Source organism: Mustela nivalis, assembly GCF_964662115.1.
Source record: "Mustela nivalis genome assembly, chromosome: 16".
Lineage (NCBI taxonomy): Eukaryota > Metazoa > Chordata > Mammalia > Carnivora > Mustelidae > Mustela > Mustela nivalis.
The window spans coordinates 31,612,420-31,755,853 of NC_139035.1; the positions used below are offsets into that span (position 1 = coordinate 31,612,420).

Below are 143,434 nucleotides of genomic sequence, written 5' to 3' on the forward strand. Positions count from 1 at the left end.
TTGGGGGTTCTGGAATCTGAGTTGGGCACCATTCCACCTTTCGGAGGTCCTATAACTGACCTCTGCCGTTTGAATATTTACTCCCATTGTTTTCCCCCTCAGTAAGCCATCAAATCAGCAAAGCTGAGAAATAGTTGACCATGCACGTTTTTACCGTAGTAAGAGGTCTACATGTATGTATATTCTACTGAACTCTGTTCTTCAACCAATGCGCAACCTATTTGTACAGACACCATCAGGATCAAAAGGAACACACACGTTTTTCTGTCCAAACACGGGATCTAGGCTGGAGTCCCCTGACATTTCTAATAAGCGGTCATTCCGCCTCATGGAATACTTCCTGAGGGAGCCTGGTACATTCGCCAACACCTCTCTTAGAAAAGCCTCTCCATCAAATATAGTTTCTGACCCACACATGATGCAACAGGGAAGTTATTCTGAATAATTTGCTTCCGTTCATGCAACATAAGAAAAACAAACATTAGGGTGGCCACCGCAACTCCCCAGCTGTGAGTTTTCTATAGGACCTTTTGTGTTGGTCTGCTAAAACTGCCCTAACCACGTAGCCCTTGCGGGGTCATGACCAAGACAGGTCTATCTTCTCAGTTTTGGAGGCCAGCCACTCAAGATCAAGGTGTCAGCACGTTTGGTTTCTCCTGAGGCCTGTCTCCCCAGCATGAGGGGAGTGGCTTTGTGCCCATGTCACTGACTGACCACAGTGCAGTGGCCCGACTTCAACTCTGCGGTCCCTGTGCTATTTTCCCTCACTTTTCCCTTCCATCCCCCAGCCTCTCCCTGCCCACTATGAGACATTTTTCAAAACGTAGTGAATCTCTTTTGGGGGGAAAAATTATGATTTCACTTTCAGTGGCCAGCAGTATTTCCCTCAGGATGTGTTAGTTGAGCACCAGCTGTGAACAGGATGAGAAAGTGATCACAGAACACAAAACTTCTGTGCCCTTTGAGAACTTACGTTCCGGTGAAGGAAGACACAAGAAGCCAACAAAGGAAAGCACTGGGTCTGTCTGGAGCTGTTAAGTGCTGGACAGAATAATAAATATGTAATATGATAGATATATAATAAATATAAATCATAAATTGGGGAATGGGTGGAGGATGGATGGAGGTGAAGTCCAGGCTAAGTCAGTGTAATGAAGCGATCCAGTACACAGTCACTTGGACTGGTTACTCTTCTCTCTCAGCATCTCTGCTCCACAGTCACTCAGGTGCCCGGATACCTTTTGCATCGTTGCTCTGCCCTCCCCCTAAGATAACGTCTTCGTGCATATAGCTGTAGCCGGATCTCTGGCATGTTCAGGTTTCAGCCTGAGGAAAGTGGTCAAGAAGGGAAGCCTAAGGCCAACATTTCCTTCCAGGGGAGTGAGTTACACCAGTCACTCACGGGAACCTGCTCACGAGGCTGTACCTGCTTGCAAGGGAAGTGGAGAAGGTCGTCTTCATCAGGCAACCAGGTGACCAGAAAGAAGAGAGGGGCCTGGTGTGGTCAGGGGGAGCTTCCAGTCCAGCCCATGTTCTTTGTGAGTAAAGATTTGGGATTTTTTTTTAAATAAACAGGGGAGTTGGGGGTACTTTCAAGGGAAGACCTGGAAGAAGTAAAGGAGGGAGCCATACAGTTTTCTGACAGGAAAGAGACACATGAAGGAAACAGGAGGGACATGGGGGGCGGTGGCAGGGAGACCAGAGACGAAGGTCAGAGAAGTCACCTGACCAAGGAGGCCTCTAAGGCCTTGGCCGTGGTCCATCTTTCAATCAGAGTGGCAAGAGAAGCCACGGGAGATCTGCGAGCAGGAGTCTTGAACAAGAAGGGGCCATAAGACCTAATGTCCAGCATCAGGCTGACCGACGCTCCCCACCACTCCACGCCCTGTGGTCCCTTCTGCCTCCCTCCTGCATCATCTCAGAGCCCCAAGGCTCAACCCTCACCACAAGACACCACCTCCAAGAGATAGAACACCGGTTTTCCAACACCCACCTTCCAACCCTTCATGACTGCACGTGGCACAGACTGTGACAGGGGCTTGCCTGCCCATGCCTCTGACTAGATCATGAGTTCTCAGTGCAAGAACTTTGCTCACCTTGTCACAAAACAAACTGAGGGTTGCTGGGGGGAGAGGGTTTGGGAGAAGGGGGTTGGGATTATGGACATTGGGGAGGGTATGTGCTTCGGTGAGTGCTGTAAAGTGTGTAAACCTGGCGATTCACAGACCTGTACCCCTGTGGATAAAAATATATGTTTATAAAAATTATAAAAAATTAAAAATTAAAAAAAGTAAATAAAGAGACTGTCTTTTTCCATTGGAAAAAAAAAAAAAAGAACTGTGCTCACCTGTTTGGTCCACCTGTGGCTGAGTACACAGCTGTGAACCCAGTAGAGAAATCAGAACTTGTCTTCCCGAATTATTTAATTACTATTAGAAGGAAAAAGGACTATGCCCACCAAGCTCTCCCTGACATTGAAAACCAGAGCCTGGAGCCCATTGACCTGCCTTCTCTCTGAGTTTCCTGAATCCTGCACCTCCAGGGAAACGTACATCCAACCACAACCCATGAAAAAGCTCAGAACATGCCAGAACATTAACCTAGCTCTGCATGGAAGCCATGCTTGAATGGAGATCTAGAATTTTCAAAGAACCTGATGCGCCCTCTGAGAGGAGCTACAGCCTGGGGTGGGGAACAGGAGGAGTGCACTCACTTGGCTGCCATGCCAAGTGTCCTATTGGGTACTGATGCATTCCACCAGTGCACTAGGAATGGAGGCTACAGGTGGGGAGAAGATACAGTCTTTGTCTTCAAAAGTCTATAGTCCATGGAGATGCTGACAAATAAATATGCAGTTAGTGTCATGGGACAGATGTAAGACTGGAGGGCACATAGGACCTGTGTGAATAACTTGGAGGGGAGTCAGGAAGGGACTGTTCCCCACTGGCCCGCAGGTACATGGAAAGCACCCAGCATCATGAATCTATCACAGTACGCCAACGATGACAACAGAGATGGCTTCACCCATATCATCACACAGGTTTCAAATATAAGTGTGACCACACTGGGTGTTTGGGGACAACACAGCAAAAAGGGAATTCCCATGTTGCTGCTGTAGCAGCGTACGTTGCTGTGTATTAACCACGTCTTTGTTTTCCGTGTTCCGGCATGTTGACACGGGGCCTTGCTGACCATGGAGAGACAGCCCCTCCCCAAGATTAGTAAACCAGAGCCCACACACCCCACCACCTCCTCTACATGCTCTCACACTCTGGCCACTCCTGGCCTCCCCGCCTCCCAGCCACCTGGGGCTGCCCTGTGTGTCTCTTGAGACTTCCATGACTCCTGTTTCTAGAAAACCATGAGTGGGACAAGCTGCTTCTGCCTGATGGTCATTTCCTCCATCTGTGCATCCAACCACAGTGCACAGCCACAAAGCCTGGGCTCCCTTAAAGCATGCATGCCCCTTGGAGGGCGGCAGGCCAAGCCTCAGCTCCCAGAAGCAGCTCTGGTAGCTAAACAATGAGGCTCACACCTGGGAAGCAGCTGGGATGGGTCCCATTCTTAACTGGTCACATTCATGGCAGGTATTCTATGATGGTGGGAAATTTGGAGCAGCCTGGTGCAGGGGAAGGCACTCGGGGGAGCCCTGCAGCCCCCATCTAAGCATATCTCCCTAATGGACGAGCTGAGACACGACGGGGCCAAGGCCACAGGAGTGGTTTCCTCTCTCCCCGCCAGCCTGGGGCAGTGATGCGCAGCAAGGGAACCTCGGAGGTAAGGTCCACCTCCTCCATGGTGGTCATTCAGGGACATAGGCACAAAGCCACTTAACTGTCTGAAGTTCGTGGCTTTCAGGAGCCTCTGGTAGTGCTTTCAGAAAGACCTTCAGGGGTTAATTACATTAAAAGTGTTATCTTCCTGACCTTTTTTTCATCTCATCACCTTGCCTTTTCTCCTGTTTTAAGATTCTTCCCTTTAAAGCCACCCTCAGCGCAGCACAAACCAGTTACTCAACGTTCACCCAGCATTCATTCAGCTTCCTTACAAACCTAGCCCTGTAGCACTTACACGTGGCTTCTGCTTATTCGTTCAGCAAATATGTTTTCCGTCCCAGTGCAGAAGATGCTCTCCGGGCCATGGAGATCTAGGACGAAACAAACCAATGATGCTGGTCTTCCTGGAGCGCACATTCCACAGAGGGACACTGCCGTGACTCATCCCCACTCCCCATGCTTCCAGCCCGGAAAGGATGTCCTTCACCTGGGACGTTCCTGATGTTTCAGGACTTTTCTTCTGGAAATGGTTGCCATCTACTGGGAATCTCTAAATTGACAGAGAGCAGGAACAAGGTCTTAATCTTCACATCCATCATGACGCCAAGGGCAACGATTATCCGCTGAATGAAGGAAGGGCGTGTCTTTCCACAGAAACACAACCAGTGTGGCCAAAGCAGGCACTGGACGTGCTTCAGTGAGTGATGGGGACATTTTCTCAGGGGACTTCCTGGCAGAGAACTTTGTAAATATTCACAAAGCCCCCATGTGTAACCCTGCAGTGGACCTGGGACCACCAAGGACAGGGGTGGGTGCGGTCATGGGGCTGTACTCAGTGGGAATGAGAGTTCTCAGTGGGGATGTCCATCTGGTCAGGGAGGTAAGAGAAGACTTCAAGAAGAAGTCTTGGGACCAAGACTTCAAGAAGAAGCCCCGTTCCTTTGGGGGGGGGGAACAGTTACTGATGTTGCCCAGAACAGTGGCCATGTAGAGACCCAGATGGATAGACCAAGGTGCCTCTAGCCACCTCCTACTGATAGTAGCCTGGCCGAGACCCTGCCCCAGCTCTCCATGTGGGTGCCCGGGCTGGAACTGGGGGCTAGGGGAGGGCCGAGGGTGCGCACCTACTGATAGTAGCCTGGCCGAGACCCTGCCCCAGCTCTCCATGTGGGTGCCCGGGCTGGAACTGGGGGCTAGGGGAGGGCCGAGGGTGCGCACCCAGCTGCTAACTCCAGCAAAGGGCTCACGTACACGGGCATTATGCTACACGCAGACCCAGTGGACCACCCCGGCCAGATCCCCATGGCACAGCGGTCCCCCTTGTTCAGAGCTTCCTGAAAAACACTTTTCCTTTGAAGTTAAAAACCCCAGGCTCAACTGTAACCAACCAGGGGAGGGAAAGACAGACTTTAAAAACTCCATGCTTTTTTTAAAAGTTTTAACAAACTTAAACTTCAGAAAAACTTCAACAAAATGCCTGTTCTCTTGAGGATGAAAAAGTGACCCCTTACCGGGTACATGATGACATGCAACTCTTCCCCCCACGTTTCTACCAGAAAAACCTCTCCGGATGTTTAGCATTGCAAACTCTTTCCAATAAGATTCCAAAAGTAAGTAACTGTGCCGTTTTGCGTGTCTGGGTCACCATTAGCTGGGAAAGTGCTATTTTGACTCTTTCTTTTCTTCACAAGAATTGGCTAATTACCATCTGCTTTTAATTGCACAAAGGTGACAAATGGGAAAACCATCAAAATCCTGAAGTGCCGCTCCACCGCCAATGCCTAAAATCCTCTCCTGCCCCCCTTGACCACACTGGATTCCACAGCTCTGGTTTGGGTCCTCACTCCATCACCACGGGATGCCCCATCTGTGCCCCCTGTGTAGTACATCCCGTGTGTGCCCGCCGGAGGCCAGCCCCACCTGCGCGGCAGCCGCATGGGCTTGGCAGGGACCACGCTCACAGGGATGCTTCCGCATCCACTCCACCTGCTTACGTGCGGAAGCTCCCACGTGGAAGGTTCCAACCGTGCCTAAATGCTGGTCTCCATGGAAACCCGACTTTCATGGTGCCAGGCTCCTATCCCACTATTTTCTTTTTTTAAAGAAGTTTACAGACTACAGCTTTCATTCTTCGTAGGGCATGAGCCTAAGGTTTCCGCTGACCGCCCGGGGTGCTCACATGAGATTGGTTTTCCTTCACTGTTTGGTGGCTCTTGGATTGTTAGTGCGTCCGTGTCTTGCGTGCACGCTTGGAGAGTGGCGCTGTGCCGTATTTGTAGATACTGTTACTCTGGGACATCTGTGTTCTTGGGCGAGGTGAAGAAAACATGGGGAGGGCATGAAATACTGAATTTCTGTGAAACTATTCCAAAGCTGCATTTGGAAAATTCATAATTTACCCTCATATCCAGCCAGTGAGAAAAACACCTTGGACCCAGAAATTATCTTCCTAAAAAAGGCGATCTCAAAGGAATGCAATAGAAATATACCATGATATATATTATATATGGGGCAATTTTAAATTTACTAGTAGCCACATTAAAACAAGCAATATGTGAAATTAACTTTGACAATGTATTTTCTTTAATTTAAGAGAGAGAGAAAGAGAGAACAGGCAGGGGAAGTAGCAGGCAGGGAAAGAACCAGATTCCCCACTGAGCAGGGAGACGGATCTGGGGCTCGATCCCAGGACCCTGGGATCATGACTTGAGCCGAAGGCAGAGGCTTAACCATCTGAGCCACCCAGACACCCCAATAATGTATCTTCTTTAGTTCCTTTTTGTGTTTGAAATAGCATCTCGGGGCGCTTGAGGGGCTCCATTTGTGAAGCGTCTGCCTTCAGCTCAGGTTGATCCCAGGATCCTGGGTGGGAGCCTGGCATTGGGCTCCCGGCTCAGCGGGGAGTCTGCTTCCCCCTCTCCCTCTGCCTGCTCATGCTCTCTCTCACTCTTTCTCTCAAATAAATAAATAAAATATTAAAAAAAAATAGCATCTCGGGGTGCCTGGGTGACTCAGTGGGTTAAAGCCTCTGCCTTCGGCTCAGGTCATGATCCCAGGGTCCTAGAATCGAGCCCCGAATAGGGCTCTCTGCTCAGCGGGGAGCCTGCTTTCCCTCTCTCTCTCTCTGCCTGCCTCTCTGCCTACTCATGATCTCTGTCAAATAGATAAATAAAATATTAAAAAAAAAAGCATCTCAAGTATCCAGTATACAAAAGTGTTGACATATTTGGTCTACTCTCTCACAGTCAGTTTTTGAACTCCAGCATGCATTCTAGAACACTTGACAGTTGGAACCAGCCATAAAGTAGCTCTAAGAGCCAGGAGCGGTGCTGAGAGAGAACTTGAAGTGGCCAGAGCCAGCTTCCCAGGAAGCACGTAGAGCATACTCCCATTTCTGAGAGTAATCTGAATTGTGTGGTCTGAGCACGTTTGCCATATTTTCCAAAACTCCAACAAATGAAAAACAGGGGTCCCAGATCTTTATTTGGCAGAAGGCCCAAATTCTGGGGCATCAGGGAAATGCATTAGGGATTTTCCTGCCAAATAAAAAGAAAGTTGATTGTTTGCAGTATGGAGGAATGCTTGGCAGCTTAGCATTAGGAAAATATCTCTTTCATCTTCCCTGGGGGGCGGGGTGGGCATCAACTCCCCAGGGCTCCATCCAATGCCTGCCCCCTTCTGCTATGCTCCAAGCTCTCTAGCCTCCTTGGCAGCCCTCAGAGGAAATGTGTCTCCTCCCCCACCTCAGTCCAGTCCCTTCCAGGTATTTTATCTGTTGTTCCTCATCTCCAAGACTGTTGCTCCATGGAGCTGGTCACTACCATTCACTCCTGCCCAGGCTTCTCCAGGAGGAATCCACCCTCAGGTCCTGGTCCCTCGACCTCTGACCTGACCCCTCCTGGCCCCCAGCCTCTGTCCAGGTTCACCTTCCTTTTTGCTCACCTGGATCACCGAACCGATCTCCTTGCTCGTCCCTCTCCAATCCTCACTTCTCCCCAGTTTGCCCCCCACACTGCTGCCAGGCTGAGTTGCAAAACATAGACCCACTCAGGTCACTTCTTTCAGCTTCCAGACACTTCTGGGCCCCTCCCTGTTGTCTACACAGTAGATTTTCAGCTCTCTCTATAAGTAGAACTCCAGTTCTCCTCAATGAGGTGTTACCAAGAGCCCCAGGCTGTAGAGCAGGTAAAGCGTGAGCTGCTCCGGGGGGCAGAGAGGCAGAGGAGGGGCTGGGACAGAGGCCTCTGGGCTGCAAAGCTGCCCACCGGGCCTGGGGCCCACGGTAGCTGCCGCAATCCTGGAGTGGGAAGCTCTGCTCCCAGCCAGACATGGAGGTCCTCATGGAAGCCAGGCGTGGCCACAGTCCTGATGTCTTCACGTGGTGTCCCGGCTGCCCCTAACTTTCATGCCAACAGCACCTTGCGTGGAACCCTCCTGACTGACAACCCAGATGAACTCATCTTCTGAACTGGGCCTCTCTCTTCTAGGGATTCTGTTAAAGTCACTAACCACTTGTCACGTCTGTGCCCCAGATGTGTTTCTCCTGGCAACGAGGTGGGCAAGGGCTCCAGATGACCTTCTAACCCTGTGCCACGATCAAGTTAAGACTGTGAGCACCAGGAATGCCCACTTGGACCTTCACCCTGTTGCTGGATTAATCAAAATGGGTAAAGAACCCTAAAGGTCTTCAGAGCATCTCCTAGAGGCCAGAGTCGCACCACATGTGAGCCCACCGTCCAAGATGTCACCCAGAACCAAAGGGCCTGACACCCAGAGAAGGAGGCAATGCAGGCACTTGCCCAGGGAAGAGAAAATGCATGTAGCCCTGCCATGCCCGGCTGATGGGTCTGCAGGGGCGCGGCTATGGGACCAACTCTTGTCCCTTAGTGCTTCAGGCCCAGCCAGGGGAGAATGCTGGCACCCACTGCACTCCCGTTCCCCTTCCTCAGTTCAGCCTCCAAGCCCAAGAGATCTGTGAATCCCCCAAGGGTTGGGAACGAGGGAGTTGACCCCCCCATGGCGCCTCTGCAGGCCTGATTCTTGCACTGGGCGGTGACCCAACAGAAGCTGTGCGCGTGCACAGGGGTTCCTGCACGCACGCTCACTCCTCAGGTTCCAGGTTCTAAAGCTGTGTCCTGGCAACAGGCCCCGCATTGTGCTCTAGGCCTTCAGCCGTGACTTGGCAGCTGAAGGAGAGCGCTGCGAGCCTAGTTCGCTATCCTCAGCGTCTGATCTTACCGGACTGCTCTATGGGCAACTCCTTGAGCAGGCCATGCCCCTCCCCCCATCCCCGGGCTCTGCGGGGTCCGCACCTGCCAGGAGGGCTGGTCCGCCCCCACCGGGCTCACTGTGGCCGCAGACAACTCTTGGAGGCCAGGGCTCACCCGGCGGTCCACGCCCCGGCGTCCACTCACAGGCGGTCTTCCAAGTACCCCGCAAGTTGGCATCCGCGCTCCGTCCTAGCAGCTTGGAGAAGGTACTCAGGGACCCTGGCGACCCCGCGCTTTCTTCTGGGGCTTCTTACCTCCTCCTGTAGGTGGGGCTGCCGGCTGAAATCAGTGCTGTCAGATGCCAGATCACAGATGTCCTGCCGCTGCCGCTCCGAGTCCATCGAGGACACGGTCACCCCCTGTCTGCTGCAGAAGCGGGTCATCACTGGGCTGCGGCCCTCAACACCCAGAAATGACCATGGTGACTCCACAGCGGAGCAGGTGTGCAGAAATCCCAGACAGAGCGGCAAAGGGACAGCCCAGATAGAGACTCACAGAAAGGACCCTAAAGGCACTGAGGCCCCACAGGGGGCATTTAGGCGCCTGGGGGTCCACGGAGGCCTCTCTCCCTTTGTGCCCAGGCCTGGGCCTCTGCCGAGAGCCGTCCCCCGGAAAGAGAGCTCAGAAGACCCATACAGTAAGAAGTCCCCCAGCTCCCACAGGAGCTCCTGCCCCACTCGAAATGCCATCACCAGTTCTTACAGTTCCACCAGGGGCTGCCACCCGGTCCAGAAAAAGAGGCGTCTGGCCACAAGTCAGGCCTCACAGCCCCCGAGGTCCCCCAAAATAGTCAGCCAAGAGAGCCTCTTGTGTCCAGCCAGAGTGCCTGCACTCTGCCAAAAGAACCAGCCGGAAAAGGCTGCCGATACCACCACGGGGCAGAAGGCAGCGCAGAGGAACTATTCATCCCCAGCTGACTGTTCCAGGCCCCGAAAACGCAAGTTTCCTCTGCTGCCACACAGGCGAGGGGAGCCTCTGAGGCTGCCATCACCCCCTGAGCCGGGGTTTCGAGTGACGGTTGAGGACCTGGACCGGGAAAGAAAAGCTGCTCTCCAGCGCATCCAAGATGCTCTTCGAGGGGACACAGAGGCCACCTGCAGCTGTGGCCCAGCTAGCCCATCCAGTGCCTTGGCCCTGCCTGCTGCAGTGGCTGCTCTGCTGCCAGCCTCTGACTCCCAGGTCACCTCCAGGGACTGCTCCAGTTCTTCCCAGCCTCTCCCTTTGGGGTCTCACCCTGGCTGCAGTGGGAGCAACGTTGCATCTACCCAGGCCCCCTCGATGCCGTCCGGGGACATCACAGCCTCAGTCACAGTCCCCCCAGGGCTGCCTGCACTGCCTGGAGGTAGGGGCAACCCGGGATCCACTGCCCAGGTCCCACTCGGGGCTGTTGGTGGGCAGTGGCCCGGAGCCAGCACCCTTCAAATCTCTCCCGCGCATGGACAGCCGGCAGCTCAGGCTCCAGACCCACTCCAGGCCCTGAGCACGGCAGTAGTCCAGCTGTCCTTGGGCAGTGGCACCCAGGTAGGTTATGTGGTTCCCTTACCCACATCTGCCTCCCGGGGGACCCGTGCCAGTGCCCAGCCAGGCTCGGTAACCTCCTCTGCTGTCCTCGCCCCTGGCGCAGCTGCTGCCCCTGGCTTGACAGCGGCCCCCCAGTTGCCCAGCGCTGTGCCCCATGCTGGGCCCAACAACCAGCACCCCGGCCCCCCAACTGGCACCACAATGCCGGCCCCCATCAGCATGGGGCTTTCGGCAGCACCCACAGTTTTGGGGAGAGGAGATTATGTTGCAGGCCTGTGCACCAGATTAGGGGCTCTCTGCATCACAGCAGCAACAAGCAGGGCCCCAAATGGCCCACAGGGCTCCAGGGCAAGCCTGGGCCCAAACACAGGGGGCCGCCCACGCCAGAGCACCTTGTCGGGGACCAATGGAGCCAGCACGACGAACCAGCCTGTGTCGGGAGCCCCGAGTTTCCCTCCCTTCAGTCACATCCCCAGGAACCTGAGCCGGAAGAGGTCCAGATCGGACGGCTACAGCACTTCCAGCAAGGCCGCCTGCAGGGATGGGAGCATCCTGGCCTTTCCTCCTAGTGGCTCCACGTCTCTGGTCAGCAAGGCCCAGAGCAGCCTTGCCACCAAGACCCCCTCATCCCCTGCCCTGCGACTGATTAAGTGCAAAAGAGCTGCAACATGTAATAATCCATCTTCGGCCACATCACAGTCCACTGCAGCTGCCCCTGGCTTGGCAGTTGCCGCCCAGGTACTTGGCACCGTGTCCCATGCTGGGCCCAAAAGCCAGCACCCCGGCCCCCCAATTGGGACCGCAATGCAGGCCACCATCAGCATGGGGCTTTCGGCAGCACCCCCAGTTTTGGGGAGAGGGGATGATATTGCCGATCTGTGCTCCAGATTTGGAGCACTCTGCATCTCAGCATCAACGAGCAGGGCCCCAGGTGGCCCGCAGGGCTCCAGGGCAAGCCTGGGCCCGAACACAGGGGGCCGCCCACGCCAGAGCACCCTGTCGGGGACCACGGGAGCCAGCACAATGAACCAGCCTGTGTCGGGAGCCCCGAGTGCTCCTCCTCCTAGTCACATCCCCAGGCACAAGACCAAGGGGAGGTCCAGATCGGAGGGCGGCACTTCCAGCAAGGCTGCCCACGGGGACGGGGGCGTCCTGGCCACTCCTCCTAGCACCATCGCCTTTGTGATCAGCACGGCCCACACCAGCCTTGCCACCAAGACCCCCTCATCCCCTGCCCAGAGATTGACTAGGTGCAGAAGAGCTTCAGCGGGCAACAAGATATCTTCCTGCACATCCCAGCCGACTGCCGCTGCCCCTGCCTTCACAGCGGCCCCCCAAATGCCCAGCACTGTGTCCCATGCTGGGCCCAACAGCCAGCACCCCGGCCCCCAAACTGACACCACAATGCCGGCCACCATCAGCATGAGGCTTTCGGCAGCACCCCCAGTTTTGGGGAGAGGGGATGATATTGCCGATCTGTGCTCCAGATTTGGGGCACTCTGCATCTCAGCATCAACGAGCAGGGCCCCAGGTGGCCCGCAGAGCTCCAGGGCAAGCCTGGGCCCGAACACAGGGGGCCGACCACGCCAGAGCGCCCTGTCGGGGACCACGGGAGCCAGCACAATGAACCAGCCTGTGTCGGGAGCCCCGAGTGCTCCTCCTCCTAGTCACATCCCCAGGCACAAGACCAAGGGGAGGTCCAGATCGGAGGGCGGCACTTCCAGCAAGGCTGCCCACGGGGACGGGGGCGTCCTGGCCACTCCTCCTAGCACCACCGCCTTTGTGGTCAGCACGGCCCACACCAGCCTTGCCACCAAGACCCCCTCATCCCCTGCCCAGAGATTGACTAGGTGCAGAAGAGCTTCAGCGGGCAACAAGATATCTTCCTGCACATCCCAGCCGACTGCCGCTGGCCCTGCCTTCACAGCGGCCCCCCAAATGCCCAGCACTGTGTCCCATGCTGGGCCCAACAGCCAGCACCCCGGCCTCCAAACTGACACCACAATGCCGGCCACCATCAGCATGAGGCTTTCGGCAGCACCCCCAGTTTTGGGGAGAGGGGATGATGTTGCCGATCTGTGCTCCAGATTTGGGGCACTCTGCATCTCAGCATCAACGAGCAGGGCCCCAGGTGGCCCGCAGGGCTCCAGGGCATGCCTGGGCCCGAACAGAGGGGGCCGCCCACGCCAGAGCACCCTGTCGGGGACCACGGGAGCCAGCACAATGAACCAGCCTGTGTCGGGAGCCCCGAGTGCTCCTCCTCCTAGTCATATCCCCAGGCACAAGACCAAGGGGAGGTCCAGATCGGAGGGCGGCACTTCCAGCAAGGCTGCCCACGGGGACGTGGGGGTCCTGGCCACTCCTCCTAGCACCACCGCCTTTGTGGTCAGCACGGCCCACACCAGCCTTGCCACCAAGACCCCCTCATCCCCTGCCCAGAGATTGACTAGGTGCAGAAGAGCTTCAGCGGGCAACAAGCCATCTTCCTGCACATCCCAGCCCACTGTCGCTGGCCCTGCCTTCACAGCGGCCCCCCAAATGCCCAGCACTGTGTCCCATGCTGGGCCCAACAGCCAGCACCCCGGCCCCCAAACTGAAACCTCAATGCCGGCCACCATCAGCTTGGGGCTTTCGGCAGCACCCCCAGTTTTGGGGAGAGGGGATGATGTTGCCGATCTGTGCTCCACATTTGGGGCACTCTGCATCTCAGCATCAACGAGCAGGGCCCCAGGTGGCCCGCAGAGCTCCAGGGCAAGCCTGGGCCCGAACACAGGGGGCCGACCACGCCAGAGCACCCTGTCGGGGACCACGGGAGCCAGCACAATGAACCAGCCTGTGTCGGGAGCCCCGAGTGCTCCTCCTCCTAGTCACATCCCCAGGCACAAGACCAAGGGGAGGTCCAGATCGGAGGGCGGCACTTCCAGCAAGGCTGCCCACGGGGACGGGGGCGTCCTGGCCACTCCTCCTAGCACCACCGCCTTTGTGGTCAGCACGGCCCACACCAGCCTTGCCACCAAGACCCCCTCATCCCCTGCCCAGAGATTGACTAGGTGCAGAAGAGCTTCAGCGGGCAACAAGATATCTTCCTGCACATCCCAGCCGACTGCCGCTGCCCCTGCCTTCACAGCGGCCCCCCAAATGCCCAGCACTGTGTCCCATGCTGGGCCCAACAGCCAGCACACCGGCCCCCAAACTGACACCACAATGCCGGCCACCATCAGCATGGGGCTTTCGGCAGCACCCCCAGTTTTGGGGAGAGGGGATGATGTTGCCGATCTGTGCTCCAGATTTGGGGCACTCTGCATCGCAGAAGCAACGAGCAGGGCCCCAAGTGGCCTGTAGGGCTCCAGGGCAAGCCTGGGCCCGAACACAGGGGGCCGACCACACCAGAGCACCCTGTCGGAGTCCACGGGAGCCAGCACAACGAACCAGCCTCTGTCGGGAGCCCTGAGTGCTCCTCCCTCTAGTCACATCCCCAGGCACCAGACCAAGGAGAGGTCCAGATCGGCCGGCGGCTTTTCCAGAAGGCTGCCCACGGGGACGGGGGCGTCCTGGCCTCTCCTCCTAGCACCACCATTTTTGTGGTCAGCACGGCCCACACCAGCCTTGCCACCAAGAACCCGTCATCCCGTGCCCAGCACCTAAGAGGACGTAAAAGAGCTGCACCGTGCAAGAAACCATCTTCTCCCCCATCATAGCCCACCTCTTAAGGGCCCAAAGGGAGAGGCTTGGCTGAGCCAATAACTACCTGGAGACATATCTAGTGGTGTACTTCCACCTTCCAACATTGGGAAAACTTCCCAATCCCTGACCTACCATTTTTAAGGAAGGTGGGGGCCTGAAGCCTCGTCTGTGATCCCAGGGGCCATGGGCCTTCGGACAGTACACGGTAATCGGGTCCCTTGGGCCTCCAGTCCCACAGCTCCTGGACTCCTGCCGCTGCCCACAGATTTCCCCTCCCCTCTCCGCACGTTCCTCTCAGAACCTTTAGGTAGTGTTCATTTCATTAATAAAAGCCTGTTCTAGTTTCTCTGCATAGCTCTCTTGAGTCTCCTCTGTGGGTCATGTGGGCAAAAGTTGGGGGCCGAATGGAGGCTGGCATGGGAAGCCAGACGCCACCGTTTCCAGGTTCCCGTGGCCCAGTGGAGCGGGTAGGGCTGGAAGGACAGACCCTTGAAGAGTGAGAGTAGGTTTTCCGTTTCGGGGATGGGCCTGGGAGAACACTGGCCTGGGGAGGGCAAACTGGGGAGACTCACCCTTGCCTATTGGAAGCGCTGCTCCTCTCTCACTGGGGACCCCACGGAATCTTCTTGCTTCACAGCCCTAGGGCGATGTAAAGACACTCCTGGCCTAGAGTATGGGTCTGGCATCCACGACTGTGGCTCAGGGCAAAGGAGGACAGCTTTGCCTTGAGGGTCTGACAGCTCCCTGAGCGGTGAGTGACATCCCACTTCATACAAGCACCAGGCCTCCCTCCGTGCATCTCTTCCCTCTGCCAGGCATTTGGGGGCCCCTTCCGGATTGCACTCAGGAGAAGAATGAGGAAGAAACAAGTCACCTGGGAGAGGGAGGGAGCAAGGACGACGCTGAAAGGACTGTCACCCCCAAAACTCCTCAGTCCCATATTGATTAGATACAAGATCACAGCCAACGAACGAGGAGGTTATACATTAGTCTTGGGTCTTGTAGGTCAACCAGAAGGAATGGGAGTCCTACATCGACCATAGTCTTGCCGGTAAACAGAGTAGGCTGTGCCTGGCCCAGCAGCATGGAATTTTTGGCGGAGAAAAACTCACTCATATGTTTTTAGCTAAGTTTTATCAAGGCCTGAGACAAAATTAAGGAGAAATTATGCCATAAACTAGAAATTCCCAATCTATCAGGGTAGCACACCCATCAAGGACAACACAATTATTAGTAGATCAGAACATTCTGCGGGTACCGCCCATTATCTGTGTTAAATAAATGGAAGATAACAAGAGTCAGGTGGAGCTCTCTACTACTTTGTTGAATCCTTAAAAGGGACACTTGAAAACAGGTGCCAGAAGCAGTAGGAAGCCTGATACCTTCGAAATTCACCAGCGGATAAGAAAGGCAAGCATCCTAACTGCACCCCTCCTCTGTTTCAGTGCATTGCTGCAAGAAAAACTTTAGAAATTTCCTTTGCTTTTTTTGGATAGCCCAGATATCCATTACACACTCCTTGTAAAACCCCTCATCCAAGATCCACTCCACTAAGGAGCACACTCCCAAAGCAAGAGTTAGCTACACTCCCAGTCTAAAATTATTTACTCCCCTAATTGAAATATTTACTGAATCTGAACAACAGTGTAACCACTTTATAGTTGTCATATCCTTTTATGAGGTCAAGAAGAACACAGAATTGCCTAACTAGACGAGAGCCTAGAACAGTATCATCAAAACCAAGTATTCAAGGAAAACACCCACCAACTGTTCAAAAGTACAAGGTCACGAGTATAAAATAAAGGGCAGCTGTCCTAAGACCATATGCTAATGAAGCCATGTCCTGTATTTATTGTACATGGAGTTTGGGGCTTGTCAAAACAAAGCCCTCCTGCCCACCAACCCAGGTTCTTCCTTGTGGCTGATGGCATCTTGTTAGAAACATCTTAAATTTTTAAAATGCCCATCACCTGCTGCCAAACAAGCCTGATAGTTTCAAGTGAACTGAGCTACACCACATAGTTCTGAGCATGGACGGTTTTAAGAAATAAAGTGGAATCCTCAAAAAATTCCACAGGGAGTGAGCAGTCAATCTAGATAACTTTCCATCTGCCCAAGCTCAGACATAATCTTTAAAAAAAATTAGTTTTACATGGCTTTCTGGTTTGTTGACACAAGTAACTTAATAAAATTGTTTTGCTAAAACCCTGATTTTTTTCCCCTTTGAACTCACACAGTATCTACATATTCCATTAGTTGCTTTTAATACTTCACTTGTCCTTTAAAAAAATCTTTTAAAAGGAAGAGAGGGGTGTAAAGATATGCAGGTAAATACAATAAGTGCTTTTCTCTAAATAAGCTGCCAGCATGTTCATTGCTGTATTGCTTTTATTAGTAAAATATTGGAAGCACCTTAAAGAGTTTTCATGAGGGAACTAGCTAAATAGTTATTGATATATAAAGGACTGCAATACAACTATTTTTTTAAGTAGCTCTATCTGTACTATCATGAAAGGTTTCCATTACAGTATTCAGTGAAAAAATTAAGTGACAGAACAACATGTATAAATGTGAAACCATGAATGTAAAAAACAAAAATATATTTGTGTGCTTGAAAGTTTGAAAGGATTTTACCAATATCTGAGAAAGAGATGGATAGAAGGGAATTACTTTTTGCTGTATACCTGTCTATGATATTTGTTTTTACTACAAGTAAGAATCAGATTGTAAAATAAAGAAAAATGTAAACCTAGAAAAAATCTCTAAGTGCACAAAAGATATACATAGGAAAATGGATATTTATATTTTCCAGTATGCTTTTTAAAATCTACTATCTAGAATTTTATATCATGGGACATATTATATATATGTAATTTCAATAAAGTAAATTTTCTAAAAAAAAAAAAAAAAAAAGAGTGCATGCAGAGGGGGCAGAGGGAGAGAAGGAATCTCAAGCAGACTCCATTGAGCGTGGAGCCCAATGCAGAGCTCAATCCAACGACCCCGAGATCATGACCTGAGCCAAAATCAAGAGCTGGACACTGAACAGACTGAGACACCCAGGCACCCCCCAGAGGCAACTTTAGATCCTTATCAGTGACCCTGAGCCAGCATGTCTCACCCTCAAAGTCACCCCACCCTGGACTCTGCAAACTGCTTCTCTGTTCACTAGGTGGCTGGGAGCTGAACTCTGTTGCATGAGCTATGGACCCGTATACACTCATTCACATGCAGAGACGATCACACTCACAGGCAGACACACATGATCACATACGTACACACACGACCCACATGCTCACTTGGAGATACACGTGTACATGTACACACATGTCCCCATGCACTAACACACAGACACAAACACACGGGTATGTGCATGTTCACGCTCACACACACATGATCAAAGTCACACACACCGGCACCTACTCAGAGTTCTGTCCAGCTCCACAATAGACAGGAGGGTGGGTCTTGTGGGCATCCTGAAGGCTGCGGAGGCCCCTCCCTCCAGAGCCCAGGCTTTGTTCCCCCATCTGTGCTGCCTTTAATGCTCTCAGGTTTAAACCCCCTTGGCTGGAGGACAGCTGGACAGTCAGTGCTCACTCTCAGGTGAGTCCTTCTGTCCCGGGTGACCCGTTTGGCCGGGTCAATGCCCTCCAGGAGACCCACGCCTGCTGCCTTGGGAAGTTGTTCATTTGGGCTTCACGATGGGAGGAAGCTGAACAATCATAAGAATGCGTTTCTGCAAATTTTGGATTTACCTAAAGACACAAGCATGTGCCTATTAGGCATGGGGGAAATTATCAGCGAATGTTTTAAAAGAACCAATAAAAAGGAAAATATCATTGCTCGTTGTTTTTTATGGATCCTAATGTTTCTTTCTTTTTTGTTTTCTAATGGAAACATCAACAAACTCCCCTCCTAGATGCCGGCCACTAACTGACACAGTCAGCACACGGTAATGCAGGCACGCGGGTACCCGCCTGTCATAATTCATCTTCAAAACTGTAATTGGCCCAACAAAGAGCACAAAATCACTGCAAAGAGCAGATTCAATAAAAAACCGATTTCACTCTCTTTTCCAAAGCAACAAGCCGGGGACGGGAGCTCTTAAGTACATATCAGGTCGCTTCTCCGATTGCCACTCCCACCCCAATTTGATGAATTCTCAGCTATTTACTGAGGACCTACTCCACTGGAATCATTAGTTAGGTACTGGAGGAAAGCAAAGTTTGAGGCAAATTCCCCATGGCCAGGAAGCACAGTCAGGTGGGGAAGGAGATAAGTTACACTGTTATGAAAGCCCCAGAAGAGAGGCAGTGTGGGTGACTCCTGCCAGGGAATCAGGGAGGGCTTTATGGAGGAGGTGGCATTTACACGTGATGGAGAGGCAGGAAGAGGGTGGGCAGGAGCTCAGACTAGCACGGGGGCAGTTTTAGCGGAGTGCAGGGGGTAGTGCGGGAGCGTGCAGAAAGGCAGGTGGAAGGTCCCTGATTGTGGAAGAAGCAGGTGTTGAAATTTGTAGGTGAAACCTGAGCCCCCTTCCCCTCCTACGGTGTGGTAGGACAGCAACCTGCCCCCTGCCAGGCCCTGGGTGGTCCAGCTCCCTTGGCTGCAGGCCTGCCCCCAGGAGCCCAGAAGGGCAATGCAAAGGACTCAGCCAATGCTGCTAATCAGAGGAGGCGGGGGCGGGGGGGGGCCTGGGGGGGCTGTCACTGGGGTCACTGCTCACATGGGGCACAGGCCCCACAGTCAACCCCACAGCAGATGGCTCCCGGTGCTTCCAAGGCAAAAGGTTTTGGAGCATTTACTGTTCATTGATTCTCTCCACCTCTGCTGCTGACATTCCCCTCCTTGAATGTTCGAATGTGCCAGGAAGAGACACTGAAGAGAAATGTTCAGGGGCACAGGAGGGAAATGCTAATGAGAGCCACAAAGCAGAATCCCAGAGAAGGGGAAGTCTCCTGAAGGAGTGGCAACCTGGTTGCTCCCTAACAGGGAAGTCAATTTGGTGACTGGGCAAGAGACTGTCAGAAAAGCGGGGCCCGGGGAACAGAGGCCGGGTGGCAGCCAAGGGTGGTGGGAAGGAGACCCACGCTGGTGCAGGTCTGCTTGCCCGCCGGCCATCCAGACCTCCAAGGGGTATTTGCTAACAGACCGACTGACTGTGGGGAAACTAGGGGTCACAGCTTCTCTGCAGGGGAAGGCAGGTGCTGCTGGGACCTTTCCGTCTCGGAGGATCTTGGCAACATGTGGAATGTGTCCCTCAGGAACGCCCCACCTACACCTGTGGCTCTCACCTTTCTGGGGCAGAAACCCGGACTTGGGGGATCTGGGAGATATTTGCCCTTTCCCTCCCCATGCACATTCCACCTGTTGCCCACTCTGTGTGTCCCCTCTGCTTCTCCTGCGTTTCTCTGCTCCCCCTACCCCACCCAACGACCCCATGGTTTCCTCTGGGACAGACTGAATCTCCAGTTTGGAGGATTCACTGCCTCATTCTAGATCTTACTTCTCAGCCTTCCCCCAGCCCCATGCCACTCCCAAGACCCCCAGCCCCATCCCCCCACCCCACAGCCCCTCCCCCCAGCCCTTGCCCAGGCACCACAGCCCCTCCCCCCCACCCCACAGCCCTTTTCCCAGGCACCACAGCCCCTCCCCCATCCCCAGAGCCCTTCCCAGGCACCAAAGCCCCACCCCTGGCCCCATGCCCTTCCCAGGCCCTCAGCCCCTCCCCCCACCCCACAGCCCTTCCCCCCAGCCCTTGCCCAGGCACCACAGCCCCTCCACCCCACCCTAAAGCCCTTTCCCAGGCACCACAGCCCCTCCCCCATCCCCAGAGCCCCAAGGCCAGGCCCTGCTCCCTCCCTGCCCTTGGGAGGGAGGTGCACCATGGTGGTCCACATGGGTGGACCATGTGACCTGTCTGGGCTAATGAGCTATTCTTGATGCAATGCCTCCAGAGGCTTGCCACGTCCTTGTGCCCTGGAGTTGGGCAAGCTTTCATTCCTGGGATCCCCCAAGAAGGTTATGCACCAGGCAGAGGCGTCACTTCAGATATGGCCTCTGCAGAAAGCTGAGGAAAAGACCCAAGTCTATTCAGGAGCCTAAAGAATGCCCCGCTCGCCCGCCCCAGAATGAGGGTAGCCCAGATCAGCTGTAGCGAGGTGAACCCGCAGAGCCCTGGTCATGAGAAGAAATAGCCTTTGTCTCAAGTCACAGAGGGTCGGATGCTTTGTTCCATGGCGTGGCTGCTCTGTTTGCGGGCTGGTGCAACCCTGGTCATCCAAGCTCCCCCCCTTCCTCCTTAAGCCCAACTGTCATAGGGATGCTCGCTGTAGCAGGAAAGACTTCCCCATGAGAGAGATTCTGACTTTCTTCCAGAGGCTTATTCCTTAGTTCACGTGCCAACATACGGAGATCCATGCTCAGCCTTAGCAGGGGCGACAAGAGGCAAGAGCGGGGTGGTTCTGCAGGAGGCTGAGACATACGCCCTTTCTTCGAGAGTGAGAGAGCAGGGCCAGAAGCCAGCAATCACATGGCAGGGTACCGGCCAAGTTTCTGACCCAAGAGCAGACCACGGGGAGACAAAGTCATCATTCTGCAGATGCCCGTGTTTCTTCTTAAAGACAAATTATCTCTACTTTTTAAAAAATCCCCAGTAATTACGAGTATCCCTTCTTCTGCACACACCGCATGAGCCAGTGAGGAACTGGAATGCAACACAGCCTTCCCATATGTCAGTACCAGTTACGCCTTCTTTTAAAGCGTGTTCTGTGCATCCTTCTGGAAGGAGGTGAATGAAATGTTCTTGTAAATGGACAAACGATTCACGGGATCATGACTACTTCTCACCAGCTGCATCAATTCTAGGCAGCGATGGGACTTGGTGAGATATTATTTACAACTTGTTAAAAACACTCCTTGAGACACTTCGGGCCTTGTTTGGTCCTGGTGAGCTCAGCTGCACGTGGCTGGGATGGCAGTCGGCCGAAACTGGTCCTCCCGGCACACCCACGCTGCCTGGGCCCAGAGGAACTGCATGCCGGCGTGGGGAGGCTTCTGGAACTCTTTCCTCTGAGAGGGAGGACGGGGAAGCCTGAGACATGCACGGGACTTTACTGGGCCATCAACGAGGCATTCGATCAGGCATCGATCCAAGTGACATTCTGTCTGGTGATGGGGTCACAGCTACACAGGGCAAAGGACAAACACACAGTCCTGCTCTCAGGTTGCCTATGGTCTCACAGAGATACGGTTCCCCGTCTATTAGGTAGTCTTCAGGAAAGAAATGACCTGGCTTGCCTGTCCCTTAATCTCCATCTCCGTCAAATTATGAAAATGAAAATGGTCATCACATCCCAGGACGGTGGGGACAGCCATGTCAGCCAACACATGTCCACCATACCCCCTTGTTCCCTGAGAGGACCCTGAGCTTGTTGGGGCGGCCATGCTTCCTGATGATGGCTCACCTTCTCAGGCTCCCTGCGGCCACGTGGGCCACGCGCCCCGGTTCCTGTCCGTGAGCACAGATAGAAATTTTGGTGAGCGCATTCCTTTCTGAGTAAAAGGACAAAGTTTCGCGAGAGACGCTGCTCATTTGCCTTCTCTCCAGAAACACCTGAATGGAACCTCTGACCACGTGGGACCAAGGGGACAGTGACGGGCTGGAGGGGCCTTGGGCTCCGGACGTGCTCCTGGGCACCTGTCAGCCGTGTTCTACTTAGTTCCAGACAGCTCTTGCTTCAGCAGCTGTCTCACGGGTGAACGTGCTCTGGACAGTGTGAGCCCACAGACTGCAAGGTGTGCAGAAAGTACTCCTTGGGGCCGCACTGTGTGGTTACTGATGCCGTGAGCACCCAGGACGGTGGCGTGGTGAGCGGGTGCGGACGCCAGATGCTTCACGGGGTCTGCAGTCCCAGCCAGTGCCACGGGCTCTGAGCCTCAGAGGTCTTTCCAGGCGGACCCCTCTGCTCCTCCCAGCTGTCCTGCCCTCCACGGGGCTTCTACATTGGCCGTTCCAGGAGGATCCAAGCCGGAGCCCTGGCTTCCGTCCTGCACGAATCGTCCGCCTCGCTTATTTCCAATGGGGGTCTGCTCCCAGCTCACTCCCAGATGAGAACCTCCCGGAGGGACCCCTCACCATCAGTAGCCCCTTGACGTTCCCGTCCTTCGGGCCCGAGTGCCGACACTGCCACGGACATTTCAGCAAGGCCTGGGGAGACACAAAACAGACCTCACTTTCAAAAATTCAATCCTAAGAAAAAAAAAAAGAACCATGCAATGTTTGCTTTTTTACTGTGATATATTCTTGTTAACTTCAATATAAAAATGTTTTAACTTCCCTGCTGATGGAAAGAATTAATTGTATTCGAGGAAGATGCTGGGTGTTCAGCCGCAGTTTTGTGCGCCCCCTCAGAGGGCGTTCGGGAGCTCCCTGTCCTGTCGTCCATGGGACGTGGGTGCCCTCCTGTGACCCCTTGTTCCACACACCGTCCCGTCCTCATGGAGCGTCGTACCTCCCTGGCCACTGGCAAACTCCCGGGTGTGCTCCCGTCTGAGAGAGCCCAGCAGGCCGGCTGTGCTAACCGCTTCGGCCTCTGGTCCCACCACACACCTGTCAAGCACAGGGAACATTCTGTTCATCGTGGAAGGCTTCCAGTTACTCGTGTGTGACCAACGATCCCCACACCTAGAGACCCCTCCTCCCGAGGGGGACAGGTGCCCCAGGAGCAAGCGGGCACCAGCTGCCTGGACGCGCCTCGGTACCACAAGCGGGAAGGCGTGAGGACAAAGAGAGCGTCTGAGAACGGATGTGCCGGCCGGTGACGTCCCCACACACCCTCGCAAGCCGTCTCTGCCCCGCACCCGAGAGTGGAGGTTGAGGCTGGGGCAGGAGGGCAGGGAGGGACCTGCTTGCTGCTGGGAGGGACCCGGCACGGAGGGACCCGTCTCCCGCTCCCCGTCCCTGGTATTTCTTATCCCCAACCCCACACGGGAAACAGAGTGCTTGGTGTTCATTCTGAGCGCAGGTCAGTGGTCTGTACAGGAAACCGGGATGGGCTCTGGTGTTGGCCACATCCCCCCAGAGCCACTTCTGTGTCTCCCACTCTCAGGGGCCCAGCAGAACAAGGGGGGCTCTAGGTGTCTCCCCCAAGCCCCTCCCCTCGGCCCTCTGGAGGGGCAGGCTGCCCTCCGGGATCTGTCCATGGCTGTGGGCTAAGTGTCTGAGGTCTAACAGCCCCTCGTCTGCCATTAAGAGCTCCGTTATGGGAGCCTTCATAGCAGGTGTCATTGAACAGACATTAAGACCCAACTGGCCATGGTTAAGGGGACCATTAGCACATGCCTGATGTTTGCCCTGACAAAGGGTGACCCAGCCAAGCACTCATGTGATAATGGGCTGGGAAACACTCCCTGGGGCGAAGAAACAGGATGGGGGGGGCGGGAAGGGCACGCCCTGCCTGGGGCCCTCAGAACATCTGAGGACTCTAAGTCAGCCTCGCCCTGGCCTCCCTGGGTCTCTGGCGCTCGACCAAGGAGGTGGGGACCGCTGCCTGCCCCACCAGCCAGAGCATGCTCCGGGGAAGCCTGCCTTGTGACGGCAGGACAAAGGGTCACGCTGCCTCAGTTTCCCCTGAGCTGACGGGTCTTTGGGAGCCAAGACCAGCGTCAAAGCGAGCTGAGCTCATTTATGCTTCTGTGGGTCTGAAGGGGGCAGGCCCGTCAGGGCACCGACACCCCACCTCCAGCAGAACTGTGCATCCGCATAGGTGGCCGGCCCCACCAACCCACTCTCCCACCTGCAGCCTTCCATGACCAGGAGGCGGCGCAGTGTGGGGTGCAGATGGGCGCTTTGGGTTCAGGTCTCCCTGGGTTCGACGCCCAGCTCTGCCCCCTGCGAGTCAGGCTCCTCTTTTCTGTTCCCTTGGGGCGCTGCGCATACCATCCCTCTGGCCGCCCAGTTCCCTCTGCTCTGTGTTCATGCCTGCACCTGCTGGAGAGTGGAGAGCCCAGGGTCTCCTGGACCCTGCCACTCCCCAAGGGAGCAGACACCCCCTAAATCACGTTCCATCCATGAAGGTCCTTCCCCTGGGCCACGCCCGATGGCGAGCACAGCCGGAGACTATCCGCAAAGCCACCAACCTGCCCGCTGACCAGACCTTGCGCCCCCACCTGCGTACCCAGCCCCAGCCATGCGCTCCGCTCACTCCTGCCATGCTTTCTGCTCCCAGCGCCCCAGGTACCACTTCCTCCTACCTGCTCCTCCTCCTCCCCTTTCTGAGCCCTTCCCTGCCCCCACCCTGCCTCCTCCCAGGCGGTCCCTCCCCCTGAACCTATGGCTCCCCATAGCCTCTATGTCCCTCAGCCTGTAGGCCCCTTCTGCGGGGCATGTGCCTTCAGGAACCTGCCTCGGGCAGCCGGGTCCTCCTCCTCCTCTCTCTCTGCCATGTGCTGTGGTGACCAGCAGTGTATGTGAACGTGCTCTTGCCAGACTCATCCCAGCCCTAACTGAACGTCAGGTGCACTCTACCCGCCCGCTGAGCCAGTCCCAGGGCTGCGCCCTGCCGAAGGGGTGGGAAGGTCAGCACACCTCGTGCCGGGCCTGTAACCTTGCACACTTAGCCCCCAGCCACGGACAGCCTATACTCCCCCGTGCCTGGAGTGCAGGGTACTCCCACGGGCCGCGGCCAGCCAAGCCCGCAGTGTTTCCCGTGGGTCATCCAGCCCCGTTCACGTGCACAAGTGCCTCCTCTAAGATTTCTCGTTCCCCGTGAGTGGTGGCGCTTTTACTCTTAGGACCGCGCTCACTGCGTCAGACATCGCGGTCCGGAAGGGGCTGAACAGTGGCTGCTAGAGAGGCACGTCTGCGTTCGCGACTCTGAAACCTGTGGCGGATACCTTTAACGGGTCTTGCCTAATGTAAATAAACGAAGGATCTCAACATGAGACGGTCCTGGATCATCCCCCAACCCAGACACAAGCGTCCTTTCCAGATACACACACACAGGACAGGACACACGGACACAGAGACAGATGGAGGGACGCAGCCATAACCATGGACACTGGGGCCACAGCGGCTGTGCAGGGCCAGACAGACCCTGCCTCAGAGCCTGGCCTGAGTGGCTGCTGTGGCCTCGCCTCGCGCATGGACATACGGCCCCCCCGGACACTGATTCCGGATGCCCCACGGACACTTAAGGGGCAGCGGGCAGCTTGTTAGAGTCTCGTGGGTACTGAGGGGCTGAGTCCCAGCCTCCCCGTGAAATGGGGGGGGGGGTAGTTGGTAAAAACAACCGTTTGCCCCTTGGGTTGCTGTGGACTTAAGGGTGTAGAATGGACCCATGGACAGCAGGGAGGGCCCACGTGGGACACAGCATGTGCGTGGAAGGCACCTGCTTTAACAGTCCGTCTGCGGGGTCCCCAGCTCAAGCGCTCTGGTCTCCGGGGTCTCCGGGCTCACACGCTCTGGTCTGAGGGATTCCCCTTCTCATGCACTGTGGTCTGCAGGTTCACCCAGTCTCGTGCTCTTGTCTGTGAGGTCTCCCGCTCATGCACTCTGGTGTGCGGGGTATCCTGGGCTCCCGGTCTCTGGTCTGTAGGGACCCTGGCTCACCCGTACTGATCTGCAGAGTCCTCTGCTCATGAGCCCTGGTCTAGTGGGTCCACTGCTCACATGATCGAGTCTGTAAGGTCTCCGGCTCGTAAGCTCTGGTCCGCGAGGTCTCCCCGACTCTGCACTCTGGTCTGCGGAATTTCCGTGGCTCATGCGCTCTGGTCTGTGGGGTCTCCCCCTCACGCACCCTGGTCTGCAGCACCTCCCTGCCTTGGGCGCTCTGGACTGTGGGGTCCCCTGCTCACGAACCCTGGTCTGTGGGGGTCTCCTGCTAACGCACTCTCATCTGTGGGGTCTCCCCAGCTCTCGTGCTCTAGTCTGGGGGGTCTCCCCAGCTCTACACTCTGGTCTATGGGGTCTCCCCAGCTCATAAGCTCTAGTCGGCAGGGTCTCCCCAGCTCACTCACTCTGGTCTGCGGGGTCTGCCCCTCATGCACTCTGTGTCCACCCCGCCACACAGCATGTGTTTCCCAGCCACCACACTGCTGACACTCCCTGCTGAGAGGCTGTCCTGGGCTCTGTAAGATTTGAGTGGTGTCCTTCCACTGCATTCGCCCCGGCTTGGCTCCCTGTCATGCGGAACGACCCTGGCTCACTCTGGCCCAGGTTGGGAGACACCGCTGCCCTGGTGGAGAATAGCCTACTAGGTGGAGGGGCCAGGACTTCAGAACCTGGTGCTCCTGAGTGCAGTGGGCTTGAGATGCAGGCAGGGGTGCCGGGTGGAGCACTGGAGCCGGCAGATGGTTAGCAAAGGCCCTGGGGTGGGCAGGCCATGCAGGCGGTACACAGACAGGGACCCGGATCGCCCTGGACAGTGGCACCAGCTGCACGGTGACTGCAGGTGCTTCGTGAAGCTGCGATGTGACGGGAGCCATCTGCCCGTCACGGGGTTGGCTGCCCCGTGGCTGTTCCTGCTGTTCCAGCCAGCTGAGTAAACCCTTAATGGGATGCGGGACAAAACATCTCTTCACGGGGCTGCAAAGCCTCCCAATCAACTCTTCAAATAAGAGTCACACGCCCAGGATGGGGGTGGGAGTGTGCAGTGTGATTTGGAGCAGTGTCTCTGCCAGGGCTGAGATTTCTGTCGTGGTGATAGAGGTTCCTAAAGACCCGGGTCCCCCCGGCCTGGGATGACGATACTGGCTGTTTACAGACAAAGCTGAATTGGAAAAAGAGAGACCACGCTTGGGGAATGTCACTTCATTTTCCTTTCCTGTGACTGCGGTCCAATCCACGGCGGTGCCAGCCCCTCCCCGCGGAGCTCCAGGGTGGCCCTTTCCCCCTCACCTGTCCTCTGCCTAGAAACTGAGGGGAAGAAGCACGAAGTCCCTCAGACTCTGGAGGTCTGAGCCCATGCGACTCTGCCCTTTGCTGCTGTGTGACTTCAGGCCAGGCGAGCCTGCACCACCTTTCTGAACAGGACAAGGGTGGCCACGATGATACCACGCCTGCTTACTAGTGGCTTATTCCAGAGCCCACAGGAGTCACGATAGCACTCTGAGGGCGTGTTCTTACTACTCCCATCTTACAAAAGAGAGAGAGGCTTCGAGAGGTCAGACAGTTTGCCAAGGCCAAGCACCTCATCAGGGCCACCCTGTGTGGTTGTTCCGGTTGTGTACTGCAAAAAGGAGCTCCACCTAGGGCGACAGTTACACTGCCGATGAATGCTGACGTCCAAGACAGCATGAAGAGGGCACAGGGCTCCCAGCGTGGCACTGGGCATGTCCGAGAACGATTTCCTTCATGACCCACCCACACGCCCATGCCCGGATCCCCATGCAGGAGCACAGGAGCTCACGCTCCCTCTTGGCCTGACACCTGCTGTGGAGCAGACCCTGAGTCGGCTCTGGCTGCCTGGCTGGAGGATGGAGCAGGTGCATGCTGGTGTCCATGAGACTGGGAGCCCAAGGGAACAGCAGGTGGACGTGGGGCACCAAGCAGGACCCTGCCCAAGGACCAGGACCACAAACACTGCTCTCTAGCAGTCGGGAGGGTAGACATCCCAAGGCAACCTTGCTGGCTGGACCCAGGAATCACAGGGATAGCCTCCCTGGCCTGACCTGTTTCATGCCTTTTCCAACCTGCCCTTCTGCGCCCCAGGATCTCAGGATGGCCCAAAGACAGAAGGGAGCCTCACATGAGGCCTGTCCTCCAGGGCCCGGGTGGGTCCCACCTGCTTGCTCAGTGAGGAGCATGGGAGGGGCGTCAGCTCTCACCAGGCCTCGAGATTTCTGTAGGTGGATGTGTCCCTAAATGTTCCCTGACTCCTGCCCAACATGTTCCTCTGGTGCTTCAGCAACCCCTCCGAACCGCCCTCCAGCAAGCATGTCGGGCTCCAACTGCAGCACGATGTGCGAGTTCTCCACACACCATGCTGCACCACACGGGACGGGGACTTCATGCCAGCGGCCTCTGTCAGTACTGTGCACGACACACTCTTCCCTTTGTACGACTGCCACTGATGATGAAGTCCTTGAGACTGTGCTAGGGTCACCTCCACCAGGAAGCCCTCTCTGATTACTCAGGAGTCGCCCGGAAGATTCTCACCCTCTCTATGTCACATGGCAGTCCTCAGCTCCGTGGCCTGTGCCCAGGGGCCTGCACTCCCCTCTGTCATGACGTGTACCACTCTTGGTGCTCACCTTCTCCACCAGAATTTGATCTTTTCCACGCTGTGGACTCTATCAGCAGGGACTTGACCAACTGAGAAAAGCTTTCTCAAGGTCTGGTGTGGACCAGAGCCAGGGACTCACAAGTCCTTGTGACTCTGCTAAGTCGGGAGCTCCTCACCAGGCCACCGCCAGCAATGTCCGAGGCTCCCCATCCCCCGCACCTCTGGCCCCCCTTCTGGTCCTGAGCTTATCTGGGACAGGGCAGCTCCTCACAGACGTGCTCTCAAATCCTCCAGCAGGCGCCGAATGCTACCCATTCTTCCCAGGGATACCGTGAGCGTTCCTGTGCCAGGACGGAGCATGCGAGAATCTGATGTGACACGCTCGCCATCCTCAGAGAAGGTTCTGACCAGTGAGGAATGGGCCGCAAGGCAAACCACTGGAACAAGACGTGTTTGCATTGGGTCGAGCAAAGCGCTGTGCAACGCGGTCCTGAGACGGGCTGGCCCTACATGGAGGAGAAGGGGTTGGCTCTGGCCGAGAACAGCGCACGCAAGTTTGGTCCCAAACTGCACAGCACCAGAGCGCCTGACCAGCCCTCCATGCGTCACGCAGGACGCAGGGAAGAGGGATATCCAGAAGAGCCCAGCCCTGGAAGAAAGGCATCTTCACCGCCTGGACAAGGGACCTAGAATTTGCCCTGCATGCGACAGGTGCCAGGACAGTCCCGTACTTCATAGAGACACCACCTTCTTGGGACCTGAGCCAGCGCCCCAGCAGCTGATGCCTTGCTGGCTCTGAGCTCCTCCGGCAGCAGAAAGGACAGACAACCAGGAAGGCCCAGGAGGTGGGAGACCGGGGGCAGCTGTCCTTCTGATGGGGATGTCCTCTTCTTGGCCAGAACCTTCTGCAGCCCTCAAAGCAGGAGCTCATCAAGGAACAGACAGAGTGACCGGGCCATGGACACCTCCTGGATCCTGGGAGCATGCTCAGGTCCGGGCGAGATGGCGCAGAGGTCAGAGAGAACATGGTCTCACTGGGTCGAGGATGCGGCCCTTCCTTCCAAGGAAGCCTCGGTCTCCACATCCAAACCATCTGAACAGCTTCCCAGGCTTGTGGTCGGGATGCAGCCCTCGAGCACGGAGGGAGGGACGAAGGAATCAGATGCTGCCAGGCCTCTCCCCCAGCACCATGCACGCCATCCCCAGGACCGACCGGGGAGCCCCAGGCCAGGGCAAGATCCTGCCCTGGACATGAGGACCTGGGCCCAGCCCTGGGGAAGCAGGACGGAGAGGAAGACTACGTTCTTGGTGCTGGTCCTGCCGGCCTGCTGGTCATCCCCTCAGGACCAAGGGGCAAGAAAGAGCAAAAGACAGAGTTCTCATCCCCAGGGATTCTCAGTCCACACAGCAAGAAAGACCCAAAGGAGCACCCCAGCTCATGGCCCCAAAGCCACTGGAATGTCACAGTGTCTAGCCCCTCCTTGGTTCTCCTGCACGAGTGGGAGACACAGCTCCTCTGAGAGACCCCCCGCGTCCATGGCGATGCTCCCTTCCCGCATCCATGGCGACGCTCCCTTGCCTGTGATCCTCCACACCCGTCTGAGCTGGGCCTGCAGCCCAAACCATGCAAAGATCAGCTTTTTCTCAAAACAAGGAGTTCCCTGAGGCCGGTGGCTTTGTCAAGCCCCAGGCATGGCCTGCAGCAGGTGCACAGTCCCTAGTCCTGAACTGCAGAAACACGTGCCATTAGGCCACCGTAGAAGCTCATGCGGTGGGTGCGCCACCTGCCCTAGATCCTTCCAAGCTGCTCTCTGAGATGCAGGACCTTAGCACCTGGATGAGCAAAGATCACTGACAGTCTTTGCCCAATGGAGGACCCTCCTTTCTCAGGGAAGTAGGTCCTTGGTGGCCAGTCACATCCCCTGGTCAAACCATGGGGCAACCGCTCCCTGAGCACAGCTGATGCACCCCCACCCCCACCAGGCACCCTGGAGTGTAGGACATGTACGGGCTGGGGCGAGCCTCCAGCGCTGGAGGCCAGTGGGTGACCAGCACACAAAGGCTCTGGGGGCGTCCAGGAGTGGGCAGCCCACAAGAACCATTCCCCCGGTCTCATGGAAACTGTCCACGTGGCGGAGAACCTCGTGAGGCCAGCCCGTGATGGTCCGCCAGCGAAGGAATTAGTTTAAGTCTGATGTCTGCTCTTCATTCCAGGAGACGGAAACTGGGATCGCACGGTGGAAAGCTATTTCTGAACACTCAGAGTGGATGGTGGCTTCCAGTCCACTGCCATCCACGTCACCCTGAGGTCACGGTCAGCACCGAGACGCACTGCTCACAGCCCGTCTCCCTCTTGAACTAGAGGCAGGCTCTCATGCCTCTAACGGGTTTCCCGCGGCCACCGGGAAAAGTCACCACACGCTCTCTTGTAGCTCTGGAGTCACGAGGTCTAAATTCGGGGCCGTGCTCCCCAGACAAGTGTGTTCTCTTGTCTCCGAGGAGTCCAGACACAACTGTGCCCTTGCCCCTTGGGCCCTCCTCCACCTCCAGCAGCGCCTGCAATCCTCTACCTGCTTCCCTCGCTCCCGGTCTGTCTCTTCCACACACAAGCCCACACACAGCAACATATACACGTGTGCACACACATGCCTCTGCTTCCCTTGTCTCACCTCATCTGAGGCAGACCCACCTGCCCCCACGTAGGAAGCTCCTCACACGGAGCTGGTGTGTGGCCCAACAATCCAGGATCACCCCACCCCCAGTGAGAACCTTGAACCAGTCACATCGGCGAAGCCCCTCCTGCAAGGGGATGTCACACATTCCCAGCTTGGGGGCAGCAGGACGTGGCATCTTCTGGAGGCCGGGACCCCACCTGGCCCAAGCCCCGGCCAGCTCCTCAGGTGCAGCTTCTAAAGCCCCTCGGGCCTTGGCCTGACCACCCCCCACCCCAGACAGAAGCCTATCTGTGTGGCTCTGAGCAGTGTGCCACCCCCGCCGCCCGGCCCTCAGTTTCCCGTGTGTGCAGGGCCATGGGCTTCCAGTTCTGCCATCCAGCCGCAAGACCGCTTGGCACATAGGCTGAGCAGGGAGGGCCCGGCCGTTCGCTAGCAGCACGGCAGTGAGGACACCTGTGTCCAGAAAGAGAAGGCGCTCACCCAGGACCCAGTCATGGAACGTGAAGAAGTCCCTCAGCTTGCGTGTTCTAATTGAATCAGCACAGATTTAACTCGGGTGTGACGTTCAGAACATGACCCATAAAAACATCCACCAGTGCTGCTCTACGGGGCCTCCCGGAGGAAAGATGCCCTCGGGGGGTTCAGGAAAGGGCCACCTGGCTGGGGCTGTTAGCCGGAGGCTGGGAAGGGCTGGCGGGAAGCGTGTGAGGAAGGATCTACGACAGGCCAGAAGATGTCACCCTCCCACCTGGACGTCCCGAAGCAGAGGACGGGGTGTAGCGAGGGTGACCAAGCTGGCCACGGGTCCGAGGCTCAGTGTTCTTGGCTCCAAGATGCCTGTGCCCCTCAGCATGGCTCTGAGATGGGTTGAAGGCAAACCCCTCGTGCTGATCGGCCAGCAACAACCTCCAACGACAAGTGTCCACTAGACCTCCTGACCTCCGTCTGACCAGCCTTCGCCCAACCCCAGAAACACTCTTACTGGTTCCCACTCTGCTAGTGAGGAAAAAGCCCTCCTAATAAAAGCTCCTCACTAATAACAAGAATCCTCTCTTGTGGAAATTTGGCACACATTCTTCAACAACAAAAAGGAAAACAGGATGTATGCTTTGCAGCACTTACCAGCCCTGAGAAGGAGACGTGGTAGACTCTGACTCATTTTTCCAACCACGCTGGGGAACGGAGATGCTGTCAATGTGAGCGTGAAGGAGCTGTGGGGACAGAAGTTAGAGATGAAGTCCGTGAGAGTCTAACAGATGTTATTTTTGGAACTGGATGTGGGGCAGCAGATAGAACCGTCCCTGCTGGGGCTGTGAAGGTCACACCTGTGCTAGGACACCAGGGGCCCCAGTGTCAGAAGCAGAGCTTCCAAGGGCCAGGACCTCCCCATCCCTCACATGGAGGATTTCCTCTAAGAACACCTCCATCCTCACATGAGGGTCCATGTCCACACAGGACGGATGAGAAAGGCTGACACAGAGAGGAGCTTGTGGGAATGGGGACAGAGGTTCAAGCCACCGGCCAAATGTGGCACGTAGCCACCAGGTAAAGCGGCGTGTGGTGCCAGGAAGGTGCCATCAGACGTCCTGGCAGAGAGGATTGGAGAGACCACCTCCCCTGCGGACGCAGGGTGTGGGCAGGAGGCCAGGGTCACCTGTGTACTGGACTTCCAACTCCTGAGGGCTGGCTACAATCTGTCTTGTCCATGCCTCTGTGCCCCATGCAGAGAAACGGGCCCAGCAGAGAGCAGGTCCTCACAACATGGTAGCTGGCTGAAGGAACCATGAATGAGTGAGTTCCTAAGCACACGGCGCTGAACCAGCTCAGAGCTGGGCCCTCGGGACTCCAGCGCACTCTGCTGGGGGATCACCCAAGCCAGGCCGCCTCGAGGACCCCCCCAACCAGCTGCCCTCTACGCAGACTCCTCTGGCTTCTCTGGGACTCCTTTACTCAGCCCTCCCTGATGGCCGGCTGGCCACGAGGTGGGACACAACCCAATGCAGGGGCTCCCGGGGTTCCCCGGACGGCTCCCTCCCAGCCCCGCAGACTTTTGGCCACCAAGCCCTCCTCATTCCACCTTCCATCCTCCTTCTGCCTTACAGCTAGCTCCCTCCGTCTCGGCCGGGCCTGCATCCTGCCCTGCGTCCTGGCCCTCTGGCCAGGGGGCCCGACCCGCCTCTGCTGCACTAACAAGCAAGCCCCATTCCAGAGCCTGTGGTACCATCACTGTCACCCGAGGCAACCACAGTACGGCCACTCTCCCACCACAGGGCCCAGCATTCAGGGAGGGGAAGTCCCGTCTGAGATACTGCGTTTTCACGGTAGAAAGAGAAGCCAAGCCAGGAGTGGAAAAACTCAGTGCCTCCGGGATGGTGCCATAGCTGGTCCCCAAGTGTCTGATGCCCCTCCCTCCATAAGACGGAGTTAAGGGCCCCACTCTAGGTGAGTGGGACTGCGGGCCCGCTGCAGCCAGCAAATGTCTGCCCGGGTTTCCTGGGATCCCTAGGGTGTGGCTGCAGGGTCCCCAGGCAGCGTGCTGGCCTCCACCTGTGCCCACAGGGCTCTATCTCCACCGTCTGGGTGACCTGGACATCCACCACGGGAGGATGGGGTGCAGGGCATTGCCTGAACCCTACACCAGCAACGGGCGCAGAAATGTGTGCAGAGAGGCGGGACAGCAGGCCTGCGGCGAGGTTGGGAAATACGGCTCACCCCCCAGTAGACTGCCGCCTGGGAGTGGAAGACCGGGATCTAGGTGATGCCTGTGTCCCCAGCAGAGGGGGGCTCCCCAACGACCCCTTCAGTCTCCCCTCACAGCACCCCTTCCCCTGCCTCTCACCTCAGGACACACAGTCAACCTGCCAGATCAGGTACATAGACTTATCACAAACCCATGTCAAAGGCAGCACACCTTCCCTGTAAAACCTGCTGTGGCTCCCCGTTCCAGTCGCCCAATGCGGCTCCAGCATCTGGGGGCTAGGAACCAAAGGCTCAGGTCATCTCCCGTGAGTGTGGATTGACGGTGCAGGGACACATGCACAGCGGCCCTCTGCTGGCCGGCAGGGGTCGGGAGCTCTCCTACACGCTGGGCAGACATCCAGCAGGCAGAGCCTGCTGTCTGTCCTCCCCGAGGGCCTCTCTTTGCAGGTGGCCCCTCCCCCCAGCAGCATGGGGGCAGGATTGCAGGGAAGTGGGAGCATGGGATGGACCCTCAGGGGTCAGCCCTGAACAACACAGTGTCACTTCTGGCACATTCTTCACATCCAAAAAGACCGCAGGGCAGTCAAGTGCTACAGGAGGGGATGAGATCTGTCCTCGGTCGGGCAGGAGGAACAGCGTGTGCCTTTGTGGAGGGGGGACTCCCTGGGATCCATGCTGGGATGCTGCATCTCATCACAAGCTGAGAACAGGGTGCTCGGTATCCACACACTACAGAGATGCCTTGGGTCATCTCAGGAGGGTCTACATAGGGTTGACCCCAAAGTCACACACTCCGGAGGTCTGGCCAGGGAGACTTGGGATGGTGAGACGAGGTCCCATAGGCACAGACCATGAGCAGGTGCAGGGAGAACTCCATGGGGAAGGAGGACCCCCAGGTCTGGGTGGAAACTGACACCTGGCTGCACTGGCTGGTGCGGGCAGACAGACGGAGCAGAAGGAGGAACAACTGGTGAGTGATGCCTGGTGCCCACAGGAGGGGAGTCTCTAGAAAGAGCCATCAAGGGCCACAAAGAGCTCAAGGGCACTGAGAACAGATGACTCCACAGTGTCCGTGGGTTGGCACTCCCACATCCTCCCAGGGCAACACCTCCCAGGAGAATTTCGGAGCCATGGGGGCTGGAAGCACACTGCGGCGGGTCAAAGAGGGAGCTGGGAGTGAGGAAAGAGACTCGGTTCTGTCCCGGGCTGGCCGAGGAGGACCGCTGTGGAGGAACCTGTCCTCACACCCCGTGACTCTTGCCGTTCTGAAACGCCAGGAGCTTCATAAGCCTGAGAGCGGCACATCCATGGGCCAAGAAATGTGTGGGCCAAACCTCACAGCCCCTAAGGCCCGCCGCCATGACCCTCGCCCAGGGCACACCTGCCCCGGGCGATGGACCACAAGCCTCCTGCACTAATCATGCTCCCTAAGGAGGACTCCATGGTCTCACCCGGGGCTGTGACATGCTTGTCTGCACCACAATATCATGCATCCCACAAGGAAGAAGGTACAAGAAGCCAGGCAGCCTGTGCTGTCCATCGCTCCCCTTGCCATGACAGCCCAGTACTAGGAACTCCACCCTGCCTCTGCAATGGACAGCTCAGGCTCTAGAAACTTCTGGGAGCCTCCAAGGGGCCACTTCAGCCGACGGGGGAAAGCCACCCCTCATGGTATGGAGCCAGCCAGGGTGCTGGCTGGCTCCATGATCTGCATCACCCTTGCATTGGGGAAGAGGCAAGAAGGCACACGGGTGCAGAGAAGGCCTTCTGGAGGTGAGCACGGGACTGGGAAGCTTACTCCTTCAAACCCTCACTCACCCACAGGCCTAACGATGGCTCTGCTCTCCCAGGAGGTGAGCCCTCCAGGGGCTCTAGCAGGAAGACCTCCCCACAGGAGGTACACAAGGCCGGCTGTGACCTACAGGTGCTCGGGGAGGGAGAGCACAAGTGAGGCAGGCCTACCTTGGGAGAGACTCCCCTGCAGGAGACTTGCTTAAATTTCCTGTCTCAGAAATGCAGAAGGACCCCAGACAAAGACGCGCAACCTCCTCCATCTGACTCCCGTGCGCAAGGCAGCCTTCTGATGGCCGCGCGTCGGTGCCTTCTGCTCTAGGAGAAGGAATGAAAGCAGCACTGATGGCAAAGATACCCGGGTTTGATGCACACAGTCCTCATCTCACAGCCAGCCACAATCCGGTAACTCGCAGAGATGCTGCTGTCAGTCTATACACCCAGGGGTGCGTACAAGAACCACAGCCGCACTGGGCCTGCCTGGCCCCCGTCACAGGGTCGTGTCGCCCTCCCCAACCCCGGCTACCTCCGGAACCCGCCACGCAGAGCCAGATGCCTGTCCGGTACTTGGCAGGCCATGGGCTCCGCCGCACTTAGCAAGCTGGATCGTGATTCAGCATCAGGCGCCGGCAGCCTCCACCGGAGCAAGGCAGACGCTTAAAAATAGCAGAGCTGTGGCTGCATCCACCAGTGGGGGGCTGCTAGCCCCCAGCCAAGACCAACCTCCCCAGCCCCCCAGAGCAGTGAGCGGGGTTCCCATCAATCCCCCCAAAAATCCAGGGAACCCTGGGCAGGGAGCGGGGTTCCCGTCAAGCCCCCCAAGAATGCCAGGGTCCCCTGAGCAATGAGCTCACAGGTCATGAGCTGTGCAGCTGGGATTTGGAGATGGGCTACAGGCTCTCCCTGAGTCCCACCTCGGCCCAGGGAGCCATTGGTGAATTCCCGGTCTTTAGTCTTCTCTCTGGGCCACAAACACTGATCACAATTACTGCTTCCCAGAAGAGGACTAGAAATCTGCCTTCACAGCACCAATGTGTCTCCCCACCTGTCCCTTTGTCCTCATTCTCATACACCTGCTGGGCTGTTCTACCTGTCGAACACAGATGTCTTGGGACCAAATTCACCATCTTCCTAATAGGAACTCTTCTCCCCGACTTTCCATTCCACATACGGACGCTCGTCACGAGAACTCCGACTACCGCTCCTCCCTTGCTTCATGGCATCTTTTTGGCTTCCTGTCCCCTCCGCCCCAGCCACCGGTGTCCAACACAGCCAGACCATTTTCCAGAGCAGCTCTTCCCAGCCTCGGGCCCAGGGCTGAGCTGGGCTGTGCGCCTCCGCGTGGTTCCACCCGGTGCATGGGCCGGGGTCAGCGGCACCCCTAGTGTCTGCCCTCTGGACGCCAATCCCAGTCACGGCAACCGCTGTGTCTCAGACAGCGTCCAACACCTGAGGACAGATATGCTACAAAGCATGGCTCAAACATGCTGCTCCTTCCAGGGTCCCGCAAGGGCTCGCCGAGGGCTTCCCGAGGAGTTCTTGGGAAGGAAACGGTGTTCAGGGTATTATGCTTCTCGTTCGTCATTTCCTTCCTCTGGGGTTTTGGGCTTAACCTCCCTCAAAGGCTCTGGGGCTGAGTGCCCCAGCAGGGAGGCCGTGGGGCCACGGGCCAGGATGGGACCCCAGCCCCACCACCCTAGCCCGCCTGTATCCCAATACTGCAGTTTGAGGTCTGAAAATGGAGATGAACACAGTACCTGAGTACGAATTAATATGTGGAAAGCACGTAAACCATGCATAAAGCAGCCAACCACTACACGCTGGCCTATGGCCACCATGTCACCATCGTCATGCTCACCATCCTGGCAATGCTTCGTGTCTCTTACCTACATGTCTCCAAAACACACTCGCAGTTCAGGCCAGAGTGAGGCCCCCCCAAGCAGCACCAAGCCTCACACTTTGCCCAGGGACAGCGCTGCCTTTGTCCCCTGCCCTCCACCCGTGTTTCTACTCCTGGACCCCACGGTGCTGCCTGCACTCAACACAGAACTTCCCCATCACTGCGGCAGGAGACAGAATTACCTCCCGTCAAACTGCGTCCCAACCCCCGGGGGATGGAATCCCAGCTCGAGGTCCCAGGGAAAGCCGGTGACGGTGCCTGGTGCACAGTGAGTCCTTGGTGATTCTCATGGGAATGCTCTTCCCAATACTGTGATAACTCTTCGCAGAGGGGTATCCCAAGGCAGAGCTGGACACTTGTGCTAAGGTATTCTCCTAAAAGTACAGGGTGAGGACAGGTTTCAAACTCTCGGTTCTTATGTGCAAGGTCAGAAGCATGGCAAGACCACGGCTCTGCTGGTGTAGTGTGTGCAGAGTTCATTCATTTTCTCCCAGAAATCAGCAATTGCTTCATCACAGTTCAGCCTTGGTATTGGCTTTAATGACTTATCCATGGTCAGGAGAGTGAAACCCCATGGACTGTGCTCGGGACCATGACTTTCCCAACATGACGGGTTCCCCACGACACCTGCTCCCTGGTCTCAGCGTGAACAGGTCTGGCTCGGGAACCGTGTTCACTGGGAGCTGTCATTTCTTCACTCAGGCCTCGGGACCCATCACCCCGTGTGTTGGGAAACCCTGGTAGCGCCACCAACCACATTCCCCACACCCTCAGAAAGGGACCTGCCATGCCAGCTGTGGACAGCTGACTGCCAATGCCCCACAACCCTTCCTCCGGGGGCTGGAACCTCAGGCCCCAGGGGACAGACCTAGCACAGGGACAGATGAGGACACATGGGGCAGACAGATCCTCCACGGGGTCAAGAACAGCTGCATAGTAAAGTATGCAAGAAAGTACCAGCTTATCCGAGTACCCCCCAACCATGAATGTGTCCAAGGGAAATTTAAGAGAGGACAGAGTTGCTCGTGAATGCACAAAGTCTAAAACCCAAGATGTGAGGGAAAGCACCTGCCCAAGGCAGGCTGAAGAGGATTTGTGGAGAATGAGATGCACAGGAGGTACGGATGGCTCGCAGCCGCGGAGCTCGCATGCTGGCCCAGACACCGCTGTAAGTGCTTTTCCACATGTGACCTCGTCTAAGCCAGAGAACCCCTGGGAGGTGGCCACCGTTACAGCCCCCACCTATCTGCAGGAAGGCAAGTGACATCACAGGGAAGACCTCAGGGAGAGGAAATCAGGGTCACCATCCTGGCTCCACTGCCAGCCTGCTGGGAGACCCCCAGTCCACCTGCTGAGCGATGATTAATCCGCCCTCCGAGGTCCCTGCAGCATGGGTGCGTGTCCAGGGCCCACGCTGGGTAGGCCACGGGTTTGAACGACCAAGACATTTACTATGTTGCTAATAGCCATCATGGGAAACAAAAACAAAAACACGGTTTCTCCTATGCCACAAAGCTATCCGTTTATAACAATAGCAGATAATCACACTTAGAAAGCCCATAATACTTCAATGTGTCCTAACGACGTGCTGAATTACAGAGATAACTAAGACAGAAGCATCATTTTTGCCATTTATTGGAGTATTTCTCACTCTACGCCCATTTTCACGGGGGGAGAAATAAAGATGACTATTTCCCACATGTGACTTTCCAGACAACGCAGGCCTTGGGTCCTGCCTGTTGTTCATCTCTGACTCCCACCCTGGCTGGCCCAGAGCCTCGCACATCAGAACGACTCAGAATATTCTTGCTCAGCAAATGATCGCTGCCTCTTCGAGGCTTACTTATTGTTTTACTATTTAGAGTGAAACGGCTGGACAGCAGTCTTTCTAAATTGCGGCTTGTGCCACAGCCAGGGGAGCGAGAGGTTTAACCGCGGGGCGACTCCAAAGGCACCTGCCCATCCCGGTGAGCCCGGCCCCTCCACCCAAAGGTCCCCAGCACATTCTGGTCCCAAGCCCAGGCATTTAAGTCCAAAACTTCAAAAACAAGGAAACCCTAAGTATGAGAAACAGTTTCCCAAGCCCCTGGCCACCGTGTCCTCCCTTGCCTGAGCAAGGGCCCTGAGCAGTTGGCCCTGAGCCTGGGATGTTCTGGACTCTTTTCGGGTAACGAATGCATGTGAGGCTCCTCACACCAGTCTGCACACACCCCTGCGCCGGAGTGGGGCCACCCACATCTGGAAGCTAGAATGTGGGTGGAGACAGAGGGCTCCCAGGAGGCAGTGAGTAGACGGGTGACTGTGGGGAGCCCGACCTCAGCTGGCCTGGCCACCGCCCACCCCATCGGCCTGGAGGAGGCCCCTGAAGAGCTCAGGCCCAGCCACCACACCCGGACCCACAGGTAGGTCAGAAGCCCTGTGCGCTTCAACTGGGAATGTTGGAAGGAGGAGGGGAGGAACAAAGTAAAGGTCCGACTGGGAGAGGAGAAACCGCCCCGGGAGAGATAGATGCAAAGCGACTTAAAATGCAATCCGAGCCAACTTCATACTACTGTAGGTATTAACCCATCACTACTCCGCAGGCCCACTCCAGCAGTAATTCAATGTTTACCTGACCTAAGCCAGACGTGGCCTACTTGGTGGCCCGGGGACCCACTTGCAATTGATTGTTTTAGGGGCCAGCAGCTGTAATCAAATACTGGGAGTGTCTAGCAGTTGGCTGATGAGGTTAGAGCAAACATTACAGCCTGTAATTTGGGAAACTGCACATGTGAGCTTCCGGATCATCCCCGGGCCCCACATCAGTGTCTCCAAGTTCTGTGTAGAGCAAACCACGGGGAACGTTCAGGGAATGACTTAAGAAAACACACGAATTGGAAAACAGCAGATTGTTAACACCCCCCTTCTCTCTCACACACACACACACGCACATTTGCACACATGCCACTCTTCCTTCAGAGCTCCGCTCTGGGATCACCTCCTCCTGGAAGCCTTCTCTGCTCTCCCCTGAGCTCTGAGGCCTCACAGTACCCCTTCATCAAAATTCACACTGGTCTGTCTCAGGTACCTGCCAAGGGCTGACTTCTGTCCCCCCTTACCCCCAGACTCATATGTTGAAACCCAAATCCCCCTGAGCGACTGGAGGAGGGGACTCAGATTAACAGAGGTCATGAGGGTGGAGCCCTGAGCCACTATGGCTGGTGTCCTCGTGAGAAGGGACTCCGGGGAGCTCCCTCTCCCCACTCCCTCTACCCACCACACACGGCAGGAATGGCCACTTGGGGCCCCAGCAAGAAGGCGGCCATCTGCATGGACCTCGCTGGCCCCTGACCTCTGATGTCCAGCCTCCAGAACTGCAAGAACATGAAGTGCTGTCTTTTAAGCCACAGGTCTGTGGACTGCCCACACCTGACGCCAGGTCCTCTCCCCCATGTCTCGTCTGAGCTCCTAAAGCAGGACTTACACACAGTAAGCACTTACTAAGTTCCTTTGGTTAGGAGGAACCATGCAACGGGAGGCAGGCAGAGGCTGGCAAGACCACCTCAGTTCCTCACCCACAGCAGCTCAAAGCCCTGCTTGAATCCGGCGGGCTACAGTGAGGAAAATCTCGGGCCCTTCAGGGCTGCATTGGCCGAAGGCAGGACAGGGTTGAAGACTAAACCAGTGTCCTTCTTGCCAGTGACACAGGCATCCAAAGCCAAAGGGAAGGAAGAGTCAGAAGTAAAAATTCTCGATTCAACAGTATCTCTTAATCCCATGGTCTCAGATCTTGGCTGCCAAACCACTAAGGAGCCTATTGACCCGCCGACCAGCCACGAGGCCAGAAAAGACTCCGTCCCTCTGTGCTTCCAGAGCTCAGGAGAGCCAGCCGGCCTGGAGACCACCCTGGAAAAGGAACCTAACATTCCCTGCAGAGGCCCAATGCCAGGGCTGCCCTTGGTCCCAGTGCACAACACTGCTCAGGAGAAACCGTTACAATGTTTCTAGAACACACAGAGTGCAGTTGGGTCAAGAGTCAGTGGGATCCTGGCATGGTAAGTGAAGATGCTAGGCGCAGCAACCACAGACTGGCACTGGACACGGACAAAGCCCTTGGTGACTCCTGGATCCAAACACAACCCCCTGCCCCCCGTGTCCCACTGGCCCAGTGCCTCCAGCAGCTGAGGTGGTGCCTGGGATAAAGGGAGACAGAGGGGGCATGTGGAGGAACCCCTCCCCTGCTGCAGACTCATTGGGGCTGTCCGGAGTTCTGTGGTGCCTTCCCTCTCCTTCCCCCAGGGAAAGAGAGGAAACCTCCCTGGTCATAAGCCCAAGGCAGCCTTCCAGACTGACATGGACTGAGCGAGCCTTGACCACGTCGGCTGCAGCACGTGCACCCCACTGACAGCACACAAGCCTCCCGGGACCACCAAAGGGTAAGCAGGAACGTCTGCTGGACAGAGGCCAGCTCTGGGATGGGTGGCGGTGGATCCCATCAGAGTCTGCAGAGTACGCAGCAAGAACCCAGGGCTGAGGGGCACCTGGGAAGGAAGGACCACCCACCCATGCCAGGGTGCTGCCAGCAGAGTCCCCGAGAATCCCCGAAGCGTCCCAAAGAGAGAGGACCAGCTTGGACGCAGCCCACCCCGAGCCCCAGCCCCCGGGGGCTGCCCTCCCTCAGCTCCCCCAGTGGTGGAGAGGGGGCGTCCTTGGCCCCTGTTGCCCACGCAGCTGTCGCACCCCACGGGATACCGGGCTGAATGGGGGCTGGAGATGCAGCTGGACACCAGTGAGAGCAGTGGAAGGTCCGGCGCACACCCACCTTGGACGGCAGTTCCTCAGAATCAGGGAGCACCGCGCAGAGCCGTCAGCATACCGGGCGCACGCATTTCCCGTCTCTCGCGGCCTCGGGGGCGTGGGCTCTGCAGACTCTGGAGCAAGTCCATCCCGCAGGCCGCAGGACCTAAGCCCAGCTCTGCCGCCTCAGCCACGCCAATGGAGGCGAAGTGCGCAGCCGCCCGTGACACCCACCAACGCGGGGCTCGAAAAAGAGTCACGGGGTGATTCAACGGGCTGAGCTGGAAGGCGTGGGGTGTCCTTAGCCCAGCTCTCTCAGCGCCTTGGCAGCCGGCCTGGGGGAGCAGGCGGCTGGGCGCAGGCCGGCCGGGCGCCTCAGGGACATCCTGCTCCGCAGCTTGCCACGCTCCCTGTGAGCGCCTGCGGACGTTGCCGGCGTATTTCCGGCACTTCCGGCGTCCTGCCCGCACTTCCGGCTGCGCCCATCCCTTGCGGCCGGCTGGCCTGGATACTTAAGGCACTTCCGGGCCGGCCCTCTGATGCCCCTAGCGGGTGTGGACACCCCTGCACTTCCAGCAGCGTGGGGAGGAAGGGCTGCTGCTGTGGTCCCGCCTCTTTGTGTCCATAGAAATTTTGTGTTCCATAGAAACACAAAATGTCTGGGACGCCTGAGTGGCTCAGAGGGTTAAGCCTCTGCCTTCAGATCAGGTCATGATCTCAGGGTCCTGGGATCAAGTCCTGCATCAGGCTCTCTGCTCGGAAGCAGGGAGCCTGCTTTCCCCTCTGTCTCTCTGCCTGCCTCTCTGCCTACTTGTCATCCCTCTCTCTCTCTGTCAAATAAATAAGTTAAAAAATGTTAATAAAAAAAAAGAAAAAAAAGAAACACAAAATGTCTTTGTGTTCCATAGAAGTTTTAGGACTGTTTCGAGCAGCTCTGTGAAAACTGCTGATGGAATTCTGTTAGGGATTGCATTAAATTTTTTAAGAAGATTTTATTTATTTATTTAACAGAGAAAAATCACAAGTAGGCATAGAGACAGGCAAAGGGCGGGGGAGGGGGGAATCAGGCTCCCCACTGAGAGAGAGCCTGATGCAGGCCTCGAGAACCCTAAGATCCCGACCTGAGTTAAAGGCAGAGGCTTAACACTGAGCCACTCAGGCACCCTAGACATTCAATGGATCTAACTGACTTCCATATCGAGCAGGTGCTAGGTTCTCGCTTAGTCCAAAGTGCCTAATTTAATTAATTATATAACAAAACATCTTTTGAATCAATAAAGTAAATTCAAATGGTTTTCTGATTCTTGACATTCTGACACTTTGTGGTGTGTAAAGCAGTTAAGTTAAAGTCAGTTTTTCTATTTTTTCTGTCTAATAATGGAGTCACCTAACCTTTCATCCATAGAGTGAAAATTCAGGAAATCTGCCATGATCAGGGAAGGTCTTTGGCAGCCACAGTCTCCCACCTTTCCGTCTTTGCCTGGATGAGCAGCCAGCCAGAAGTTGTTTGGGTCTTTTTCATCTTCATAGGGATCTTGATGAGGATGCCCTTCAATTATCCCTGTGAAGGTTTCTAACCTTTGCCAAACTTCAGCACCTCCAACCACACCATGTAGTTATTTCTTATCCCTACAGCTAAATGAAGCCAACCATATCAATTTTATTCTCAGGGCATTTTTACAGCAATGCCAAGTGCTAGCAAACATAGGAGTCAGCTTTTGAGGCAAAAGAGGGGGAAAAGGTGAATGTCTTTCAGGGAAAAACATTTCCTTGTATAGCCTCATTGACACCAGAGACAAGGACAGAGAAACATGCTTCTGTCAACACGAGTTTAATTGGGTGATATTGATCCCGAGAAAAAGAATGCAAAGGACCCTGCAACAAATCACCCAAAAGGAGGCGGATGTTACTTTCCTGAGACATGTACTCTGTCCTCTTTACTTGCTCAAGCAGCTGCATAAACCAGGGAGAAGAGGTTGACACAAAAATCTTATTTGGAATTGACTGAATTTTGGCAGAAAACATGTCCCAAGATAACTATTTCATGATGGTCTTTGGTTGTCTTGGGGAAAATTTAGTTTCGCTGAGAGGGCCCAAGAATATGTTGATGGTGGAGTGCTTCTTCAGAACTTCAAATTGTGAGAAAGGTAGCTCTTCAAACTTCATTGATTTTATTCATGCTAATTTATTAATTAATGCTGATTTTAGTCAGTAACTTGAAATATCATTTTTCCTCACTGGCTATATGATGGTTAGTTTTATGTGTCAGCTTAGTTGGGGTCTAGGACCCACCTATTTATTCAGGCACAATCCAGGTGGTGCTGTGAAGTTGTTTGGTAGATGTGGTTAATAACAACAATAAGTTGACTTGAAATGAAAGAGATTGTTCTCAATAATGGAGATGGGCTTCATCCAATCAGCCAAAGGGACTTAAGAGCAAAAACTGAGGTTTCTCAAAGAGGAAAGAATTCTGTGGGTCATGACCACAGCATCAAACCCCACCTGAGTCTCCAGAATGATGGCCTATCCTATGGATTTTCATGTGCCAACCCCACATCCCATAAGCCAATCCCTTGACTCTTTTCATTTGGAGAATCCTGATACAGTTGCTATCCAGCATGTTTTTTTAAGAAGTTACCACTACTTACACATAAATGGAATGATAAACCATACTCACAGATTGGAAGAATTAATATTAAAATGTGGATACTACCCAAAGCCATCTAGAGATTCAGTGCAATCCCTATCAAAATACCAATAGTACTTTTGACAGAACTAGATTGAAGTATCCTGAACTTTGTATGGAACCACAAAATACCCCAAATAGCTAAAGCAATATTGACAAAGAAGAACAAAGCTGAAGGCATCACAGTCCCAGAGTTCAAGATAAATTGCAAAGCCATCATAATCAGGGCAGCATGACCTTGACACAGAAACACACACTCTTTTTTTTTTTAATTTAATTTAATTCTTTCAGTGTTCCAAGATTCATTGTTTATGCACCACACCCAGTGCTCCATGCAATATATGCCCTCCTTAATACCCACCACCAGGCTCACTCAACCCCCAACCTCCTCCCCTCCAAAACCTTTAGTTTGTTTCTCAGAGTCCACAGTCTCTCATGGTTTGCCTCCCTCTCCAATTTCCCCCAAATCCATTCCATTCTCCTCCCCTTCTCCCAATGTACTCTCTGTTATTCTTATGCTCCACAAGTAAGTGAAACCATGATAACTGACTCTCTCTGCTTGACTAATTTATTCAGCATAATCTCCTCCAGTCCCATCCATGTTGATAAAAAGTTGGGTATTCATTCTTTCTGATGGAGGCATAATACTCCATAGTGTGTGTGTGTGTGTGTGTGTGTGTGTGTGTGTGTGTGTGTGTGTGAAAGAGACAGAAAGGGATGAAGGCAGAATGGACGTTGCACAGGGATGACAACTCCCGAGGCCGCAGTGAGCCAGGCTGGCACACGGGGACGCGTGGGGCTCTGGCCAAGTACATTTATACGCACACATCTATTTTTGAAGGATAGACCAACAACCTGGTTCAAGACCTCATGATTTCTGTTGCTTTATCCACTGCCCCCAGCTCAGCTGCAGGGAACACAGGCTCCAGAGGCGTCTACTCTCAGTACAAGCGCACAGACATCAGAAAACACAACCCGTACCTTTGAAGAAGCCGCCAGAGCTTTTCCTTTCAAAGCATAAACTCCGTCACAAAGCGAGGCATCCGTTCTGGGCTTGCTGACATGTGTGTGGGGCTGCCTGATGCCAGTGCCAGAGAGGCCTGATCTCAGAAGATGCCCCGCGGCCCATGGAGGACAGGAGGCCCCACATGGCAGAAAGAGCCGCCATAGCCAAAGAGATGGAGCGTCCGGACACGTCATGTCACCCTTGAGGTGTCCATCCGGGCCTGTGAGAGGAGACACAAGCCTGGCCAGGCTCTGCACCATGATGGGGACATGGGGTGCCAGGGGTGCAGTGAGCGGCTCTTGTCCGCCACACATCCCCTGAGGTGGAGAGCTCCACAGGGTCAGCAGCCAGTCTAGAAAGATGAACCCCTTCCTACGTGTTAGTGCTTCCAAATTGTTTGACTCTGCAAGAAAAGGTTATAAAAACATCACACTGCTTGCCCACGAGGCTGCAAAGTGATCAGAACAAGCTAGTTAGGAGACGTACCCTGACGATAACACGCGCGAGCTCTGACAGGACAGGGACCCATGTCGAGGTCCCAGTGCACCCGTTTCCCAGCTATGTCACTTGCTGAGTTTCTGGAACTTTACAAGCCCAGGCTGGCCCATCTGTGAAGTGCGTCAAAACCAGCGCCTGCCTCACAAGGCGCTAAGTGGCTTGCCACATCAACCCTCTGGCCACATGCTAAGCTCTCAGAACCAATGGCATCACTGGTGCTGCTGAGCACCTCCTCCTGACACGTGGGATTCACCTTCCACGCGAGCACCAGAACACCCTGGACGATCCCGAGTGTGCACAGAAGTGTGGGTACTGGGCTCACATGGCCACGCCCAGGTTCTCACTTATTTACTTAATGTGCCTCTGCACAGAATTCCAAGAAGAATGATAACAGTGGCCCTGGAGGGAACACCCAGCATGTGCCACAAGCCTCCCTAAATGTGTGATGTCCATGCTGGATTCTCACGGTGTCAGGAGGAGCGATGACCATCTGCCCCATGTGACAGGTGAGGGAACAGGGCTGACAGAGCTAAGTGATGCACCCCACGGCAAAGCCATCGTGTGGGAACCTACGATGTGAGCCCAACCAGTCAGACGTCAGTCCACGCTCTTGCTCAACATTGCACGCTGCCTCCCGACCCACTTGGGGACCCCATCTCCTGGCTGTTGGTGGGTGTGGAGAAGGCTTGGGGTGGGGACCACAGCCGACGCACTGGTGGGTCCCGGGGAGCCCCAAAACGGGAGGGAACCACTTTCCTGGCACAGCCAACCAGACCCAGGCGCTCAGGGGGCAGATCACCCCTACATTTAAAAGCCCCTGAAGGCTCCATGCTTCCCAGCACCATGCAGTGGATTTCCCTGGGACATCAAGAAAAATCAGACTGTGTGCTAAGAAAGATGGGAAACTGAAGGGGGAACCAGATGACAGAGGGCAAGGGGCAGAGTCCCTGGGGATGACAACGGGTGCCCCGTGACAGCATGACTCCTCCTTTCAAAGACCGCATATGATTCCAGTAAGGCTGAGGAAACAGCAACATCTGATGCATCTGGATAATCTTCCATGAATCCTTGCCTGGTACCCCGAACCATCGTTCAACCTGGCCCCGTTTCTATCAAGTCTCGAAACACAAAAATCCTTCAGTCGGCGCTGTGCCTCTTGGTTCTGAATCACAGTTTTGGCATCTTTGCCCAGTTAGCAGTTCAAGATCCCACGAGTGCTTCCACCAGATACTTTACAGGGAGAGCAGACATGCGAGGATTATTAAACACATACACATGGTGTACATACATGTGTACATGTGCATGTGTACACACACACACATGCACGCAGCCATGCATGCGCACACTCGCACACCAAAACCTCAGAGGAAAGGCCACTGTGGCCTTTGTGGCAGCGGTCACTCTGGCCATAGCCCTTGCTGGCGGAGGACGAGGCTACACTCCAGTTCTATGTTCCAACCTTAGCTACCAGCTACTAACACTAGGGTCTGTTTCATTTGCTCCCTGCAGATCCTCCAGACTCCACAGAAACAGCTCTCAAAGCTTCAAAATGAAGCTTATCGGAAGGTAACCGATTGAAAAACATTTAAACAAAACTTGTCAAAATCTTGAAACAGGCATCTTGGACTGATAGAATCGTAATCATGACACCGTCCACCCAATCTAGTTCTGGCTTTCTGAGCAACGAGACACCCCCAGGCCCAGAGGAGCCCCTTTCCTTATGGCCCAGGCTCACCTCTACCTGCCTGCACTTCTGGACATGGGGGACACCGCATCCCTGCAGGTGAGGGTCCCCAGAGTTAACAGGTGAAAGTACTGGGTGCTCAGTTATATTTGAATTGAGAATTTAACAAATGAGTTAAGTCCCATGCAATATTGAGAGTACGCTCAAATTAAGAAATGATTTGTCATTTATCTGAAATTCAGCTTTTACCAGGCATACCGTGTCTTACCTGACACATGCACTGGAGGCCCAACCCCAGGGACCTGGGACGGGTGGGGGCCGGACTCACGAGAGCATGCCTGCTGCTGTCCCAGGGGCCCCCACTTGCCCTTCCCCCAGCACTGCTTTAGGACGCCCCCCTGGCCTCTTTTGGCTGTCAGCACTCCACACAACCCATGGTCCAGCGGCGTCTTCCCTGCTGCATGCACACCCTTGAAAGAACGTCATGTGGTCGTGTCTTGTTTCCAGGAAAAGCTCCAGGGGCCTCCTAACTGGAGCCTGCTTTTGTTTTCCTCTTCCCCCTCGTAGACCCGTCCTGCACGCTGTGCTCAGAGGCCCACATGCAAATCAGTGTGTGTGCGTCAGTCATAATTTCAAGACCCACATGAAACTGAGAGCTGAACCAGTATGCCCACCTTCGCTAGCAGGAAACCCCTCAGACCCCGACCTGCTGCTGTCCCTGGATGCCCTGTCCCCTCACTACTGCGAACCACTGCTCAGGGAAATGACACACATTCGAGGAGAACAGGAAGAAAGGAGCCCTCAGCTCCAGGCTTCCCAGCGTGTGCCAGCCACGGCTCAAGCCCAGCCATAAAATGCACAGGAACAGGGAGAAGCACGGACAACACAATAAAGCAAGGAGAAAATGAATGACGCCATAATACAGTCTGTTTTCATTTCGTGCAGAGAAAATTAATTTTTTAGGACATTTCACTTAACTTGGCAATATTTTACGGTTTAACCTCTGATGCCTGAAGCGCCTCTCTTTCATGCCCTTCAGCCTCAGACGGGGGAAGCCCGTTTTACGACTAGCTGTAGGTCCTGCCTCTTGGGGGATGACCAGCCTCATGGCCCAGCTCAGGGCCGTGTGCACTCAAAGGAAGGGGAGTTGCGCTGACCAGGATTCCCAGCTCATCACCTCCCGCAGGAGCACCCGCTGTAACTGTGAGTCACCCTCCTGAAGAGTGGACACATTACTTTCCAGAGCAAGGAACCGGCGTGGGCTGGTCGACCAGATGAGGCTGTGTAGGCACTCGAGGTGCTCGGCCCCCTCCAACTTGTACCCAGGGCAGCAGTGGTAGGAGATGACATCCCCACGGGGAAGGAGGTCTGCAACTCGGAGATGTTCGCGTAGCCATTGGAAGAGGCAAGAGGTCTCAGGCAGCCTGTGGCGAGGAAAAGAGGAGGGACGGTCGCACTTGGTCCCCTCTGCACCAACGAGACCCGCAAAACCCTGGCCCCCTGCCCGCCACCAAGGGCTCTTCAGCCAGACGCCCGTAACCACTTTCCTGTTCGATTCATGTCGCAGAATTTGGCGTCATGCTTGCAAACCACACAGAGAGGCCCAGGGGAAGAGGGAGGAAGTGAGGGGGGTACAGCTGGGATCAGGGAGCCCCAGACACACCTCAGAATCATCCGGGAACCTTTAAGCAACACAATCCTGGCTGCGAGCCCTAGGTCTATGCACAGCCAGGGCACCCCGAATTTTTTAAATCTCCCCAGGTGATGCTAACATGCTCCTGGGGGTGAGAAGCACTGAGGTGCTGTGCAGCAAACATACACCCCAACTGTTTCAACAATGGGGACACCTGGGGGGTCTAAGGAGGTGGCAGCAAAAACACCCTTCCCCTGCTTGGACTGTGAGGCAGGGGCCTGCGGACCCCGTGTGATGCTACGTGAAGATCAATTTGCATTTTAGGTGCACTTGACATGGTTCTCAGCCTTGAGAACTACCCCGAAAAAGGGTGTCTCAGAATACACCCCACTGGGCCCCCTCCCAAGGAGCTCCTGGTCAGGGTCTGCGCAGAGCCCAAGGACATGCACGGCAGGCATGGGGCTGGGTGTCGCAAGCCCCCACGCACACCCAGAATTCTCCATGCTGTCTGTGTTCCCACACTTCTGCTTCTGCCAAACGGAAGCTGCTTTTCCGTGTTGAAACCTGTGCCTGGGGAACATTCCCAGGGGCACAGAATCCCGTTCTGTGTGGCCCCCACTGCGATCCTGGCATTTCCTGTCGGGGTCAGTGGTCTCACTAGAGGAAATAATGACTCTGCAGAGCTGGGGCTCTTCCCACGGAGAACTAATTGTGTGTGAAGTAAATAATGTATAATGGAAATCCCGACTCTCCCTTCCAGTCGCCGAGCACGGATCACAGCATGCCCATGGCAGCAGGTGTCTGAGCTCTGCTCCCGAGCTGGCTTGCTTTGACATTCTGAGCCTCGAACGGCTTCATGCTCCGCCGACTGCCCTGGTCAGTGAGCTGGTACGTGGGATCGATGTTTCGGCGTGAGACCAGAGAGGCCAGGGCAGCCCTGGCATGCAGAACTTAGGGAAATGCTCCCTTTGGGGCTGACAGTGTCCCGTGCCACAGAGATCCACGGGCCTACTACCACACAGGCCACATCTGAGACACGTGGCCACATCCTTTCTCCACGGCCTGGAAGGATTTACCCGTTGAGCTGAACATGAACTGTGTTCACAGGAAAAGTGAAGTGTCGGGGAGGAGGGGGAGATTGGGACTCAGGAATAAACAGAATCCGTGACTGAGAAAAGTAAGACAAGCACGTCAACATGAACAACTGACCGTATCAGAGTCCCTAAGTGCTGTTCAAATGAGCTGGCACAAGGGACAGTGCCTGCGGCTCCTCCCAAGAAGGAGTGTCATTCCTGGCCACTCCCACAGAGAAGCTGGAGTCCCCTGAATATAAAACGGACAGACCCACAGTGAACAGCAGGTGCATCTGGACACTGCTCTCCAAAACACAAAGTTCCCAAGGAAAACATGGCCTTGGAACATGCCCGCCTGCTTGCCTGCCCCAAAAGAAGCCAGAAGGGGTTGTAACTGCAGTAGTAAACCAGGGAAAGAGAGACATGCTCCTTGGCTGGGGACAGCCCATCCCAAGCATGGCAGCAGACACCAGGCTTTGACACAATAGCTTGGTGCAACCTCTATTTACACTTCCAGGCAATGGCGAGCCGGCTTGTCAGGCTCTCTCCCTCGGATCTGGAAGTGCAAAGAAAAGCCACAGGACGAGACGTCATGCTAAGGGCCAGTCATGCTCCCCGTGGCGCTCCGAGGTGTCAGGCCATCTAATGCCGCCAGACCCCTCACGCCCATGCCATGTTGGGCAGTCACTGCTTGGGCAGCCAGGCCCCTACCTGCCTCTGCATGGAGATGAGTTCAGGGCACAGAGCAGGGGACATGCCCTGAGGGAGGGTGGTGTGGGTGACGGTGCTATCCGGGGAAGGGCACCTTCCGAGAGCAGCCAGCCGGCTCTGGGCGACGCTCTGAGATGCAAGCGCAGGGTGGTGGACAGAGCAGAGCAGGAGGCCACACCTGAGCCCCTGATGAGGATGCCACCCTCGGGCATTTCTTAAGAAATAATAGAGACCAAAAGAACTCGTAAATAGGTGCACGGAATTTGCAAGACCTAAGAGGGAGAAATCTCTAGAAAGGGCAGGAGAACAGGGGACAGTGGGGGATGCAGGATTCATGAAGGCAGAGGGGGCTGGCATCCGAGGGAGCGTTCTTGGCCCCGGGAAGGAAAGGGACCAGTCGTTGGTAATGTTCACGTGAATATTCAGCCCAACCTCAGATCACGGTGACAACTCTCCACAGCCTCCCGAGAAGTGCCCCCAGAGCACATGTATCCCTGGAAATGTCATCTGTGCAGGCTACGTGGCACAGGGAGTTTGAGCAGAGAAGCTCACAAAGGGGTGGCCTGGCCGCCCTTGGTCCTCCCGATCCAGAGCCTCTGTTTCTGCAAAGGGCCATGTAGGACTCTTAAGCCCTCACAGAAGGAAATAATTCATTTCCGACCCCGGGGCACGCAGAGTAATATCAGAGCCTGCCAGCCATGACCTAGAGCCCAGCGCTAGCATTCGTCTCAACCGGAACACGCCAAGGCTCCGGCGCAAACAAGCCTCCTCCCCGAAGAATGAATTATGCACTGGCTTTCAAGTCACATGTCAAGAAAATAAAATCAGAATTAATGTGCACGGAAGGACTTATTTTCACAAACAGGGTCCTCCGTGTTGGCCCAGGCAAATGTTAAAAAGGCAAGAGGATTCTTATTTACTGGGTAGTTTGGATAAAATCTGAATTTGATTATTTTTCTGCTCCTCATGCATTATAAAAATGGATAACGTTAAGAAAAAATAGCCTCTGTAAAGATGCGTCTTTAATCTACCCTCACCACCACTGAAATAAGTATAAACGTTCTGCTGTTTTCATTAAAAATGCCATAGTTCATCATCGTGCTCACAGCCTGGTTACAAAATGCCTATTTCTTAAAAGACTTTTGGTTCTCGGTGTGAAGGAGAAGTCAACATGCTCAAGAACAAGGGCTCTTCTGGTCTGGGCTCTCACGGTGGGCACGAGGGGCTGTTGGGGACCGCAGGGAGGGTGTGCGGATGCCAAGGCCAGAGCCGGTGGGCCCTGCTTCCCTCCACGTCCCAGTGGAGAGACACACACGTGTTCCCAGCCCGCGCCCCTACCTTGACAGAGCGGCAGGTTGTCCCACGTCCCGTCATCACGGCACAGAGAAACCATGTTGTACAGATCAGGGTAGCGGATCTTGAATCCCTCGTGACAGGTGACGATCAGCTTGTCTCCGTGTCTGTATCTCCTGTTATGAATCTCAGCATCGTCGATTTGAGGGATACGGCAATCTGCAAAGGTGTAAAATGGACACGTTATTTTTTTAAATTTCAGCCTGTTGTGCTTCCCAGCTTGGCACAAAGCTCTTCTTTTCGGACCTGGCCTCAGGCTTCCCTGTGATAAAACGCCCTCGCACACGGACTGCTAGCCCCTGGTCTGGAGGGGACTGAGGACAAGATGTCCCAATCCAGCCATGAAAGGAGCTTCACCTCCAGCCTGGAACCCTTCACACCTCACAGTGGAGCCTCAGGCGATTTTGGAACTAAGAGAGGAAGGACAGAGCTAGGGGCTCACAATGACCTGCTAAGTGGTCCCACCCAGCCTACGGCCTCTGCCTTGGGGCAGAAGAAAAAAAAAGGCCTTGCAGAACAGTGGGGACAAGCTGGGGCCACACCGGCCGGCACCTCCCTCCTACCGGATCTGCTCCACGCGGGTAATAACATGGAAGCACATGCAACCACCAACACCACACAGCCCCCCACAGGTAGGTGACCTGCTTCTTGGAAGCAGGTGGGAGCAGAATACAGACTCGGAAAGGGTCTGTAGCCCAGCATCAGGGGCGCAGGAACAGGAAGTCCACACAGAACGTGATTGAGAGATAAAATACAGTGGATAAATTATAACCCTCCACTTCGAACATGGTCTCCTCCCAATTCCGCGTGTGTCCCCACATAACCTTGTGCAGCCATCCCCGGAGGCGTACAGAGGGGTTGCGCTCCAAGCTTCGCAAGTTTTAAAAATGAAGCAAAATCCAAGCACAGCATTTCGACAATCACAGAAACTTTCTCCAAGAGTATCTCAATGCTGTAAGACTGGGTTTCTCAGCCACTCCCGAAAGCCTTCTGAATCAGCCATATGGTTGGAATGGTGGGAGACTTGACCATGAACTGCTGGCTCTGAGGCCTGAGCCCAGGAGTCCTGAGGCTGCGGAGGGAAGGGACCCAAGCAGCCCATGGCCGGGAACACAGGTGGGTTTAAAAAGCACATCCCAGGAGTTTTGATGTAGGGTTGGGGCTGGGTTTACAGGGACCAATGAAGAATCTGACAACAGACTCTAGAAAACAGGATGACCTCTTCGCGGGGTCAAAGTCAAAGCTTGGGCGTGGCATCTGCCTTCATCTCCAGATTAGCTGGAGAGCAGGGACTGCACCCCTGCATTCTCCCACATGCCCTTGGAACTCCGGGACTCCACACGTGGCTGGCAAAGAAATGTCGAGGAAGTGCGGCCATGGAGCCCCGGGACAACCCCATCAACCCTCTGTCTGCAAATTTCAGCAGGAAGCGTCCTTGATGGAAAACTGTTGTGGTTCTAGTTCGACCTCTTATTTTTGAGTTTCAAACTGTGGAAAGGGGTTTCCAACCTCTCACGTTTAACCAAAAATTTTTCTACCAGAATAGACAAATTCCCCCAAAGTCAATGCCAGAATGATCCTGACTGGAGTCACAAGGCAAGTGACAACTTGGCACCACTGCTGCCTTCTTAATGGAAACGGGAAATCACGTTTCTCAGTAGTGCTAACGCAGGCATTACTCAGAGCAAATAAAAACACCTTTATCCAGGCGCCCCTCTGTAAAACCCCAGCTGCCAACTAACCCCATGTTGCTGATTTACGCGACAAAGCCACCGTTCCCCTGACTGGCTTCCGACTTCTCCGGGAGCTGACCCAGGTCCTTAGCAGGCAGCCAGCGTCAGTGAGTAAAGCCAGTGGACAGAAGGGACACTGCGGCCCGTGAGTGTGTGGTCACTGGCTGTGCAGAAGCAGCAGTCACTCACACAGAGTGCCCTGAACTCCTGACCAGATGCCTCTGTCCACAGCCAGGAGCTGGGGGCCACCACGGGGCACATGGCCCAAGGATCCCAGGGCACTACGGCCTCCCAAGTTCTGCTCATGATGGAGTCACCATGGGGACTGGCTGCTATGGAACAGAGACTCGCACTGACCAGGGAGCTGGGAGCAGGCACCGGAGCTATGGCCAGGAGGCCAGGAGGGCTGTGGCCCAGATAAAGGACAGAACAAAACAGACCAGCAGTAGCTTCACAGAAGTCGGCCCCCCAAAGCTGAGCTATGATCCTACCCTTGGCGTCTGGCGCCTGAGCCCCCCACCAGAGGAGGGGAGATAGGAAGACGAGCCTGGCCCAGCCAGGCCATCCTTAGCCGGACGTGACTATGCACTTCATGTCTATGGAAACAGAGAAGCCAGGATCTTTAGTGCCCCAAAACAAATACATATAATCTTCATCAGTTCTGAAGTTTCAAACAGAAATAAGAGAAATTTCCTACAGTATGAGTGCATCCCGTCAGCCGGAAGAATGTTTAAAAGCCGCTCCAAAAATGCCATTACCAAGGATGACAGATAAAGCTCCATCGGTATCTGACTCTGGCAGGAGTGGGGATGTGATCAAACCCGACACAGACAGACACAAACGGGCACTTTGGGGATACAGCTGAGAGGGTGCAAAGCTTCCACTTTGAGACATCCTTTCTCCCCAGACCACTGCATCGCTGCATCTGAGTCCTGCTCGTGTAATAGGGGATTTAATAGAAACAAGTCAAAGAGGGGATATTAAGGTGATATTACACAGTTATACCTAAGAACAAATTATTCAATGACATTAGTTAGCATAGAGCAGAGTCCTAAGGAGCAGAAAAGGCAAAGTTCTAAGAATACATACCACGACCAATATTTACTGGCCTTTTTAAATGCCAGTTATATGTGAACATGAACCTGATTCCTTCAAGTGCCAACTCTGACACCCATTCTCCCTAAAAAGTGTTTCCAGGAACATAACTACGTAATCGACCCTGGAGACACAGCATTCATATCCACACAGGAAAGGTGCTGGAAGCCTCGCTGTAAAGGATGGTGTTGGGTTTTGTTTACCCCTGCATTTATAACACCCGGTATTCATCCATCCAACCATCCATCTGTCCACTGGTGACTCGCTGAGCACCCAGCTGCAAGCGCTGGGCACGGAGAGTTAGGAATCCTACCCTCGCTGCATGGAGAAGGCCGCTAACAAGTTAGTAAATCTGCGAGGTAGAGACTAACATGCAGTGATTGCTGCTCGCATGAGGAGGAACAGGTGCTGAGGTCACAGGGACCTACCAGGGGCCCCTGGAATCTGGGTGCATGGGACAGGCACCCTGAGGAGATAATGTTTATGATGCAGGGCCACATGGCAAGGTGGCCTTATCGAGCAGATCTGGGAGAAGACAGCTTTAGGCAGAGGGAGAGTAAGTGCAAAAGCCAGGAGAACACGAGTGTCCTTAAAATCACACAGGAGGAGGGGACGCCTGGGTGGCTCAGTGGGTTAAGCCGCTGCCTTCGGCTCAGGTCATGATCTCAGGGTCCTAGGATGGATTCCCGCATCGGGCTCTGCTCAGCGGGGAGCCTGCTTCCTTCTCTCTCTCTCTGCCTGCCTGCCTCTCCATCTACTTGTGATTTCTCTCTGTCAAATAAATAAATAAATAATCTTTAAAAAAAAAAAACACACACACAGGAGGGGGACACCTGGCTGGCTCAGTCCCAGGGTCCTGGGATCAAGTCCCGCATCGGGCTCCTGGCTCAGTACAGTGTCTAATTCTCCCTCTGCTCCTGCACGCTCTCTCTCTGACATATAAATAATAAATAAAATCTTTTAAACACACAGACACACACAGGAGGGTCCATGTGTCTGAGACACAGTGAGCAAGGGGAGATGAAGGCCTTCTAACTTGGGGCATACTTCATTAGGTAGTTAGGACAGGACTGGCAAGAGGTTGTCTTTTAGATAAGCTCTCTGTTTCCCAGGATGATAAAACAATAGAAGGCCTTTGTCTCCAGGCAATATTCGCGGAGCCTGCGTGTTCTACTATTGCTGATATGTTCCTGAGCCTGTCTGGGTTTTAAATGCTGAGTATCTTGGGCCAAAGGATTTATCAGGAAAGTTGATCTACAAAACCAAATAAACTTTTCATTACTGAAACCTTATGGAAACCACAGCCTGCATGGGCTGCGCATAGCAGAAAATATTCATTTATTTCTAAAATCCTTTTCAAAATTTGTTTTGATTTTTCAAGAGAAAGCTTGTGTAACCTGCAAGGCTGCAAAGTTAAAGAGGAAAAACCACATGCCTGTCTCAATAAATATAGAGAAGCATCTGTATCAAGGGACACAGACTCCTACCTGCAACACAGGGAGCCACCTTCCCTACACAGCATCCACCCGAGGCCCATAGCACCCGTTCTGAATGGTGACGCTGACCATTATTAGTTGAAGGATACTTGACCAACCATGCCCTCTTGCTATTAGGCATAACCACGGTGATTCCATATTTCAGAACTTCCGACAGTGCCGCCAGGGGTGTCCCCGTCTGTCCCCACACACCGTGGTCACAGTACCACAGACAGTACTCCCGGGCGCATGTTCCTTCCTGCGACCCACCTCACAGCTGGAGCTCTCTCAGCCCTGCTCAGCCACCACTCCCATGTTCGTTCCAACGCTTCTCTTACTTGTTCATTTGTTTTGTTGTTGAGATTCCACCTGTCACACACACACCTGTCCTTCTCTGTGTGATTTAGTTCACTTTACTTCTTTGTTTTAATTTTGACTCTTTTAGAAAAAGACCTCAAAAATAAAAGCAGAGACCATGCATGCTCTCAGCTTGGGGAAGCCTTTGCCTATGCTCAGTGACAGTCGAGTTCGGTGCTTCGAAGACTTCCATAAACACGGTCTATGCTAATTCCGAAAAACAGTGAGCTGTCAAGGTCAGGAAAGCTCCATCCACACCCACGGTCAGGGGTGGTGGGGAGAGACGGAGCCCTTGCCCGCACCGGCACTGCCTCCCTTGCGTCAGCCCAACCTGCCGCGGAGACAGTCAGCCCCCTGCCCGCCGCCAGGTAACCTCTGAGCAGTGTTCTAAACTCACACACACCCACGCAGCATGAAGCACACAGAGCAGACACCGCCACGCTTGCCAGAGGTAGGCAGATACAGCGCCATGACGAGAGACCATAGGGTAACTGCTGGAAACAAATGCCCACTGTGCCGCCCTGTCTCCCTATCAAAACCCGCCTGGAACAGACGCGACAGTGACTGAGTGGATCTCCCGAGTACCACACGTTCCTGCCTCCACGGGCAAGTCTGAGCAGCACGTACTCTGCTTTCTCAGGCGCCGGGGCTGGGAGTGCGCGGCTGGCTAGGGACGCAGCAGTGAGCACCCCTGGTGTGACCTGAGCTGCTCTCCTGCCTCGACAGAAACCAGGACCTGGGTCGTCATTGAGGTTGAGGAGGGACACGGTGACTTGTGACACCGAGCCTCCTTTGCGCCCGGCCTGGCCACAATGCTCTCCCGCCAGCATGTGGGGTGGGCCCCTGGGCTGGCGCGGCTGGTCCCCACAGCCCCACGAGCAGCCTCCACGGACGAGGGGGGCACTTTACCTTCTTGTGCACAGAAGGGCTTATCACTGGGGATCCAGCCGAGGGTTCCATTGAGATGTCTCACACACAGCCTCTTTGTAGGGCCCTGGAGCGTGAACCCGTCTTGGCAGTGAAACTGGGTGACAGACCTTTCAAGGAAAAGCCCTCCACCGGGTGTCCTGAAGCCATTCTCAGGGACACCGGAAGGTCATCGAACCCTACATTGACAGAGAGAAGAAAAGGAGCCTCTAAATATGTGCTTCCGAGGCTGGGAGCCTTCCTGCATCCGTGACGGACACTGTCACACACCGCCAACACCTAGCCACTCCAATCAGCCCAGAATGTCCGCATTCTGCCGTGTGCCACACTGGCTTCTTGCTTAGAACAGCGCCCGGAGCGTCCTCCATCCCCCGGCCGACCACAGCCCTTCATGGAGGCTCGGGGAGGAGCAGGGGAGAAGGAAGCCACACAGGGAACGACGCCGTGCAAGACGCTGCAGGGGGGTGAGGCGGGAGGGTCAGGGAGGAGGCATGGACTCTGAGCCACCCAGCAGGCCAGACGACATTTCAGGGACAGAACCAAGGATGTAGGACTGGCAGGGCTGGCATTCTCACAGGACAGGCCTGAGCCACCAACACTCGTCTCCTCCCCGGCCCTCAGCCTGGCCCCTCCCGCCAGGCCTCCTCCGGACTTCCCGAGGATCTGGGTACCTTCCAAACCTCCCAGCCACCCATTCTGTGCTCCAACTAGAGCTCAACCGCCACGGGTGCTGAGCTGGGAGCCCTCCAAGGACGAGTCACCTGTTCATCTTTGTGACCCTCAGAATCCGCCGCTGCCCCACGTCACCCCCACGCATGTCCCAGGGAGGAGCAAAGGCCCACAGACTCCCACAGACTCCACAGTCACCCCACTTGGGAAGGGGTGACCCTCGACAGCTGGGCTATGTGGAAGCAACGTGGATCCACAGAGCAGGCTGGGCGTCCTGAGGTCCACAGATGACCCAAGGAGGGGCCGGGATCAGCACTGCTGGGGGCGGAGAGCAGGGACATGGCTGGCTTCATGTCTTCAGTCTGCAGCAGAGTGGAGGTGCCCCCTCCGTGGGGGCTGGTCGACATCAGCCCCCAGAGTCTGACACCCTTAGGGTAGCCCCAGGGGGCTGGGATACATGCAGGGAGCAGGGGAGGGCTGAGGCCCCCAGGGAGCCAGCCAGAGGGAGGACGGTCCTGCGGGGACCAGTGGAGTGCGGATGGTGGAGCTCAATCCCAGGATAAGGGACGGCTCTGCCAGGCCGGGCAGAACCCTTCTAGCAGGACCCCCAGGGACAACGAAGGGGAGCTGGAGACGGACCCTGACCGCCGCACGTGGGCCCAGGGCTGGGACTTGATGCAGGCAGCAGAGATGTGAAGGAGTGGAGACTATTGTGCTGTTTTGGTTGTTTTAGGTGCAGGGGATACAAGCTGTAACGTTAGTGTCAGGGACATAACACAGTGGTGCAAGAAGTGTGCATGTTACACTGCGGTCACGTGAGCATGGCTGCCATCTTATCACCACTTCACTTCACTGTGACAACAGCACTGACTGTGTTCCCGTGCTGTGCCGTTCCCTCCTGGGACTTATTCATCCCATTCCTGGAAACCGGACTTCCCTCTCCCCATTGTCCATCCCTCTCTTCCCTCCCCTCCACAACCACCAGTCTGTTCTCTGTACTCAGGGCTCTGTTTCTCCTCTTGTTTTGCGTTTGAGATACCACAAAATCTTAAAGTATTTCTTCTCGGATTGACTATGTCACTTAACATAATACCTCCTTAGCTCCATCCATGTCCTTGCAAATGACAAGATTTCATTCCAGAATTGATGGCTGAGTAATATTCTGCTCTGTATATACCACACCTTCATTATCCATTCATCCATCAGTGGACACTTGCCTTGCTTCCCTACCCTGGCTACTGTAGATAACGCTGCCATGAACATCGGGGTGCAAGTTATCTTTTTGAATTAGTGTTGTCATTTGCTTTAGGTAAATACCTAGTAGCACAATTGCTGGATCATCAGATAGCTCTATTTTTAACACCTTAAGGAACCTCCATACTGTTTTCCAGAATGCCTACACCAGCTTGCATTCCCACCAACAATGTAGGAGGGATCCCCTTTCTCTGCATCCTTGCCAACATCTGTCGTTTCCTGACTTGTTAATTTTAGGCATTCTGTCTGGTGGGAGGTACTCTCTCTCTGTGGTATTGATTTGTACTTCCCTGATGCTGAGCGATGTTGAAAATTTTTTCATGTGTGTGTTGACCATTTGGACGTCTTCTTTGGAGAAATGTCTGTTCATGTTTTCTGCCCATATCTTGACTGTATTATTTATTCTTTGGGTGTTGTATGAGTTCTTCATATACTTTGGATATTAACCCCAGAGACTGAGACTTGAACAAAGGCATGACTGAGAGCAGATCGGTATCTCAGCCCCTTCACACCCAGGCAGTGGACGCACTTGCACTGAGCCCTCAGGAGGCAGAAAGACCATCAGAAATGCCTCCCGGACCCCAGCTGCACCAGGATCTGCAAGATGGTTTGTGAAAGGCAGACCCACAGACTAGGCACTCTCTGGGTGGGTGGGGGAAGGGCTGTCCTCCTGGAAAGCTCTCCAAACAGCTCTGAGCAGCCAGTCTGGCTCCTGAGAGGGCCAGTAGTTGAGGTATGTGGAGTCTCAAGGCTGCAGGAGAAGTTACTGCATGAATTCAGATGCATGAATTCAGATATCAAAGGGACTGCGGCTGAGGGGAGGGGAAGGGGTTAAGAGAGGCGTCGAGGACAGCTGCCAGGTTTGAGCGCTGAGCCTGCACACAGAGAGAGGGGACGTGGTGAAGACCGGCCTGGGGACCAGTCCCAGTGTAGCAGGTAGATACGATGAGTCTAAGACCTCAGGACACCGAGGCCAGGTGGGGGAGACCAGCTGGAGAGCCAAGTTGAAGCCATGATGTCCTGAGCTGCATGAATGCACAAAGGTGGCAGCTGAAGGCGCAGCTGGACAGCCTCCTGGGAACAAACACAGAGAGAGGATGACACATGCCTCAGACAGAAGCGGGCACTAGGGGCATGAGAACACAAGATGGCCTGAGCAAGGCTGCAGAGGCAAGGGGAGGCGTCTCAGCCACCAGGGCAGGCGGCTGGGCAAAGGCGCAATATGCAGCCGCTGGCTGCAGAGGAAGGATCCGGGACAGCTACAGGGCTGGACTGGCCTGGGGGAGCCTGCCTCCCCATGTGTCAGGGGGAGGCTGCAGCAAATGTGCACTGCCCATTCATAGTGCTGCATGGGGACAGAAGATCACAGGGCACAAGCCATACCTGCATTCGGGCCAAGGGAGGGACTTTCCTGTTACCATATTAAAAATTGAGAGTGAAAGAGATCTGAACCCATGTCCACACAGCAGGGAGAAAGAAAGACTGCAAATGAGTAGCAGATGGGGAAGCAGGTGTGTGGTGGAGAGAGGATCCAGCCCTACAGGAGGGCCTTGACTTCCACCAAGACAAGAAAGGGTTTTTCAGAACCCCCACTGCGGAAAGGGTGGTCCCCATGGTGTATCCACTAGCTCATGGGTACCTCCCCGGGAGCCATCCCTCCCTCTGCAAAGTATGACCAGGAGCCTCTCTTCCCATCAAGGCACCTGTGCCCAGCTCTCCTAGAGCACCCTTCACCCTGGCAGTGTTGTGCTCTGCCTCACAGCCTCTGCCACTGGGCTGTGAACTCCTGGGGTTGGAGAACCATGTCTTATCCTTCACTTCCAGCATGCCACAGGTGCTGCTAATGCAGGACAGAGAGAGGGAGGGTGAGAGGGAAGGAGGGAAGGATAGAGGGAGGGAGGGAGGATGAATGGGAGGATGGATGGTTGGAGCATGGATGGAGGATGGATGGGTGGGTGGGCGGGTGGGAGGAGGGTGGATGCATGGATAGATGGATGGGTGGATGAATGGATGGAGGATGTTGGATGAGGGGACGGTGGAGGATGGATGGACGGGTAGGTGGATGGATGGGTGGGGGGGATGAGGGGATGGATGGATGGATGGAGGATGGTAGATGGATGAGTAGGGTCGGTGAGAAGACAGATAGATGGTGGATGGGGGGATGATGGACGGGTGGGGTGGTGGGTGGGTGAATGGATGGATGGACAGATCAATGACGGATGGGTGGATGGGGGATGATGGAGGGTGAATGGATGGGTAGGTGGGTAGATGGATGGATGGGGGATAGATGGATGGTGGGAGGATGGATGGATGGATGGATGGTGGACGGATGGATTTCACAGATGAGGGAGGCACTAAGTGCTCTCCCCTAGCACAGACAGGCTTTCTCCTACACCTTCTTACCCCCTCCCTTCTTCCACCCTGAGTGGACTGAATTCCTTAATTTTTTTACAACCTTCTTCCCATCCATACCTGCACAGAACGCCCCCTCCTCCGCCCTCTGCAACATAGGGCCAGAGGTGGGTCTGGGTTGGGACTGGACTGAGTCATGTGTTTCTCTCTCAAACACACACTCTTTGGGCAGTCACACCCGCTAACAAATGAGCCACAGTGATCATCAATCACAGGCACAAACCCTCAGCTTATCACACCCCCTGCCCCAGGCAGAGAGCTATTATCCAAGAGAGGAGAGATAACCCTCTCAGGTGAGTGCTGAGCCTCTGTGGGTGCCAGCCCTGGATCCATCAGAATGACTCCTGTTCTCACAATAAATAGGACAACTATGCTGTGAGGACAGAGGAATTTCCTCAGGGACCCAGCTCTGTGCTCTCCTTACTTATTCCTTCCCTGCCCCCCTCCCCTGCCTACGAGGGACCACAGTTAGCTTGTGTATCCCTGCATCCAGACAGTCCGAGACTCAAGATGCCACTGGCCAGGCCCAAACAGACAGGAGTGAAGAGCCAGCTGTCAGAAAGTAGGGTGGTGCGGCACCTGGGTGGCTCAGTGGATTAAAGCCTCTGCCTTCAGCTCGGGTCATGATCCCAGAGTCCTGGGACTGAGCCCTGCATCGGGCTCTCTGCTCTGCAGAGAGCCTGCTTCCCCATCTCTCTCTGCCTGCCTCTCTGCCTACTTGTGATCTCTGTCTTGTCAAATAAATTTAAAAGAAAGAATGAACGAAAGAAAGAAAGAAAGAAAGGAAGGAAGAAAGAAAGAAAGGGGGATGGTGTAAGAAGAGCCCTCGGTTCACTCTGGACACCTCATCCCATCAAGCAAGGCCACCATCTTCCATGTCTTGCCAGAGCTCCATATGCCACTCTTCAAAGTACCCTGGAGGGTCAGTGACAGTCCCCAGCCTCAGCCACATCTCCACAGGCTGCTCTGGCATTTCCTGTAACATGGGGATCCATCCACCAGACGCACACCCATGCGGGGGTAGTTGGCCTGCTCAGAGGGTCTGGCTCTGGGAACCTGCCCACCTGGGCTCCAAATTCTGCTTTACAATCCAGCAGCCACATCTTAGGAAGGAAACAGAGTTCACAGGATGATTTCTAATGTTTCTTTTGGGGGACGTGGAAGGAAAAGGGAAGATCCCATTTTAGTAAGTCCCGGAGAGAGTATCCCCTAACAGTTCCTCCTAAATTCAATCCAGAACACAACACGTATGTACAAGAGACATTTCATATATGTCAACTTTACTGGGCCTGGGGTACCCAGACATTTGGTCCCACAGTATTCTCGGTGTGTCTGCGGGGTGCTTCCGGATGAGATCACCACTGGAGTCAGTAGACTGAGTAAAGCAGACTGCCCTCCCTGACACGAGTGGGCCTCATCCAATCTTGTGACCTGAATAGAAGTAAAGATTGAGTAAGAAAGACTTCTTTCTCTCTGTCTGCATACTCGGGCTGACACATCAGTCCTCCTGCCTTCAGACTCAGACACAGGCTGGAGCGCACATCAGCAGCCCTCCTGGGCCTCCGGCTCACCAAGCGGAACTTGGACTTCCCATCCTGCATCCCTGTGTCAGCCGGTCCCTGGGTGTGTGCGTGTGCGTGTGTGCATGTGTGCAAGAGAAGGAGCTAGTGCTCCTCCTTGGCCCTGTGTTCTCTGGCGAGCCCAGACACATGCAGTCTTCCTAAAGATACACAGGCAAAGATATGAATGCCAGCCGTCCCCACACCCCAGGAGACACTATTTCTCTCTGGACCCAAGTTCTGGGAAGCAGCCTGCAGGGTGGGGCAGCGCTGGGTGCCTGGGTCTGCAAGCCCATCCCAGAATCCCAGCCTGGGACACCCTCCTAGACCCTGGCATCTGTGACCGCCCGAGAGGTCAGAGCTAGGACTGTAACTTGGGTTTGGCTTCGGGCAGAAGGTGAGATCTCCTCTTTCCCTTTCCTTCCGACTAAAAGCAGGGGCAGTGACAGGAATGTGGGTTCTTCACCCCAGAGAATGGCGTCCCAACCTGAGGCTCATTAGGAGGTTTTGAGCCCTCAGGTCTGGGGACTTCGGAGTCTGTTGAAACCCACCAGACCGTTTTACTGTGAGCAACATAAGAGTCGCTGGAAAGAATCATAAAAATAAAAGCGGTGTGAAAAGCAATCTTTGGGCTTATGATAACTGAAAAGTCCTATTCGAGGAAGGAAGACTGTATCAAATGCAGCCAAATCAATATAGAAGTCGGGGTGGTTTCCATTTCTCTGTACACTGCTGGGTGAGTCTTTGGAGGAAGGAACAGAGTAGAGACAGAGAAATTGACTGTGTATGCACTGACTTGGGGAGAGGGTGTTGGGGCGGGTAAGAAAAGGGCATTCCTGCCAAGGTGAAGCTCACATGTCTGCACATCTGAGCCAGATTCCGGAGCCCCCCACACTCACAGTCTGCCCCACGGGTGGGCATGGGACCACCGACAGGCCGGGGTCTAAGCCCTGCCGCACCCTGGAGAGGACGCTGGAGGTGGGGGGTCCAGTACGGTCACTGGGGCCATCTGGCCTGGGGCTCACAGCCACCCCCACTGCTGCCCCAGCAGGCCTTTCATGCAGCGGGGTCACACATCGTCACGGCTTTGCAAGCGCTTCAAGGGAAAGGACAATTTGTCAACGCTTTGGTGTCTCCATACCTGTTCAGAAAGGACTGAGCAAACAGCTGTGGGGAAGGGTTCATCACCACACAGAAAAGTATCCTCGTGGTTCCCCCACCCTGACACCTCCTGGTGCACCGTCTCAGGGAGATGGGGCTGGGGAACCTTTTGCGTGACCTGACACATGCCAACTTGGGGAGCCGGCCATGGAGACCCCACTGACAACAGTACAGTATGGACGACCTGGGCGGTGAGAGCCTCAGGAGAGGTCGTAGCTTGGGGCCCAGGGAGAAGCTCCTGACCCAGAAGCAGCCAGGCAAGGCGCCAGACTCCCGCCCTTGGTGGCCCGGAGTAAAGGCAGGGCAGCCCAATGACCATGCGTAAACCAGACAGTCCCTTCAAGCAACACGACGGCTTCCGTCTGGCGGATCCGAACACACCTGGCGCCTCCTGCACAGTTTCTGCTTCTTCTCCTCACCAGTGAGGGGGACATAGTCTCTGAGATGCTAATGAGTGCGACGGGGCTGTGTCTCAGCCAGGGAGGAGCCCTTCCTCCTGTCATGTCAGGGGAAGACTCTCAGAATGCCTTTTCTAAGTTTAAAGACCCTGGAAACTTAGGCACCTGGCTTGTGGAGCCAACATGAAGCCACTAGGCAGGTCCTCAGGGCCTACGGGCAAGGGATGCCTCCAACCACCTCCGTACCACCACAGACGCCCACTTGGGCTTACCTCTGCCGCAGAAATCCCATCTCCATGTGGCCTTTACTGATTATTCCAATGCAGGTGGGTATGGAGAGCCTGCCTTATTCCAGAAGCCACCAGAGCAGGGGGTGTGTCTAAAACAAGGCATTACCAATGACAAGAGCCACAGAGACAATGCTGAGGCAATGACGTCAGGCAAAACCTAACCAGCAAATCCATCAACCTTCAACACCAAATTTCTCAAGCGCAATGCCCTACACAGATGGTGGTCAGGGAACCCGGAACCACGCACTTGCCAGAAGTTTCCAGTCACCTACTTGTTGTGCACACAAGCTGTACAGAGCCAACCAAACACCATCTACACATTTGGGAGGCCCATCCTCGGCAGGGTCATCCTCGGACACTTGGAGGGACCCTCCCCCGCCGCTGATGACAGACATCTTCCACGGAGTGTTGGAAGGACCGAGCAAGGTGGCCCCGGGCTACTGTGGGAGCTGAGCCCACCCTGGGCCTACCACCTTGCCAGAAGTCAGGTGGGACACAGAAGACCCTCACAGGAGTTGGAATGCAGGAAAAACAGCAAATTAAAATTTAACACTGTTAAAATTATAATTAAAATCAATGTGAAAATGGAATTTGCTTTATAAAAATTCACTTATAACCCATATTTCCGCAACAAAATTATTATTAAGTGGTTCTTGACCTTCTGTCTTCCAGTCCAGATGATACCCATGTTTGGCCGAAATTTCAGCTCTTTGTTTTTAAAAGGAAAAGGGAAGGAGGAGCGGAGGGGTTATTATAACCTATATACACACTCATTGGGTCAACATCCAGTGCCAGGCACTGGGGGAAAGCTGCCGACAGGCATTCACTCAACAAACCATGGGAGCCCGCCACCCCCCACCGACCCTGGAAAGTGAGCTTACATCGAGGACTGACTAGAGTTTCTGATTTGCAGGTCACAGACTCACAGCAAGACACAAAATCGATTTTAAGGGTCACAACAGGCACTTTTGGGAAACAAAGTAAAGAGAAAAAAATCAGAGTACATTCCACACAGTAAGGGGGAGAACTCTTTCGTTTTATTAGTTGTTAATCTGCAGTGGAAACTAGATTTGTTTCCACAGTTCACAGGCAAAAAAGGTTTGAAAGACCCTGCTTTAAACATACCCTACCCTGTCATTCTATATGCACACATAAATTTCCTTAAATAACATAGACACTCCAGGTTGTGGAGGGAGGCTGTGCGCTCTGTAGCCTGACCCAGCCATTCTTCTAGCTGTGTGCTCTCGGGTAAGTTACTTCACCTCTCTGCGTCACAGCTCTGCTTCTAGAGCTACTGACAGATAGAAGTAGCATGACAACCAGCACATGGAAAGTTCACAACAAGCATAGATAACATCACTAATATGTTAACGTCATTAATATTCAACCAGTTCCCTCAAGAACAAAAACATCTCACTTCACAAAGGGCAATCGCCAGATTTCCTAGAACCACCTTCATTTCCAAAAATATTCGGGCTCTTTTCTGAACTTGCCCTAGAGATGTCTGCCAATTTTGGCTGTCGAGCGTCAGAAGGACAACAAATACTCCCAGAATGCCGTCCTCAGGAAAGTCAAGAGAGTCACACAAAGCCCTGGAGTTGGCCTTTTGTATCTCATGAGCCAGACTTGGAGCAGAGGGCGGTGGGCAGCACGAGATGGCAGTCAGGCTCCCCGGCGTGGGCACAACGATGGGCATGCTCCTGGGGACCAGCGAGTCAGATGGAAACCAAACAGAACACATGCAGAAAGCACTTGATTCAAGAATGGGTTTGGGACAGATTTTCTGATACCAGATAAAAAATGCAACAAAGGCAATCAAAGCCGTCTAAGTTAATTTTGTCTGTGAATATGGCATATCATCGTGCCACAGTTCAACAAGGCCTCCCTTTACATATTTAACAAACATCTGGAATAAAGGAACACTGATCACTGCTACTATTTATTAAGCTAAAGAGACTTCACTGAAAAAGCAGGATCCCCTGGGGAACACAGCCACAAAGCCAAAAAGCAAGACCAGGCGCGTGACCATGGAGCTGCTTCTGTGTCCCAGCATGGTGCCCTGCTGATCACAGAAGAGTCACACCCGCCACATGGTGTGCACACCCACCGCCCAAAGCCCCTGTGGCCTGGGGACATGGCTCCTGCCAGGCCCCAGCCCACACCCGGCACTCCGCAGGGAAGCAACTCTTCCCCTGGAAACCGTGAGAATGCTTCCCCGTTTCAAGAAGTATCCAGAGATGAATACAAAGTCAGCTGTGTCACAGCATCTAAGTAAATGCAGCAAAAGTAAATCTTAATAGCATAATTTAGACTTGATTAAAATGCATAAAGACCACAGATGTGGAAGTCGACGCTCTCTCCATCTGATGCCAAAACTGATATTTTCCCCCTCTTGATTAATTCGCTTGGATTACCCAATTATTCCAAAACCCTCTCACTCGGTTTCAGCTCCTACAAAACCGATAACAGTGCTAATGCCTAACATGCTTTCCACTCCAGTTTCAATACTGCTCCATAAATGTGCGACCAACACGACAGAATTACTCCAGACTGCATCCCAACATGGAGGAAAAGAACAAGCCTTCCTATAGAAAAACCACCCATCAGAATAACCCGAGGGCCTCGTCTATCAACCAGAGATGGGACACTCACACCTCATCACTGACATAAACCTCGGGGTTATTAGCTGACGGCATCCCACAAACACGTGGATAAATTACAAAGCTGATTAGTAAGTTGAAAATGGCAGGGGGGGGGGCGCCTGGGTGGCTGTTGGTTAAATGTCTGCCTTGGGCTCAGGTCATGATCCTGGTGTCCTGGGATTGAGTCCCACGTCAGGCTCCCTGCTCCACGGGGAGCCTGGCTCTCCCTCTGCCTGCCCCTCCCTGTGCTCGTGCGTGTGCGTGCTCTCTCTCTGATAAATAAAATCTTTAAAAATATTTTGAAAACTACAAAATAATATGTATGTATGTATCAGCTGAAGCTTTTTAACTACACACAATTTACAGAATGTTCTTGCTGGAAGGAATCTTAAAATTCACCCAAAATAATTTCCCTCATTTTATAGCTGAGAAATCTGAGACCAAAAAGTTTAACAGAGTGTGCAGACTCACGCAGCTCTGAATGAGGGGGCCCAGGTCTGCATCTGATCGGGGAGGCCACGGTGCGGCACCCCCAACAATGGGCACCCTGACCAATGAATCTGTACCTCCGGCCACTGCCAAAACTGACCTCCAACACACACATAGGGGTCAAGGCGTTGAATAGAAGGCTCTCCTCTGGGTTAGGATGACAACATGAATTCGTTCCAACAAACTCGCATAGTCTGCCACTCTGTCATTCTTTTCTGACCGTAAGATGCAGGCACATGACCCTTCTGATGCTCTGTCCCTCCATCAGCCACCTCCAAGCATGAAGGGCAAGGCCGGCCTTAAACAGCTTCCTGCCACAGGTCAACAGGGCTGCAGGGTAAAACGAAAACAAGGAGGTGGCAGGGTACACACGCCCTCACTGTCCCACAGGTCCCCACACCCGCGTGTGGACCACTCCTTCCTTTTGCACCTTGCCCTATGCTGTCTACCCTTCCCCAGCTGCCTCTGTCCCAGGGACAGCCGTGGGAACAGGGGCATGTAGGGGCCAGGGAAGCAGGACTGGCATCATGATCAGCTTTGGGGGATGCAGCCTGAGCCCTCCAGGAGGAGCCAGGCCTATGACACGGGCCTGGGCAACCCCAGAAGGCAACGTGGCAGCCGCCAAGGATGGACAACCCAGGGTTCTCCCTGCCAGCACCACGGGAAGCCCAGGTGGCTGCCTGGCCCAAGGACCATGGAACGACTGTGGAAGGAGCACCCCAGCCAGGCAGTGAGTGGCTCTGAGGATGTCACATTTAATCTAGAAAAATGCAGGAATCTGCCACATCTGAGCCCTCTGTCTCCCCGCAGAGCCTCATCCCCGGTACAGACGTCTGGGGCAAGAGAGAAGGAGCCGACCCCCACGGCGGCTACTCCAAGATACACCAGACTCAGGTGAAAGGCATCCCCGAGCACAAGAGGTACCCAACCAGTAACTGGTGTTTGCGTCTGAGCCCAACAGACCTTTGACAGGCAGGCTTTTCTGATCTTATTTGTCCTTCATGAAACACAGGAAATCGGGGTTCCCCGTGTGATCTTTCTCATCACACCCCCAACGTCTGGCCGCCGAGTTCTAAACCCATCCACACAAGAGCTCCAGCACCAGGAGTGCCTGAAAGGGAGGGGAGGGCCTCCCTCGGGGCCTGGTGGTGGAGAGACGGAGGGGAACGTCCCGGGTGCATGCAGGAAAAGGCTGTGTCCCACTTCAGGGAGTCCTGGGGTCCTGCAAGGCTCCCCCATCTCTGGGGGCGGGCAGGCCCTGGGTTGGTGCCGTTCCGCAAATGGGGAGGGCAGCAATTCAGATCCGACCTCAGCGGCACCCCGCAACTGTTCCTTCAGCACGGCTGGCCAGCTGTGATGCTCCGGCCTCGCTACAGCAAGCCAGTGTGCTCCCTATCACCCTCCTCCCGGGAACCCTCACATGCCTGCCTGCCCCACAGCACTTCCCCAGGAGCCCCCACACAGCAGGCCCCCAAACCTCCAGCGTCGCTAGTGATCCGTTCACACCACGCAAGGCTCTCAAGATCTTCTGATCATTAAATGTGGGTGATTATGAGACAATTCCCTGCATAGTTAATTTAAAAAACCACAAAATAGCATACACATCATGATCCTTGTTTTTAACATACAAAAAGCACACGTGTGTGTGGAGAAAGACAGATGCCCCAATAGGACCTGTGTTATTTGGGATTCAGGACTGATGAGCAACTTTTATAGTCTTCTTTATGCATTTCTGTGTTTTCCAAATTCTCTATGATGAACGCTTATAATCAAGAAGCCCACGTTATGTTTTAATGAACCCTGGTGGGAAGGGAGTATCGGACTGGGGCGGGTAAGAGCCGGCCCAAGGGGATCTTGGCAAAGTCACTGTCTCAGAGATGGACAGAGTGAAATGGGCTCTCCCGAGGCAGCACATACGAGGACAGGCTCTGTATTGGCGGGTAGTAAATCTACCCAGGTGCCTGCAGACCACATACCTCCCTCGAGTGGTATCCCTAAATCATCTCCCCACTGGGGGAGTGGTGCTGACTCAGCTCCCCGGGCCCCCGCAGGTTTATAGGGAGCGTCCCCCGGCCACGGGCACTGAGATGCCATGGGCGTGATTGACAGGTCTCATTCCGGGATGGGGTCCTGCACGCTGAAAACCGATGGCCGCAGGCGGGGCAGGCACTGGGAGACCACGAGAGCAAAACAGATGGATGCCGGGGATAAAAGTGCTGTCTGGCCGACATCGAGAATAAACCGTTACATCCTATCCGAATTACTAAATTTCTGAAACTGTGTTATAAATATGCTGTCAGTGGGCTTAGCTGGGGAAGAAAGGAGACGGAGAAGAAACCGGGCTAATGGAACACCACCCCTTCCCAAAACAAACATCAATCTCTCTGATCTCAGCAACACACTACCTTGGAGGATGAAGGGAAATGCTACACATGATGCAGGCTGTTCTGCTCAGCCTGGGGTTGCTAATGAGCAGCTTTGCTTTCAAAAAAATCACACTCACTAAAGGGCATCGAAAGATTTCCACCCTCACCCACAGCGTGAAATGTTGCCTTACTGTATTACCGCAGGGATGGTGGGGGTTTGTGAACAGTCCGGGTGGGAACACAGTAATTTCAGATGAACGCAAAGGGGGAAAAAATGCAGCAGGTGTTTGTTGACTCAGAAAGAGCTCGGGGTTTGTTATTATTTTTCTTGCAAAATTTTATAAGCTCCCCAAACCTCTACGATACAGAAGCGAACTAGGCTTTCCTTCCTAGTGCCAAGATGCAGTCCATACTGTTGTCATAGGCCAGACCCCAGAACAAAGTGGGAGGAACTGCACTGAGGATGGGGGTGAACCTAAGGCTTGCACTGTTCCTCAGTGACCGTTGCTAAAACAGCAGCATCTGGGGTCTGGGATTCCGCATCTGGCTAATCTTCCCCCGGCTCACATCACCTGCTCCTTCCACCTCCTTGCTAGTATTCCAAAGACAAGCTGCAGGTGCTTCCCCTACCTGAACGGCATTATTAATTAGAGCTACCAGGCTGAGCAGGCATCCCGTGCTTCATGAACATGGTGACTGGTTCGGGTTGGGAATGCCAGTGCTCAGAATATTTCACTCTGGCCAACCCGAAAACACAGCAGGACTATGCTTACATTTCAGGGTTCTTGGGCGCTACAGGCCCCAAAAGCCCTAGCTGGAGCTGCCTGCAAATGAGGTCATCATGATCTCAAAGTTGGAGAGGAAGAAAATGAAGCAGCTGCTGTTTAATTTGTTTATGGAGCCTACAATTGGTCTCATTAGCTGGCAAATAGGACGGGCTGGGCAGGAAAGAAGCTCTGGCCTCAAGTCTGCATGCGGAAAACCAATCCACATGCAATCACTCATGGGGCTTAGGGTTGGTGTACCCAGTGGCAGCTACCTGTTCTAGCACCTCAGGGACACGTCTCCTTCAGCAAATTGCATCAGCTTCCAGAGCCTTGTTACTATCTGTAAAAAAGAGAGATCTGGAATTACCTTGCCTGTCTTGAACCTCTGGGGGGTGGCAAGGGGAGCAAAGACCCCTAACTTCTCTGAAAACTCTGAAAGGCTATCCGAATGTAATTTGAGAAGGACCTGGACTGGTAAACTGAGGTCCCAGAGCAGTACGGCTAGATGCCTGGGCCCCCAATCACCCTGGTCTGCTCCCCATGTCCCCGGTCCCCGTGTCCCCAGGCGGCTGGAGAGAGGCGGGATGACAGTGTTTCCAGGATCACTGCAACTCAGAAGCACGGTATGTTACCCAGAGGCAGGCGGTGGTAGCCTGCTGACGAGGTCGAGGACCGCGGGGCCGGCCGGCGGGGGACGGGAGGATCTAGCTGAGATGGGGGCAGGCTGAGGTCTGGAAGGAGAAAGCCCAGGCGACAGTGGCAGTGGGTGGGGGCAAGAAAGAATCTGCCTGTCCCGCCCCCCCACCCCACCCCCACCGCTATTCCTCCAGATCCCCTGAGTAGCACGTCTCTTTCTTACCCATGGTGGCCCTCAAACAGCGCCCACAAGCCGGATGACTCAGGTTGGAGATGGGCCACGGCAGAAACACCAGTCACGTGACCAGGGGTTGGTGCTTCAGTGAACCAAGCCGGCCCTCGGTGGAGGAGGGGGTGTTACAGCTGCAGCTCACCCATGTGGTCCGTGAAGCAATCAACCGTTCGGAGGAGAAGCTCCCTGCCACCTCAGAGGCCCATGCGCACACTCGAGGGCGCTTCCCTGCCGGGATGCACGCGGACACCCGGAAGATGAGGCTCCCGAGGACATGCGCTCCGCATTTGGGACTCTCCCTGCCATCACCCTGCCTGTGTGCTATCTAACTGACCTGTACTTACCATCAGCTGTAATCCCATCAGCTCCCCCGGGAGCCGCGGTCGTTACGGAACCTGAGGAGTGGGGGACTCCCAAACCCACAGCCAGCCTGTCAGGGCACGGACCCGGCGGCCCCCCATCGCGGGTGGCCCAGGTTTGGGGTAGGAGGACGGATAGGCGAACTGGACGGCAAACCCTGGGGCCGAGCTGTTGCTCCATCGCTCCACCCTGTGACAATGAGGTCACTAACCTTCCTCTGCCCAAAGCTCAGTCTCCACATGGAGGACCACACGGAGCCACGAGGGAGGAGCAGAGTGTCCCCCTGGAACCTGGGTGGGTATTCAACAGACAGCCGCTCCACGCTGGGTAGAAACTGCCGGGCAGACATCTACATGTGGGGAGGTGCTACAGAACCTTACAGCAAGTCTTTCCCCAGGGGCTTATCAAGATCCCCCTCAGACGGACAGCAAGGCCCAGGCAGGGGGCTATGGGACCACCACTCATCTCATGTCTTCTGTGTTGGGGGTGACAGGTAAGACTCATTTGGAAAAAGTGTCTGATGCTGTATGTAGGTGTGTCTTAGAAAACAGATGTGTGTGCCAGCTCCCCAGCTCCTATGGACCCAAGAGTTCGGGTGGGAGGTCCAAGCCTGGAGAGGGATAGGCTGCTCACCAGAAGTCAGTTCTGGGTCTGAATGCAGGGCTGTGCAGCCTGGGGCCCCTCCCCACACAACCCCCCCTCAGGCCTTGAACCCTGGCACAGGGCTGGGCTCAGAGGGCAATTCAGCCACTTTGTCAGGACAGGTGGTTCCCTCTTCACCCTGAAGCTGTTCATCTTTCTGGAGGAGGAGGAGGGCCTCCATTGTCTCCCTGGGGGGAGGGATGAAGACAGTGGCCTGGAGGGGGCTGTTTTTGCAGAGGTGGGAAAGCTGTGGGAGGGGTGTTGGTCTGGATTTATGCTTTCCCCAAAACCCCAACTTTGGGCCTGCTTCCTCTTTCCTGTTCTCTGCAGCACCTGGTACCCTCGAATTTAGGTTGGGCTGAAGAGTGAAGAAGGTGTGAGCAAAGCACATGCCATGGGGGATGGCTCACCCCAAGGCCCAGGCCTCTAGCACCTTGCTCTGATTGCTCCTGCAGGTGTTCCTGCCCCTCGCCTGCCGCAGCTTCTGCAAGCCCTCACGCTGCTCTTCGTGGCTCAGCCAACTCCTCAGTCCACCCTCTGCTTTTAAAAAACTTAGAGACTGTTTCTGCATGGTCACTTCTCTTGTTTTCAAGTGTTGTTGGGGATTTGTGTGTTTTCTTATTCCTTAATTCTCATTTTAGTAGAGTTTTGGGAAAGGAAAAAAAAAAAAAACTCTCCACGTGTTAAATCTGTCGGGTTTAGCAAAAAGCCCTAATTTCATTTTATCTTCTTGCAGAGTTATTTTTTTCTTGCATGGATGATAGTACAAGACATGTTCTGAGTGGTTTATGTGTGCAATCCCGCTGAATCCTCACACTCAACCTGGCAGGAGGTGCTGGTACTGTGGCCAACAGTTCTGCAGACACAAACTGCCACAACTGGTGACGAGCGGCAGGTCTGGGTCCTCCCACAGCAACTTCGCGTCACGGAGCATTGCAGAATAACTCAGACCAGTGCCCAAGAAGCGAATGCTGAACTCTCGGATCCAAACTACAGCCTTAAAAACAACTCCGGATCTCTGGCTGATGGACAGATACTAAGAAACCATGTGGGTTCAATGGGCCAGGAAGGCTGATGTTCAAGAACGCAGATGCCTGGAAGTTGTTATAGGGGCCAGCAGCAGGTGACATGTGATTTTTGCAAGACCTCACCAAGGTCATTTAATCCCGGTGGCGCTTGCTGGAATCCAGGTAGTATGTGTGAATATAGATGTGTCTTTTACATACATACTGTACCATTTCCTGCAGGAACATGGGTCTGTCATCAGGAATACAACAGGCTGTGCTGAGGGAGCCCAGGATTTCACGAGCCACATCCGATGTATCTTATGGCTGCTTGTAGCGTCCTCAACAAGCCCCCGCCCCCCCCCCCACAGCTGCCTCCCATCGTACCCGGCACCTGACCAGGAGGAGCCATGCTCAGAGACAGGGGAACCTGTCCCTCCATCACCAAGACTCATTTCTCTGCAGCGACCAGGCTGGGATTTCATGAAGCAAGATGCAAGCGGGCAACAGCCAGTAGGGTACAGGAGTTTAGCAAGGTGGACAGCCCCTTGGGGGCTCATGAAGTGTGCTCTGGCTGCCTCATCCGAGACTTTACCACTGTCTTCAGTACACCCTGGACGGTGTCCTTCAGTGTGTGTGGGCGGTGATCTCTCTGGGAAGATGGGGAGGGCACACGTGCTCCCAGCTGGGACAGGGCATCTCAGGATCCTTGCCGGAGCCTGTTGCGGAAGCAGATGGCATCTTCCCAGCACGGCTGGGTGAGGCGCACACAGTCCTGTGAGTGGTGGCCCCGTGCAGCTTGAGCCAGCCAGGCAAGCTGTGTTAGCTCAGCCCCGAGAACCTCATCTCTGCCTCGCGCCAACCAACAGGGCCTCAGAAGTCAGCAAGGGCTTCGGGGCAGCCAGTGTGGATGACTGCCATCCCCAGGCCACGTTGCTCTTGCTCGGCCCCAGCCATGGAGTACGCAGGTTCACCTGTGGTTTTACAGCAAAGGACAGAGCGTGGCTGGTACACAAGATTGCAAAGAATAAAGAAAAAACTGAAAACTTGTGTTTGGGGCCCAGGGGACGATTACACAGGCAGGAGCAGGTCTCCTCGTGGCACTGGGAAGCCCCCTGTAGGGTCCAGAGCTAGAGCTGAGTGCTTGCTACTGTTTCCCGTCAGGGGTGGGTAGTACAGGCTCCTCTGAGTGGCTGGGATCCAAGACAAGCATGACCACGGTGTTGGTATTGGAACAGGTGGCCTGAGGGAGGGGCTGTCTCAGGGGACCTGCTGCATGGGATGCATGCGCCTTTGTTTCTCATGGTGCCTAGTCTGGGAGGGAGTGAAAGGCAGACACTCCAACACATGGCGTCATCCGTGATGCTCCCTTTGCTGTCAGAGAACCTACCGCATTTTCTCCCTGGCTGTGCTTTTTAAATGTCTTTGTTTAAAATTAAAATTTGATGAGAACTGGCAGCACCTATGGAAAGAATGAAGACACTTGGGAGCACTTGGAAGGCACGTTAAGCAGGTGTGAGAGGGCAGGCCTGCAGAGTTTCCCGTCGGAAAACTTTCAGCTCCTAAACATGAAGGGAGAACAGTGATCTGTGGCTGGTGCTTCAGGCAGAGATCTAGCCACTCAAGTTTTGGAATGCCCGTGGCTTTCCCACTGCGGGTACACTTTTACTCTGGTGGTCCTAGAGAAACCACACAACCTCCCAGCTGGGAGTGTGCTTGAGTCGAGCAGGCACAATAACAAGGCAGGTGTGGGTAGCTTTTCCAAAGAAAGACGGAAAGAGAGTTGTAGTGGCTGCAGAGAGGAGGAGTCCCTCTTCTCTGCCTTTTGTCCATCTGTCTATCCATCTATGCCCATCTTTCCATTTTTCCATCGACAACCCATCCATAGTCCACCACCGACCATCCATCTGTCTGTCCATTTGTCTATGCCCATCTTTCCATCTATGCCCTTCTTTCCCTCATTCCATCGACCATCCATCTATCCACCCGTCCATCTGCCTACCGACCATCCTTCAACCATCCGTCCATCATCTCTTCACTGACCATCCCTCTGTCTATGCCATCCATCTTTCTGCCCGTCCATCAATCATCCGTCCACCGATCATCCATGCATCTGTCCATCCACCATCCATCCATAATCCATCCACTGACCATCATCCATCTATGCCCGACCATCCATCCACCATCCATTCACCCACTGACCATCCGTCCATAATCCATGCACTGACCATCCATCTGTCCCATCAGCTGTGCATCCATCCATCCATCCATACCAGTCTGTCCACCCATCTGTCCATCCACGACATCCATCCATCCATCACTAAGTCTGCTTCTGCTGGGCCCTTTCTGGCATAAAAGGCCTGAGGAGTGAACCCAGGGGAGCCTGAGGGGCGTGGGGCAGGGGCATGCATGGAACATAAGGCTGCAGGGCACAGAAAGCAAAAAGGGGAGAGATGCTGCCCCAGGAAAGGGTGATTTCTCGCAAAGGTGTTTCTGGTTTCTTGGAATGAGACTATAAATCACCAAGTCAGAACAGATAACCCATGGTTTTTCGTATGAGACTAAGAGAGCTGGGGGTGGAGTTTGCTGATAACCCCAAATTCTGTTTCCATGTGTTCTAGCCTGCCCCCGATCAAAACAGAAAGTTGGGCCTAACCCCCTTCTGCCCCCATACCCATGGATAAGGCTCCAAATGGAAGTGAAATTCGCCCCAGACAGGGTGGTGGGCTGAACGTACATAGGAGGCATCCACAGAGGGAGACCCGAGAGCCAGGGCACGAGCCAAAGGTCACAGCTGAACTCAGCACCCAGCTCCTGCTTTCCTGGCACAACCCAGGTACACAGGGATTTGGAGACCCCGAGCTTGGAGCGTGTACTCATGCTCATGAGACCAAAGCCAAAATCCACAGAGGACTGGAACAGCAGACCCCTCTATGGCCAGGACATGCCGCGTTCTGACCGAATGGCGGAATGGTGGTGCAGTCGCAGGAGTCAGCGGGTCGACCAGCCAGGGCAATGGGGCGGGCACCAGAGGGTTAGCTGCTGGCGCAAGCTCAGTGGCACAGAATAAGTCGGGTTCGCACCAGGAACCAGGGCACGAGGAAAGGGTGGGGACTTGGCCCACGGGTGCCGAGTGGTGGGCAGCAGCAGCACTGAGCCCTTCTCTGACTCGCGCCCTGCCTCTGACGGCGGTGGGTAGCCAAAGCGAAAACACACAGGTCCACGCCAAGCAGAGGAGTCCCTGGCGTGTCCCCCCGCGGTTGACGGACTATTTAGGAACAGAGTGGGTGAATTCTCTCAGAAGGACTCCCAGCTGCGCCCTGAGCACTGAGAGGCTAGCTCAGGAGGGCTGGTGGTGGTTGTGGTCCTGACTCTGCCACATCCCTGTGACCACACACAAGTCATGGGACATCAAGATCACCGTGCCTCATCCCTACAGCACAGGACATGCGGGCACGAAGGAAGGACGAAGTGCAATGCTGGGCCCAAGAGCCCTCAGAAATCCAAAGTCCAACAACCGGGGCGCGGCGGTGGGGAGGTCTTGTAAGAGTCATTGGGCTGCCGTTGTCACATCCAGGAGCAGAAGAAAATGGCAGAGCTCCTTAAAATTTTTAGAAGAACTCTCATTACTGATGACAGATGACACTACACCTGCTGTGTCCCGACCCCATTGTGACCCCATCCCATCCTGACCCCGTCCCAACCCCATCCTGACCCCATCCCGAACCTTTCCTGACCCCATCCTGACCCATTTTTGACCCCATCCCGACCCTTCCCAACCCTGTCCCATCCCAATCCCACCCCGACTCCAATCCATCTTGGGGGGAAAGATTGCCTCTGTGGCCAAAGAGAAGGGTGGCAGCGGCTGCGAACCAGCCTCTGTCTGGTGCTTCCTCAGAGCCAGACCACAACTCACCCCTCAAGAAGACACAGTTCCGGCAAACAGGAGCTTCCAAGTGAGTAGCAGGCGTGTTAACATAGGATCTCACGGAGTCTTTATGTGTATAGCCAGCTCCCTGGGACAGTCACACAGGGGTCCCAGCCTGGGTACCAGGCCAGGAGAAGGCACACTCCTCGTGTCCTGACGCTGGCCTGGAACCCCCATCTGCCTCTTCCCGCATGCGTGGGGGCTGCCCCCTGCCATCAAGGACCCTGTGCCCCCCACAGAGTGGGCAGAGTGCGGCCGGGTCACACAGTCAGGAAGGATGCTTGCTCTTCTTTCCTTGGTGAAATTGGGACAAGCTCAACCTGTAGTTCACAGGAAAATGCACACGTCGACAAAGCTTCATGTACATTTTGAGTTGTTTTCTCTAGAAATCTGTAGAACCTTTGTAACCTGCAAAATTCATCTCATCGTCACTGTGAACATGTTTCTATTAGAGTCAGGTCTTCTCTGAATTTTCTTTCATGGCTCCATTTGATCCATTGATAGTATTATTTAGGAATCCTCTTATTTTGGGAATTTGTTTATTGATTTTTTTTTTTTTTTACTAAAATCTGGCATGCGGGAGGGTGGGGAAGATAGGAGAGAGGGAACTTAGAATAGCAGCTTTCAGCCCCATCCTGGTCGGGGACAACCAACGGAAGCAGGCACTCAGGCTCCTTCCCCCGCGATAGAATGAAGGCAGAGGACTTCACAGGCCCATCTCAACTGGGTAGAGGGAGGACTGATGCCGGGGACTGTGCTGACCTGGGGGCAGGTGCGCCGTGATGAGAACAGCGTGTGCAGTCCCACTGTGCCACAGGGCTCTGCTGCGGCCCATCGCTGCCTCTTCGCTTCGTCACGTGGAGGTGGTGTTCCAACCCTGCACTCCAAGTGCTGGTGAGTCGTCTGGGGAGGGAAACCCAGATGTCCTCAGGGTGGCAGGCACAGTAAGCTGGGTTGGAGCTCCTCTTCCCAGAGGCTCTGCCCCGTGGCCACCAGGCGTCCTGCCGGCATCCAGGGCGTGAGTCTGTCACTGGTGAACGCTTGGGAGTGTGTGTGAGGTCCCCCGTCAAAGCTGCCTGCTACTGCCCTACCCGGAGTCTCAGCCTTGTGCTCCTGCCCATCCCCAGCCTGTCTCCTCTCCCTGCACACCCTGGACTCCCTGGCCCACTGCCCTCAGCTGCCTTACGTGGCCACGTTGGCTCCCTTTACGCCGCATGGCAGCCGAGAGCCCCACCATCACTGCAGCATTTCCCTTCCGTGGCCGACGTGAGCTGGCAATGCCAAGGGACCAGGGTCTCCGACAGATGCAAGGTGGTAGTGCCCTCAGCCGTGTCTCCTCAGGGCCCTTCCCCAGCAAGGAGACCTGTCCACTCCCCTGGCTGTCGTGGCAGGTGGTGCCTTCATCTCCAGACCTCCTTCCCTCTCTTGGCCTTCCTGGGGCTGCGTTCCTTGGCCCTGGGGACAGGCCAGAGTGCAGGGAGCATGATTATTAGGGAATGAAAATACATCCTCTTAATACTTTCAAATTATCAGTCCCATTGCACAAACATAAATGAAACATGGTCTGTGTCCATGGAAATCCTGCTCCAGTCAAGGAGAGAGATTCACAGCCAGAGAGTCACAACATGTGAGACACACACAGCTCTATCATGGCCCTGCATTCCTCCCACACGTGTGCACATACACACGCACATGTACATCCAGGCCTCACACTCCTGACCACACACGTGCACACACAAACCACACGTGCACAGACACACCCAAGCCCCACACTCCTGACCATGTGCGCACACACGCACATACATACCCAGGGCCTGCACTCTCGACTGCACATACACAAACACACACAGACGCCCTGGACTCATGACCACACATATGCACACACACACACCCAAGCCCCACACTCCTGACCATGCATGCACACAACATGCCCACACACACACCCAGGCCCTGTACTCCTGACTGCACACACATGCACACACACACCCAGGCCATGCACTCTTGACTGCACACACCCATGCACACACACCAAGGCCCCATACTCGTAACCGCACACATGGAGGCACGCACACACACACACACGCACACACACACAACAGGTCCCGCAATCCTGACCACAAACACATGCACATGCACGCATAGGCCCTACACTCCGGACAGCACACGGACACACACACACACACCTAGACCCTGCACTCCAGAACACACACACACACAGACACACACATACACTCAGGCCCCGCACTCCTGACCTCACGCACACACATGCACACACACCCAGGTCCTGCACTCCAGACCGCACATGCACACACACCCAGTCCTGGCACTCCTGACCACATGCACCCACACATACACGCACGCATCCCTGGCCATCTACCTTCCTAACTGCCTGCCTTACAGCATCTCCCAGCTTCTATCTTGCATCAGTTATTTGCCTACAGATTTTAGCTTCTAATAAGGAAGGAGCCTCACCTGTTCTGTGGCATGTCCTAGGTTTATTAATTTAAAAGAAACATGCTAAGTCCTTCCTGTGTCCCAAGCTCTGTACCTGAGACCGAAGTTATAAAGATAAATGGAACAGTGAATTCTTAGAAGCTCCCAGTCCAGATAATGTTCAATGCAGAATCCAAGAGGTCTTAGATTAGAAAGAATTATCTTTTATTTCCGCTCGTCTCCTGGTGAAGAGCAGCGTTCCCTCTCCTCGGGAAGGCAGAAGTGATGCTAGAAGTCCCTGCGACTTTGTCGGCAGCAGAAGTCATGGGTATATTCATACCATTTGTTGTTCTCAAAATATCATCTATGCACATCTTTCCTGTGAAATTAGGGCACTCATTAGACCCAGTGGTAAATCTCATTTCTTGATGTGTTAATAAAGACGCACACACGTCATGTCACAGATCAGTTCTTACAAATATTTTAATAACCCTATGTCTCTGCGTTTTATGTTATACGTAAGAATGTTCTGGGGGCACCTGGCTAGCTCATTGGGTGACTGCCTTCAGCTCGGGTCATGATCCTGCAGTCCCAGAATTGAGTCCTGCGTCAGGCTCCCTGTTCAGCAGGGAGTCTGCTTCTCCCTTTGACCCTCCCCTTTCTCATGTTCTCTCTCTCTCTCTCAAATAAATAAAAGAAATCTTAAAAAAAAGAAAATTTCTATCAATGGGTCCACCACCTTCAGCAGAACGCCACAGGGAAGGACCCACAGCACAGAAGGATTTAGAATGCCTGGTCTGGTTGGATCGACAGACACACACTAAATAATTACAGCAGCTCAGCAGGCATGGCAGGGGACGTGAGCATGGCGTTCGGAGGCACCGAGTGCAAGTCTCTGCCCTGCACAGGGAAGTCGGAGGTCTTCCCAGAAGACACAAGGGAGCTGGGACCGGACGAAGTCAGTGCGTATAGCCATAGACCCAGGCAGGGTTCTGAGTACCTCATGTATCATATCTCTGAACCCTCCTATCAGCCCTGGAAAGCAAGCACCTTATCATTCCTCTGACAGAGTAGGACACTGCAGCCCTGAGGGGCTCACTGACTGGCCCCAACGCACACAGCAAAAATGGGCTGATCTCAGGGTTGAAGACAGGTTGTACGCTCTGGTGTTTGGCTTCTCTCGGCCATGCGTGCTCTGCCCCCAAGATGCAGGAGGCAGTCTCAGGCTGGGGCCTGAGTGGGTGCCCGTGGCTGGTAGGCAGCTGGAGGGTCCCTGCTCTTTGGTGGGGAGGGCAGCTGCTGACTCGAGTCTGGGGAGAGGTGAGGCAGAGTGAGGGTGCTCATTGGTCTGGAGGCCACACCCTGTCCCCCTCCCGCCTCTAAGAAAGGGACCAGTGGCCCCACTCTCCTCTGTGCCACGGGACCCCCACAAGGCGGGGGTAGAGAAAGGAGCTGGACTTGACTCCTGTGGAATGCCACATACAGGTTTTAAGGACAAAATCAAACTCCTAGAAAAAGTGTTAACGAGAAAACACTCTTGTCCACACGAAGGGCAGAAGGAAGCGTGTCAGGGGCTGCTGGTGCTTGGGTGTCGTGCTCGTGCCTGCACGATGGTTCCTGAGTCCTGCCGTGGCCCAGACCGCTGCACCTGCGTACACACAGCCCTTGTGGGTCTCAGCGATAATCACAGATGGTCAGGCAGTCTCCAAGCTGAGAAGCAGCATGTGAAGAACTAGGACACACCACAGGAAGAGAACTATAACCAGTCATAGCCCCAGAGAGAGGAGGAGATAGCAAATCCACACAACAAGAGAACATATCCATGCAACAAGAGCAGAACACTATTCTAGAATAAAACTGATTATATAAAAAAGAAGCGTTCCTAATAATTAAATTACGGCAGTTAGAAAAAAACTCGACAAAAAAAAAAAAATGGAAAAAAGTTATGGCAATCTCTCAGAAAAGAGAACAAAAAGTCCAAGAGATGGAACGTTGGGGAGAAAAGATAAGAACATTACAGGGTCAGTCTGGGAGTTTCAGTGCCCTGCTGACGTGAAATTCAGGAAGAAGAGGGGACGAAGAGGGGAGTTGTCACAACCGCAGCACAGAAAGGGAGGGGCAGAAGTGAGGGGCACAGCCCCCACGCCTGCTGAGCAAGAGACAGGTAACCAAACAGACCCCCAGACCACGCACGGTACTGGGAAATCTCAGGAAACCAGATATAAAGGGAAAACATGAGGCTTCTGGTGGCAGGAGGGCAGGTACACAGGAAGACTGAGAACCAGAATGACCCCAGATTCCTCAGCAACAGTTCCAGGAGGCAAAACCTCCGGGGCGATTCCTCCAAAACTCTATCAGTCACATTTGAGGTGAGGAGGGAAGACATTCAACAGTCAAATCCCAAAATAGTTACCCCTCAAACCCCCTGATTCTGGGAGCTCCTAAAACATCTGTCCCCACCAAACTCAGGGCTCATCTGAGAAATGGGAAGACAGACTCAGAAAATGGGGAGCCCAACACAGCGGGGCAGAGAGATCGCAGCAAACCTGGAGAACAGCCCCTCCAGGCCTGGGCAATGGTTGGTGGGCTCCAGGGGTAACGTCCCCAGGAAAACTGGGAGTGATCGCTCACCCAACTGACTACATAAAGCCACAGAGAGTGGGGCATCAAGACAGAATGAGGGCTCTTCTAGAGACTCAGGGAAGAATTATTATAGAAACACAGAAAATATTGCCAAAGAGAAAATTAAAACAAAACAAAACAAAACAAAACAAGGTGATGGTTAACTCCTGGGAAAAACACAAATTGTTGGAAAGGAAATGTCACCCACATACATGGACTCGGTAGTGAACCACACTTACAAATCCTGCGAAGTGACTACGGTTTGAACAAAACACAAGAGGCAGCTTCCCGAGAGAAGGAAGAACAAGAACCAGGGAAACCATCCTGCCATCCGTGTTAAAAAAAAGGAACACCAAAAACCCCATTGGTAAGGTTTATGCATCAGGAAATGTGGGAGCCAGCAGACAACTCAGAAACACCGAACATTTGGAATGAGCAGTCCATTGGCGGTGGGGAGGGTGGGTGGGAAGGGCATGCTGGATGCAGGGTACCCAGGCCCCAGACCTGGAGAGCTGGGCAGACGATGATGCCACCGACGGACATGGGGAGCTTGGGGACAGAAGCACTTTGAAAGAAGAATATACTTCAGTTCAGGTAGGTTGGGGAGGCGGCGGCACAGACCATGGGCAGGTGCAGGGAGAACTCCATGGGGACGGAGGACCCCCCAGGTCTGGGTGGAAGCTGACACCTGGCTGCACTGGCTGGTGCGGGCAGACAGACGGATCAGAAGGAGGAACAACTGGTGAGTGATGCCTGGTGCCCACAGGAGGGGAGTCTCTAGGAAGAGCCATCAAGGGCCACAAAGAGCTCAAGGGCACTGAGAACAGATGACTCCACAGTGTCCGTGGGTTGGCACTCCCACATCCTCCCACGGCAACACCTCCCAGGAGAATTTCGGAGCCGTGGGGGCTGGAAGCACACTGCGGCGGGTCAAAGAGGGAGCTGGAAGTGAGGAAAGAGACTCGGTTCTGTCCCGGGCTGGCCGAGGAGGACCGCTGTGGAGGAACCTGTCCTCACACCCCGTGACTCTTGCCGTTCTGGGACACCAGGAGCTTCAGAAGCCTGAGAGCGGCACATCCGTGGGCCAAGAAATGTGTGGGCCAAACCTCACAGCTCCTAAGGCCCGCCGCCATGACCCTCGCCCAGGGCACACCTGCCCCGGGCGATGGCCCACAAGCCTCCTGCACTAATCATGCTCCCTAAGGAGGACTCCATGGTCTCAACCGGGGCTGTGACATGCTTGTCTGCACCACAATATCATGCATCCCACAAGGAAGAAGGTACAAGAAGCCAGGCAGCCTGTGCTGTCCATCGCTCCCCTTCCCGTGACAGCCCAGCTCTAGGAACTCCACCCTGCCTCTGCAATGGACAGCTCAGGCTCTAGAAACTTCTGGGAGCCTCCAAGGGGCCACTTCAGCCGACGGGGGAAAGCCAAACCTCATGGTGTGGAGCCAGCCAGCACCCTGGCTGGCTCCATGATCTGCATCACCCTTGCATTGGGGAAGAGGCATGAAGGCACACGGGTGCAGAGAAGGCCTTCTGGAGGTGAGCGAGGGACTGGGAAGCTTACTCCTTCAAACCCTCACTCACCCACAGGCCTAACGATGGCTCTGCTCTCCCAAGAGGTGGGCCCTCCAGGGGCTCTAGCAGGAAGACCTCCCCACAGGAGGTACACAAGGCCGGCTGTGACCTACAGGTGCTCGGGGAGGGAGAGCACAAGTGAGGCAGGCCTACCTTGGGAGAGACTCCCCTGCAGGAGACTTGCTTAAATTTCCTGTCTCAGAAATGCAGAAGGACCCCAGACAAAGACGCGCAACCTCCTCCATCTGACTCCTGTGCGCAAGGCAGCCTTCTGATGGCCGCGCGTCGGTGCCTTCTGCTCTAGGAGAAGGAATGAAAGCAGCACTGATGGCAAAGATACCCGGGTTTGATGCACACAGTCCTCATCTCACAGCCAGCCACAATACGGTAACTCGCAGAGATGCTGCTGTCAGTCTATACACCCAGGGGTACCTACAAGAACCACAGCCGCACTGGGCCTGCCTGGCCCCCGTCACAGGGTCGTGTCGCCCTCCCCATCCCCGGCTACCTCCGGAACCCGCCACGCAGAGCCAGATGCCTGTCGGGTACTTGACAGGCCATGGCCTCCGCCGCAATTAGCAAGCTGGATCGTGATTCAGCATCAGGTGCCAACAGCCTCCACCGGAGTGGAGCAGACGCTTAAAAATAGCAGAGCTGTGGCTGTATCCACCAGTGGGGGGCTGTTAGCCCCCAGCCAAGACCAACCTCCCCAGCCCCCCAGAGCAGTGAGCGGGGTTCCCATCAATCCCCCCAAAAATCCAGGGAACCCTGGCAGTGAGCGGGGTTCCCGTCAAGCTCCCCAAGAATGCCAGAGTCTCCTGAGCAATGAGTTCACAGGACATGAGCTGTGCAGCTGGGATTTGGAGATGGGCTCCAGGCTCTCTCCCTGAGTCCCACCTCGGCCCAGGGAGCCATTGGTGAATTCCCGGTCTTTAGTCTTCTCTCTGGGCCACAAACACTGATCACAATTACTGCTTCCCAGAAGAGGACTAGAAATCCGCCTACACAGCGCCAACGTGTCCCCCCACCTGTCCCTCCGTCCTCATTCTCATATACCTGCTGGGCTGTTCTACCTGTCAGAACCCAGATGTCTTGGGACCAAATTCACCATCTTCCTAAAATGAACTCTTCTCCCCGACTTTCCATTCCACATACGGACGCTCGTCACGAGAACTCCGACTGCCGTTCCTCCCTTGCTTCATGGCATCTTTTTGGCTTCCTGTCCCCTCCGCCCCAGCCACCGGTGTCCAACACAGCCAGACCATTTTCCAGAGCAGCTCTTCCCAGCCTCGGGCCCAGGGCTGAGCTGGGCTGCGCGCCTCCGCGTGGTTCCGCCCAGTGCATGGGCCGGGGTCAGCGGCACCCCTAGTGTCTGCCCTCTGGACGCCAATCCCAGTCACGGCAACCGCTGTGTCTCAGACAGCGTCCAACACCTGAGGACAGATATGCTGTAAAGCATGGCTCAAACATGCTGCTCCTTTCAGGGCCCCGTAACGGCTCGCCGACGGCTTCCCGAGAGTTCTTGGGAAGGAAACAGTGTTCAGGGTATTATGCTTCTGGTTCGTCATTTCCTTCCTCTGGGGTTTTGGGCTTAACCGCCCTCAGGCTGGCAAGTCCCTCAAAGGCTCTGGGGCTGAGTGCCCCAGCAGGGAGGCTGTGGGGCCACGGGCCAGGATGGGACCCCAGCCTCACCACCCTAGCCCGCCTGTCTCCCAGTACTGCAGTTTGAGGGCTTGAAAGTGGAGATGAACACAGTACCTGAGGCACAGGGTTAAACGAATTAATATGTGGACAGCACGTAAACCATGAATAAAGCAGCCAACCACTACACGCTGGCCTATGGCCACCATGTCACCATCGTCATGCTCACCATCCTGGCAATGCTTCGTGTCTCTTACCTACATGTCTCCAAAACACACTCGCAGTTCAGGCCAGAGTGAGGCCCCCCCAAGCAGCACCAAGCCTCACACTTTGTTCAGGGACAGCGCTGCCTTGGTCCCCTGCCCTCCACCTGTGTTTCTACTCCTGGACCCCACGGTACTGCCTGCACTCAACACAGACATTCCCCACACCCTCAGAAAGGGACCTGCCATGCCAGCTGTGGGCAGCTGACTGCCAGTGCCCCATAACCCAGCCTCCGGGGGCTGGACACTCAGGCCCCAGGGGACAGACCTGGCACAGGGACAGATGAGGACACATGGGGCAGACGGATCCTCCACGGGGTCAAGAACAGCTGCAGAGTAAAGTCTGCAAGAAAGTACCAGCTTATCCAAGTACCCCCCAACCATGAATGTGTCCAAGGGAAATTTAAGGGAGGACAGAGTTGCTCATGAATGCACAAAGTCTAATACCCAAGATGTGAGGGAAAGCACCTGCCCAAGGCAGGCTAAAGAGGATTTGTGGAGAATGAGAAGCACAGGAGGTACGGATGGCTCGCAGCCGCGGAGCTCGCATGCTGGCCCAGACACCGCTGTAAGTGCTTTTCCACATGTGACCTCGTCTAAGCCAGAGAACCCCTGGGAGGTGGCCACCGTTACAGCCCCCACCTATCTGCAGGAAGGCAAGTGACATCACAGGGAAGCCCTCAGGGAGAGGAAATCAGGGTCCCCATCCTGGCTCCACTGCCAGCCTGCTGGGAGACGCACAGTCCACCTGCTCAGCGGTGATTAATCTGCCCTCCGAGGTCCCTGCAGCATGGGTGCGTGTCCAGGGCCCACGCTGGGTAGGCCACGGGTCTGAACGACCAAGACGTTTACTATGTTTCTAATAGCCATCATGGGAAACAAAAACAAAAACACAGTTTCTCCTATGCCACGAAGCTATCCGTTTATAATAGCAGATAATTACACTTACAAAGCCCATAATACTTCAATGTGTCGTAATGACGTGCTGAATTACAGAGATAACTAAGACAGAAGCATCATTTTTGTCATTTATTGGAGTATTTCTCACTCTACCCCCATTTTGACGGGGGGAGAAATAAAGATGACTATTTCCCACATGTGACTTTCCAGACAACGCAGGCCTTGGGTCCTGCCTGTTGTTCATCTCTGACTCCCACCCTGGCTGGCCCAGAGCCTCGCACATCAGAACGATTCAGAATATTCTTGCTCAGCAAATGATCGCTGCCTCTTCGAGGCTTACTTATTGTTTTACTATTTAGAGTGAAACGGCTGGACAGCAGTCTTTCTAAATTGCGGCGCGTGCCACAGCCAGGGGAGCGAGGGGTTTAACCGCAGGGCGACTCCAAAGGCTCCTGCCCATCCCGGTGAGCCCGACCTCTCCACCCAAAGGTCCCCAGCACATTCTTGTCCCCAGCCCAGGCGTTTAAGTCCAAAACTTCAAAAACAAGGAAACCCTAAGTATGAGAAACAATTTCCCAAGCCCCTGGCCACCGTGTCCTCCCTTGCCTGAGCAAGGGCCCTGAGAAGTTGGCCCTGAGCCTGGGATGTTCTGGACTCTTTTCGGGTAACGAATGCATGTGAGGCTCCTCACACCAGTCTGCACACACCCGTGCGCCGGAGTGGGGTCACCCACGTCTGGAAGCTAGAATGCGGGTGGAGACAGAGGGCTCCCAGGAGGCAGTGAGTAGACGGGGTGACTGTGGGGAGCCCGACATCACCTGGCCTGGCCACCGCCCACCCCATCGGCCTGGAGGAGGTGCCTGAAGAGCTCAGGCCCAGCCACCACACACGGACCCACAGGTCAGTCAGAAGTCCTGTGCGCTTCAACTCGGAATGTTGGAAGGAGAAGGGGGAGCAACAAAGGAAACATCCGACTGGGAGAGGAGAAACCGCCCCAGGAAAGATAAATTCAAAGCGACTTAAAATGCAATCAGTGCTAACCTCCTATTACTGTAGGTATTAACCCATCACTTCTCCGCAGGCCCACTCCAGCAGTAATTCAATGTTTACCTGACCTAAGCCAGACATGGCCCACTTGGTGGCCTGGGGACCCACTTGCAATGGATTTTTTTAGGGGCTAGCAGCTGTAATCAAATACTGGGAGTATCTAGCAGTTGGCTGATGAGGATAGAGCAAACATTACGGCCTGTAATTTGGGAAACTGCACATGTGAGCTTCCGGATCATCCCCGGGCCCCACATCAGTGTCTCCAAGTTCTGTGTAGAGCAAACCGCGGGGAACGTTCAGGGAATGACTTAAGAAAACACACGAGGGGCGCCTGGGTGGCTCAGTGGGTTAAGCCGCTGCCTTCGGCTCAGGTCATGATCCCAGGGTCCTGGGATCGAGTCCCGCATCGGGCTCTCTGCTCAGCAGGGAGCCTGCTTCCTCCTCTCTGTCTCTGCCTGCCTCTCTGCCTGCTTGTGATCTCTCTCTCTGTCAAATAAATAAAAATATTAAAAAAAAAAACACACGAATTGGAAAACAGCAGATTGTTAACACCCCCCTTCTCTCTCACACACACACACACGCACATTTGCACACATGCCACTCTTCCTTCAGAGCTCCGCTCTGGGATCACCTCCTCCTGGAAGCCTTCTCTGCTCTCCCCTGAGCTCTGAGGCCTCACAGTACCCCTTCATCAAAATTCACACTGGTCTGCCTCAGGTACCTGCCAAGGGCTGACTTCTGTCCCCCCTTACCCCCAGACTCATATGTTGAAGCCCAAATCCCCCTGAGCGACTGGAGGAGGTGACTGAGCTTAACAGAGGTCATGAGGGTGGAGCCCTGAGCCACTATGGCTGGTGTCCTCGTGAGAAGGGACTCCGGGGAGCTCCCTCTCCCCACTCCCTCTATCCACCACACACGGCAGGAATGGCCACTTGGGGCCCCAGCAAGAAGGCGGCCATCTGCATGGACCTCACTGGCCCCTGACCTCTGATGTCCAGCCTCCAGAACTGCAAGAACATGAAGTGCTGTCGTTTAAGCCACAGGTCTGTGGACTGCCCACACCTGACGCCAGGTCCTCTCCCCCATGTCTCGTCTGAGCTCCTAAAGCAGGACTTACACACAGTAAGCACTTACTAAGTTCCTTTGGTTAGGAGGAACCATGCAACGGGAGGCAGGCAGAGGCTGGCAAGACCACCTCAGTTCCTCGCCCACAGCAGCTCAAAGCCATGCTTGAATCCGGCGGGCTACAGTGAGGAAAATCTCGGGCCCTTCAGGGCTGCATTGGCCGAGGGCAGGACAGGGTTGAAGACCAAACCAGTGTCCTTCTTGCCAGTGACACAGGCATCCAAAGCCAAAGGGAAGGAAGAGTCAGAAGTAAAAAATTCTTGATTCAGCAGTATCTCTTAATCCCATGGTCTCAGATCTTGGCTGCCAAACCACTAAGGAGCCTATTGACCCGCCGACCAGCCACGAGGCCAGAACAGACTCTGTCCCTCTGTGCTTCCAGAGCTCGAGAGAGCCAGTCCGGAGCCCAACCTCACCTCCTCCCACACTCCTCCTCCACCTCTTCCTCTTCCTCCGTGCTGGAGAGTGTGAGAGCTGTCCTTTCCCCACTGTGTCTTCCCCCCGAGTCACCCCTACCCCGGAACACAATAAAGACAATGAGTGGAGATCTCCCACCTCCCCTCCATCCCTCACCTCGATAAAAAAATCCCTTCCTAAAGCAAAGATCCAATCGCATCCCACCCCAAACACAGGCATTGTGGGCTCGAAGTGCCTCTGCAGGAGTGCCGCCTGCAGGTCCCACCTGTCTGTCCCACTTCCTTCCCGTGTCTCTTCCCCATCTCCCTGCCCTGGGCAGGTTTTATTGCAGTACATTTTCAACACAGACGACTCCTCTTCCAGGGCTCAGGGCTCAACACCTTCACTCCCTGGAAAACATCCTCACTGCTCAACACACAGCTGGACGGTTGTCTGTGGGAGCCTTCTCCGCTCCTCCCCCTGCCCCCAGGGTCTCTGCCATGAAGCTTCACCGAGGACCCACCCTCCACGGTGTCTGTGTCCCTGAACTGGCCACCTGGGGCCTCAGGCCAGCACCACTGTTTTCTGTATCTGTTGGGACACAGGAGGCTCTGTAAGCCTGTGCAGCCAGCAGAGCAAGCTTCTGTGACCGTCTGTGGGCCATGGCTTGGATCCCGCCAACACTGACACTTCTAAGAACACAGGGATCCCCACAGCATCCTTGGAGGCAGAAGCACCACTTTTCCTGTTTCACAGCTCGTAATAGGGGGCCCTCCCCTAGCCAGCTGGTGGCCATGACAGGAACACGGGCTTCCTGTTCTTTCTCCAGCTCTCAGCCTCAAGACATTACCACGTACCCGTGTGACAAGCAAATGAGCCCCTCTCATCCACAGAGCAGTGGTGTCAATGCAAGGGCGACAGGAACAATCCAAGTCCCCATCACCATCCAAAGGGGAAAGCCTGGGCAAGGCTTTGATGTCCACACAGCAATTCAGAAGCTCCACAGCAAACCGCAAGCATGACCTAAACACAGAGCCATCGCGCACGTGCTATCATAGCAGCACTGAATGTACACATGCGTCTCCTGAACGAAAATGCTAAAATGCATTGTGACCTCAGGTCTGACACTAGGACTCTGCATCAGGTGACAGCTGGGGGCTCATCAAAGGACTGGGAGCCCCTCTCGGGGTTAACCCCCTGTCGATCACATTCCTGCAAGAGAAGTTTGTTTCTCACCCGGACAGAATCAGCGATCTAAGTTGGAGGGATCAGGGAAGTCCGCGGGAACCTCCACACATGAGGCTCTAAATTGGGAAACCAGCCAGATCTGTCCCAATGTCGGACATGCACAGATGTGAAAGGACCCACCGCGAGAATGGATTTTCTTTCTTTCTGAAGAGAACTTCCCCGTTCCTGACTCACTGGTGTCATCACACACATCTCTCAGAAATGCAGTTCAGACCAAAGAAAAGAAGATCTGTGTTTTGTTACTGTGAGGAAAAAGAATATGGTACTTGAGTGACCCTCCCCACTCAGCTCTGCTCCCACGCTGGTCATTCCAGGAGATAAAAGTCACCGATTTAAAACAGAAACATCAGACAACCACGTCAAACCTTCAAACCTTCTAACTCCATTTTCATCTGCATCACACAATGGGGTACACAGGTGGCCCAGCTGGGCCCACAGGACTCAGAGGAAAGTCTTGACCCACAGGCCTGGCTCCTAACCTGCATTGTCTATTCTGTACACCTTAGGAGATCCACCTTGCTGAAAATGTTTCTTCAAATTGAAGAAAAAAAAAAAAAAGAGGAGGGGGGGAATCAAAATCTCATTTTAACCCGGTTGTCAAGAAAATCAGAGGCGGGGTAAGGTTTGTGTGAAAACACGCGCACACAACACAGTAATCACCCATTACCAGAAGCTTTTACTGGTGCTTGGCCTTGTCACAGGGAGAAGGGCCTCACCGAGGAGGACCAGGAGAGACAATAAGCAGAAGGTGGGATGAGGAACAGCCGCCTGCAGAGTCCCAGACTCCCTGGGCCCACCCTGTGCCCCTCAGCAAGGCTGAGCCAGACCAGTGCTGTGCCCCTTGCCCGCCTCCTCGCTCTTTGGCTGCAGAGCTGCCCGGGGCGGGGGAAGGGGGCGGGCGTTGGGTGTTCATGGCTTCTGGCTGCTTCCCTTCCTCCCTTCAGAGCTCCAGGCTCAGGCACTCCAGCCTTCACTTTGTCTTGATTGTGGGGTCCCGTGTGGTAGATCTGCTTGGATGTTTTGCCCTCTCCAGTTACAAGAACTCCTTTAATATCAGGGCGGGAAGGACCAAAGTCCCGAAATGTTCGGTAACTGTGGCTTACAAAGGGATGCTCACCTTGAAATACAATTTTTTAAAAAAATGCGTCTAGCGATAGGGATTTCCACGCCTACAGGAAAAGCTTGCAGTCAAACCAATAATTTGGGTCGCTGTGCCTCACTCACCAGCTGGGCAACACCGAGTGACTGTTGATCTTCCGTGCCTCAGTTTCCTTGTCTGTAAAATAAAGGTCAGCGGCTGCCAGCCTCAGTCAGGGGCCACGGGGATCCAGTAGGCTATGACACGCGATCACTGAACGCAGCCCGTGTTCGGGAGGTCCAAGGAGGAGTCTGAGATCGAAACGACCCTCAGGGTCCCAGCGTGTCGCACACTGACTGATGATTCACTCACCTACCCAACCCTCAGGTAGTGGCCAGCCCCAAACTCTGCCCCGTCTGTTTCCAGTCATCCCTGCGTGGCAACAGGTGAATAGCTCATCCTTGTGAGAATGCAACAGGAAATTGATAAAACGGCATATCTGAGCCAGGAGTTTATGTATTTGGTGTATCTGCCCTAAATGCTGTGGTCGGTTTTGGTGAAATGCGAATGGAAACAAATTAGAAAGGCGCTTTTTCTTCCTCTTCTTTCCCTGAAGGCAGAGAAGGATCCCAATGGTCCATTTAGATGTACCGTTGCTACGTATAGTTATTCCGGTTGTCAAACACCAAATGGACTTGCAAGATAAGACAAGGACAGAGAAAAGTAGCCTGAGAAAAATCACCTTTCTCTTCACTAACAATAAATAAAACTAAGTTTTATAGTGAACTTAAGATATATGTGGGGAAAAAAAATCATTTGACACAAGCATTTTGCATCTGAGCTTCTGAGAAGAAACCAGTCCTCACTTGCCAGGTTCCCCGGGGAGCAGGACTGCGGCCCCTCGCTGTGCATCCCCAGGGCATACAGCAGGCACTCACGAAAGACCAGGGCACAGAGGTGAGACAGAGAACCAGCTTTATGGCAAGGTCAAAACCCATCACATTCCTGCAATCACAGACTCAAACAGAGTCAGCAACGTGGCAAGGACTGAGCCAGGGAGAAGGTGCGCACCTGCCCAAAGCCACGTGGCTATAGCGGCAGAGGTTGGACTTGACGGCAACTCTGTGAAGACCCCGACGGCCCCTCGTGCCGCAGCAGATCTTCCCGGCCAAAGGACAAGTCTCCCGGCCTTTTGGAAGCTTTTGAAATTTGCCTCCAACGCCAGGGGCAGAGACCGTGGGTGCTTTTCTTTGCATATCCAATCAATATTTACAGGAGACAGATCTTCACCTGTGCTCTTCACTACCCCACAGGAATTAGAGAATCGCGGACTCCCTCTCCACCTCACCACTCAGGCCTCTGAGCGGAGAGATTTGCCGCCTGCTGCAGGAAATCCTTCTCATGTCTCCAAAACCTCTCACATTCCACCTTGTGGATAAATCGAAAGAGTTTCCATGCTGTTCCCATGTATTAAGGTGGCCTTTGGCTGAACACACATACTTTGTAGCTTGAGAAGTTGGGACTCAGGCTTACAGATCCAGCACACTTTGAAACCATGACTTTTAGACACCACGTTGCATGAAAAGCTCCCACTCTGCCAGGTGAGAAAACCTTCTCAATGAGACTCCAAGGAGAGAGTGGCATCTCGGAATCAGTAGCCGAGAAAACGTGCGTCCCCCACTGCAAGCACGCAGCCCAATGCCACAGCCACAGCAAGAACTCAAGAAGCCCCATTCCCCGCACTGGGGCCATAACTCTGACACATGGAGAGGGCAGCTGGGGGTGGGGGGAGAGCCCCAGGTCAGGGATTTGCAAGCAGAAACAGGAAACTAAGCACAGCTCAACAGTATCACACACCTGCCCTAAACCCCTCAGCAAGTGCTCACAGCCTGCAGCGAGACGTTCAGAATCCTCACCGGTCTCCGAAGATCCGTACAACAGGGTTCCAACCCACTTGCCCTCCTTACCATCCTGGCTTCCCATAGGTGTGCTATTCTCGATCAGTCCTGCTCTCCTGGCTCCCCACAGGTGTGCCTTTCTAGATCACCCCTGTTCTCCTGGCTCCCCACAGATCTGCTGTTCTGGGTCAGCCCAAACTTCCTGACTCCCCGCAGGTCTGCTGTTCTAGATCAACCTGAACCTCCTGGCTCCCCACAGTTACACTCTTCTAGATCAGCCCTGCTCTCCTGGCTCCCTGCAGGTCTGCTGTTCTAGATCAACCTGAACCTCCTGGCTCCCAACAGGTATACTGTTCTAGATCAGCCCTGCTCTCCTGGCTCCCTGCAGGTCTGCCATTCTAAATCAGCCTCACCCTCCTGAATCCCCATGGGTGTGTTGTTCTAGATCAGCCCTGCTCTCCTGGCTCCCTGCAGGTCTGCTGTTCTAGCGTCCCGTGGATCTGCTGTTCTAGGTCAACCTTACTCTCCCTGAACAGGCAAGCAAGTGACTGCCCCCCACACTTTTGCACAAGGTGTCTCTCCCTTTGCAGCACTCCAACCATCTCTCCCTCAGACCTCAGCCCAAGGCCCACCTCTGCTCTAGAACCTTTCTTGATTTCACCTCCAACCTTTTAGGCCACCTCCAAGTAGAAGTGGCCTTGATAGTCATGAATCTGGCACTTTAGTGATCACCGGGAGTCACTATTTTCTAAACAATGTGGCAAGAATGTGGGGCTCCTTTCTGCTGTCAGCCAGCATCAGCTGAGCCTGTTCTGGGTGTCATGTGCTGTGCTGAGCGCCTGAGACACAGTCATGACTAAAGTCCGGGTTCCTGCCTTCAGTGGGCATCTGGTCCAGCGGGTGAGACTGCTTGATGAGAGAGGGTTACACTTGGCACAGTGAGAGCCCAGGTGAGGGGCAGCCCAGTGACCACGGAAATATGAATGAGACTATGGCACTTAAAGTTGTTTTGAACAAGTGAAACTTGTTCATTGGACAAAAGAATATAGAGTAGGAGAGGGTTGCTCTAGGTAAAAGAACATTGTACACATCAGTGCTTGGCACAGGGTATGGATAGGAACTTGGGATTTTTTGAATGAATAAAACAAGGGCCTGGAAGATTCTGGCATATTCACTTTCACTTACTACGTGCTACATGGTTTCCAGCCACACACCAAACCCAGAAGCAAGGCAGCACCATGCCTGGTTTACAGATGAGGATGCTGGGCTTTCAAGGTCTAGGCCCCAAAGCTATGGAGTCGCAGGGCTCTGCCTGCATTCCTGACAGCACAGGGATGGACTAATGAATCTGCCTTCAGGAATGGACTTACAGAGCAAACTCTGAGCCCTCTTCCCTGCAGGTAAACACCCAGCAGGTCTCTGCAGGGACAGAAGCAGCTGAAACCACACTCCGCGCAGACTCTGGGGACAGCAGGTCCTGTGTCTCCCTGCAAACTAGCTGGTAGTCCTCTAAGCATATTTGGTCTTCGTGGCCCCAATGGCAGGTCCTTTTCCCTAACTTATAAAAGACAACCGGGAAAGAGCCACCCAAAAGTCACCTCTAACCAACACAGGCTCATGGATTCTCTCCTAGGACTCAGAGAACTGAAGTGAGTCTCCCTCTCCAGAACAAAGCGGCTTTTTTGTGACAGAGTTCTTTCCCCCTTCCTCTGATTATCTCCTCAATTTCTCTCTATCTAGTTTGGGCTTTTTCTGTATTATGTGCACTGGACACATATTTCTTCCTCCCAGCTCAGACTATCATACCTTACTATTGTGCTGTTTTTTTTTTTTCACCCAGTGAAAGTCATCAAAAATGAAAGTCCACATTTTAGAACACTATCTATTAAACATGCACCTTTTTGATTAACAAACAAACAAAGGAAAGCACACTGGGAGGGCTGGTTTCCTGCTCTGGACACCATGGGAAGATTAGGAGTTCTCTGCTCCCCACTAGGCCCTTGCATTTGGTAACTGGGAGTGATTCCGGGGTAAGAAACAACACGTTCAAAGACGCCTCAGTCTAAAGCACCGCTCCTCAGCGGGATCTTTGTACTATTAGCCACGCATCACCTGAGAGCTTGCCGGAAATGTGGAATCTCCCCCACCCCAGAACAACTGAACGAGAGCCTGCCTTTCAGTAGGATTCCAGGTGACGGAACACACAGCAAAGCCTTGGAGGCACAGGTCTAGAATTAAGGGATTTATTTTCATTACCATCCTGGAGCCTCCACCTGAGTTTCTGCCCTGGAAAAGAAGTCTCTGAATGCTGTACTCCACAGAACACCCCCCACCCTGTCCACCGGAGCTGTTTATCCATAGAGGAATTGTGAAACAATAAATACACCCCAGAAATCATTCTCGCAGCCTCAAGGAGTGCAACGTGGAACAGAGGTGGTGGCTATCCTTTCTGCAGCGTGTGAGTGCTGAGAAGGAACAGCTAACCCTTCCTCCCTGCTTCTCCTTCAAGGCCTGGAGGATGGGGCTTGAGGTCTTCTCCCTCCCAAGAGGGGATAAAGGACTAATGTGAGCCCAGGGGGCTGAGACGTGCCCTGAGCTCTGAGATCCTTCAGGAGAATCTCTGTGGACACGAACAGCAGAACCAGGAGCACAGCCCAGTCTGAGAAGCTCACACATCCAGTAACAGTGGGCAAGATAACCCCAACGATCCGTCACCTATGCAGAAGAAATGGATGGAGGAGATGGAAGGATGGCATGGACCTGGTTGGAGGGGTCGAAGCTAGAACCGGGAGGAAGCGATGAAGGAAGGAGGAGGCCCAGCCCCATTTGTGCCCTCCTGCCCATGCTCCCACACACCCCAGAAGCAGAGCTAACTCTGGAGCAGCACAGAGGGGCCAACCAGATCCCCTCAGATGGCACAGTGGCTGCCCTGACCTCCCATTTGACCATGTCCTCTGTGAAAAGGACACCTACCTCAGACACATTTCTATAGAACTAAGAGCACCCAAAAGTCACCCCCTGTTAGAAAACCAGAGAAAGCCAAAATGGGTCCCTAGGATGAAGCAAGTATCCGCTCACTAATCCTGAGACGTGCACGCCCCAAAAGCTCCCCCATGCTCCAGATGTCCAGATCTTTCCGCACAATGCCTGAGACCTGGATTCCTCTGCGGTCCCTCCCCACCCCCCTTTACTAGTTTTCCACTCATGTCTCTCCTTGTTCCCCTTAACTCTCTGAACAGCAATATTTTAAATGGGAAATGGTTTATCCATAGCAATCAATACCTGCTTTTCCACCAATTATCACTTATTTATATATGAACAGTAGTTCAGCTGGGAAACATAGGAGTCTGCCCTTTCACAGGGGCACATGAGCAAGCTCTCTCAGAAATCCGGAAGGGACAGCAATCAGCTCCCAAATGCAGCCAGGACTCCCTCCCTCCCTCTCCTCCACCAAGGCAGACAGAGCTCCCTCCCCCAGATCCCAAAACACAGAGGGTCAGCCACAGATGGGGACCAAGGCTCTGCATTTTCTTTCAGCCAGCTCCCACTTCCCACGCATGCACTCGACTGCATTCCCCAGGAAATCAGACATGGAGATACAAAGCCATCCCCCAGAAGCACCCCTGACAGGACCCTCTGTGCCCCAGCCCGGCCCCCATACACCCGCACAGCAGTGCAGGAACTCAGCACCTCCAGAGGTAAGAGAAAGTGAACTTCCCGACAGACCCGTCCCTTTGCCAGACTAGCCTGTTCCTCAGACATTTCAGACTCACAAGGAAGATGGGGGGGAGGGGCAACCTGCCCCGACTTGTATCTGACAGCTGACACCTGGTCCCTGTCCACTGAGGGTTCCGACACCATGCACAGGCCCACAAACACGCGCTCAGCTCAGAAGTACCCTCTCCCTCTCTCTGGCTCGCCCGCGGCCCAAGTGAGGGTAATGGGCCCGCTCATTTTGCCCCATTCGGAGGAGCCTGGCTGCGGGCCGCTGGGCAGCTCCAGGCACCATGGGGCTGTGCATGCACCCTGGGCGCGCCGCGCGCAGGCATCGGAGAAACGCCGGGGGTCCCGGCGGAGGGTGGTCTCCTGTTGGCGCCCACCCCCGCGCCGTGGACCCTGAGGTCACTCACCGCCCGTAAGCTGTGCGGGGCCGAAGCACAGAGCCAGCTGGATCTACAGGACCACGGCCAGCAGCCTGCGAGGGGGCAGCGGCTGCTGCTGCTGCTGCTTCTCCAGAAATCCGTCTCCCGGGCTCCGGTTCATTCCATGATGCATCTTTCGTCCAGGCACCGCACCCGGCTCACAGGCGCCTGCAATCAAGAGCGGACGCGGCGGTGCCTGAGCCGCGGGGCTGCGGGGCAGCGGGGCCTCCCCTCCTCCATCCCCCTCCCTGCGGGAACCCCCCTCCCGGCCCCCACTGGCATCACCACCCACCCCCCTACCCGCCGCGCGCAACCCGCGGCAGCGCCCCGAGGCGCCGCGCGGGTGGACGGCGGGGGAGGGGCAGCCTGGCCGGGATTGCGCCGGAACCTTGGCCACTAAGTCCGAAGCATCCCCGCGTCTCCTGCTGGACCCGCACTTTTGCCGGGGCCTATGCGTTTTCACTCTCGGGCACCTCGCGGCGTGGCAGCGGGTCCCCGCGCGACCTACCCCACCTCCGGGCTCTCGGTCGTGCCCCGAGGTCGCGGGGGTTCCCGGCGCGACGGACCCTCCCTGGCCCGCGGGCTCCCGCGCTTACCTACGGGGCTTCTCTGGCAGCTTCCTTCCCGCCTCTGCCGCCTCCCTGCGCAGCTCTGACCCGCATCTGTGCGCGACCTCTGCGCCGCCACCGCGCTAGCCAGAGGGAAGCCTCGGCAGCGCCAGACCCCCGCCCGCGCCCCGCCTCCGGCTCCCGCGGCACCGGGACCAATCAGAATCCCGCGCGCCTGCACCTGCCTGCCCCGCGGCCAGGCGGCCTCCAACCCACGCGGCGGGCCCGCGACATGTCAGCCCTCGGTCCCCGCGAAGGTTCCGCGCGTCCCTTTGGGGCCCGAGTGGCGACCGAAGCGGCTGAGACCCTCCCCATCCCAGGGCATCCCAGCGTTTGCCCTTCAGGATCCGCGGGTACTCCGATCCGAGGCCTGTGCCTTGGAACTGCCCTGGCCTCTCCCAGCGTCTGCGCCGCTTGCGCGGGTGTCCCGCGGGGGGCCTGTGCGGGGTGGGGGTGCGATCCTTGCAGCTGAAGAAGCCTGGGTACCCGGGAAAGGGAGGCCTCTGGAGGGGTGGGGCCTCAACCCGAGGGGTTCGGGTGTTGGCTCCCAGTCCTCAGGGGGTAGCCTGAGCCTCCACGTGGTTCTTGGAGCACAACCCGGCACCCGCATAGGGGTGGCCCACTCCCCCGACCCCTTTCTCCTCCGCCCACCGTTCCGCCCGAGGCTGGTCTCCCTCTAGTTGAAGGGTGAACTAAGGAGGTGGTGCAGGCAGGCGGCAATTCACTTCCGGGGCTCCCCGTTTTGCCGCTGCAGTTTGCGCCCTGAAAACCATTTTCCTGATACCAACAGCAAATCATCCCGATTCTATCGGGTTTGGATTTATTTCTTTGTTTAGGCTTTAGCAAATTGAGATGGCCGCTTTGCACACCGTAGGTTTGACACTTTGGCACAAGTTAATTCCTGCTAATACGGTCTCACTTTGGGGGTTCTGGAATCTGAGTTGGGCACCATTCCACCTTTCGGAGGTCCTATAACTGACCTCTGCCGTTTGAATATTTACTCCCATTTTTTTCCCCCTCAGTAAGCCATCAAATCAGCAAAGCTGAGAAATAGTTGACCATGCACGTTTTTACCGTAGTAAGAGGTCTACATGTATGTATATTCTACTGAACTCTGTTCTTCAACCAATGCGCAACCCATTTGTACAGACACCATCAGGATCAAAAGGAACACACACGTTTTTCTGTCCAAACACGGGATCTAGGCTGGAGTACCCTGACATTTCTAACAAGCGGTCATTCCGCCTCATGGAATACTTCCTGAGGGAGCCTGGTACATTCGCCAACACCTCTCTTAGAAAAGCCTCTCCAGCAAATATAGTTTCTGACCCACACATGATGCAACTGAGAAGTTCACCATTCTGAATAATTTGCTTCCGTTCATGCAACATAAGAAAAACAAACATGAGGGTGGCCACCGCAACACCCCAGCTGTGAGTTTTCTATAGGACCTTTTGTGTTGGTCTGCTAAAACAGCCCTAACCACGTAGCCCTTGCGGGGTCATGACCAAGACAGGTCTATCTTCTCAGTTTTGGAGGCCAGCCACTCAAGATCAAGGTGTCAGCACGTTTGGTTTCTCCTGAGGCCTGTCTCCCCAGCATGAGGGGAGTGGCTTTGTGCCCATGTCACTGACTGACCACAGTGCAGTGGCCCGACTTCAACTCTGCGGTCCCTGTGCTATTTTCCCTCACTTTTCCCTTCCATCCCCCAGCCTCTCCCTGCCCACTATGAGACATTTTTCAAAACGTAGTGAATCTCTTTTGGGGGGAAAAATTATGATTTCACTTTCAGTGGCCAGCAGTATTTCCCTCAGGATGTGTTAGTTGAGCACCAGCTGTGAACAGGATGAGAAAGTGATCACAGAACACAAAACTTCTGTGCCCTTTGAGAACTTACGTTCCGGTGAAGGAAGACACAAGAAGCCAACAAAGGAAAGCACTGGGTCTGTCTGGAGCTGTTAAGTGCTGGGCAGAATAATAAATATGTAATATGATAGATATATAATAAATATAAATCATAAATTGGGGAATGGGTGGAGGATGGATGGAGGTGAAGTCCAGGCTAAGTCAGTGTAATGAAGCGATCCAGTACACAGTCACTTGGACTGGTTACTCTTCTCTCTCAGCATCTCTGCTCCACAGTCACTCAGGTGCCCCGATACCTTCTGCATCGTTGCTCTGCCCTCCCCCCAAGATAACGTCTTCGTGCATATAGCTGTAGCCGGATCCCTGGCATGTCCAGGTTCCAGCATGGTCAAGAAGGGAAGCCTAAGGCCAACGATCCGTCACCTATGCGGAAGAAATGGATGGAGGAGATGGAAGGATGGCATGGACCTGGTTGGAGGGGTCGAAGCTAGAACCGGGAGGAAGCGATGAAGGAAGGAGGAGGCCCAGCCCCATTTGTGCCCTCCTGCCCATGCTCCCACACACCCCAGAAGCAGAGCTAACTCTGGAGCAGCACAGAGGGGCCAACCAGATCCCCTCAGACGGCACAGTGGCTGCCCTGACCTCCCATTTGACCATGTCCTCTGTGAAAAGGACACCTACCTCAGACACATTTCTATAGAACTAAGAGCACCCAAAAGTCACCCCCTGTTAGAAAACCAAAGAAAGCCAAAATGGGTCCCTAGGATGAAGCAAGTATCCGCTCACTAATCCTGAGACGTGCACGCCCCAAAAGCTCCCCCATGCTCCAGATGTCCAGATCTTTCCGCACAATGCCTGAGACCTGGATTCCTCTGCGGTCCCTCCCCACCCCCCTTTACTAGTTTTCCACTCATGTCTCTCCTTGTTCCCCTTCACTCTCTGAACAGCAATATTTTAAATGGGAAATGGTTTATCCATAGCAATCAATACCTGCTTTTCCACCAATTATCACTTATTTATATATGAACAGTAGTTCAGCTGGGAAACATAGGAGTCTGCCCTTTCACAGGGGCACATGAGCAAGCTCTCTCAGAAATCCGGAAGGGACAGCAATCAGCTCCCAAATGCAGCCAGGACTCCCTCCCTCCCTCTCCTCCACCAAGGCAGACAGAGCTCCCTCCCCCAGATCCCAAAACACAGAGGGTCAGCCACGGATGGGGACCAAGGCTCTGCATTTTCTTTCAGCCAGCTCCCACTTCCCACGCATGCACTCGACTGTATTCCCCTGGAAATCAGACATGGAGATACAAAGCCATCCCCCAGAAGCACCCCTGACAGGACCCTCTGTGCCCCAGCCCGGCCCCCATACACCCGCACAGCAGTGCAGGAACTCAGCACCTCCAGAGGTAAGAGAAAGTGAACTTCCCGACAGACCCGTCCCTCTGCCAGACTAGCCTGTTCCTCAGACATTTCATACTCACAAGGAGGATGGGTGGGTGGGGGGGCAACCTGCCCCGGCTTCTATCTGACAGCTGACACCTGGTCCCTGTCCACTGAGGGTTCCGACACCATGCACAGGCCCACAAACACGCGCTCAGCTCAGAAGTGCCCTCTCCCTCTCTCTGGCTCGCCCGCGGCCCAAGTGAGGGTAATGGGCCCGCTCATTTTGCCCCATTCGGAGGAGCCTGGCTGCGGGCCGCTGGGCAGCTCCAGGCACCATGGGGCTGTGCATGCACCCTGGGCGCGCCGCGCGCAGGCATCGGAGAAACGCCAGGGGTCCCGGCGGAGGGTGGTCCTGTTCGCGCCCACCCCCGCGCCGTGGACCCTGAGGTCACTCACCGCCCGTAAGCTGTGCGGGGCCGAAGCACAGAGCCAGCTGGATCTACAGGACCACGGCCAGCAGCCTGCGAGGGGGCAGCAGCTGCTGCTGCTGCTGCTTCTCCAGAAATCCGTCTCCCGGGCTCCGGTTCATTCCATGATGCATCTTTCGTCCAGGCACCGCACCCGGCTCACAGGCGCCTGCAATCAAGAGCGGACGCGGCGGTGCCTGAGCCGCGGGGCTGCGGGGCAGCGGGGCCTCCCCTCCTCCATCCCCCTCCCTGCGGGAACCCCCCTCCCGGCCCCCACTGGCATCACCACCCACCCCCCTACCCGCCGCGCGCAACCCGCGGCAGCGCCCCGAGGCGCCGCGCGGGTGGACGGCGGGGGAGGGGCAGCCTGGCCGGGATTGCGCCGGAACCTTGGCCACTAAGTCCGAAGCATCCCCGCGTCTCCTGCTGGACCCGCACTTTTGCCGGGGCCTATGCGTTTTCACTCTCGGGCACCTCGCGGCGTGGCAGCGGGTCCCCGCGCGACCTACCCCACCTCCGGGCTCTCGGTCGTGCCCCGAGGTCGCGGGGGTTCAGGCGCGGCGGACCCTCCCTGGCCCGCGGGCTCCCGCGCTTACCTACGGGGCTTCTCTGGCAGCTTCCTTCCCGCCTGTGCCGCCTCCCTGCGCAGCTCTGACCATCATCTGTGCGCGACCTCTGCGCCGCCACCGCGCTAGCCAGAGGGAAGCCTCGGCAGCGCCAGACCCCCGCCCGCGCCCCGCCTCCGGCTCCCGCGGCACCGGGACCAATCAGAATCCCGCGCGCCTGCACCTGCCTGCCCCGCGGCCAGGCGGCCTCCAACCCTCGCGGCGGGCCCGCGACATGTCAGCCCTCGGTCCCCGCGAAGGTTCCGCGCGTCCCTTTGGGGCCCGAGTGGCGACCGAAGCGGCTGAGACCCTCCCCATCCCAGGGCATCCCAGCGTTTGCCCTTCAGGATCCGCGGGTACTCCGATCCGAGGCCTGTGCCTTGGAACTGCCCTGGCCTCTCCCAGCGTCTGCGCCGCTTGCGCGGGTGTCCCGCGGGGGGCCTGTGCGGGGTGGGGGTGCGATCCTTGCAGCTGAAGAAGCCTGGGTACCCGGGAAAGGGAGGCCTCTGGAGGGGTGGGGCCTCAACCCGAGGGGTTCGGGTGTTGGCTCCCAGTCCTCAGGGGGTAGCCTGAGCCTCCACGTGGTTCTTGGAGCACAACCCGGCACCCGCATAGGGGTGGCCCACTCCCCCGACCCCTTTCTCCTCCGCCCACCGTTCCGCCCGAGGCTGGTCTCCCTCTAGTTGAAGGGTGAACTAAGGAGGTGGTGCAGGCAGGCGGCAATTCACTTCCGGGGCTCCCCGTTTTGCCGCTGCAGTTTGCGCCCTGAAAACCATTTTCCTGATACCAACAGCAAATCATCCCGATTCTATCGGGTTTGGATTTATTTCTTTGTTTAGGCTTTATCAAATTGAGATGGCCGCTTTGCACACCGTAGGTTTGACACTTTGGCACAAGTTAATTCCTGCTAATACGGTCTCACTTTGGGGGTTCTGGAATCTGAGTTGGGCACCATTCCACCTTTCGGAGGTCCTATAACTGACCTCTGCCGTTTGAATATTTACTCCCATTTTTTTCCCCCTCAGTAAGCCATCAAATCAGCAAACCTGAGAAATAGTTGACCATGCACGTTTTTACCGTAGTAAGAGGTCTACATGTATGTATATTCTACTGAACTCTGTTCTTCAACCAATGCGCAACCCATTTGTACAGACACCATCAGGATCAAAAGGAACACACACGTTTTTCTGTCCAAACACGGGATCTAGGCTGGAGTCCCCTGACATTTCTAACAAGCGGTCATTCCGCCTCATGGAATACTTCCTGAGGGAGCCTGGTACATTCGCCAACACCTCTCTTAGAAAAGCCTCTCCAGCAAATATAGTTTCTGACCCACACATGATGCAACTGAGAAGTTCACCATTCTGAATAATTTGCTTCCGTTCATGCAACATAAGAAAAACAAACATGAGGGTGGCCACCACAACACCCCAGCTGTGAGTTTTCTATAGGACCTTTTGTGTTGGTCTGCTAAAACAGCCCTAACCACGTAGCCCTTGCGGGGTCATGACCAAGACAGGTCTATCTTCTCAGTTTTGGAGGCCAGCCACTCAAGATCAAGGTGTCAGCACGTTTGGTTTCTCCTGAGGCCTGTCTCCCCAGCATGAGGGGAGTGGCTTTGTGCCCATGTCACTGACTGACCACAGTGCAGTGGCCCGACTTCAACTCTGCGGTCCCTGTGCTATTTTCCCTCACTTTTCCCTTCCATCCCCCAGCCTCTCCCTGCCCACTATGAGACATTTTTCAAAACGTAGTGAATCTCTTTTGGGGGGAAAAATTATGATTTCACTTTCAGTGGCCAGCAGTATTTCCCTCAGGATGTGTTAGTTGAGCACCAGCTGTGAACAGGATGAGAAAGTGATCACAGAACACAAAACTTCTGTGCCCTTTGAGAACTTACGTTCCGGTGAAGGAAGACACAAGAAGCCAACAAAGGAAAGCACTGGGTCTGTCTGGAGCTGTTAAGTGCTGGGCAGAATAATAAATATGTAATATGATAGATATATAATAAATATAAATCATAAATTGGGGAATGGGTGGAGGATGGATGGAGGTGAAGTCCAGGCTAAGTCAGTGTAATGAAGCGATCCAGTACACAGTCACTTGGACTGGTTACTCTTCTCTCTCAGCATCTCTGCTCCACAGTCACTCAGGTGCCCCGATACCTTCTGCATCGTTGCTCTGCCCTCCCCCTAAGATAACGTCTTCGTGCATATAGCTGTAGCCGGATCCCTGGCATGTCCAGGTTCCAGCATGGTCAAGAAGGGAAGCCTAAGGCCAACGATCCGTCACCTATGCGGAAGAAATGGATGGAGGAGATGGAAGGATGGCATGGACCTGGTTGGAGGGGTTGAAGCTAGAACCGGGAGGAAGCGATGAAGGAAGGAGGAGGCCCAGCCCCATTTGTGCCCTCCTGCCCATGCTCCCACACACCCCAGAAGCAGAGCTAACTCTGGAGCAGCACAGAGGGGCCAACCAGATCCCCTCAGATGGCACAGTGGCTGCCCTGACCTCCCATTTGACCATGTCCTCTGTGAAAAGGACACCTACCTCAGACACATTTCTATAGAACTAAGAGCACCCAAAAGTCACCCCCTGTTAGAAAACCAAAGAAAGCCAAAATGGGTCCCTAGGATGAAGCAAGTATCCGCTCACTAATCCTGAGACGTGCACGCCCCAAAAGCTCCCCCATGCTCCAGATGTCCAGATCTTTCCGCACAATGCCTGAGACCTGGATTCCTCTGCGGTCCCTCCCCACCCCCCTTTACTAGTTTTCCACTCATGTCTCTCCTTGTTCCCCTTCACTCTATGAACAGCAATATTTTAAATGGGAAATGGTTTATCCATAGCAATCAATACCTGCTTTTCCACCAATTATCACTTATTTATATATGAACAGTAGTTCAGCTGGGAAACATAGGAGTCTGCCCTTTCACAGGGGCACATGAGCAAGCTCTCTCAGAAATCCGGAAGGGACAGCAATCAGCTCCCAAATGCAGCCAGGACTCCCTCCCTCCCTCTCCTCCACCAAGGCAGACAGAGCTCCCTCCCCCAGATCCCAAAACACAGAGGGTCAGCCACGGATGGGGACCAAGGCTCTGCATTTTCTTTCAGCCAGGTCCCACTTCCCACGCATGCACTCGACTGTATTCCCCTGGAAATCAGACATGGAGATACAAAGCCATCCCCCAGAAGCACCCCTGACAGGACCCTCTGTGCCCCAGCCCGGCCCCCATACACCCGCACAGCAGTGCAGGAACTCAGCACCTCCAGAGGTAAGAGAAAGTGAACTTCCCGACAGACCCGTCCCTCTGCCAGACTAGCCTGTTCCTCAGACATTTCATACTCACAAGGAGGATGGGTGGGTGGGGGGGCAACCTGCCCCGGCTTCTATCTGACAGCTGACACCTGGTCCCTGTCCACTGAGGGTTCCGACACCATGCACAGGCCCACAAACACGCGCTCAGCTCAGAAGTGCCCTCTCCCTCTCTCTGGCTCGCCCGCGGCCCAAGTGAGGGTAATGGGCCCGCTCATTTTGCCCCATTCGGAGGAGCCTGGCTGCGGGCCGCTGGGCAGCTCCAGGCACCATGGGGCTGTGCATGCACCCTGGGCGCGCCGCGCGCAGGCATCGGAGAAACGCCAGGGGTCCCGGCGGAGGGTGGTCTCCTGTTCGCGCCCACCCCCGCGCCGTGGACCCTGAGGTCACTCACCGCCCGTAAGCTGTGCGGGGCCGAAGCACAGAGCCAGCTGGATCTACAGGACCACGGCCAGCAGCCTGCGAGGGGGCAGCGGCTGCTGCTGCTGCTGCTTCTCCAGAAATCCGTCTCCCGGGCTCCGGTTCATTCCATGATGCATCTTTCGTCCAGGCACCGCACCCGGCTCACAGGCGCCTGCAATCAGGAGCGGACGCGGCGGTGCCTGAGCCGCGTGGCTGCAGGGCAGCGGGGCCTCCCCTCCTCCATCCCCCTCCCTGCGGGAACCCCCCTCCCGGCCCCCACTGGCATCACCACCCACCCCCCTACCCGCCGCGCGCAACCCGCGGCAGCGCCCCGAGGCGCCGCGCGGGTGGACGGCGGGGGAGGGGCAGCCTGGCCGGGATTGCGCCGGAACCTTGGCCACTAAGTCCGAAGCATCCCCGCGTCTCCTGCTGGACCCGCACTTTTGCCGGGGCCTATGCGTTTTCACTCTCGGGCACCTCGCGGCGTGGCAGCGGGTCCCCGCGCGACCTACCCCACCTCCGGGCTCTCGGTCGTGCCCCGAGGTCGCGGGGGTTCCCGGAGCTGCGGACCCTCCCTGGCCCGCGGGCTCCCGCGCTTACCTACGGGGCTTCTCTGGCAGCTTCCTTCCCGCCTCTGCCGCCTCCCTGCGCAGCTCTGACCCGCATCTGTGCGCGACCTCTGCGCCGCCACCGCGCTAGCCAGAGGGAAGCCTCGGCAGCGCCAGACCCCCGCCCGCGCCCCGCCTCCGGCTCCCGCGGCACCGGGACCAATCAGAATCCCGCGCGCCTGCACCTGCCTGCCCCGCGGCCAGGCGGCCTCCAACCCTCGCGGCGGGCCCGCGACATGTCAGCCCTCGGTCCCCGCGAAGGTTCCGCGCGTCCCTTTGGGGCCCGAGTGGCGACCGAAGCGGCTGAGACCCTCCCCATCCCAGGGCATCCCAGCGTTTGCCCTTCAGGATCCGCGGGTACTCCGATCCGAGGCCTGTGCCTTGGAACTGCCCTGGCCTCTCCCAGCGTCTGCGCCGCTTGCGCGGGTGTCCCGCGGGGGGCCTGTGCGGGGTGGGGGTGCGATCCTTGCAGCTGAAGAAGCCTGGGTACCCGGGAAAGGGAGGCCTCTGGAGGGGTGGGGCCTCAACCCGAGGGGTTCGGGTGTTGGCTCCCAGTCCTCAGGGGGTAGCCTGAGCCTCCACGTGGTTCTTGGAGCACAACCCGGCACCCGCATAGGGGTGGCCCACTCCCCCGACCCCTTTCTCCTCCGCCCACCGTTCCGCCCGAGGCTGGTCTCCCTCTAGTTGAAGGGTGAACTAAGGAGGTGGTGCAGGCAGGCGGCAATTCACTTCCGGGGCTCCCCGTTTTGCCGCTGCAGTTTGCGCCCTGAAAACCATTTTCCTGATACCAACAGCAAATCATCCCGATTCTATCGGGTTTGGATTTATTTCTTTGTTTAGGCTTTATCAAATTGAGATGGCCGCTTTGCACACCGTAGGTTTGACACTTTGGCACAAGTTAATTCCTGCTAATACGGTCTCACTTTGGGGGTTCTGGAATCTGAGTTGGGCACCATTCCACCTTTCGGAGGTCCTATAACTGACCTCTGCCGTTTGAATATTTACTCCCATTTTTTTCCCCCTCAGTAAGCCATCAAATCAGCAAACCTGAGAAATAGTTGACCATGCACGTTTTTACCGTAGTAAGAGGTCTACATGTATGTATATTCTACTGAACTCTGTTCTTCAACCAATGCGCAACCCATTTGTACAGACACCATCAGGATCAAAAGGAACACACACGTTTTTCTGTCCAAACACGGGATCTAGGCTGGAGTCCCCTGACATTTCTAACAAGCGGTCATTCCGCCTCATGGAATACTTCCTGAGGGAGCCTGGTACATTCGCCAACACCTCTCTTAGAAAAGCCTCTCCAGCAAATATAGTTTCTGACCCACACATGATGCAACTGAGAAGTTCACCATTCTGAATAATTTGCTTCCGTTCATGCAACATAAGAAAAACAAACATGAGGGTGGCCACCGCAACACCCCAGCTGTGAGTTTTCTATAGGACCTTTTGTGTTGGTCTGCTAAAACAGCCCTAACCACGTAGCCCTTGCGGGGTCATGACCAAGACAGGTCTATCTTCTCAGTTTTGGAGGCCAGCCACTCAAGATCAAGGTGTCAGCACGTTTGGTTTCTCCTGAGGCCTGTCTCCCCAGCATGAGGGGAGTGGCTTTGTGCCCATGTCACTGACTGACCACAGTGCAGTGGCCCGACTTCAACTCTGCGGTCCCTGTGCTATTTTCCCTCACTTTTCCCTTCCATCCCCCAGCCTCTCCCTGCCCACTATGAGACATTTTTCAAAACGTAGTGAATCTCTTTTGGGGGGAAAAATTATGATTTCACTTTCAGTGGCCAGCAGTATTTCCCTCAGGATGTGTTAGTTGAGCACCAGCTGTGAACAGGATGAGAAAGTGATCACAGAACACAAAACTTCTGTGCCCTTTGAGAACTTACGTTCCGGTGAAGGAAGACACAAGAAGCCAACAAAGGAAAGCACTGGGTCTGTCTGGAGCTGTTAAGTGCTGGGCAGAATAATAAATATGTAATATGATAGACATATAATAAATATAAATCATAAATTGGGGAATGGGTGGAGGATGGATGGAGGTGAAGTCCAGGCTAAGTCAGTGTAATGAAGCGATCCAGTACACAGTCACTTGGACTGGTTACTCTTCTCTCTCAGCATCTCTGCTCCACAGTCACTCAGGTGCCCCGATACCTTCTGCATCGTTGCTCTGCCCTCCCCCCAAGATAACGTCTTCGTGCATATAGCTGTAGCCGGATCCCTGGCATGTCCAGGTTCCAGCATGGTCAAGAAGGGAAGCCTAAGGCCAACGATCCGTCACCTATGCGGAAGAAATGGATGGAGGAGATGGAAGGATGGCATGGACCTGGTTGGAGGGGTCGAAGCTAGAACCGGGAGGAAGCGATGAAGGAAGGAGGAGGCCCAGCCCCATTTGTGCCCTCCTGCCCATGCTCCCACACACCCCAGAAGCAGAGCTCTGGAGCAGCACAGAGGGGCCAACCAGATCCCCTCAGATGGCACAGTGGCTGCCCTGACCTCCCATTTGACCATGTCCTCTGTGAAAAGGACACCTACCTCAGACACATTTCTATAGAACTAAGAGCACCCAAAAGTCACCCCCTGTTAGAAAACCAAAGAAAGCCAAAATGGGTCCCTAGGATGAAGCAAGTATCCGCTCACTAATCCTGAGACGTGCACGCCCCAAAAGCTCCCCCATGCTCCAGATGTCCAGATCTTTCCGCACAATGCCTGAGACCTGGATTCCTCTGCGGTCCCTCCCCACCCCCCTTTACTAGTTTTCCACTCATGTCTCTCCTTGTTCCCCTTCACTCTCTGAACAGCAATATTTTAAATGGGAAATGGTTTATCCATAGCAATCAATACCTGCTTTTCCACCAATTATCACTTATTTATATATGAACAGTAGTTCAGCTGGGAAACATAGGAGTCTGCCCTTTCACAGGGGCACATGAGCAAGCTCTCTCAGAAATCCGGAAGGGACAGCAATCAGCTCCCAAATGCAGCCAGGACTCCCTCCCTCCCTCTCCTCCACCAAGGCAGACAGAGCTCCCTCCCCCAGATCCCAAAACACAGAGGGTCAGCCACGGATGGGGACCAAGGCTCTGCATTTTCTTTCAGCCAGCTCCCACTTCCCACGCATGCACTCGACTGTATTCCCCTGGAAATCAGACATGGAGATACAAAGCCATCCCCCAGAAGCACCCCTGACAGGACCCTCTGTGCCCCAGCCCGGCCCCCATACACCCGCACAGCAGTGCAGGAACTCAGCACCTCCAGAGGTAAGAGAAAGTGAACTTCCCGACAGACCCGTCCCTCTGCCAGACTAGCCTGTTCCTCAGACATTTCATACTCACAAGGAGGATGGGTGGGTGGGGGGGCAACCTGCCCCGGCTTCTATCTGACAGCTGACACCTGGTCCCTGTCCACTGAGGGTTCCGACACCATGCACAGGCCCACAAACACGCGCTCAGCTCAGAAGTGCCCTCTCCCTCTCTCTGGCTCGCCCGCGGCCCAAGTGAGGGTAATGGGCCCGCTCATTTTGCCCCATTCGGAGGAGCCTGGCTGCGGGCCGCTGGGCAGCTCCAGGCACCATGGGGCTGTGCATGCACCCTGGGCGCGCCGAGCGCAGGCATCGGAGAAACGCCGGGGGTCCCGGCGGAGGGTGGTCTCCTGTTGGCGCCCACCCCCGCGCCGTGGACCCTGAGGTCACTCACCGCCCGTAAGCTGTGCGGGGCCGAAGCACAGAGCCAGCTGGATCTACAGGACCACGGCCAGCAGCCTGCGAGGGGGCAGCGGCTGCTGCTGCTGCTGCTTCTCCAGAAATCCGTCTCCCGGGCTCCGGTTCATTCCATGATGCATCTTTCGTCCAGGCACCGCACCCGGCTCACAGGCGCCTGCAATCAGGAGCGGACACGGCGGTTCCTGAGCCGCGGGGCGGCGGGGCAGCGGGGCCTCCCCTCCTCTATCCCCCTCCCTGCGGGAACCCCCTTCCGGCCCCCACTGGCATCACCACCCACCCCCCTACCCGCCGCGCGCAACCCGCGGCAGCGCCCCGAGGCGCCGCGCGGGTGGACGGCGGGGGAGGGGCGGCCTGGCCGGGATTGCGCCGGAACCTTGGCCACTAAGTCCGAAGCATCCCCGCGTCTCCTGCTGGACCCGCACTTTTGCCGGGGCCTATGCGTTTTCACTCTCGGGCACCTCGCGGCGTGGCAGCGGGTCCCCGCGCGACCTACCCCACCTCCGGGCTCTCGGTCATGCCCCGAGGTCGCGGGGGTTCCTGGCGCGGCGGACCCTCCCTGGCCCGCGGGCTCCCGCGCTTACCTACGGGGCTTCTCTGGCAGCTTCCTTCCCGCCTCTGCCGCCTCCCTGCGCAGCTCTGACCCGCATCTGTGCGCGACCTCTGCGCCGCCACCGCGCTAGCCAGAGGGAAGCCTCGGCAGCGCCAGACCCCCGCCCGCGCCCCGCCTCCGGCTCCCGCGGCACCGGGACCAATCAGAATCCCGCGCGCCTGCACCTGCCTGCCCCGCGGCCAGGCGGCCTCCAACCCTCGCGGCGGGCCCGCGACATGTCAGCCCTCGGTCCCCGCGAAGGTTCCGCGCGTCCCTTTGGGGCCCGAGTGGCGACCGAAGCGGCTGAGACCCTCCCCATCCCAGGGCATCCCAGCGTTTGCCCTTCAGGATCCGCGGGTACTCCGATCCGAGGCCTGTGCCTTGGAACTGCCCTGGCCTCTCCCAGCGTCTGCGCCGCTTGCGCGGGTGTCCCGCGGGGGGCCTGTGCGGGGTGGGGGTGCGATCCTTGCAGCTGAAGAAGCCTGGGTACCCGGGAAAGGGAGGCCTCTGGAGGGGTGGGGCCTCAACCCGAGGGGTTCGGGTGTTGGCTCCCAGTCCTCAGGGGGTAGCCTGAGCCTCCACGTGGTTCTTGGAGCACAACCCGGCACCCGCATAGGGGTGGCCCACTCCCCCGACCCCTTTCTCCTCCGCCCACCGTTCCGCCCGAGGCTGGTCTCCCTCTAGTTGAAGGGTGAACTAAGGAGGTGGTGCAGGCAGGCGGCAATTCACTTCCGGGGCTCCCCGTTTTGCCGCTGCAGTTTGCGCCCTGAAAACCATTTTCCTGATACCAACAGCAAATCATCCCGATTCTATCGGGTTTGGATTTATTTCTTTGTTTAGGCTTTATCAAATTGAGATGGCCGCTTTGCACACCGTAGGTTTGACACTTTGGCACAAGTTAATTCCTGCTAATACGGTCTCACTTTGGGGGTTCTGGAATCTGAGTTGGGCACCATTCCACCTTTCGGAGGTCCTATAACTGACCTCTGCCGTTTGAATATTTACTCCCATTTTTTTCCCCCTCAGTTAGCCATCAAATCAGCAAAGCTGAGAAATAGTTGACCATGCACGTTTTTACCGTAGTAAGAGGTCTACATGTATGTATATTCTACTGAACTCTGTTCTTCAACCAATGCGCAACCCATTTGTACAGACACCATCAGGATCAAAAGGAACACACACGTTTTTCTGTCCAAACACGGGATCTAGGCTGGAGTCCCCTGACATTTCTAACAAGCGGTCATTCCGCCTCATGGAATACTTCCTGAGGGAGCCTGGTACATTCGCCAACACCTCTCTTAGAAAAGCCTCTCCAGCAAATATAGTTTCTGACCCACACATGATGCAACTGAGAAGTTCACCATTCTGAATAATTTGCTTCCGTTCATGCAACATAAGAAAAACAAACATGAGGGTGGCCACCGCAACACCCCAGCTGTGAGTTTTCTATAGGACCTTTTGTGTTGGTCTGCTAAAACAGCCCTAACCACGTAGCCCTTGCGGGGTCATGACCAAGACAGGTCTATCTTCTCAGTTTTGGAGGCCAGCCACTCAAGATCAAGGTGTCAGCACGTTTGGTTTCTCCTGAGGCCTGTCTCCCCAGCATGAGGGGAGTGGCTTTGTGCCCATGTCACTGACTGACCACAGTGCAGTGGCCCGACTTCAACTCTGCGGTCCCTGTGCTATTTTCCCTCACTTTTCCCTTCCATCCCCCAGCCTCTCCCTGCCCACTATGAGACATTTTTCAAAACGTAGTGAATCTCTTTTGGGGGGAAAAATTATGATTTCACTTTCAGTGGCCAGCAGTATTTCCCTCAGGATGTGTTAGTTGAGCACCAGCTGTGAACAGGATGAGAAAGTGATCACAGAACACAAAACTTCTGTGCCCTTTGAGAACTTACGTTCCGGTGAAGGAAGACACAAGAAGCCAACAAAGGAAAGCACTGGGTCTGTCTGGAGCTGTTAAGTGCTGGGCAGAATAATAAATATGTAATATGATAGATATATAATAAATATAAATCATAAATTGGGGAATGGGTGGAGGATGGATGGAGGTGAAGTCCAGGCTAAGTCAGTGTAATGAAGCGATCCAGTACACAGTCACTTGGACTGGTTACTCTTCTCTCTCAGCATCTCTGCTCCACAGTCACTCAGGTGCCCCGATACCTTCTGCATCGTTGCTCTGCCCTCCCCCCAAGATAACGTCTTCGTGCATATAGCTGTAGCCGGATCCCTGGCATGTCCAGGTTCCAGCATGGTCAAGAAGGGAAGCCTAAGGCCAACGATCCGTCACCTATGCGGAAGAAATGGATGGAGGAGATGGAAGGATGGCATGGACCTGGTTGGAGGGGTCGAAGCTAGAACCGGGAGGAAGCGATGAAGGAAGGAGGAGGCCCAGCCCCATTTGTGCCCTCCTGCCCATGCTCCCACACACCCCAGAAGCAGAGCTAACTCTGGAGCAGCACAGAGGGGCCAACCAGATCCCCTCAGATGGCACAGTGGCTGCCCTGACCTCCCATTTGACCATGTCCTCTGTGAAAAGGACACCTACCTCAGACACATTTCTATAGAACTAAGAGCACCCAAAAGTCACCCCCTGTTAGAAAACCAAAGAAAGCCAAAATGGGTCCCTAGGATGAAGCAAGTATCCGCTCACTAATCCTGAGACGTGCACGCCCCAAAAGCTCCCCCATGCTCCAGATGTCCAGATCTTTCCGCACAATGCCTGAGACCTGGATTACTCTGCGGTCCCTCCCCACCCCCCTTTACTAGTTTTCCACTCATGTCTCTCCTTGTTCCCCTTCACTCTCTGAACAGCAATATTTTAAATGGGAAATGGTTTATCCATAGCAATCAATACCTGCTTTTCCACCAATTATCACTTATTTATATATGAACAGTAGTTCAGCTGGGAAACATAGGAGTCTGCCCTTTCACAGGGGCACATGAGCAAGCTCTCTCAGAAATCCGGAAGGGACAGCAATCAGCTCCCAAATGCAGCCAGGACTCCCTCCCTCCCTCTCCTCCACCAAGGCAGACAGAGCTCCCTCCCCCAGATCCCAAAACACAGAGGGTCAGCCACGGATGGGGACCAAGGCTCTGCATTTTCTTTCAGCCAGCTCCCACTTCCCACGCATGCACTCGACTGTATTCCCCTGGAAATCAGACATGGAGATACAAAGCCATCCCCCAGAAGCACCCCTGACAGGACCCTCTGTGCCCCAGCCCGGCCCCCATACACCCGCACAGCAGTGCAGGAACTCAGCACCTCCAGAGGTAAGAGAAAGTGAACTTCCCGACAGACCCGTCCCTCTGCCAGACTAGCCTGTTCCTCAGACATTTCATACTCACAAGGAGGATGGGTGGGTGGGGGGGCAACCTGCCCCGGCTTCTATCTGACAGCTGACACCTGGTCCCTGTCCACTGAGGGTTCCGACACCATGCACAGGCCCACAAACACGCGCTCAGCTCAGAAGTGCCCTCTCCCTCTCTCTGGCTCGCCCGCGGCCCAAGTGAGGGTAATGGGCCCGCTCATTTTGCCCCATTCGGAGGAGCCTGGCTGCGGGCCGCTGGGCAGCTCCAGGCACCATGGGGCTGTGCATGCACCCTGGGCGCGCCGCGCGCAGGCATCGGAGAAACGCCAGGGGTCCCGGCGGAGGGTGGTCTCCTGTTCGCGCCCACCCCCGCGCCGTGGACCCTGAGGTCACTCACCGCCCGTAAGCTGTGCGGGGCCGAAGCACAGAGCCAGCTGGATCTACAGGACCACGGCCAGCAGCCTGCGAGGGGGCAGCGGCTGCTGCTGCTGCTGCTTCTCCAGAAATCCGTCTCCCGGGCTCCGGTTCATTCCATGATGCATCTTTCGTCCAGGCACCGCACCCGGCTCACAGGCGCCTGCAATCAAGAGCGGACGCGGCGGTGCCTGAGCCGCGGGGCTGCGGGGCAGCGGGGCCTCCCCTCCTCCATCCCCCTCCCTGCGGGAACCCCCCTCCCGGCCCCCACTGGCATCACCACCCACCCCCCTACCCGCCGCGCGCAACCCGCGGCAGCGCCCCGAGGCGCCGCGCGGGTGGACGGCGGGGGAGGGGCAGCCTGGCCGGGATTGCGCCGGAACCTTGGCCACTAAGTCCGAAGCATCCCCGCGTCTCCTGCTGGACCCGCACTTTTGCCGGGGCCTATGCGTTTTCACTCTCGGGCACCTCGCGGCGTGGCAGCGGGTCCCCGCGCGACCTACCCCACCTCCGGGCTCTCGGTCGTGCCCCGAGGTCGCGGGGGTTCCCGGCGCGGCGGACCCTCCCTGGCCCGCGGGCTCCCGCGCTTACCTACGGGGCTTCTCTGGCAGCTTCCTTCCCGCCTCTGCCGCCTCCCTGCGCAGCTCTGACCCGCATCTGTGCGCGACCTCTGCGCCGCCACCGCGCTAGCCAGAGGGAAGCCTCGGCAGCGCCAGACCCCCGCCCGCGCCCCGCCTCCGGCTCCCGCGGCACCGGGACTAATCAGAATCCCGCGCGCCTGCACCTGCCTGCCCCGCGGCCAGGCGGCCTCCAACCCACGCGGCGGGCCCGCGACATGTCAGCCCTCGGTCCCCGCGAAGGTTCCGCGCGTCCCTTTGGGGCCCGAGTGGCGACCGAAGCGGCTGAGACCCTCCCCATCCCAGGGCATCCCAGCGTTTGCCCTTCAGGATCCGCGGGTACTCTGATCCGAGGCCTGTGCCTTGGAACTGCCCTGGCCTCTCCCAGCGTCTGCGCCGCTTGCGCGGGTGTCCCGCGGGGGGCCTGTGCGGGGTGGGGGTGCGATCCTTGCAGCTGAAGAAGCCTGGGTACCCGGGAAAGGGAGGCCTCTGGAGGGGTGGGGCCTCAACCCGAGGGGTTCGGGTGTTGGCTCCCAGTCCTCAGGGGGTAGCCTGAGCCTCCACGTGGTTCTTGGAGCACAACCCGGCACCCGCATAGGGGTGGCCCACTCCCCCGACCCCTTTCTCCTCCGCCCACCGTTCCGCCCGAGGCTGGTCTCCCTCTAGTTGAAGGGTGAACTAAGGAGGTGGTGCAGGCAGGCGGCAATTCACTTCCGGGGCTCCCCGTTTTGCCGCTGCAGTTTGCGCCCTGAAAACCATTTTCCTGATACCAACAGCAAATCATCCCGATTCTATCGGGTTTGGATTTATTTCTTTGTTTAGGCTTTATCAAATTGAGATGGCCGCTTTGCACACCGTAGGTTTGACACTTTGGCACAAGTTAATTCCTGCTAATACGGTCTCACTTTGGGGGTTCTGGAATCTGAGTTGGGCACCATTCCACCTTTCGGAGGTCCTATAACTGACCTCTGCCGTTTGAATATTTACTCCCATTTTTTTCCCCCTCAGTAAGCCATCAAATCAGCAAAGCTGAGAAATAGTTGACCATGCACGTTTTTACCGTAGTAAGAGGTCTACATGTATGTATATTCTACTGAACTCTGTTCTTCAACCAATGCGCAACCCATTTGTACAGACACCATCAGGATCAAAAGGAACACACACGTTTTTCTGTCCAAACACGGGATCTAGGCTGGAGTCCCCTGACATTTCTAACAAGCGGTCATTCCGCCTCATGGAATACTTCCTGAGGGAGCCTGGTACATTCGCCAACACCTCTCTTAGAAAAGCCTCTCCAGCAAATATAGTTTCTGACCCACACATGATGCAACTGAGAAGTTCACCATTCTGAATAATTTGCTTCCGTTCATGCAACATAAGAAAAACAAACATGAGGGTGGCCACCGCAACACCCCAGCTGTGAGTTTTCTATAGGACCTTTTGTGTTGGTCTGCTAAAACAGCCCTAACCACGTAGCCCTTGCGGGGTCATGACCAAGACAGGTCTATCTTCTCAGTTTTGGAGGCCAGCCACTCAAGATCAAGGTGTCAGCACGTTTGGTTTCTCCTGAGGCCTGTCTCCCCAGCATGAGGGGAGTGGCTTTGTGCCCATGTCACTGACTGACCACAGTGCAGTGGCCCGACTTCAACTCTGCGGTCCCTGTGCTATTTTCCCTCACTTTTCCCTTCCATCCCCCAGCCTCTCCCTGCCCACTATGAGACATTTTTCAAAACGTAGTGAATCTCTTTTGGGGGGAAAAATTATGATTTCACTTTCAGTGGCCAGCAGTATTTCCCTCAGGATGTGTTAGTTGAGCACCAGCTGTGAACAGGATGAGAAAGTGATCACAGAACACAAAACTTCTGTGCCCTTTGAGAACTTACGTTCCGGTGAAGGAAGACACAAGAAGCCAACAAAGGAAAGCACTGGGTCTGTCTGGAGCTGTTAAGTGCTGGGCAGAATAATAAATATGTAATATGATAGATATATAATAAATATAAATCATAAATTGGGGAATGGGTGGAGGATGGATGGAGGTGAAGTCCAGGCTAAGTCAGTGTAATGAAGCGATCCAGTACACAGTCACTTGGACTGGTTACTCTTCTCTCTCAGCATCTCTGCTCCACAGTCACTCAGGTGCCCCGATACCTTCTGCATCGTTGCTCTGCCCTCCCCCCAAGATAACGTCTTCGTGCATATAGCTGTAGCCGGATCCCTGGCATGTCCAGGTTCCAGCATGGTCAAGAAGGGAAGCCTAAGGCCAACGATCCGTCACCTATGCGGAAGAAATGGATGGAGGAGATGGAAGGATGGCATGGACCTGGTTGGAGGGGTCGAAGCTAGAACCGGGAGGAAGCGATGAAGGAAGGAGGAGGCCCAGCCCCATTTGTGCCCTCCTGCCCATGCTCCCACACACCCCAGAAGCAGAGCTAACTCTGGAGCAGCACAGAGGGGCCAACCAGATCCCCTCAGATGGCACAGTGGCTGCCCTGACCTCCCATTGGACCATGTCCTCTGTGAAAAGGACACCTACCTCAGACACATTTCTATAGAACTAAGAGCACCCAAAAGTCACCCCCTGTTAGAAAACCAAAGAAAGCCAAAATGGGTCCCTAGGATGAAGCAAGTATCCGCTCACTAATCCTGAGACGTGCACGCCCCAAAAGCTCCCCCATGCTCCAGATGTCCAGATCTTTCCGCACAATGCCTGAGACCTGGATTCCTCTGCGGTCCCTCCCCACCCCCCTTTACTAGTTTTCCACTCATGTCTCTCCTTGTTCCCCTTCACTCTCTGAACAGCAATATTTTAAATGGGAAATGGTTTATCCATAGCAATCAATACCTGCTTTTCCACCAATTATCACTTATTTATATATGAACAGTAGTTCAGCTGGGAAACATAGGAGTCTGCCCTTTCACAGGGGCACATGAGCAAGCTCTCTCAGAAATCCGGAAGGGACAGCAATCAGCTCCCAAATGCAGCCAGGACTCCCTCCCTCCCTCTCCTCCACCAAGGCAGACAGAGCTCCCTCCCCCAGATCCCAAAACACAGAGGGTCAGCCACGGATGGGGACCAAGGCTCTGCATTTTCTTTCAGCCAGCTCCCACTTCCCACGCATGCACTCGACTGTATTCCCCTGGAAATCAGACATGGAGATACAAAGCCATCCCCCAGAAGCACCCCTGACAGGACCCTCTGTGCCCCAGCCCGGCCCCCATACACCCGCACAGCAGTGCAGGAACTCAGCACCTCCAGAGGTAAGAGAAAGTGAACTTCCCGACAGACCCGTCCCTCTGCCAGACTAGCCTGTTCCTCAGACATTTCATACTCACAAGGAGGATGGGTGGGTGGGGGGGCAACCTGCCCCGGCTTCTATCTGACAGCTGACACCTGGTCCCTGTCCACTGAGGGTTCCGACACCATGCACAGGCCCACAAACACGCGCTCAGCTCAGAAGTGCCCTCTCCCTCTCTCTGGCTCGCCCGCGGCCCAAGTGAGGGTAATGGGCCCGCTCATTTTGCCCCATTCGGAGGAGCCTGGCTGCGGGCCGCTGGGCAGCTCCAGGCACCATGGGGCTGTGCATGCACCCTGGGCGCGCCGCGCGCAGGCATCGGAGAAACGCCAGGGGTCCCGGCGGAGGGTGGTCTCCTGTTGGCGCCCACCCCCGCGCCGTGGACCCTGAGGTCACTCACCGCCCGTAAGCTGTGCGGGGCCGAAGCACAGAGCCAGCTGGATCTACAGGACCACGGCCAGCAGCCTGCGAGGGGGCAGCGGCTGCTGCTGCTGCTGCTTCTCCAGAAATCCGTCTCACGGGCTCCGGTTCATTCCATGATGCATCTTTCGTCCAGGCACCGCACCCGGCTCACAGGCGCCTGCAATCAAGAGCGGACGCGGCGGTGCCTGAGCCGCGGGGCTGCGGGGCAGCGGGGCCTCCCCTCCTCCATCCCCCTCCCTGCGGGAACCCCCCTCCCGGCCCCCACTGGCATCACCACCCACCCCCCTACCCGCCGCGCGCAACCCGCGGCAGCGCCCCGAGGCGCCGCGCGGGTGGACGGCGGGGGAGGGGCAGCCTGGCCGGGATTGCGCCGGAACCTTGGCCACTAAGTCCGAAGCATCCCCGCGTCTCCTGCTGGACCCGCACTTTTGCCGGGGCCTATGCGTTTTCACTCTCGGGCACCTCGCGGCGTGGCAGCGGGTCCCCGCGCGACCTACCCCACCTCCGGGCTCTCGGTCGTGCCCCGAGGTCGCGGGGGTTCCCGGCGCGGCGGACCCTCCCTGGCCCGCGGGCTCCCGCGCTTACCTACGGGGCTTCTCTGGCAGCTTCCTTCCCGCCTCTGCCGCCTCCCTGCGCAGCTCTGACCCGCATCTGTGCGCGACCTCTGCGCCGCCACCGCGCTAGCCAGAGGGAAGCCTCGGCAGCGCCAGACCCCCGCCCGCGCCCCGCCTCCGGCTCCCGCGGCACCGGGACTAATCAGAATCCCGCGCGCCTGCACCTGCCTGCCCCGCGGCCAGGCGGCCTCCAACCCACGCGGCGGGCCCGCGACATGTCAGCCCTCGGTCCCCGCGAAGGTTCCGCGCGTCCCTTTGGGGCCCGAGTGGCGACCGAAGCGGCTGAGACCCTCCCCATCCCAGGGCATCCCAGCGTTTGCCCTTCAGGATCCGCGGGTACTCTGATCCGAGGCCTGTGCCTTGGAACTGCCCTGGCCTCTCCCAGCGTCTGCGCCGCTTGCGCGGGTGTCCCGCGGGGGGCCTGTGCGGGGTGGGGGTGCGATCCTTGCAGCTGAAGAAGCCTGGGTACCCGGGAAAGGGAGGCCTCTGGAGGGGTGGGGCCTCAACCCGAGGGGTTCGGGTGTTGGCTCCCAGTCCTCAGGGGGTAGCCTGAGCCTCCACGTGGTTCTTGGAGCACAACCCGGCACCCGCATAGGGGTGGCCCACTCCCCCGACCCCTTTCTCCTCCGCCCACCGTTCCGCCCGAGGCTGGTCTCCCTCTAGTTGAAGGGTGAACTAAGGAGGTGGTGCAGGCAGGCGGCAATTCACTTCCGGGGCTCCCCGTTTTGCCGCTGCAGTTTGCGCCCTGAAAACCATTTTCCTGATACCAACAGCAAATCATCCCGATTCTATCGGGTTTGGATTTATTTCTTTGTTTAGGCTTTAGCAAATTGAGATGGCCGCTTTGCACACCGTAGGTTTGACACTTTGGCACAAGTTAATTCCTGCTAATACGGTCTCACTTTGGGGGTTCTGGAATCTGAGTTGGGCACCATTCCACCTTTCGGAGGTCCTATAACTGACCTCTGCCGTTTGAATATTTACTCCCATTTTTTTCCCCCTCAGTAAGCCATCAAATCAGCAAAGCTGAGAAATAGTTGACCATGCACGTTTTTACCGTAGTAAGAGGTCTACATGTATGTATATTCTACTGAACTCTGTTCTTCAACCAATGCGCAACCCATTTGTACAGACACCATCAGGATCAAAAGGAACACACACGTTTTTCTGTCCAAACACGGGATCTAGGCTGGAGTCCCCTGACATTTCTAACAAGCGGTCATTCCGCCTCATGGAATACTTCCTGAGGGAGCCTGGTACATTCGCCAACACCTCTCTTAGAAAAGCCTCTCCAGCAAATATAGTTTCTGACCCACACATGATGCAACTGAGAAGTTCACCATTCTGAATAATTTGCTTCCGTTCATGCAACATAAGAAAAACAAACATGAGGGTGGCCACCGCAACACCCCAGCTGTGAGTTTTCTATAGGACCTTTTGTGTTGGTCTGCTAAAACAGCCCTAACCACGTAGCCCTTGCGGGGTCATGACCAAGACAGGTCTATCTTCTCAGTTTTGGAGGCCAGCCACTCAAGATCAAGGTGTCAGCACGTTTGGTTTCTCCTGAGGCCTGTCTCCCCAGCATGAGGGGAGTGGCTTTGTGCCCATGTCACTGACTGACCACAGTGCAGTGGCCCGACTTCAACTCTGCGGTCCCTGTGCTATTTTCCCTCACTTTTCCCTTCCATCCCCCAGCCTCTCCCTGCCCACTATGAGACATTTTTCAAAACGTAGTGAATCTCTTTTGGGGGGAAAAATTATGATTTCACTTTCAGTGGCCAGCAGTATTTCCCTCAGGATGTGTTAGTTGAGCACCAGCTGTGAACAGGATGAGAAAGTGATCACAGAACACAAAACTTCTGTGCCCTTTGAGAACTTACGTTCCGGTGAAGGAAGACACAAGAAGCCAACAAAGGAAAGCACTGGGTCTGTCTGGAGCTGTTAAGTGCTGGGCAGAATAATAAATATGTAATATGATAGATATATAATAAATATAAATCATAAATTGGGGAATGGGTGGAGGATGGATGGAGGTGAAGTCCAGGCTAAGTCAGTGTAATGAAGCGATCCAGTACACAGTCACTTGGACTGGTTACTCTTCTCTCTCAGCATCTCTGCTCCACAGTCACTCAGGTGCCCCGATACCTTCTGCATCGTTGCTCTGCCCTCCCCCCAAGATAACGTCTTCGTGCATATAGCTGTAGCCGGATCCCTGGCATGTCCAGGTTCCAGCATGGTCAAGAAGGGAAGCCTAAGGCCAACGATCCGTCACCTATGCGGAAGAAATGGATGGAGGAGATGGAAGGATGGCATGGACCTGGTTGGAGGGGTCGAAGCTAGAACCGGGAGGAAGCGATGAAGGAAGGAGGAGGCCCAGCCCCATTTGTGCCCTCCTGCCCATGCTCCCACACACCCCAGAAGCAGAGCTAACTCTGGAGCAGCACAGAGGGGCCAACCAGATCCCCTCAGATGGCACAGTGGCTGCCCTGACCTCCCATTGGACCATGTCCTCTGTGAAAAGGACACCTACCTCAGACACATTTCTATAGAACTAAGAGCACCCAAAAGTCACCCCCTGTTAGAAAACCAAAGAAAGCCAAAATGGGTCCCTAGGATGAAGCAAGTATCCGCTCACTAATCCTGAGACGTGCACGCCCCAAAAGCTCCCCCATGCTCCAGATGTCCAGATCTTTCCGCACAATGCCTGAGACCTGGATTCCTCTGCGGTCCCTCCCCACCCCCCTTTACTAGTTTTCCACTCATGTCTCTCCTTGTTCCCCTTCACTCTCTGAACAGCAATATTTTAAATGGGAAATGGTTTATCCATAGCAATCAATACCTGCTTTTCCACCAATTATCACTTATTTATATATGAACAGTAGTTCAGCTGGGAAACATAGGAGTCTGCCCTTTCACAGGGGCACATGAGCAAGCTCTCTCAGAAATCCGGAAGGGACAGCAATCAGCTCCCAAATGCAGCCAGGACTCCCTCCCTCCCTCTCCTCCACCAAGGCAGACAGAGCTCCCTCCCCCAGATCCCAAAACACAGAGGGTCAGCCACGGATGGGGACCAAGGCTCTGCATTTTCTTTCAGCCAGCTCCCACTTCCCACGCATGCACTCGACTGTATTCCCCTGGAAATCAGACATGGAGATACAAAGCCATCCCCCAGAAGCACCCCTGACAGGACCCTCTGTGCCCCAGCCCGGCCCCCATACACCCGCACAGCAGTGCAGGAACTCAGCACCTCCAGAGGTAAGAGAAAGTGAACTTCCCGACAGACCCGTCCCTCTGCCAGACTAGCCTGTTCCTCAGACATTTCATACTCACAAGGAGGATGGGTGGGTGGGGGGGCAACCTGCCCCGGCTTCTATCTGACAGCTGACACCTGGTCCCTGTCCACTGAGGGTTCCGACACCATGCACAGGCCCACAAACACGCGCTCAGCTCAGAAGTGCCCTCTCCCTCTCTCTGGCTCGCCCGCGGCCCAAGTGAGGGTAATGGGCCCGCTCATTTTGCCCCATTCGGAGGAGCCTGGCTGCGGGCCGCTGGGCAGCTCCAGGCACCATGGGGCTGTGCATGCACCCTGGGCGCGCCGCGCGCAGGCATCGGAGAAACGCCAGGGGTCCCGGCAGAGGGTGGTCTCCTGTTCGCGCCCACCCCCGCGCCGTGGACCCTGAGGTCACTCACCGCCCGTAAGCTGTGCGGGGCCGAAGCACAGAGCCAGCTGGATCTACAGGACCACGGCCAGCAGCCTGCGAGGGGGCAGCGGCTGCTGCTGCTGCTGCTTCTCCAGAAATCCGTCTCCCGGGCTCCGGTTCATTCCATGATGCATCTTTCGTCCAGGCACCGCACCCGGCTCACAGGCGCCTGCAATCAAGAGCGGACGCGGCGGTGCCTGAGCCGCGGGGCTGCGGGGCAGCGGGGCCTCCCCTCCTCCATCCCCCTCCCTGCGGGAACCCCCCTCCCGGCCCCCACTGGCATCACCACCCACCCCCCTACCCGCCGCGCGCAACCCGCGGCAGCGCCCCGAGGCGCCGCGCGGGTGGACGGCGGGGGAGGGGCAGCCTGGCCGGGATTGCGCCGGAACCTTGGCCACTAAGTCCGAAGCATCCCCGCGTCTCCTGCTGGACCCGCACTTTTGCCGGGGCCTATGCGTTTTCACTCTCGGGCACCTCGCGGCGTGGCAGCGGGTCCCCGCGCGACCTACCCCACCTCCGGGCTCTCGGTCGTGCCCCGAGGTCGCGGGGGTTCCCGGCGTGGCGGACCCTCCCTGGCCCGCGGGCTCCCGCGCTTACCTACGGGGCTTCTCTGGCAGCTTCCTTCCCGCCTCTGCCGCCTCCCTGCGCAGCTCTGACCCGCATCTGTGCGCGACCTCTGCGCCGCCACCGCGCTAGCCAGAGGGAAGCCTCGGCAGCGCCAGACCCCCGCCCGCGCCCCGCCTCCGGCTCCCGCGGCACCGGGACCAATCAGAATCCCGCGCGCCTGCACCTGCCTGCCCCGCGGCCAGGCGGCCTCCAACCCTCGCGGCGGGCCCGCGACATGTCAGCCCTCGGTCCCCGCGAAGGTTCCGCGCGTCCCTTTGGGGCCCGAGTGGCGACCGAAGCGGCTGAGACCCTCCCCATCCCAGGGCATCCCAGCGTTTGCCCTTCAGGATCCGCGGGTACTCCGATCCGAGGCCTGTGCCTTGGAACTGCCCTGGCCTCTCCCAGCGTCTGCGCCGCTTGCGCAGGTGTCCCGCGGGGGGCCTGTGCGGGGTGGGGGTGCGATCCTTGCAGCTGAAGAAGCCTGGGTACCCGGGAAAGGGAGGCCTCTGGAGGGGTGGGGCCTCAACCCGAGGGGTTCGGGTGTTGGCTCCCAGTCCTCAGGGGGTAGCCTGAGCCTCCACGTGGTTCTTGGAGCACAACCCGGCACCCGCATAGGGGTGGCCCACTCCCCCGACCCCTTTCTCCTCCGCCCACCGTTCCGCCCGAGGCTGGTCTCCCTCTAGTTGAAGGGTGAACTAAGGAGGTGGTGCAGGCAGGCGGCAATTCACTTCCGGGGCTCCCCGTTTTGCCGCTGCAGTTTGCGCCCTGAAAACCATTTTCCTGATACCAACAGCAAATCATCCCGATTCTATCGGGTTTGGATTTATTTCTTTGTTTAGGCTTTAGCAAATTGAGATGGCCGCTTTGCACACCGTAGGTTTGACACTTTGGCACAAGTTAATTCCTGCTAATACGGTCTCACTTTGGGGGTTCTGGAATCTGAGTTGGGCACCATTCCACCTTTCGGAGGTCCTATAACTGACCTCTGCCGTTTGAATATTTACTCCCATTTTTTTCCCCCTCAGTAAGCCATCAAATCAGCAAAGCTGAGAAATAGTTGACCATGCACGTTTTTACCGTAGTAAGAGGTCTACATGTATGTATATTCTACTGAACTCTGTTCTTCAACCAATGCGCAACCCATTTGTACAGACACCATCAGGATCAAAAGGAACACACACGTTTTTCTGTCCAAACACGGGATCTAGGCTGGAGTCCCCTGACATTTCTAACAAGCGGTCATTCCGCCTCATGGAATACTTCCTGAGGGAGCCTGGTACATTCGCCAACACCTCTCTTAGAAAAGCCTCTCCAGCAAATATAGTTTCTGACCCACACATGATGCAACTGAGAAGTTCACCATTCTGAATAATTTGCTTCCGTTCATGCAACATAAGAAAAACAAACATGAGGGTGGCCACCGCAACACCCCAGCTGTGAGTTTTCTATAGGACCTTTTGTGTTGGTCTGCTAAAACAGCCCTAACCACGTAGCCCTTGCGGGGTCATGACCAAGACAGGTCTATCTTCTCAGTTTTGGAGGCCAGCCACTCAAGATCAAGGTGTCAGCACGTTTGGTTTCTCCTGAGGCCTGTCTCCCCAGCATGAGGGGAGTGGCTTTGTGCCCATGTCACTGACTGACCACAGTGCAGTGGCCCGACTTCAACTCTGCGGTCCCTGTGCTATTTTCCCTCACTTTTCCCTTCCATCCCCCAGCCTCTCCCTGCCCACTATGAGACATTTTTCAAAACGTAGTGAATCTCTTTTGGGGGGAAAAATTATGATTTCACTTTCAGTGGCCAGCAGTATTTCCCTCAGGATGTGTTAGTTGAGCACCAGCTGTGAACAGGATGAGAAAGTGATCACAGAACACAAAACTTCTGTGCCCTTTGAGAACTTACGTTCCGGTGAAGGAAGACACAAGAAGCCAACAAAGGAAAGCACTGGGTCTGTCTGGAGCTGTTAAGTGCTGGGCAGAATAATAAATATGTAATATGATAGATATATAATAAATATAAATCATAAATTGGGGAATGGGTGGAGGATGGATGGAGGTGAAGTCCAGGCTAAGTCAGTGTAATGAAGCGATCCAGTACACAGTCACTTGGACTGGTTACTCTTCTCTCTCAGCATCTCTGCTCCACAGTCACTCAGGTGCCCCGATACCTTCTGCATCGTTGCTCTGCCCTCCCCCCAAGATAACGTCTTCGTGCATATAGCTGTAGCCGGATCCCTGGCATGTCCAGGTTCCAGCATGGTCAAGAAGGGAAGCCTAAGGCCAACGATCCGTCACCTATGCGGAAGAAATGGATGGAGGAGATGGAAGGATGGCATGGACCTGGTTGGAGGGGTCGAAGCTAGAACCGGGAGGAAGCGATGAAGGAAGGAGGAGGCCCAGCCCCATTTGTGCCCTCCTGCCCATGCTCCCACACACCCCAGAAGCAGAGCTAACTCTGGAGCAGCACAGAGGGGCCAACCAGATCCCCTCAGACGGCACAGTGGCTGCCCTGACCTCCCATTTGACCATGTCCTCTGTGAAAAGGACACCTACCTCAGACACATTTCTATAGAACTAAGAGCACCCAAAAGTCACCCCCTGTTAGAAAACCAAAGAAAGCCAAAATGGGTCCCTAGGATGAAGCAAGTATCCGCTCACTAATCCTGAGACGTGCACGCCCCAAAAGCTCCCCCATGCTCCAGATGTCCAGATCTTTCCGCACAATGCCTGAGACCTGGATTCCTCTGCGGTCCCTCCCCACCCCCCTTTACTAGTTTTCCACTCATGTCTCTCCTTGTTCCCCTTCACTCTCTGAACAGCAATATTTTAAATGGGAAATGGTTTATCCATAGCAATCAATACCTGCTTTTCCACCAATTATCACTTATTTATATATGAACAGTAGTTCAGCTGGGAAACATAGGAGTCTGCCCTTTCACAGGGGCACATGAGCAAGCTCTCTCAGAAATCCGGAAGGGACAGCAATCAGCTCCCAAATGCAGCCAGGACTCCCTCCCTCCCTCTCCTCCACCAAGGCAGACAGAGCTCCCTCCCCCAGATCCCAAAACACAGAGGGTCAGCCACGGATGGGGACCAAGGCTCTGCATTTTCTTTCAGCCAGCTCCCACTTCCCACGCATGCACTCGACTGTATTCCCCTGGAAATCAGACATGGAGATACAAAGCCATCCCCCAGAAGCACCCCTGACAGGACCCTCTGTGCCCCAGCCCGGCCCCCATACACCCGCACAGCAGTGCAGGAACTCAGCACCTCCAGAGGTAAGAGAAAGTGAACTTCCCGACAGACCCGTCCCTCTGCCAGACTAGCCTGTTCCTCAGACATTTCATACTCACAAGGAGGATGGGTGGGTGGGGGGGCAACCTGCCCCGGCTTCTATCTGACAGCTGACACCTGGTCCCTGTCCACTGAGGGTTCCGACACCATGCACAGGCCCACAAACACGCGCTCAGCTCAGAAGTGCCCTCTCCCTCTCTCTGGCTCGCCCGCGGCCCAAGTGAGGGTAATGGGCCCGCTCATTTTGCCCCATTCGGAGGAGCCTGGCTGCGGGCCGCTGGGCAGCTCCAGGCACCATGGGGCTGTGCATGCACCCTGGGCGCGCCGCGCGCAGGCATCGGAGAAACGCCAGGGGTCCCGGCGGAGGGTGGTCTCCTGTTCGCGCCCACCCCCGCGCCGTGGACCCTGAGGTCACTCACCGCCCGTAAGCTGTGCGGGGCCGAAGCACAGAGCCAGCTGGATCTACAGGACCACGGCCAGCAGCCTGCGAGGGGGCAGCGGCTGCTGCTGCTGCTGCTTCTCCAGAAATCCGTCTCCCGGGCTCCGGTTCATTCCATGATGCATCTTTCGTCCAGGCACCGCACCCGGCTCACAGGCGCCTGCAATCAAGAGCGGACGCGGCGGTGCCTGAGCCGCGGGGCTGCGGGGCAGCGGGGCCTCCCCTCCTCCATCCCCCTCCCTGCGGGAACCCCCCTCCCGGCCCCCACTGGCATCACCACCCACCCCCCTACCCGCCGCGCGCAACCCGCGGCAGCGCCCCGAGGCGCCGCGCGGGTGGACGGCGGGGGAGGGGCAGCCTGGCCGGGATTGCGCCGGAACCTTGGCCACTAAGTCCGAAGCATCCCCGCGTCTCCTGCTGGACCCGCACTTTTGCCGGGGCCTATGCGTTTTCACTCTCGGGCACCTCGCGGCGTGGCAGCGGGTCCCCGCGCGACCTACCCCACCTCCGGGCTCTCGGTCGTGCCCCGAGGTCGCGGGGGTTCCCGGCGCGGCGGACCCTCCCTGGCCCGCGGGCTCCCGCGCTTACCTACGGGGCTTCTCTGGCAGCTTCCTTCCCGCCTCTGCCGCCTCCCTGCGCAGCTCTGACCCGCATCTGTGCGCGACCTCTGCGCCGCCACCGCGCTAGCCAGAGGGAAGCCTCGGCAGCGCCAGACCCCCGCCCGCGCCCCGCCTCCGGCTCCCGCGGCACCGGGACCAATCAGAATCCCGCGCGCCTGCACCTGCCTGCCCCGCGGCCAGGCGGCCTCCAACCCTCGCGGCGGGCCCGCGACATGTCAGCCCTCGGTCCCCGCGAAGGTTCCGCGCGTCCCTTTGGGGCCCGAGTGGCGACCGAAGCGGCTGAGACCCTCCCCATCCCAGGGCATCCCAGCGTTTGCCCTTCAGGATCCGCGGGTACTCCGATCCGAGGCCTGTGCCTTGGAACTGCCCTGGCCTCTCCCAGCGTCTGCGCCGCTTGCGCGGGTGTCCCGCGGGGGGCCTGTGCGGGGTGGGGGTGCGATCCTTGCAGCTGAAGAAGCCTGGGTACCCGGGAAAGGGAGGCCTCTGGAGGGGTGGGGCCTCAACCCGAGGGGTTCGGGTGTTGGCTCCCAGTCCTCAGGGGGTAGCCTGAGCCTCCACGTGGTTCTTGGAGCACAACCCGGCACCCGCATAGGGGTGGCCCACTCCCCCGACCCCTTTCTCCTCCGCCCACCGTTCCGCCCGAGGCTGGTCTCCCTCTAGTTGAAGGGTGAACTAAGGAGGTGGTGCAGGCAGGCGGCAATTCACTTCCGGGGCTCCCCGTTTTGCCGCTGCAGTTTGCGCCCTGAAAACCATTTTCCTGATACCAACAGCAAATCATCCCGATTCTATCGGGTTTGGATTTATTTCTTTGTTTAGGCTTTATCGAATTGAGATGGCCGCTTTGCACACCGTAGGTTTGACACTTTGGCACAAGTTAATTCCTGCTAATACGGTCTCACTTTGGGGGTTCTGGAATCTGAGTTGGGCACCATTCCACCTTTCGGAGGTCCTATAACTGACCTCTGCCGTTTGAATATTTACTCCCATTTTTTTCCCCCTCAGTAAGCCATCAAATCAGCAAAGCTGAGAAATAGTTGACCATGCACGTTTTTACCGTAGTAAGAGGTCTACATGTATGTATATTCTACTGAACTCTGTTCTTCAACCAATGCGCAACCCATTTGTACAGACACCATCAGGATCAAAAGGAACACACACGTTTTTCTGTCCAAACACGGGATCTAGGCTGGAGTCCCCTGACATTTCTAACAAGCGGTCATTCCGCCTCATGGAATACTTCCTGAGGGAGCCTGGTACATTCGCCAACACCTCTCTTAGAAAAGCCTCTCCAGCAAATATAGTTTCTGACCCACACATGATGCAACTGAGAAGTTCACCATTCTGAATAATTTGCTTCCGTTCATGCAACATAAGAAAAACAAACATGAGGGTGGCCACCGCAACACCCCAGCTGTGAGTTTTCTATAGGACCTTTTGTGTTGGTCTGCTAAAACAGCCCTAACCACGTAGCCCTTGCGGGGTCATGACCAAGACAGGTCTATCTTCTCAGTTTTGGAGGCCAGCCACTCAAGATCAAGGTGTCAGCACGTTTGGTTTCTCCTGAGGCCTGTCTCCCCAGCATGAGGGGAGTGGCTTTGTGCCCATGTCACTGACTGACCACAGTGCAGTGGCCCGACTTCAACTCTGCGGTCCCTGTGCTATTTTCCCTCACTTTTCCCTTCCATCCCCCAGCCTCTCCCTGCCCACTATGAGACATTTTTCAAAACGTAGTGAATCTCTTTTGGGGGGAAAAATTATGATTTCACTTTCAGTGGCCAGCAGTATTTCCCTCAGGATGTGTTAGTTGAGCACCAGCTGTGAACAGGATGAGAAAGTGATCACAGAACACAAAACTTCTGTGCCCTTTGAGAACTTACGTTCCGGTGAAGGAAGACACAAGAAGCCAACAAAGGAAAGCACTGGGTCTGTCTGGAGCTGTTAAGTGCTGGGCAGAATAATAAATATGTAATATGATAGATATATAATAAATATAAATCATAAATTGGGGAATGGGTGGAGGATGGATGGAGGTGAAGTCCAGGCTAAGTCAGTGTAATGAAGCGATCCAGTACACAGTCACTTGGACTGGTTACTCTTCTCTCTCAGCATCTCTGCTCCACAGTCACTCAGGTGCCCCGATACCTTCTGCATCGTTGCTCTGCCCTCCCCCCAAGATAACGTCTTCGTGCATATAGCTGTAGCCGGATCCCTGGCATGTCCAGGTTCCAGCATGGTCAAGAAGGGAAGCCTAAGGCCAACGATCCGTCACCTATGCGGAAGAAATGGATGGAGGAGATGGAAGGATGGCATGGACCTGGTTGGAGGGGTCGAAGCTAGAACCGGGAGGAAGCGATGAAGGAAGGAGGAGGCCCAGCCCCATTTGTGCCCTCCTGCCCATGCTCCCACACACCCCAGAAGCAGAGCTAACTCTGGAGCAGCACAGAGGGGCCAACCAGATCCCCTCAGACGGCACAGTGGCTGCCCTGACCTCCCATTTGACCATGTCCTCTGTGAAAAGGACACCTACCTCAGACACATTTCTATAGAACTAAGAGCACCCAAAAGTCACCCCCTGTTAGAAAACCAAAGAAAGCCAAAATGGGTCCCTAGGATGAAGCAAGTATCCGCTCACTAATCCTGAGACGTGCACGCCCCAAAAGCTCCCCCATGCTCCAGATGTCCAGATCTTTCCGCACAATGCCTGAGACCTGGATTCCTCTGCGGTCCCTCCCCACCCCCCTTTACTAGTTTTCCACTCATGTCTCTCCTTGTTCCCCTTCACTCTCTGAACAGCAATATTTTAAATGGGAAATGGTTTATCCATAGCAATCAATACCTGCTTTTCCACCAATTATCACTTATTTATATATGAACAGTAGTTCAGCTGGGAAACATAGGAGTCTGCCCTTTCACAGGGGCACATGAGCAAGCTCTCTCAGAAATCCGGAAGGGACAGCAATCAGCTCCCAAATGCAGCCAGGACTCCCTCCCTCCCTCTCCTCCACCAAGGCAGACAGAGCTCCCTCCCCCAGATCCCAAAACACAGAGGGTCAGCCACGGATGGGGACCAAGGCTCTGCATTTTCTTTCAGCCAGCTCCCACTTCCCACGCATGCACTCGACTGTATTCCCCTGGAAATCAGACATGGAGATACAAAGCCATCCCCCAGAAGCACCCCTGACAGGACCCTCTGTGCCCCAGCCCGGCCCCCATACACCCGCACAGCAGTGCAGGAACTCAGCACCTCCAGAGGTAAGAGAAAGTGAACTTCCCGACAGACCCGTCCCTCTGCCAGACTAGCCTGTTCCTCAGACATTTCATACTCACAAGGAGGATGGGTGGGTGGGGGGGCAACCTGCCCCGGCTTCTATCTGACAGCTGACACCTGGTCCCTGTCCACTGAGGGTTCCGACACCATGCACAGGCCCACAAACACGCGCTCAGCTCAGAAGTGCCCTCTCCCTCTCTCTGGCTCGCCCGCGGCCCAAGTGAGGGTAATGGGCCCGCTCATTTTGCCCCATTCGGAGGAGCCTGGCTGCGGGCCGCTGGGCAGCTCCAGGCACCATGGGGCTGTGCATGCACCCTGGGCGCGCCGCGCGCAGGCATCGGAGAAACGCCGGGGGTCCCGGCGGAGGGTGGTCTCCTGTTGGCGCCCACCCCCGCGCCGTGGACCCTGAGGTCACTCACCGCCCGTAAGCTGTGCGGGGCCGAAGCACAGAGCCAGCTGGATCTACAGGACCACGGCCAGCAGCCTGCGAGGGGGCAGCGGCTGCTGCTGCTGCTGCTTCTCCAGAAATCCGTCTCCCGGGCTCCGGTTCATTCCATGATGCATCTTTCGTCCAGGCACCGCACCCGGCTCACAGGCGCCTGCAATCAGGAGCGGACACGGCGGTTCCTGAGCCGCGGGGCGGCGGGGCAGCGGGGCCTCCCCTCCTCCATCCCCCTCCCTGCGGGAACCCCCCTCCCGGCCCCCACTGGCATCACCACCCACCCCCCTACCCGCCGCGCGCAACCCGCGGCAGCGCCCCGAGGCGCCGCGCGGGTGGACGGCGGGGGAGGGGCAGCCTGGCCGGGATTGCGCCGGAACCTTGGCCACTAAGTCCGAAGCATCCCCGCGTCTCCTGCTGGACCCGCACTTTTGCCGGGGCCTATGCGTTTTCACTCTCGGGCACCTCGCGGCGTGGCAGCGGGTCCCCGCGCGACCTACCCCACCTCCGGGCTCTCGGTCGTGCCCCGAGGTCGCGGGGGTTCCCGGCGCGGCGGACCCTCCCTGGCCCGCGGGCTCCCGCGCTTACCTACGGGGCTTCTCTGGCAGCTTCCTTCCCGCCTCTGCCGCCTCCCTGCGCAGCTCTGACCCGCATCTGTGCGCGACCTCTGCGCCGCCACCGCGCTAGCCAGAGGGAAGCCTCGGCAGCGCCAGACCCCCGCCCGCGCCCCGCCTCCGGCTCCCGCGGCACCGGGACCAATCAGAATCCCGCGCGCCTGCACCTGCCTGCCCCGCGGCCAGGCGGCCTCCAACCCTCGCGGCGGGCCCGCGACATGTCAGCCCTCGGTCCCCGCGAAGGTTCCGCGCGTCCCTTTGGGGCCCGAGTGGCGACCGAAGCGGCTGAGACCCTCCCCATCCCAGGGCATCCCAGCGTTTGCCCTTCAGGATCCGCGGGTACTCCGATCCGAGGCCTGTGCCTTGGAACTGCCCTGGCCTCTCCCAGCGTCTGCGCCGCTTGCGCGGGTGTCCCGCGGGGGGCCTGTGCGGGGTGGGGGTGCGATCCTTGCAGCTGAAGAAGCCTGGGTACCCGGGAAAGGGAGGCCTCTGGAGGGGTGGGGCCTCAACCCGAGGGGTTCGGGTGTTGGCTCCCAGTCCTCAGGGGGTAGCCTGAGCCTCCACGTGGTTCTTGGAGCACAACCCGGCACCCGCATAGGGGTGGCCCACTCCCCCGACCCCTTTCTCCTCCGCCCACCGTTCCGCCCGAGGCTGGTCTCCCTCTAGTTGAAGGGTGAACTAAGGAGGTGGTGCAGGCAGGCGGCAATTCACTTCCGGGGCTCCCCGTTTTGCCGCTGCAGTTTGCGCCCTGAAAACCATTTTCCTGATACCAACAGCAAATCATCCCGATTCTATCGGGTTTGGATTTATTTCTTTGTTTAGGCTTTATCGAATTGAGATGGCCGCTTTGCACACCGTAGGTTTGACACTTTGGCACAAGTTAATTCCTGCTAATACGGTCTCACTTTGGGGGTTCTGGAATCTGAGTTGGGCACCATTCCACCTTTCGGAGGTCCTATAACTGACCTCTGCCTTTTGAATATTTACTCCCATTTTTTTCCCCCTCAGTAAGCCATCAAATCAGCAAAGCTGAGAAATAGTTGACCATGCACGTTTTTACCGTAGTAAGAGGTCTACATGTATGTATATTCTACTGAACTCTGTTCTTCAACCAATGCGCAACCCATTTGTACAGACACCATCAGGATCAAAAGGAACACACACGTTTTTCTGTCCAAACACGGGATCTAGGCTGGAGTCCCCTGACATTTCTAACAAGCGGTCATTCCGCCTCATGGAATACTTCCTGAGGGAGCCTGGTACATTCGCCAACACCTCTCTTAGAAAAGCCTCTCCAGCAAATATAGTTTCTGACCCACACATGATGCAACTGAGAAGTTCACCATTCTGAATAATTTGCTTCCGTTCATGCAACATAAGAAAAACAAACATGAGGGTGGCCACCGCAACACCCCAGCTGTGAGTTTTCTATAGGACCTTTTGTGTTGGTCTGCTAAAACAGCCCTAACCACGTAGCCCTTGCGGGGTCATGACCAAGACAGGTCTATCTTCTCAGTTTTGGAGGCCAGCCACTCAAGATCAAGGTGTCAGCACGTTTGGTTTCTCCTGAGGCCTGTCTCCCCAGCATGAGGGGAGTGGCTTTGTGCCCATGTCACTGACTGACCACAGTGCAGTGGCCCGACTTCAACTCTGCGGTCCCTGTGCTATTTTCCCTCACTTTTCCCTTCCATCCCCCAGCCTCTCCCTGCCCACTATGAGACATTTTTCAAAACGTAGTGAATCTCTTTTGGGGGGAAAAATTATGATTTCACTTTCAGTGGCCAGCAGTATTTCCCTCAGGATGTGTTAGTTGAGCACCAGCTGTGAACAGGATGAGAAAGTGATCACAGAACACAAAACTTCTGTGCCCTTTGAGAACTTACGTTCCGGTGAAGGAAGACACAAGAAGCCAACAAAGGAAAGCACTGGGTCTGTCTGGAGCTGTTAAGTGCTGGGCAGAATAATAAATATGTAATATGATAGATATATAATAAATATAAATCATAAATTGGGGAATGGGTGGAGGATGGATGGAGGTGAAGTCCAGGCTAAGTCAGTGTAATGAAGCGATCCAGTACACAGTCACTTGGACTGGTTACTCTTCTCTCTCAGCATCTCTGCTCCACAGTCACTCAGGTGCCCCGATACCTTCTGCATCGTTGCTCTGCCCTCCCCCCAAGATAACGTCTTCGTGCATATAGCTGTAGCCGGATCCCTGGCATGTCCAGGTTCCAGCATGGTCAAGAAGGGAAGCCTAAGGCCAACGATCCGTCACCTATGCGGAAGAAATGGATGGAGGAGATGGAAGGATGGCATGGACCTGGTTGGAGGGGTCGAAGCTAGAACCGGGAGGAAGCGATGAAGGAAGGAGGAGGCCCAGCCCCATTTGTGCCCTCCTGCCCATGCTCCCACACACCCCAGAAGCAGAGCTAACTCTGGAGCAGCACAGAGGGGCCAACCAGATCCCCTCAGACGGCACAGTGGCTGCCCTGACCTCCCATTTGACCATGTCCTCTGTGAAAAGGACACCTACCTCAGACACATTTCTATAGAACTAAGAGCACCCAAAAGTCACCCCCTGTTAGAAAACCAAAGAAAGCCAAAATGGGTCCCTAGGATGAAGCAAGTATCCGCTCACTAATCCTGAGACGTGCACGCCCCAAAAGCTCCCCCATGCTCCAGATGTCCAGATCTTTCCGCACAATGCCTGAGACCTGGATTCCTCTGCGGTCCCTCCCCACCCCCCTTTACTAGTTTTCCACTCATGTCTCTCCTTGTTCCCCTTCACTCTCTGAACAGCAATATTTTAAATGGGAAATGGTTTATCCATAGCAATCAATACCTGCTTTTCCACCAATTATCACTTATTTATATATGAACAGTAGTTCAGCTGGGAAACATAGGAGTCTGCCCTTTCACAGGGGCACATGAGCAAGCTCTCTCAGAAATCCGGAAGGGACAGCAATCAGCTCCCAAATGCAGCCAGGACTCCCTCCCTCCCTCTCCTCCACCAAGGCAGACAGAGCTCCCTCCCCCAGATCCCAAAACACAGAGGGTCAGCCACGGATGGGGACCAAGGCTCTGCATTTTCTTTCAGCCAGCTCCCACTTCCCACGCATGCACTCGACTGTATTCCCCTGGAAATCAGACATGGAGATACAAAGCCATCCCCCAGAAGCACCCCTGACAGGACCCTCTGTGCCCCAGCCCGGCCCCCATACACCCGCACAGCAGTGCAGGAACTCAGCACCTCCAGAGGTAAGAGAAAGTGAACTTCCCGACAGACCCGTCCCTCTGCCAGACTAGCCTGTTCCTCAGACATTTCATACTCACAAGGAGGATGGGTGGGTGGGGGGGCAACCTGCCCCGGCTTCTATCTGACAGCTGACACCTGGTCCCTGTCCACTGAGGGTTCCGACACCATGCACAGGCCCACAAACACGCGCTCAGCTCAGAAGTGCCCTCTCCCTCTCTCTGGCTCGCCCGCGGCCCAAGTGAGGGTAATGGGCCCGCTCATTTTGCCCCATTCGGAGGAGCCTGGCTGCGGGCCGCTGGGCAGCTCCAGGCACCATGGGGCTGTGCATGCACCCTGGGCGCGCCGCGCGCAGGCATCGGAGAAACGCCGGGGGTCCCGGCGGAGGGTGGTCTCCTGTTGGCGCCCACCCCCGCGCCGTGGACCCTGAGGTCACTCACCGCCCGTAAGCTGTGCGGGGCCGAAGCACAGAGCCAGCTGGATCTACAGGACCACGGCCAGCAGCCTGCGAGGGGGCAGCGGCTGCTGCTGCTGCTGCTTCTCCAGAAATCCGTCTCCCGGGCTCCGGTTCATTCCATGATGCATCTTTCGTCCAGGCACCGCACCCGGCTCACAGGCGCCTGCAATCAGGAGCGGACACGGCGGTTCCTGAGCCGCGGGGCGGCGGGGCAGCGGGGCCTCCCCTCCTCCATCCCCCTCCCTGCGGGAACCCCCCTCCCGGCCCCCACTGGCATCACCACCCACCCCCCTACCCGCCGCGCGCAACCCGCGGCAGCGCCCCGAGGCGCCGCGCGGGTGGACGGCGGGGGAGGGGCAGCCTGGCCGGGATTGCGCCGGAACCTTGGCCACTAAGTCCGAAGCATCCCCGCGTCTCCTGCTGGACCCGCACTTTTGCCGGGGCCTATGCGTTTTCACTCTCGGGCACCTCGCGGCGTGGCAGCGGGTCCCCGCGCGACCTACCCCACCTCCGGGCTCTCGGTCGTGCCCCGAGGTCGCGGGGGTTCCCGGCGCGGCGGACCCTCCCTGGCCCGCGGGCTCCCGCGCTTACCTACGGGGCTTCTCTGGCAGCTTCCTTCCCGCCTCTGCCGCCTCCCTGCGCAGCTCTGACCCGCATCTGTGCGCGACCTCTGCGCCGCCACCGCGCTAGCCAGAGGGAAGCCTCGGCAGCGCCAGACCCCCGCCCGCGCCCCGCCTCCGGCTCCCGCGGCACCGGGACCAATCAGAATCCCGCGCGCCTGCACCTGCCTGCCCCGCGGCCAGGCGGCCTCCAACCCTCGCGGCGGGCCCGCGACATGTCAGCCCTCGGTCCCCGCGAAGGTTCCGCGCGTCCCTTTGGGGCCCGAGTGGCGACCGAAGCGGCTGAGACCCTCCCCATCCCAGGGCATCCCAGCGTTTGCCCTTCAGGATCCGCGGGTACTCCGATCCGAGGCCTGTGCCTTGGAACTGCCCTGGCCTCTCCCAGCGTCTGCGCCGCTTGCGCGGGTGTCCCGCGGGGGGCCTGTGCGGGGTGGGGGTGCGATCCTTGCAGCTGAAGAAGCCTGGGTACCCGGGAAAGGGAGGCCTCTGGAGGGGTGGGGCCTCAACCCGAGGGGTTCGGGTGTTGGCTCCCAGTCCTCAGGGGGTAGCCTGAGCCTCCACGTGGTTCTTGGAGCACAACCCGGCACCCGCATAGGGGTGGTCCACTCCCCCGACCCCTTTCTCCTCCGCCCACCGTTCCGCCCGAGGCTGGTCTCCCTCTAGTTGAAGGGTGAACTAAGGAGGTGGTGCAGGCAGGCGGCAATTCACTTCCGGGGCTCCCCGTTTTGCCGCTGCAGTTTGCGCCCTGAAAACCATTTTCCTGATACCAACAGCAAATCATCCCGATTCTATCGGGTTTGGATTTATTTCTTTGTTTAGGCTTTATCGAATTGAGATGGCCGCTTTGCACACCGTAGGTTTGACACTTTGGCACAAGTTAATTCCTGCTAATACGGTCTCACTTTGGGGGTTCTGGAATCTGAGTTGGGCACCATTCCACCTTTCGGAGGTCCTATAACTGACCTCTGCCGTTTGAATATTTACTCCCATTTTTTTCCCCCTCAGTAAGCCATCAAATCAGCAAAGCTGAGAAATAGTTGACCATGCACGTTTTTACCGTAGTAAGAGGTCTACATGTATGTATATTCTACTGAACTCTGTTCTTCAACCAATGCGCAACCCATTTGTACAGACACCATCAGGATCAAAAGGAACACACACGTTTTTCTGTCCAAACACGGGATCTAGGCTGGAGTCCCCTGACATTTCTAACAAGCGGTCATTCCGCCTCATGGAATACTTCCTGAGGGAGCCTGGTACATTCGCCAACACCTCTCTTAGAAAAGCCTCTCCAGCAAATATAGTTTCTGACCCACACATGATGCAACTGAGAAGTTCACCATTCTGAATAATTTGCTTCCGTTCATGCAACATAAGAAAAACAAACATGAGGGTGGCCACCGCAACACCCCAGCTGTGAGTTTTCTATAGGACCTTTTGTGTTGGTCTGCTAAAACAGCCCTAACCACGTAGCCCTTGCGGGGTCATGACCAAGACAGGTCTATCTTCTCAGTTTTGGAGGCCAGCCACTCAAGATCAAGGTGTCAGCACGTTTGGTTTCTCCTGAGGCCTGTCTCCCCAGCATGAGGGGAGTGGCTTTGTGCCCATGTCACTGACTGACCACAGTGCAGTGGCCCGACTTCAACTCTGCGGTCCCTGTGCTATTTTCCCTCACTTTTCCCTTCCATCCCCCAGCCTCTCCCTGCCCACTATGAGACATTTTTCAAAACGTAGTGAATCTCTTTTGGGGGGAAAAATTATGATTTCACTTTCAGTGGCCAGCAGTATTTCCCTCAGGATGTGTTAGTTGAGCACCAGCTGTGAACAGGATGAGAAAGTGATCACAGAACACAAAACTTCTGTGCCCTTTGAGAACTTACGTTCCGGTGAAGGAAGACACAAGAAGCCAACAAAGGAAAGCACTGGGTCTGTCTGGAGCTGTTAAGTGCTGGGCAGAATAATAAATATGTAATATGATAGATATATAATAAATATAAATCATAAATTGGGGAATGGGTGGAGGATGGATGGAGGTGAAGTCCAGGCTAAGTCAGTGTAATGAAGCGATCCAGTACACAGTCACTTGGACTGGTTACTCTTCTCTCTCAGCATCTCTGCTCCACAGTCACTCAGGTGCCCCGATACCTTCTGCATCGTTGCTCTGCCCTCCCCCCAAGATAACGTCTTCGTGCATATAGCTGTAGCCGGATCCCTGGCATGTCCAGGTTCCAGCATGGTCAAGAAGGGAAGCCTAAGGCCAACGATCCGTCACCTATGCGGAAGAAATGGATGGAGGAGATGGAAGGATGGCATGGACCTGGTTGGAGGGGTCGAAGCTAGAACCGGGAGGAAGCGATGAAGGAAGGAGGAGGCCCAGCCCCATTTGTGCCCTCCTGCCCATGCTCCCACACACCCCAGAAGCAGAGCTAACTCTGGAGCAGCACAGAGGGGCCAACCAGATCCCCTCAGACGGCACAGTGGCTGCCCTGACCTCCCATTTGACCATGTCCTCTGTGAAAAGGACACCTACCTCAGACACATTTCTATAGAACTAAGAGCACCCAAAAGTCACCCCCTGTTAGAAAACCAAAGAAAGCCAAAATGGGTCCCTAGGATGAAGCAAGTATCCGCTCACTAATCCTGAGACGTGCACGCCCCAAAAGCTCCCCCATGCTCCAGATGTCCAGATCTTTCCGCACAATGCCTGAGACCTGGATTCCTCTGCGGTCCCTCCCCACCCCCCTTTACTAGTTTTCCACTCATGTCTCTCCTTGTTCCCCTTCACTCTCTGAACAGCAATATTTTAAATGGGAAATGGTTTATCCATAGCAATCAATACCTGCTTTTCCACCAATTATCACTTATTTATATATGAACAGTAGTTCAGCTGGGAAACATAGGAGTCTGCCCTTTCACAGGGGCACATGAGCAAGCTCTCTCAGAAATCCGGAAGGGACAGCAATCAGCTCCCAAATGCAGCCAGGACTCCCTCCCTCCCTCTCCTCCACCAAGGCAGACAGAGCTCCCTCCCCCAGATCCCAAAACACAGAGGGTCAGCCACGGATGGGGACCAAGGCTCTGCATTTTCTTTCAGCCAGCTCCCACTTCCCACGCATGCACTCGACTGTATTCCCCTGGAAATCAGACATGGAGATACAAAGCCATCCCCCAGAAGCACCCCTGACAGGACCCTCTGTGCCCCAGCCCGGCCCCCATACACCCGCACAGCAGTGCAGGAACTCAGCACCTCCAGAGGTAAGAGAAAGTGAACTTCCCGACAGACCCGTCCCTCTGCCAGACTAGCCTGTTCCTCAGACATTTCATACTCACAAGGAGGATGGGTGGGTGGGGGGGCAACCTGCCCCGGCTTCTATCTGACAGCTGACACCTGGTCCCTGTCCACTGAGGGTTCCGACACCATGCACAGGCCCACAAACACGCGCTCAGCTCAGAAGTGCCCTCTCCCTCTCTCTGGCTCGCCCGCGGCCCAAGTGAGGGTAATGGGCCCGCTCATTTTGCCCCATTCGGAGGAGCCTGGCTGCGGGCCGCTGGGCAGCTCCAGGCACCATGGGGCTGTGCATGCACCCTGGGCGCGCCGCGCGCAGGCATCGGAGAAACGCCGGGGGTCCCGGCGGAGGGTGGTCTCCTGTTCGCGCCCACCCCCGCGCCGTGGACCCTGAGGTCACTCACCGCCCGTAAGCTGTGCGGGGCCGAAGCACAGAGCCAGCTGGATCTACAGGACCACGGCCAGCAGCCTGCGAGGGGGCAGCGGCTGCTGCTGCTGCTGCTTCTCCAGAAATCCGTCTCCCGGGCTCCGGTTCATTCCATGATGCATCTTTCGTCCAGGCACCGCACCCGGCTCACAGGCGCCTGCAATCAGGAGCGGACGCGGCGGTTCCTGAGCCGCGGGGCGGCGGGGCAGCGGGGCCTCCCCTCCTCCATCCCCCTCCCTGCGGGAACCCCCCTCCCGGCCCCCACTGGCATCACCACCCACCCCCCTACCCGCCGCGCGCAACCCGCGGCAGCGCCCCGAGGCGCCGCGCGGGTGGACGGCGGGGGAGGGGCAGCCTGGCCGGGATTGCGCCGGAACCTTGGCCACTAAGTCCGAAGCATCCCCGCGTCTCCTGCTGGACCCGCACTTT

At 55.7% G+C, this 143,434-nt stretch overlaps 1 protein-coding gene across 1 annotated transcript; it reads right to left on the reverse strand.

The window, feature by feature from the left end:
• Positions 1-22,189: 22,189 nt before the first annotated feature.
• Positions 22,190-58,093, reverse strand: LOC309849954 (uncharacterized protein; the record flags this gene model as incomplete). The annotated part of the gene is made up of 6 exons (XM_082703048.1): positions 22,190-22,460; positions 22,765-22,862; positions 32,274-32,362; positions 49,429-49,616; positions 52,948-53,121; positions 58,030-58,093. 6 exons carry the CDS (start codon positions 58,091-58,093, stop codon positions 22,351-22,353), a joined length of 723 nt encoding a protein of 240 aa, XP_082559174.1. The 3' UTR covers positions 22,190-22,350.
• Positions 58,094-143,434: the final 85,341 nt, after the last annotated feature.